At 44.9% G+C, this 118,283-nt stretch overlaps 8 protein-coding genes and 1 long non-coding RNA gene across 22 annotated transcripts; 4 read left to right on the plus strand and 5 right to left on the minus strand.

Moving 5' to 3' along the window:
- Positions 1–7,755: 7,755 nt before the first annotated feature.
- On the plus strand, positions 7,756–11,539 carry MSMP (microseminoprotein, prostate associated). 4 transcript variants are annotated; one of them, XM_051965105.1, is made up of 3 exons: positions 9,951–10,529; positions 10,826–10,934; positions 11,247–11,539. In XM_051965105.1, the coding sequence occupies exons 1-3, from the start codon at positions 10,403–10,405 to the stop codon at positions 11,425–11,427; spliced, it is 417 nt and encodes a 138-aa protein (XP_051821065.1). In that variant the 5' UTR covers positions 9,951–10,402; the 3' UTR covers positions 11,428–11,539. The 4 variants fall into 4 exon arrangements, 1 of the variants encoding a protein (XP_051821065.1); XR_007948137.1 differs by lacking the exon at positions 9,951–10,529 and adding an exon at positions 7,756–7,853 and having other exon boundaries at positions 10,826–11,337; XR_007948134.1 differs by lacking the exon at positions 9,951–10,529 and adding an exon at positions 7,840–7,938 and having other exon boundaries at positions 10,826–11,337.
- On the minus strand, positions 8,283–9,941 carry LOC127540425 (uncharacterized). Its single transcript, XR_007948138.1, has 2 exons — positions 9,759–9,941; positions 8,283–9,656 (listed from the first exon to the last, which is right to left on the minus strand). It is a non-coding gene; the product is annotated as an uncharacterized LOC127540425 (long non-coding RNA).
- RGP1 (RGP1 homolog, RAB6A GEF complex partner 1) lies at positions 11,491–16,236 on the minus strand. Of its 3 annotated transcripts, none has more exons than XM_051965065.1 (10): positions 16,139–16,236; positions 15,638–15,934; positions 15,402–15,536; positions 14,762–14,898; positions 14,195–14,278; positions 13,961–14,110; positions 13,433–13,579; positions 13,038–13,165; positions 12,591–12,780; positions 11,491–11,890 (listed from the first exon to the last, which is right to left on the minus strand). In XM_051965065.1, the coding sequence occupies exons 3-10, from the start codon at positions 15,515–15,517 to the stop codon at positions 11,667–11,669; spliced, it is 1,176 nt and encodes a 391-aa protein (XP_051821025.1). In that variant the 5' UTR covers positions 15,518–15,536; positions 15,638–15,934; positions 16,139–16,236; the 3' UTR covers positions 11,491–11,666. The 3 variants fall into 3 exon arrangements, with proteins under 3 accessions (XP_051821025.1, XP_051821031.1, XP_051821016.1); XM_051965071.1 differs by having other exon boundaries at positions 15,638–15,818; positions 16,139–16,210; XM_051965056.1 differs by lacking the exon at positions 16,139–16,236 and having other exon boundaries at positions 15,638–16,101.
- An 80-nt stretch (positions 16,237–16,316) lies between these two features.
- Positions 16,317–37,874, plus strand: GBA2 (glucosylceramidase beta 2). Of its 3 annotated transcripts, none has more exons than XM_051965027.1 (17): positions 16,317–17,109; positions 24,682–24,773; positions 25,057–25,172; positions 31,120–31,338; positions 31,553–31,792; positions 32,400–32,502; positions 32,810–32,963; positions 33,140–33,265; positions 34,044–34,216; positions 34,376–34,480; positions 34,677–34,799; positions 35,830–35,981; positions 36,156–36,262; positions 36,440–36,582; positions 36,720–36,835; positions 36,952–37,143; positions 37,246–37,874. In XM_051965027.1, the coding sequence occupies exons 1-17, from the start codon at positions 16,724–16,726 to the stop codon at positions 37,576–37,578; spliced, it is 2,880 nt and encodes a 959-aa protein (XP_051820987.1). In that variant the 5' UTR covers positions 16,317–16,723; the 3' UTR covers positions 37,579–37,874. The 3 variants fall into 3 exon arrangements, with proteins under 3 accessions (XP_051820987.1, XP_051820996.1, XP_051821003.1); XM_051965036.1 differs by having other exon boundaries at positions 16,318–17,109; positions 34,692–34,799; XM_051965043.1 differs by lacking the exon at positions 24,682–24,773 and having other exon boundaries at positions 17,024–17,109.
- On the minus strand, positions 37,605–42,551 carry CREB3 (cAMP responsive element binding protein 3). 2 transcript variants are annotated; one of them, XM_051965084.1, is made up of 10 exons: positions 42,451–42,551; positions 41,898–42,061; positions 41,604–41,769; positions 41,446–41,516; positions 41,193–41,285; positions 39,164–39,270; positions 38,957–39,025; positions 38,721–38,805; positions 38,526–38,607; positions 37,605–38,409 (listed from the first exon to the last, which is right to left on the minus strand). In XM_051965084.1, the coding sequence occupies exons 2-10, from the start codon at positions 42,033–42,035 to the stop codon at positions 38,108–38,110; spliced, it is 1,113 nt and encodes a 370-aa protein (XP_051821044.1). In that variant the 5' UTR covers positions 42,036–42,061; positions 42,451–42,551; the 3' UTR covers positions 37,605–38,107. The 2 variants fall into 2 exon arrangements, with proteins under 2 accessions (XP_051821044.1, XP_051821055.1); XM_051965095.1 differs by having other exon boundaries at positions 41,898–42,035; positions 42,451–42,542.
- A 135-nt stretch (positions 42,552–42,686) lies between these two features.
- On the minus strand, positions 42,687–45,232 carry LOC127545464 (uncharacterized). Its single transcript, XM_051972775.1, has 3 exons — positions 45,226–45,232; positions 43,666–44,222; positions 42,687–43,493 (listed from the first exon to the last, which is right to left on the minus strand). Exons 1-3 carry the CDS (start codon positions 45,230–45,232, stop codon positions 43,299–43,301), a joined length of 759 nt encoding a protein of 252 aa, XP_051828735.1. The 3' UTR covers positions 42,687–43,298.
- On the plus strand, positions 43,808–82,128 carry TLN1 (talin 1). Of its 3 annotated transcripts, none has more exons than XM_051964999.1 (58): positions 43,808–43,904; positions 51,893–52,055; positions 52,404–52,501; positions 52,792–52,921; positions 53,023–53,175; positions 53,401–53,543; positions 53,883–54,010; positions 56,750–56,810; positions 57,473–57,577; positions 57,834–57,989; positions 58,397–58,498; positions 58,683–58,759; positions 59,258–59,438; positions 59,573–59,686; positions 59,790–59,898; positions 60,042–60,250; positions 60,475–60,573; positions 60,874–60,924; positions 61,498–61,665; positions 61,930–62,224; positions 62,885–63,051; positions 65,607–65,735; positions 65,995–66,111; positions 66,269–66,382; positions 66,726–66,860; positions 67,088–67,216; positions 67,396–67,498; positions 67,616–67,824; positions 68,330–68,449; positions 68,732–68,929; positions 69,202–69,341; positions 69,635–69,728; positions 69,888–69,977; positions 70,070–70,192; positions 70,870–71,013; positions 71,483–71,644; positions 71,870–72,010; positions 72,137–72,318; positions 72,438–72,570; positions 72,880–72,981; positions 73,062–73,232; positions 73,327–73,476; positions 73,600–73,701; positions 73,783–73,902; positions 75,575–75,721; positions 75,822–75,988; positions 76,163–76,346; positions 76,427–76,552; positions 76,635–76,751; positions 78,970–79,155; positions 79,250–79,357; positions 79,939–80,044; positions 80,273–80,397; positions 80,487–80,612; positions 80,731–80,793; positions 80,913–81,095; positions 81,278–81,406; positions 81,526–82,128. In XM_051964999.1, exons 2-58 carry the CDS (start codon positions 51,926–51,928, stop codon positions 81,655–81,657), a joined length of 7,683 nt encoding a protein of 2,560 aa, XP_051820959.1. In that variant the 5' UTR covers positions 43,808–43,904; positions 51,893–51,925; the 3' UTR covers positions 81,658–82,128. The 3 variants fall into 3 exon arrangements, with proteins under 3 accessions (XP_051820959.1, XP_051820977.1, XP_051820966.1); XM_051965006.1 differs by having other exon boundaries at positions 43,815–43,904; positions 51,896–52,055; XM_051965017.1 differs by lacking the exon at positions 60,874–60,924.
- A 10,899-nt stretch (positions 82,129–93,027) lies between these two features.
- TPM2 (tropomyosin 2) lies at positions 93,028–102,943 on the plus strand. Of its 4 annotated transcripts, none has more exons than XM_051965169.1 (9): positions 93,028–93,318; positions 94,194–94,319; positions 97,553–97,686; positions 97,789–97,906; positions 98,034–98,104; positions 98,336–98,411; positions 99,190–99,252; positions 99,459–99,528; positions 102,731–102,943. In XM_051965169.1, the coding sequence occupies exons 1-9, from the start codon at positions 93,205–93,207 to the stop codon at positions 102,811–102,813; spliced, it is 855 nt and encodes a 284-aa protein (XP_051821129.1). In that variant the 5' UTR covers positions 93,028–93,204; the 3' UTR covers positions 102,814–102,943. The 4 variants fall into 4 exon arrangements, with proteins under 4 accessions (XP_051821129.1, XP_051821120.1, XP_051821113.1 ...); XM_051965160.1 differs by lacking the exon at positions 102,731–102,943 and adding an exon at positions 101,322–101,632 and having other exon boundaries at positions 93,032–93,318; XM_051965153.1 differs by lacking the exon at positions 98,336–98,411 and adding an exon at positions 98,760–98,835 and having other exon boundaries at positions 93,033–93,318.
- Positions 102,944–104,589: 1,646 nt separating this feature from the next.
- CA9 (carbonic anhydrase 9) lies at positions 104,590–112,793 on the minus strand. Its single transcript, XM_051965138.1, has 11 exons — positions 112,300–112,793; positions 110,364–110,393; positions 109,702–109,872; positions 109,372–109,514; positions 109,190–109,282; positions 108,699–108,765; positions 106,873–107,030; positions 106,303–106,471; positions 106,187–106,213; positions 105,212–105,293; positions 104,590–104,782 (listed from the first exon to the last, which is right to left on the minus strand). Exons 1-11 carry the CDS (start codon positions 112,676–112,678, stop codon positions 104,716–104,718), a joined length of 1,386 nt encoding a protein of 461 aa, XP_051821098.1. The 5' UTR covers positions 112,679–112,793; the 3' UTR covers positions 104,590–104,715.
- Positions 112,794–118,283: the final 5,490 nt, after the last annotated feature.

Consider the following 118,283-nt stretch of genomic DNA (forward strand, 5'->3'; position numbering starts at 1 on the left):
TGCAAATTAATTTACATATATTATCTCACATAAACCTGGGAAACTGATATAAGTGTTATCATTCTCATTTTACAGATGATCATCAGACCAGATTGCCCACTGTCATACAACTAGTTAACTATCAGAGGTAGAGCTAAGATGTGAATCCAGGTCTTTTAACTATGAATCTAATATCACCATCCAATGAAACATGCTATCCCTCATAATTATGATATGGTTAAAGATCTTGGATATCAATCAACAAACATTTATTAGGTGACAGATGCCATGCTAAGCACTAGATTTACAAAAAGAGGCAAAAGATAGTCGATCCTTAACTTCAAGGAGCTTACAACCTAATGATAATAGATGTTAAGAGAAGAAATTGAGGAAGGTTGCTAATTTGAAAAAACTTCTTACTCAAAAATGATGCCTCCTATGTCTTAAGTACTGTGCTTGGGATAGGGAAAAGACAAAAATTAATAAATTCTAGTCCCTGACCCTCAAAGTTTATAGTGTATATAAGCTAAAAAGATGGCATTACATACAAATCTCTTTCTACAATATACCCAGATGACATTATTCAGGCTGGAGGAATCTAAGATATATTTATGAAGATGGCTGAACTGGATCTGTAACTGGGAGAGAGTTAAGTTTAACTGAGCTTGGAACCAGATATGGAATTGGCCTCTGAAGGAAGACTATAGACGCTTGACTGTAGAAGAAGGCAGATAGGAAAATAAATTGCCACATGGAGAATAAGTTCTCTGGTCCTGTATAGAAATAAGATGCTACAAGGAAATAAATTCCTAATGCAGGAAACAGAGAAAGGAAAGGAGATTATTCTAAACAGAGGAAAAGGTTAAACAAAAGCAGGAAAAGGATATTTGGGGAATAGCCACTGATCTAGATTGGCAACATCAAAGAGTGAGTAAAAAAAAAAAAAAAAAACAGAAACCAAGACCAAAAGGTAACTTTGAGGACTCAGCATGGAAGACCCTGAATGACCTGTTGAGGATGTTGACTTTATTCTGTAGACAATGAGGAGCAATGAAGGTTTTTAACCGAAGGAATAATATTATGAGTACTGTTGGAAGCAGGATATTTAGGGTAGAATGGAAAAGAGATTAGATGAGAGGAGAACTGCAGAAGTTATTCCAATAGTCCAATCAAAAGATAAAGGCCAGATAGATGGAGATAGGAAAAATAGAAAAGTCTGAATACAATTGATTTGAAAGAGGAGGGAGGGAGAATAAAAAGGACTTGTTGATTGATTGGACATGAGAACTTTGGTACATGGCAAAGTGGACATACCATTACTAGAAATAAGGGATTTAAGATGAAGAGCTGGTTTGTTTAATGTGTGAGGTTGGTAAGTTATCCAAACATTAATGTCCAACAGGAAACTAAAAAGGTGGGGCTAGAACTAAAGGAAAAATATAACATAGAATGTTGGCTTCAAAGTCAGGAAAACCTGGGTTCAAGTACTCCTTCTAATACATTTTGGCTCTGTGATCCTGAACAAGGTTGACTCTTTTATAGGTTCCCAAACAATTGCAGAGCTGTATGAACAAAGGGAATTTCCTAGTTAAAGAATCTCCTATCATAAAACCAAACTAAGAAAAAAAAAGTATGGAACTAGAGATAGAGATTTGATATTCATTTGGAAAGAAATTATAGTTGAAGCCATGGAAGAGGATTAGACTGTCAAGAAAAACTTATAGAACTAAAAAAGAGAACTGAGAACAAAACTTTGGGAAATGCCCACATTTAGTAGATGGAAAGAATAAAAAAGGAATTCAGGAGTAATCAGAAACATATCTTCAAAATTAGATCTGGGTCAAAAGCAAGAGGTTTCTAGTAGGGCATGGTGAACAGAATTAAACTCTACAAAGAGGTTGTAAAGGATAAAAAGTAAGCCAATTAGATGGTCACTTTCAAGGAAGCATTTTTAGATGAGAAATGGAGTGGAAACAAGATTTGCAAGGGGTTAAAAAGTGAATGAGGAAAGAAAGAAAGGAAAGAGAGAGAGAGAGAGAGAAAGGAGAGAAGAAAAAGGAGAGAGAGGAAGAAAGAAAGAAAAAAAGATTTTTACATCCTTAAAGAGAGATATGAATCAGAGGGAAGAAAAATTAATCACATAAGCATTCATAGAATTTTGGAGGTGTTAAGAATCTTAAAATATTTGATTTTAGTTGAATCCATTAATTTTACAGGTAAGAAACCATATATAAGAAGTGACTTCTCCTGAGGTTAGGAAGTTCATTAATGGTAGAACTACAACTACAAGTCAGGTTTTCTAGTTCCCAGTCCAGTGATCTTTATAGCATAAAAATGGTACTTTATGAAGGAAGAAAAGTGGAAAAGGCTTCAAGTTATGGAGAGATAAGAACATTAATTTTTTTTAAACATGATTATAAACTAAGAAGTAGCATGAAGAAGAGTTTAAAAGAGCTAAAAGAAATGAGCTAGAAAGAGTTGTGGGCTAGAGAATCAACAAAAGAGGAGTGATGCTTATCGGCAAGTATAAGAGTAGAACTGAGGAAAGAAAGAATTTACAGTAGAAGAAGTCAGTGTGAAGTTTTCCTCTAAAGGTGCCCAACAGAACAGAAGAGGAATGAAGACAAAGGATAAAGAGAATGAGACATAGCTACTAATATAGGCTTAGTATATTAGTACTAATATACTAATTAGGCTGACTGAAGGAGCAAAACAGAAAAAGAACAGGGCTAGAATAGGAGAGTAATGGAATTAAGTAAAAACTGGTCAGAATATCCTTGCTTTTAACCAAGGCTGAGATTTAGTGGGCAAAAATGCAGTTTTAAAATATATCAATAACATCAAAATTGAACAAAATTTAAGTGGAAAACAAGCATTTTAGAGTTATCCAAGGAATTAAGTCATCATGATACTTTTTGTCTAAAAGATTTTGATTTTTTTGAATCGGAGATTAATAGTCATATATGTGTTAGTGTTAAAAGAGAATAACATCATGCAAGATTTCAACTTTTGCCAAAAAAAATTTTAGAAAAAGGGTTTGGACCCATGGACCTGTCATTTCATATAAATAGCTCTCAACAAAGAAAGACTGGTAATTATCATTCTACAATTTACAGTTCTATACATTGCCAAGGGCAATGTCACATGGAATCAAGGATTTTAACTCAAAGTATTCTAACTCCAAGATTAGTCTTCTATCTGCTATACCACACTCTTACAGAGTGGCAATTATTCATTTTCTTTTCCCCCCATTATTTTCCTTAAAACTCAATATTTTGTTTTCCCCAAACAAATATTTATTGTTATTTTGTCTAGTTCTGAAAAGTAATCAATTCCCTTAGTAATGAAACTTAGTAGTTTCATTAAGATGGCAATAAACCCACAAATTAATTTAGGTAGTAGCGGCATTTTTGTTATAGCTGGCACAGCCCAACCAAGAAAAATGAATCACTCCAACTATTTGTCTTACTTTATGTAAATCTGAAATGTGTATTGATATATTAAGTCCAGATATATTTATGCATTTCATATTTATGCATTTCATATTTTTGAATAAAATTTCCATTTTTACCTAACCTTTGCTAGTAATATTTTTAAAAGTTAATTATTTTTATAAATTTAATCCATATCTAGGTACTTAAGCTAACAAATGACTTTTTCATTAAATTTTGAGGATTTTTTAAACAAAATATTTTTATCTAAAAAAAAAAAAAATAAGGTCTCAAAATTGCCAAGAAGTCATTGTCATTGCACAATACATGGAAGCCCTGGATCTTTTGCAAAAGCTTTAAAAGAAATTTAAAATGGAATTATTTTATAATTAGTGGCAAAATTCTAAATTGCTTATAAGAAACTTAGGCCATATTTCCATATGGAGTAGGAGAAAAAAAACTTCTTCTGGCTCAGGGAAATTTTCAGATACAAGTTGAGTTAAAAGTGATGATGATTATAGTATTATATATATTATATATTATATATAGTATTATATAGAGTATAGTAGAAGAAAATTATAGGCATAAAATATATATGCAAACTGGAGAATAAAATAGTAAACTAGTATCTCAGCCAAGAAAACTCTAAATGGGTCCCAAAGACCCTAACAAACAGCACTACTGAAGGGACACTACTGAACAAGTATACAATATGCAAAGTGAATTAAATAAAAATTACCATATTAACAGATTCTATATAACAGATTCACCAATGCATACCCAAATCACTGAAAAAGGACAATTCAACATCTACTGAACAGCTACTGTATCAAGCACTAGGGATACAAAAACAAAAATGAAAATAGTAATTGAAAACAATGACTGACAAATATGGTTAACTTATCTCTACTATGTATCATCCCAATACTTCTTTGCTTTGCTCAAAGACCTATAATGAGAAAAAGATCATGTCAGAACTTTTCATGCTAATAATGACAGCTTTTCCTTAACTTGATCCTACCTCTGTGAATCCAAACTTGTTTAGTCATTTCAATTGTTTCCAGATCTTCACAATCCCATTTGTGGTTTTCTTGGCAAACCAAGCTTAACACTGACTATTCCTCAATACAAAATCCCTTATAAAAGAATCAGTCACCACAAGAGTCAGTCTCTATATATACATCCTTCCATACACATTCATAGAATGGCTCCTTCCACCTCAAATGCCAAATTCCAATAGTATCTAAATTCAATCTATCTTTTAAGGCCCAATTCAGTTCCCTTCTCTCCTATAATGTCACAATCACTTATTCCAGCTCATCTTTATCTGTAAAAATCTTTGAAATCATAAACATTTTAAATCATATTGTATTTCATATGGATAAAGACAGCCACTAACTGACAAATGAGTTGTACCAAATAAGTATGTTTAAAAATAGCTGTTTACAGGAAGAATTAGAGATTCCATTTAAAATAACTGTAGACAATATAAAAACCTGAAATGACATGAACTGATGGAAAATGAAGTAAGCATTATAATGTTGTATACATTATAGTAACAATAATAATGATGATCAACTATGAATGAATTCTCAACAATGCAATGATAGAAGACAATTCCAAAGGAGTCTTGATGAAAAAACTATCCACTCCAAAGAGAGAATTAATGGAGCCTCAATGCCCATTAAAACACATTATTTTTCACTTTTATCTTTTCATTAGGTATTGTTTGTATATATACTGTGGAAAACTTTTGCAGATTGAACATGCATAGCCTATATCAAATTGCTTATTGACTCAGGAAGGGAAGAGGCAAGGAAGGTAGGAAGAGAATTTGGAATTCAACCTTTTTTAAAGTGTTAAAATTGTTTTTACATGGGAAAAAACAAAACATTATTCAAAAAAATAGCTGTTTAGAAATATTAACTCCATAGTACGATTGTATATTTAAGACTAGCCCACATATTTACCCCATGAAGTACAACATTGTACAATAACAATATGCAAAACTGAATCACCATACATAATAATCTTTCTATGATTAATAATGCTATGAGTTTCACCCTGGGATGCTAGAAACACATTTTCCCTTCCTGTGACACTTGTACTGTCCCTCCTTCCCCAGCCTTATGATTTTAGTGGTACCTCCCACAGTCTGGAACAGGAATTCCAGAAAGAGGGAGAGGCAGGGAGGGCTTCTGAATGACCTAGAACTGGTAGACATCTTCAGGAGTAACCAGGGGCTATTACAACCTTTTTTTTCCCCTAAGAGCCCCAAAAAAGAAAACACCCCTCCTGCTTCCAACCAGAATTTCTCAATTCAGTCAATAAGCATTTATTAATTGCCTGCTAAGTGTCAGGAACTGTGCTAGGGATGTTGTTAGTCAGTCCTATCCAACTCTTCATGACCCCATGACCCAAAGCATACCACAGTCTCCATGGGGGTTTTCTTGACAAGGATACTGGGTAGTTTGCCATTTCCTTCCCCAGTGGATGAAGGTAAAGGCTAAGTGACTTATCCAACATCACGCAACTAGTGAGTGAAGTGAAATTTGAACTTGTGTCTGATTCTAGGTCCGTATCACTGTCACACTAGTTGTCTTAAACTATATATAATGGGAAGCAAAAGACAATCCCTGTTCTCAAGAAGTTCTGAAAGAACTGCAGCCAAAATATGTCCCCCAAAATCCATTTCAGCTTCCCATTATATACTCCCAAGCAAGCATACCACCTTAATGAGCTATTTTAACAGGTTTTTGTTTTAGCGTTTGCAAAGAAAACCGGGGAGGAAAGATCGACTTCAACAACAAAATGTAGAATAATATAACCAGAGCTTGGAAACTACTATACTGAACTCTGGGTGAAACAAAACACAAGATGAAGAGGGGAAAATGCTCAAGTAGAGGCAGTTAAAGAGACTAATAATTATGACCCTTTGACTAGCCATTCCCAAATAGTCAATCACAGGCACGTAAGACTGGGTATATACGAGTCAAGGACAACACATTTATAATCTTGTGGTAGGTGTTTAATAAAAGCTAGATACTGTCACCCAAGTGAGATTGTAAACTTCTTGGAGGTCAGTGATTAATGGAGGTGGGGAGAAGAGGCAGGCTTTTTTAAAGGCTCGAGCTAGAAACTAGAAGAACGGGTTCTGCCCTAGGGCCATTCACTCTAGCTCTAGCGCCAGCCTGGTCTTTCTCATTCACCTGTGTGTAAAGCCGTAATAGTACCTGCCTTCTCCACCCCGCTCCACCAAATTGTAGATCTCAAGAGATGGCAAAGCTCGGAAGACTAATCAGTGTGCAAATAACAAAGCAGGCAGTTAGGCACCACTTTGGGAGAAGCCCTGAGCAAAAAGAATGCATTTTAAAAACGCCTATTTAATTTCTAAACCTTAAGTCAGGGGCACAGAAGTGAATTTTAACTGCACTGGATTAGTCTACACGACTATCTCGTGATGCCCCAAATCTTCTCCCTACCCACACCCCCACACCCCCTCCCTCTAGCTCCCTAGCCCACTCCAGTCTCTACCTGGCCTCCCTTCTTCCCCAGTCCCCCCGCTGAGTCCCCGCCTACCCGGCCTACAGGCAGTGCAGAAGCCAGGAGTCCAGGGGTGACTCACCCGGAGGGCCAGCCGGTCCGCCTGCAGGCCAGGGGGCCGGAATGTGCTCACTTCCTCACAGCAGCCGCGCACCTGCCCTGGATTCCTGGAGCACCGCCCGGCCCGGCCCGGCCTCCGGCGGATGTTTTGCTTGTCCCCGCGGGGCCGGCTCGTGCCAACCGCCCGCTCACCCTCACCACCACCACCGCCCCCAGCACCGAGAACTAGCACCGCGTGAGCCAACCGCCAGCTCACACCCCCACCTCTCCCTCCCTCCCGCACCGCGGATACAGCGCACGCCAACGCCCCCAACCGAGCACAGGTTCTCCGTGCACGCCCACAGTCCTTACCCCCACTAACGGTCTCCAAATACACAGAGCAGTCTTCGGTAGCCATCGTTCTGCTCCCCCAACTATATACACCAAAGACGCCATACCACTCCTCCCCCACTGTGCATCCGCAAAGCCAACCCCAAACACTTCCTATCCCAAGCCACAAGCTGATACACAAACATACACACAGCCAGTGAGAAGACCCCCATCAGCACCTTTCCAATTAGACTCGACATACAAACCTCTCTCAGGATGCAGATGCTCAACCCTCCGGCATAATAGCTACCTACAATCCCCGCTCTTGCCCCTCACTCACCAACCCATATACCCTCACAATACCTCACACGTCCGGTTTTAATAGGCCAACAAGAACTCAGATCTCTAGATTTCCCCTTAGACAAACCTCTGCCCCTCCCCTATTTCTCCTGAGACGGCAAGCCACCAGTTGGGGAGAAAGGAAAAAGAGGATTAACGAAGCCAGTCTCCAAACCCAAGAACCTCGATGAGGTAGTGGTCAATTGTGTCGCTAATGGCTTTAGGCTAGATTCACTCACTCCAATCGAAATAAGCTGCCCCAAGACAACCCTTGCAGGTTGGTACCGGCATCCTCCTGACACAATTCACGGTTTGATTTTTTTTTTTTTTAAGCTTTCTTCGGTACTCATTCTGTGAAGAGGTAAGAATCCAGATGCAGTGCACCTTGGTGATTTCCTGGAAATCACCTGCAATGTAGGGAGAGGGCTGGCTGGGGAAGGGAGAGGGGGAGGGGAGGGAAAGGAAAGGAGAAGACTAAGGACATAAAAAGTTTGGTACAGGTCCAAGGGTTTAAGGATGTGTTTAAGATTCATTCCTAAACCTGTGTGCAGTATCTAAGGAAAGGTGTCTTAAGTCAAGGAGAGCTGAAGGATTTGTTGGAAGGGAGAGAGATGGGGCAAATGCAGATTTATGGAAGTTTTAATCATGTTTTGAGAAATCGGAGATGAATGCAGTATCCTTCAATTTTGACAGTGGCATTTGAAAAGAATTGACATCATATGGGGGTGAGAGAATAGCAATTTAGGAGTCAATGAGATACTTGACCAACCAGGAATGTTGAGAATAAGAAAACCATGAATCAAACAGAGTTCAAATTAAATTTAAGAGACAAGGAATAGAGAACAGTCCATCCCCTTCAGGCTTGAAGCTTCCATTGGGAAGAGAAAAGCTGCTAGTGTTAAGATTCAGCTACAACTATCTTTCAAGAATGAAAAGGGAGGGGCAACTAGGTGGCAGCAGTGGACAGAGTACTGGCCCCAAAGTGAAGAGGACCTGAGTTCAAATACAGCCTCAAATACTCAGCTTTGTGACCCTAAGCAAGCCCCTTAACCCACTTACTCCAAAAACAAAAGAGGCAGAAGGGAACAGGGACCAGAGCCAACCAGCTCCAGAATATGAATTTAATGCCAATAGCACAGGATTTGTGAATTCTGGGACCTTACAAAACCATCTGCCCTCCTCCCACCCTCTTATGGAGGAACTGAGTCCAGAGAAGGCAATGGTCACACAGCAACAAAGATGGGATTTAGTCAGATCTGCCTCCAAATTCAATGTTCTTCCCTTTACACAACAGTACCTCTACCACCCACCTAAAGGAGAATCCTTCTATGATACACAGGTGAAAAATGGGAGATGCTAGGGACATGAGATGGAGGGAAGGGGTAACATGAAGCACAGGAGGGCAGTCTGCCAAAAGACAGCTGGAGCCAGGGAGCAAGGAGTACAGCAGCCCCTTCTGTTCTAAAAGCAGGACTTAGAGATCTCCCATATAGGCACTCAGGGTTTGTTACATTTGGTCCAACATACAAGGCTCTAGCAAGTTTTTGGTAACTACCCATGCCCTTGTAAATGTACAAACAGAAGACTTCTGAGAAGTTTAATATGGCCCAGACAAAACACCAGAACAAAGGACAACTCAGAACTTTGCTTCCCTTCTTCCCAAGGCCCAGACTAGGAGGTATGAAGAAAGGCTCTACATTTGTCCACATACCGGTTTAGTATAATTCCCACCGGGAACTAAGAAAAACTGTCTTAAGACAAGAGCTGCCAATATATTTGTTGAAGGGGAGAGGGACAAATGGGGATTTATGGAAGTTTTAACCATGTTTTGAGAGACTGGAGATGAGCAATGAGAGAAAGCTTGCTGATGTGGATGGGGAGTGACATCTTTGGAACATCTGATAGAGAAACCCATATCTAGGATGTTACAGATATTCCCTACCTCAACTCATCTCAGGACAACTGTAAGCCTTCACCTGTGTGTGAAGAATCCACCTGTGAAGGAAAAGTCAATCCATCTCTAACAGATTGAGGGGAAAGGGAGACTCAAATAAGGGGGAAAAGGAGAGGGACCTGTAAAAAGGATGAAAGCTCCACCTGAGGTAGTAGCCCCATCTCTGGAGCAATCTCAAATGTGGAACGACCTTTCTTCAATCCAGGTAGCAACAGCAACATTAGTTCCCTTTTCTGGAGCCTCTGGCCGTCGCGCCCCATTGCAGATCCTTGGTTTGGCTGGGACACAGAACTAACCGTCCCCAGGAAATGCCTCCCTCCGGTCCAGGCAGGAATCCCAATACCCTACACCCTCCCACTTTGGGAGAAGGAATGAACAGAAAAGAGGAAAAAAATGCTCCCTCCTCCCTAGGTCAGGGAAAAGATCTGGGGACCACCTAGCAGTCCACCACCCCTCCCACTTCTCTTTACTGGGGAAGTGCCCAGTTCAGTACCCCTTCCATGTCCACCAACCCTCACCCCTCCCAAGCTGTGCTGGGACATGAATCAGCTCTCACAGCTTGTTAAAGCTGGATCTCTTGTTTTCATGCCCTCACCCCAGGAAACACCAAGTTACAGCTTTTCCAGCTCTCCTCAGCAGGGGGCCAGGGTCCTCACTTTATAAACATCCCCATGCCTGCAAGAGCAGAGGGCATAGCATGGTGTGAGACAAGAGCCCAGGGGAGACAGACTAAGAGGGAAAACAGAAGTAGAGGAGACAAGACAGAGAATAAGCTAACCCTGCAGGAATGGCACTTCGGCAGTGGATGGGGAGAACTAGGGGGACCCCAAGAAGCTGGGAAACCATCTGTTTGGTGATTTCACTCCTCTTGCAACTGCAAGGAGCTCACAGCAAATGCTACTTTCAAGCTCAAGGTAAAGCAGATGAAAAGGGGGAGAGCAGGAAAATAGGAAATTGGGAAACTTGGGGGAGATGATTTGAGTCTGATCCTTACCACAAGCATACTTCTTATTTAAGGAAGGATGCTCCCCTTTTCCTTCTTTCCCACTTTTCTCCCTGCCCAGAGTACAAATGATTTACAAATCCCCCTGTAATCTTGATAGTAAAACAAACAAACAAACAAACAAAAAATTAGAGTAGTGTAATTTTCCAATGCCAGGCCAAAGCCCTTCTCATCCCACCCCCACTAACTTTTCTCATTTCTCCTCAGCTCCCTGTCACTATGAGGGGAAATATTTTACCCTGGGTGAATCCTGGCTCCGAAATGACTGTTTCCACTGTACCTGCCTACATCCCGTTGGTGTGGGCTGCTGTGATACGTAAGTGACTTGGAGTTACTAAAATGGGACTGGCTAGAAATGAGGAAGAAGAGATTGGGAGGAGGAAAATAAGTAGATGACACAGGATTACTAGATGTGACAAAAAGGGATTAAGGCAGGGGGAAAAGGAAGAATATGTTGTATTGGGATTTGGAGAGGAATACAGAATAGGAGAATGTCCAGGGTAGAAGTCAAATCATCTTCTTGTTTTAAAATAAGGGTATCTGAAATAGAATGATTTAACTGGAAGGCAGAGCTACTGGGGAGACAGTACCTTAGTGTGAAGTTTCCTTACCCATCACGTTCATCTAGGTCCCAGCATCCCATCGACTTCCCAGCTGGGTGTGAGGTACGACGAGAGGAAGGGACCTGCCACATCTCCCTGGTACAAAAATCTGCCCCTCACCTGCCCTGCAGAGGAGGCCCCCCAGATCCTGAATGGGGCTCAGCCAACACCCCTGACTCTGGGGCCCCAGGACCACGTCCCAGTTAGGTTCCACTGACCATCCACTTTGCTGCCTGCCTGCCCACTACAGCTGCTGCCACCTCCAAGGAAACCACTAGCAGCTGTGAATTTATTCTAAATAAATAAATGGACCACCAAATGCCTGCCATGAAGTCCCTTCTCAGACTCATACAGCCCCAGAAGGGAAGGAAAGGGCCACGCAGGAGTCTTGTTTTTCGTGCTGTGTCCAAACACAGCAGTGCCACAGGGGGTAACCGGAGCCCAGATCAGATGGTGACAGTGCTGGCACTGGGACCTGGAGCAGCATAGGAGACCAGTGTGGGGCTTGTGGGCAGCACCTTGATGGGGAGATCCCAGCTGAAGGTGTCCACAGGCACTTGTTCAGGTCCCATCCAGACCACAGGTTCAGGCTGTTCCATGGGAGGGAGCAATGCTAAGCCAGGTTCCCGAGATGTCACAAATTCAAAGTGTAGCCGCCACTTCAAGGACACTAGAAGAAAGAATATAGGGTGAAAGATCAGAAAGGGGAAAAGGCAGCAGCAAGGTAAGGAATACAAAAGGGGTGGCAGTGAGAGGAGATGAGCCACTGTGTTAAGAAACATGGGGAAACAGGAATAGTTATCAAAGCTGAGAACTAGAGGTGGGGATGGAGGAGCATGGATACCTCTGCCAACTTTTACACTTAAAAGAGATCCTGAGATCAAATCAAGCAGTAGGTAGCAAGCAGCTAACAACCCTAAATTCTGTGTGGGACCCTTATCAAGATTGGAGTATGTTGGGAAGCAGGAATCTACATTATCACATGGACAGTAAATCTAAGCGTTTGCTAGAGTTTGGGGGTGGGGTGAGGTAGTTAAAAAATCAAGAGAGCCTAAAGGTGGGAGGGGGGAAGAGGGGAATACTTGGAATGCAGTTCAATTCTGCCCACCCATGCACAAAGTATAATTCCATCCCACAGCAACTGGAGGTAGCACTGAGGTGATTATCAGTGTACAGCAGGGGTGAGGAAGTTTTTTTCTGCCAAGGGTATTTTGGGTATTTATAACATCATTTGCAGATCACACTTATAGAACTCAAGCAGGAGGTTCTTATGCCTAGCTTTCAGCTCACCATCAGCTGTAGTTGCCTTAGCAAATGATTTCATGGGCCCTGTAGGTCAGACATATCCCACCTCTGGTGTAGAACCTCACCAATGGCTGTGCAGAAGCCTGGGGTAGAGCTTAATGGAATGGGAAGAGAGAAGCTAGTTCTGGTTGTGTGAAGACAGGATTCCTGGTGTCGGGCATGAGTGACATGGGACACAGATGGAACCCCACTTGCCCCCCGGCGCCGCTGATACTCAGGCTGGACAGTCTCTTCTGTCTGCAGACTTACTGAGAACTTGATAGTATAGAAAAACATTCACAAGTGGAAATTAGTGCTCACTACATTGACAGGATAGTCATTTTTACCCATACACAGTCTTTTTATCACCCCAATTGTAAGCCATCCCCACCACCACCTTGGATATGCTATTTCACCATCCCCAAAAAGGCTTCCTTCATATATCCCATCCGAGCCTCCCATCCCTACAAATAGTTCAACTCCAAGTTGCAACCCCATCCCTCATTCCCCCCATGGTATTTTCTCCCCCTCACCTGCAAACAGGCCACAGTCCCCTCCCCCAGATTGAGGGTCCCTATTACGTCCTCCCCAAGTCTGTACACGGACTTGAAGATTCCAAAGGTCCCAACCTTCCCGCGACCGTCACTGATATTGTATAGATCTGGGGGTGGGGGAATGGGGATCTGTGAGCCAGGACTCCTATACCAGCAAAAATCCCTTCCTAAGGATGATCCAGTAGGGATTGGATTAGAATTGCAACAAACTAAAAAAAAGAGGATGGCAAGGAATGGGGGTATGGATAGGATGGAGGAGAGGGGGGGAATTCCTGGACCCTAGAATGACTAGAGGGCAGTCTTCCTCACAAATTATGAGTATACAAATGGAGTTATCTCTGAAGGGAGGCTTTTGTGGAGGGAAATATTCTTACACAAACTGCGGCGGGAGGTAGCAGCCATGAGGAACTCTCCTGCCAATTCTGCTAGTCTTGAGTCCTTTCTACCTGCTTCTTCTTCTTCTAGGAATGGGCTGGAGGGAGCCACAGCTTCATCCTGGGGAAACAGGGCATCCTGGAAGCCTGGGGAGAGAATAAGGGATAAAGTACATAAGGGAACAGGGTATATGGAAGTTAAGATTGTTGAGAAGCAACCCAGGAGAGTGGAAACAAATTAGATGTGGATCTCCAAAACAGAAACAGAACAGATGACAGTGCCAGAAGGAGACAATAAACAGTGAAACCATAAAGGAACAGAATAGTGACCAGGCAGAATGAAGCTCCACCATGGTGAAGAGATCACAAGAACATGAACTCAATCTATTCTTCAGAGCCCCAGTCCTTACCATCCTATAACAGCTTCAGTGAAAATGGGAAACTTCCCTGAAGTCTTCCTCATTCCATACCTTAAGTACTATTATCTTCTCTCCCATTCCCCTTCTTCCCAATGCCCCTACCACTCACCAGTCAACACAAGTACCCTCAGTGGCACCCTAAGCAAAGTGATGGGGCAGTTGACCCGCTGGCAGCCAATGGTCAGCTTGTAGACATACTTGACAGATTGGCCCCGAAAAGATGGTGGCCCTTCCGCAGGAAGCACTTCACTGTAGGAATCTAGGTCAGGAAATAAGAAAATATATCCCTAATCCTGTCCAACCACAGAAATGTATTTAGAAGGCATTAAAGAAAACTACTCACAGGATTTGGACTCTCCAGGGTCTAGCCTCAAGTCACAAAACAGAATCTTTGGAGGAGTGGATAGTATACATTGACCTCGCTCACCTGGAGAGAGAACAATAAAACTGGATGAGACTGAAAGATACAAAGTCAGGGACAGAGGAAGCTATGAAAGTAGTGGAGAGGGAATACCAAATAATGGCAGCATCTAAGATGCCATACAATTCCTAGTCTATCCTTTCCTTTGGCTATGACGGGGGCATGCAATCCTGGAATCTTACTCTCATCCTGTATGACAAGGATCATCGGTGACCACTCCCATCTTATAGTCACAGTCATACACACAAATTGTATAACAGGACATGTGATTTCATTTCCATGTGACTTTTGACAGTCACCACCCTAGATGACAAAGGCAGAGTCTGACAGTGACACTTCCTGCTATTCCCCCCAACGTTGTGAAAATAGTACAGCAACATCATCACCTATACAGTCCAACCCTAATATAGCAACAACTTCCTCAGATTACAAGGATGTAGTTAAGGCAGATTCCATGCCCTGAACTAACAAAAGATACATATCCCTAACCTCGATGTGGCAAGAACACAGTCTGGCTCTCAGGCTGGACATCTGGTTGGCTGGAGTCTGGAGGGGGCAGTGCCACACGGCTCTCACTGGCATGGAATTGGCAATGTATTTGGGCACTGGCCCAGGCCAATGCTTCACTGTTGGGAAAGATACAAATAATTCAGAAAGTAAGTCCTGATCCCCACAAACTTTGCAGACAACCATTCCCCTCCCTCACAACCTTCTACTCCAGTTTCAAGAAACCTGATCTCCCAAGTTCTATCCTCAAGTCACATAAACAACTGCTCCTAGTCAATAATCCCACTCCCCAAAGAACTTCCAGAAGGCAAATTTTAACAATGTTAGAAGGCAGAGTCATGGCACAGGGGTGTCTAAATCAAATGCCCACTAAAAAGGTAAACCAATGAACAAAAGTTTATGCATACTTATGCATATGCATACGTATATCCCTACACCTAGGGATATATGCATACACACACACACACATATATGTTCTCACAAAATAAACACTAATGAGGAGGGGAGAATGGGGGAGAGAATAGTTACAGAAACTGACCATTCCAAGAATCACAGAGGGGGATCCTTCCCTGTCACACGACAGAGGCCCGCTCTATTACTTGAGCTTTTCCGTAGTGAGTACCTGGATGCAGAGGTGGCCGTGGGAGATAGGGGGTTTGTGACAGTCACCACACACTCCAGCGCCTCCCCAGCCAGAAACACAGGGCCCCGGCTCAGCTCTGCTACCAATTCAATCATGGTAGCCCCGGGAGCAGCTCTACAGAACGGCAGAGATCAAATGTCAGCACTGAACATGTAGGGCAAAGGGGGGTGTGGAACACAGGGACGTGATGATGGCAGCAGTTAACCAGCATTTACCTAAGGGTCTACTATGTGCCAGGAGCAGCGTCGGGAGCTGGCGCTCCAAAGAAAGGCAACCGACAGCCCCAGCTCTCGAGGGCTCGGACTAATAGAGGAGACCCCACGCCAACAACTCCGCAGACAATTCACGAGCAGGGCAGGCTGGGGCCCATTCCCACGGGGCGGCCTGCTGGCGAGTCTGGAGAGGAGGCGACAAGACTGCTGGCCGAGCGGGGTGGGGAAGTAGGAGCCCAGCCCTGGGGGCATCCGGGGAACGTGAAGCGGCTGCGCTGAGGCCGTAGCGAGGGGAAACACCTGATGGCCCCAAGGAGAGACTCTGGGGAGGCAGAAAACGAACCGGCCGCGGCGGGGCGACCCTTCCCCACCCCGGGCACTCCCGATCCCGGTCCCCGTCTTCCCTTCCCCCCCTCCAAGTCCCCCTCTTTTTACAGCTTCCCGGGATTCAGCGCCGCTGGCCCAAGGACCCGCCCCCAATGATCCGCGGGGACCCCTCCAAACCTCCGGGTTTCCGGGCCAGCCGGTGCTTCCACTTCCTCGTCCCTCCGGCTCGGCGTGGCGTAACGTAACGTGACGCGCGTGGCAACGCCAGCCCGGGAGGCGGGACTTCCTGTCTGATTCCGTGGAAGAGTCTCTTCCGGCCTAAAGAGTCGGTGGGAGGGGGGGTGGGGGGGGGCAATGGATCCGGGACTGGTAGTCCCCCGGGACCGGAAGGAGGCGGCCTAGGGGCTGGGACCTGGCGCCTCTGTCCGGTCCTCCCGCAGGGCGGGGAGGGACCTTAGAGGCCCGATAAAGGGGCTCCCCACTCCTCGCCTGCCATTGTCCTGTTGATTTCATCCCCGGACCAATGACCTGTAGGTCTAGGTCCGATTGTCCCCACCCAGGATTCAAGGAAGTGATTCCGTCCCTCGCCTCTGTGGCCCTGGCTCAGCCCATCTTTGCCCAGAAGCCTGAGGGAGCCCCAGAGCAGCGAAGCAGGAGACAAGGTCCGGGTCACCTCTGAGCCCAGCATCTTGACAAGACGGTGCCGGAGTCAGAACTTGGCTAACGTTGGACTCAGAGCTCGAGACTTCGGGACCAAAGACCATGGAGGAGGACTTGGGGGCCGGAACCCCCGAAGTTAGAGGAATCAGGGACTCAAAGCATGACCCGGGGGCCCCTGGGACGGAAAAGTGTGACTCCCAAAACATGAAGAACCCAAGCTATGGAAGCACAGGTGACATGGGGTCTGGAAACCCTGCAGACTGTGAGAACCCGGAGGACACCAGGGAAGAGAATGATCCAAACAATGGAATCCCAGAAGACCCTGGGCAGCTGATGGCTGCCTACGAGGGCACAGCCGTGGGCCACCAGGTGCCTCCGTTTGGCTGGCGCATCTGCTTGGCTCACGAATTTCCTGAGAAGAGGAAGCCTTTCAATGCCAACAATGTCTCCCTGAGCAACACGCTGAAGCACTTGGGCATGGGTTTCAGGTGAGTGTTTCCTTGGCTTTTAACTCCATAAAATCTTAGCTAACGTTGGGAGTCCCTCTGGTTCCAGACATGATTCTCCTTCCCATTATCCTATCATTTGAGCTAGGCGGAAATAGAAAAAATGGTGTCTGCATTGAGTAGCGTGTCATGTCTTGACCACTTAACCTTTAGGGAACCCAGGGCTCCTGCATTGCTCAAAACCAAGATTACTAAATCCTGACCTCCTCCCGCCTTTTCCCTGAACTCTTGTGCTTTCACTCTAGGTTACTGTTATGTTTCCAGAGATGGCTAGTCACCCAGGGCAAGGGAAGGAAAAATAGGACCAACTCCATGACTGTTGTGAGGCAGCGACCAAGAGTTAGATTCCCACCAAATTGTAAACATCTTGCAAATTTCCTCCTATCCTGGCATCCGAGCCTTCCATAAAAGCTCACCCTGACACCTTCTGGATTTGGGGGGAATAGTCAGGATGGGAGGCAATCTGCATTGAATGCTAAAAGAATCATTGATTTAAAGCTGGAAGGAAACTTAGAAGTGTTAGTCTAGCTGCTTCAGTGGATAATGTGTGATATGATTGCTTTTATCAATAATAATAATTTTGAGACACCCTCAAAAGAAAAAAGACAGATAACACAGATTCCCCAGATACATAACTGTAGCTTTCCATTTATACTAGAGTCTGTCCGAGGTTCATTTCAGGTTCTCTCCTTATGCCTTTCTCCTACCCTCCTCAATCCCCCATCCCCATATTGAAAGCCAAAAGAAATGCTGTTTTACAGTGTAAGGTGAGTAAAGTGAGAGGACATGGGGATGGGCAGAGGAGCATGACCCCAAGTCAGGTTAGGAAACACAAAACTGGAGAATAGGAAAAGAAATACAGAACTGAATATATCTAAGGTTTGTAAAAGAGTGATATGAAGAAACTGCAAGCAAAGGTTACTACTACCCAGAAGGCCCTGAAATCCGTGCAGGGGTTCAAGTCCTCTGCCATTCCCCCCTCAGTTATTGAGTAAGGAATAGTTACATCACCTTGTATAAGTAGAAAAGATGACAGAGTTCCCTCTGGTTAACTGCAGCTGCACGTTAGAGATGGCAACTCCATACTTTCTGTGGGCACCAACCTAATCTGGTTTTTCCCCTGAATGGTTTGAGCCTGAGAGTCCATTTTGGAGGTCTTGGGGAAATGTAGGAGGGATGATAACATGTGCATGGCTTAGTCATCCTGAATCTTTGAATTCAAGGGAGCTTGAGCACAGGCTGAATCATCCTGGATCTAGACCTGGGCCTCAGTTTCCCCATGCCAGGGTGGGGTGCAAGCTGTGACACAGGGAACTGGAATGAGATTAGCAGTTGGGGTACCTCAGGAAGAAAAATGTAGGGTGGGGCAAAGAAGGAAGCCCAAAGGATGACACTACTGTGGCATGATTGAAATCACAAAGAAGGCCAAACAAGCCAGGGAATGACGAGACTGCTCTTAAAATGAAAGGAGAGAAAAGGACCAAGAAAGGAAGTTATCAGAGAGGAGGGGGTGTGAGGAAAGAGGAAGAGTGTTCTTACTGGGTCACTGTCAGTAAGGCAGTCAACTGTACTAAAGACCAGGGATACAAAAAAAGACAGAACTCCTTGTTCTCCAGGAGTTTACAATCTGGTGAGGGAGACAACATGCAAAAAACCCAATGCTTGTCTGTACAAGCTATGTGTAGGGATAAATAGGAAATAACAGACAAAAGGCATTAAAATTAAGAGGGATTGGAAAAGGTTTCCAGTAGAATATGGAATTACATCTGAGACTTGAAAGAAAGCAGGAGACAGATATGAGAACAAAAGCATTCTAGGCAATGGGGAGAGCCAGTGAAAATTCCCGGAAGAATAGCAAGGAGGCCAAAGTCATAGAACCAAAGAATAATTGGAAAAAGAGGAAGTTAAAAAAAGAATAAAAATGTAGGGAGAGCTACGTTATAAAAGGCTTTGAATACTAAACAGAGGATTTAATATTTAATCCCTGCAGTGATAGTCCCTTGATTGCATTGACAGGGGCGGGGAATGACATGGTCAAACCTGCACTTTAGGTAACTCATTTTAATAACTGAGCAGTCAGTGGAGTCGGAAGACATTTGTGGCAGGGCAACCAATCAGAAGACTATTATATTAGTCTACATATGGAGATGAGGGCCTGCACCAGAATAATGAAAATATCAGAGGTGAAGAGAAGACATATTACAGAAATGTTACCAGCATGAAACCAACCAAATGTTACCAGAAATGAAACCAACAGGCCTTGGTCACAGGTTGGGTAAAGGAGAACAGACAGGGAGGCATAAGAATTATCTATAGAACATCCAGTTTAAGATGTCTAAAAAGCAGTTGGAGATTTTAGGCTGGAGATAAACAGAGACGAATCTACATGATGAGAATGCCAAATGAAATTATATAGAGGAGAAAGAAAAGAGAGCATAGAAAAGAGCCAGTGGAGATAGTGATGGGGTTAATCATGACCTGGATGAAGAGCCAGCAAAGGACACTGAGAAAGAACAGTCAGATAGGTAGGAGAAGAAACAAGAAATAATAATGCAGTGAAATAGAGCACAGGGTGATGGACAGTGCCCAATGCTGCAGAGAGATCAAGAGGGATGATTGAGAAAAGGCCACTGGATTGGCAATTAGGAAATCACTGGTAACTTTGGAGAGGACAGTTTCAGTTGGATGATGAGATCAGGAGCCAGATTAGAGAGTTAAGAAGAGGGGAAAAGAAGGGGAGACAATTATTGTAGATGATCTCACGGAATTGAGCTGTAAATGTTAGAAGAAATATAGAATAATAGTTAGCAGCAGGGATGAATGGTTCAAGGAAGAGGTTTTTCACAGTGAGAGGGAGACATGGACATATTTGTAGGCAGTAGGGAAGCAGTCAGTAGATGAGAGATTGAAGATTAAGTGAGAAAGTGGGAACAAAAGAGGGGCTCTCTGCTGGAGGAGACAGAATGGAATGGGGTGAGTTGAGCAAATAGAGGAGTTTGCCTTTCAAAGGAGAGGGGTCATCTCTTCATGTGAAATAGGTAAAGATAGAGATAGTAGCCAAAGGTACCTAAGATGAGAAGGAGAGAACAGGGAATTTCCAACAAATGAACTTAATTTTTTCAGTAAAATATAAGACAACCAAGGTTCTCGGCTGAAAAAATGGGGAGGATGCTGAGCCATGGGAAATTTGAAGAGAGATGAAAAGGTTTAGAAGTACTGCTATGGAGAGTGGGAGAGTGAATTAAAAATGGAAGTATAAAAAATTTACTTGGCATCAGTGAGGTAGCAATTGAGGTTGTATAACATACATTTGCTATCAGCACTGCCACAGCTGGGTTGAAACTTGTTTTTTATCTTACCTTTAAACCACATTCTCTTGCCTCATCTTTCATCACATCTTCTCCCAGCTCCTTGCCAAACTCCATACCCAAATTTCTTGTGTATGTCTTTCTAGTTTAGTTCTATTTTTCTCTTTCTCATCTTTCCTTGGAGTTCCACTTCTTTCATTTCATGTTTGCCCCAGCATCTCTTCCATTTCTCATGCCATCATTCATTTGTTAATTTTTTTCAGCCTCTTCTTATTTAGTACTTGTGTTATGCCCTGTGAAAGACCTTTTAAGGAATACCAACGTAATCTAAGATTACTTTGTCCTCTCAAGAATTTAAATTTAGTTGGTATAAGACAATGAAACATATCATTATTGTTCATATTGTTTCCATACAGTAGCAGGTACTAAAATTAATGGTATTAAAAATTTTGAAAGACACAGAAATAGTGATAGGCTAGATTGGGAAAGACTTAATGAACTAGATGAGATTTGACTTAATCCTTTAATCACAAATATTGTGTACCTAACACTTGCAAGGTTTTTCTTGACTTTGGGGAAACAGAAAGATTTAAAGCATAATTCCTTTCCCAAAGAGCTTACTGTCTTATTTGAAAAACCAGATATCCATTACTCTCTTTCCATTCACTACTAAACTTACTGGCAAAAGTTGTTTTATGTCAAATGCCTCTATTTTTTTTTCTTTCCCCAAGATTTCTCAGTCCTTTGTAACCAGGTTTCCACCTACTATCACTCTTCTGAAAATGTCTGTCTCAAAGATCATTAAGGATCCCCTAATCACCAAATCCAACCAAATTTTTTGGTCTTCATTTTTCTTGACTTCTCTATAATTTTTGACATTGACCATCTTTTCCTACTAGCTTTTCCTTTATCCTCCAACTTTGAAGAGACCACACTCTCTTGGTTCTCTTCTCCACTAATTCCCAATCTTTTGATGCTTCCCAAGAAATTTGACCTTGATTCCCTTTCACTCGGTAAGTATTTTATAAATCTACCATGTGCCAGGCACTATGTTAAATGGCTAAGTACTGGGGATGTGAAGACCAGAAAGCAATTTCAAGGAGCTCCCAGCCTAATTCTACACTTCCATCGTGGCAGTTCCATTCCTTGCCTGAGCTTCACTCACTGCCTTTATGCAGATGACTCCTACATCGGTACCTCCCTTCTTGACCTTCCTTTTGAACTCCAAACCTGCATCTCCATCTCTCCACAAGACATCTTCCCCTGGATGTCTCAGAAACCTCTCAAGAATCAGTTTGCATATTGAAAAGATTCTTGGATTTGGAATCAGAAGCCTTCTCAAACCCTAATACTGCCACTGGCTCACTATGTTACTTTGAACATGTCACTTTACCCACCAACGCCTCATTTTCTTTACTTGTGCAACAAGGAAGTTGTGTTAGATATTCTTTAAGATCTTTACTAACTCTTACAAAACCTACATTCAGAAATCAAATTCATTATCTTCTTTAAAGCTATTCTTCCTTTTTCACTAGTTCAATTTATGGTATCGCCATTCATCTATGATATTCCCTGTTCATAACCTTGAGGGTTTCTTTGATTCTTCCTTGCTCTCGGCCCTCATGTCCTATCAGTCCTCATGATACAACTTCCTCAGCATCTCTTACATTTGCCTTATCCTCTCTGTCCCTATAGCTACCACTCTAGTACAGATCCTCAAAAGAGCCTGGATTATTGAAGTAACCTCCTAATAGATCTACTCCCCTACATTTCCTGCTCTCTCCAATATATTCTTCATAGCATTGTCGTAATAAACTTTCATATGTATAGATTTTGTCATATCATTCCTACTTATCCTTTAAAGATCAACTCAGATGCCAGTCTTTTAAGAAACCTTTTCTGATCTAAAAGATGATGATTTTTCCCTTAGACTTCACAGAAACATTTCATTTTGTAATTCCTTTCTTTGGGAGAAAAGAGTCTATATACATCAGATATAGATACAGATATATACATATCTGTTTCTCAGTATTAGACTTTATTTTATTACTTGGAGAAACTATATAATCTAAAGTTCTCCTAGCATCTTCTCTATACTGTATACATTTACTCAATATTTGTTTCTATTGGATGCTCACATGATAAAAAGTAAACTTAATTTGTCAGCTTTGAAATACAGGATTTGAATTAAGTGGAAAAGAGTGATAAACCATTTCAGAAAGAGCATCATAAGAGAAAATATGGATGTGGATATGAGCATTATATATAGGCAATGAGAACCCCAGGCTGATTGGAGTGAAGTGTTTATATAACACTAATTACTCTATAGGGTAGCTATCATTACTGCATTTTACAGATGAGAAAACTGAAACTCAGTATATTTACTCACAGTTTCACAGATGAGAAGTTCCATAGTCAAGACTGTAACCTAGGGCTTTTGAATCCAAAAGCAACTTTGTTGTTGAATTTGAGGTGTGAGTCACATAGTCATTATTTCCATAATTACCTTGCCTAATAAACCAGGTTTTCTCTTGACTTCCTTATTTCTATAAATGCCACCTTCATATAGCCTCTCAGTTCCTTAGCTGTCTCAAATAACTAAGACACAAGAGAGAACCCTAGAAAGATAGAAAGGGACCAAATTGTAGAAAACCTTGAGTATCAAGCTCAAGAGTTTATATTTTGGCCTGCTATAAGTTCTGGGTAGCCATTGAAGGTGTTTTTGTTCAAGAAGTGAGATGAAGAAACTGATGTGTTAAGATTAATCCTGAAGCAGTATATAGGTTGTCATAAAAGAGACAGATTTGCTATAGTGTAGTAATATGGAAAGAATATTAGATTTGGAATAAGAGGAACTGAATTCAAATTTTGTCTTTGCACTTATTGTGTGATTTTAGGCAAATCACTTACTCTATATGGGCCTCATTTTCTTCATTTATAAAATGAGAAGATTAGACTGGAATAACTTCTGAGATCTTTGTGAGCTCTAAATTTATAAATGATGAAAAACTGGATTGAATTGGTGGCATTGCAAAGAAAGGGATGTTAAAATAACTCTTAAGACACCAGCTCACATCTATCAGATTGGCCTATGACAAAAAAGAAAAGTGATAAATGTTTGGGAGGTTGTGGGAAAATTGAGACACTGATGCACTGTTGGTGTAGTTGTGAACTGATCCTGCCATTCTGGAGAGCAATGGAGAACTATCCCCAAAGGACAACCAAACCATGCATAATCTTTGACCCTTAGATCCTACCTCTAGATAGATCTGTATCCCAAAAATATCTTTAAAAAGGGAAGAGGTCCTACATGTACAAAACCACTTCTAGCAGACCTTTCATGATGACAAAATACTGGAAATTGAAGGAATACCCATCAATTGGGGAATGACTGAGTAAACTGTGATATATGAACGTAAGGCAATACTGTTGTTCAATAAGAAATGATGAACGGCCAGATTCACAAAAACCTGGAAAGACAAACCAATGCAAAGTAAAATGAGCAGAACCAGGAAAACTTTGTACGAAGTATCAGCATCATTGTGTAATGATGAATTGATTGACTCAGCTTTTCTCAGCAATACAGTGATCCAAGACAAGTACAAAAGACTCATAAAGTAAAATGCTATCCATAACCAGATAAAGAACTGATGCACTCTGCATGCAGATTGAAACAGGTTTTTCCCCCTTATTCTTTTTCATGGTTTTTTCTCCCTTGTGATACATTTCTTCTTTCACAACTATAACTATTATGGAAATATGTTTTACATGATAGAACATGCATAAAATAGATCAAACTGCCTTTCTTCTTTGAAAGAGGAAAGGGAGCATAAAATCTTATAAAAACCCTCAAATTTTTCTTGTCATGTATCTGGGGGAAAAATAAAATACAGTGATAAAAAGAAAAGAAAAGAAAGGGATGACATGAAGGACATGTCATGGGGAAAATGTGACGATCACTTACAAAATAAATCTTTTAAAGAGTAGAGAAGAGGTTCCCCTCTTCAGATCCCTTTGATCAAAGATATCCCTAGAGCTAATTTGGTTGACTGAAAGAATCCATTTGTTGTTAAATAGAAATTTAAAAAAGGTTGGGAAATTGACTTAGAAGGGAAGGGGATGAGTTTGGTTTGGACCTTGTTAAGTTTGAGGTGCTACTGGGACATATAAAAGACATTTGGAGATAGGAACTTGAACTGGAGCTTCTTCTACCTCTCTTACCTATCAGTGTCATTTCTGCCCTTAGGTATCTTAAATGGTGGTACCAGAAGACACAGGTGGAGAAGAAGACTCCATTCATAGACATGTTAAACTGCCTTCCCCTGAGACAAATCTATGGTGAGCACTTCTCAAGGGAGAAAAGGCAAAGACCTCATACATTTTACTTTCAAAGAAAAAGTCTCAATCTCCTCAAGAAGGAAATTGGAAAGAAGAAAAGAGGTCACTTCCTCATCTTCTAAAAAACAAACCAAAAAACTCCTTCCCTATAATCCAACAAAAAAGATGTGACTATATTCTCTCATCTATAGCTTGTCACCTTACTATCATTATTTTTCCTGCCCCCTCTCCACCCCCTTCTGTCTTTCTAGCATTGGTCTCTGACCCTTTGCTCTATCTCTAGGTTGTCCACTGGGTGGTATTGGAGGTGGTACCATCACTCGTGGCTGGAGGGGCCAGTTCTGTCGCTGGCAGCTCAACCCTGGGATATACCAGCACCGAACAGTAATGGCTGACCAGGTAAGGCAAGTGGGGAGGATAAAGGATAAGAAAAAAAATAATTTAATTCAGCAAGTGCCTACCCGTGACTCCTTGTGAGCCCCAGACTAGAAAGAGCAAACAAGGAACTATGACTTAGTCCCTGAGGAGAAACAGTCCAAATAGGAAAAGATCAGCATTCTCATCTATCCTTGTTTTTATCCTTGTATTTTGGTTGTGATCCTTGTTAACAGAAGGAGTTTGAAATGAGAAATCTTTGAAGTATTGATTGAAGTATATTTGGAAGTTTAGAAAAGGAGCCTCTAGGGTTTAGACAGTAAGAACCTACTTGAACTCTAAAAAAGACTTTTCTCAAGGTCTGTCAAACTATTGTTGTTCTGAAATTTTGGCCACCTTACTTCTGGTACTATTATAACAATAACAACATTTTCCTAACCTGAACAAATCCTTTTTTCTTTGGTGCTGTACAAAGTTAGGATTTTTAAGAACTATAACTAGGAAACTCAAGGAAAATAAAAATAAAGGATGAAAACAAAGGAAAATAAAAGAAAAAGCAAACAAGCTCATAGAGTTCAGATTTCTGATTCCACATTTAATGTCTAGCTCAAGATTGGCTTGAATGGCACAGATTTTACAGGATAAACTCTGCCCCTTTTTCTTACATCAGCTTTTTAGAGTAGATGCCAGAGAATGGATGCTAGACATAGATACTCGAGCTTTTAGCCTGAGCTAGATTCAGTTACCACTGTCAAGTCTTGGGATTTCAGTTCTTCCTAGAACCTGCTTTCATTATTATTTTCAGGTATGAATCCCTACCTTATTTCGTTTGTCCTGGAATTGGCTTGCTGTCCTGGCCCTTAGATAACCAAAGTACTTCTTTATTTGGCCCCAAGTTTCCCCTTTGAATTTCAGGCCATTCTCCTCTAATCTTGCCTCTTTTGTCCTTTTTGCTAGTCGCTGATTTCTAGCCCTCTAAACCTTTACCCCTAACCTGTTTATCTCTGACCTGAAGCATATTTAACCAGTTCTGTAGTAGGTTGATTCTACCCTGTAGTTAAGCTCAAGTTCTTAATCTATTGTTCTAAGTTTTATACTTTCTAGTACTATATTAGTTGAATAACAGGGACCATCTTGCTTTGGAACCTCTGTATATCACATGAAACTCCCTATCTCTATCCTTTTCAGTATTTAACTTTCCTATTGACTTTTTCATGTTTCTGGTCTGAGGGATACATTAATTTCCCAGCTCATTTGAAGATTAAAGAAGACTATTTACTGTCAGGTTTTCATCTCTATCTTCCACAGGTTCTCTTTAATGACATTACTCAGGTTCTCTCAGGGTGGTGACTTTGCAGATTCCTATCACAATAGTTTTACAACATTAAAATTGCTTAACACATACAATAATAAGAGAAGTAACTTACACCGAAGAAGGTTAATTTCTTTGTAACCTTTGCTATCAAAGAGCTTATGGTCTTTGGGGAGAGACATAACTTAAATACAGATGGAAAACAGTTTTTGAGGCAGTCAGATAGCATAGCAATGGGATTGACATCAGGAAAATCTGAGTTCAAATCTTAACATCAGATACAAATGCTTCATAACTCTGGGCAGGTCACTTAATCTTTGTCCATCTCAGTTTCTTCAATTGTAAAAATGAAGATAATAATAACATCTGCTTCTCAGATTGGTTGTGACAATCAAATGAGATAGTATCTTTAAAGTGTTTAAAACACTGCATGGCACTTAGAAGGTACTTAATAAATGTTAATTCCCTTCCCTTTCTTCATTTTGAAACTATAACTTAACTGCCAGAAATAAGTGGTAGAAAGTAACATGCCTTATAATGAAACAGAAAAACCAACATGAGCTTAAGGAACAACAGGAAGACCTTGTGGAGAGCAAGAGAATAAAAAGTAATTTTTCCAGTTGTACAATGTTCTTTGTATAAATTATCTCATTGATCCTTACAATAACTTTGAGAGGTAAGTAATGTAGTCATAGGTTCCCTGTTTTACAGATATGGAAGCAGGGGTTCCTATTGAGTAACTGGGTCACAAAAACCCAACTGGTAAATGGCAGAGCCCAAACTCAAACCCAGGTTCTCTGAATTGAAATCCTATGTTCTTCTTCCTGTACTACACTTTCTCCCTGGGAATCACTGGTTATATAACATTTCAGCAGAGGGATAGAGGAAGAAGAGTGAAAATAAAGTCAATAGACTATCTGAAGCTAAATGAAAGTTGCAGGGGACCTTTGAAGCAAGCTCTTTCCTACTCAGGAAAGTATACACCCCACCACTGAGAAAACAAGCAAGCCTATATGAATTTGAAGGAGATGGTATGAGAAGAAAAGCATTTCCTCATCCCAGGTTTTCTACCTAGTTTCCAACAACCCTCTAGAAAAGGAGATAATAGTCCATGAAGTCGGTCTCCTGCGTCCTGAAAGTAGAGAAACATCATTCCATTGAGTACCAGGCTCCTCCCTTCCAGGAAAGAGGAAAAGGGTAATTCTATCCATTTTCCAGCTGGATCTCCTAATTTGGGAGGAGGAGAATAACATTCTTCTTGTCCGGTACTTGTCTCCTTCCCTGAAATGCCTATAATCCTATGAACAATGAAAATTTATCTAAGCTCTTTCAATGATTAATATTCTTTCCTAGTGATTCTGACCTTCAAGCTATCATCATTCAGATTTCTTCCCTGGTCATCCACTGCCAATCCCTATATTCCCATTTTTTCCCTCTCAAATCTCTCCCCTCCCTATACTATTCAAAGCTATCCACCTCTTTCACTGTGTCCTCTGGAATGCCTGCTCCATAGGCAACAAACTTGATTTCATCTTAGATCTTTTCTTACTCCTTCCATCTTCTGGTTGAGTCACACTGAAACCTGCTTTCCTCCTGATGATACAGCCTCCTTGGCCTCCCTTTCTAGCACTGATTGTACTTTAATTCATTACCCCAATTCACTGGTCAAGATGGAAGCACCAAAATACTCCTGGCTCCCCAGTGCCACTTCCAGGTTCTCTCTCTCCACTGTTACTTGTAATTTCTCTTTCTTTAAGGTTTACTTAGTCTATATCTGCCACCCATTCAAAATTCTGGAAGCTGTTGCTAATGATACAGGACACCCTCCTCTCCTTTTTTCTTCAGTGGCTTACTGTTTTTATCTCTCCCTCAACTCCTGTCTCTGTACTAGGGGACCTCAACATGCATATTGGTACTTCTTCTCATATGCTATCTTCACAATTCTTCAATTTGCTTATTTTACATTACCTGTTCCTCCCTCCCACTTCAGTTCAGCCACACACAAAAATTATCATGCCCTTGATTTTTCCTTCAGCTGCAAATGCACCCTTGACATATTCATGTACAATGAAATGGCCTCATCTGATTCCAGTCTGTTTTATCACTCCACTCCTCCCTCTGTCTTTCACCTCCAAATCCTTCATCTTCCTTATGACTTCTAATCCTTTGACTCCCTCATTTCTTTCCCAGGCCATCTCCACTGTACCAGGCTGTATATCTCTCTCTTCCCTGTCTTAATGAACCAGTTCAACTTTACAGTTTTCTCTCTTCTTGAGTTCCTTGCCCCTTTATATGACCAGTAAGTAGTGCTCTGCTAAGGCTCAGTCTCTTTGATCACTTACATCATCTACTATTTTCCTTCTTGTGTACATTCAGGTCATCAAAACTGAGAAAATCATGAAGCCATGCAGTAGGGTCCACTCTAAATTTTTATTGTATAATCACAATTGGGTCCTTACTGCTGTAAGGCATTCATTTTATACCTCCCTCAATAACTCACTGTCCCACTCACCCCAGCAGACTTCCATATTTTTCATCCTTCTTCAAGCCTTCTTTGACTCCCTGTCCTCAACCCTCTCACATTTTGTCTCATATTTTAGTGAAAAAATTGAGACCATTTGCCAAAAACTCCCTCTTTTCCCTTTCTTATCTCATATCACTCTTATGCCTTTTACTACTCTGTCTTCTTTTGCCCAATTCACATTAAGAGGTGGGCCCTTCTCTTTCCCAAGGCAAACCCCTCTGTCTGCACATGGGTGATCCCATTTCATTCTGTATCCTCCCCCAGATTGTCCCTTCTGTCATCCTCACTCTCTCATTCATCTTCAATCTATCCCTATCTATTGACTGTTCCCTGCACCATATCCTTCCCTTCATCACCAAAAAACTCTTACTTCAATCATTCATCCCTATTACTAGCATTCTAGCAACTTTGTGGCTCAACTCCTTGAAAAGACCATCTACAATAGATACCTCTGTTTCTTTACCTCTCTGAAGTGTAGTTTCTGAGACTTAATTCAACTGATACTGTTTTCTCCAAAGTTATGAACAGTCTTTTAATTGCCAAGTCTAATGGCTTTTTTTTTTAATCTTGTCCTTCTTGATTCCTATATCCTTTGACACTGTCAGTTACACTCTTTTAGCTAGGTTTTTAGAACATGATTCTCCTATTGCCTATCAGATTGCTCTTTCTCATTCTCCTTTGCTGGGTCTTCATCCAGATCATCCCCACCAACTGTGGTTGTCCCCCAAGCCTCTGTCCTTTTCTCCTTCTATATTATTTCACTTGGTGATCTCATCAGCTGCTTTATATTTGATCATCATCTCTGTGCTGATGATTCTCTTACCTACTTATCCATCCCTACTCTCTGCTAATACACAGTTTTAAACCTCCAGTTGCCTATTGGACATCTTGAACTGAATGTCCTACAGACATCTTAAACTCAACCAGTCCAAATCCAAACTCCCTGTCTTGTTGAGAAGCTTGAGCACTCCTAGGAGAGTTTGATCCAAAAGGGAAGTATCTAGTAACATTATGCCATGTCATACTTGATAACTTGAAGGCTTGTTTTGTGTAACCTCACAGGTCACAGGGTAGAATTATGAAGAGAAAAGAAGTTACAGAAAATGATTTCAGCTCAAATCTAAGGAAAACCTTTCAAACAGTTAAACCTGACCAAAAAGTAAATTGGGCTTCCTCTGGAGATAGTCAGTTTTCTACCTCTGAAGAGAACATTGATTTTGGAATCAAAAGATCTAAGTTTAAAACCTAGCTGTGAACTTAGGCAGGAGACATCACTTCTGAGCTTTACCTTTCTCTAAAATGAGCTGGACCAGATTATTTCTAAGGTCCTTTACATCTCTTTAAATCTATGGCCTTAGGTCTTCCAACAGAAACTACATGACCACTTCTCATAAAATCATAGAATCTCAGATTTGTCTTCTAAGGACATGTAACCCAATCTAAAGCCCAGAAAGAGATTATTCCTCTTATGGATTGGATTAAATCCCTTCCAATTCTTGAGTTATTCTGAAAGAGCAGGCTTCGGATAAGTGGAAGATAGAACATTCCAGTTTAGGGCAAAAGCACATTATTAGGAAAGAGCATCTAGTACACTTGAGGGGCAGGGAGACTATCATGGCTATAGCAGATAGTTTGTGTTAAGAAGGAATTGAATATAATGCTTGAAAAGTAGCTTAATATTTGGTTATGAAAGCCAAGATTAAGGTGTACTGATTTGATACCACATTCACTAGGAAGCCATTGAAGGCTCTTAAGTAAGTCAATGACAAAAACAGGACTTTTAAGAAGATTCATCTGGTGGTTGTTTGAAAAATTCCAAGAAAGCAGTAATGATAGCTTTGTCCTAGTAGCATTGGGAATAAAAAAAAAAAAATTTACATATGTGAAAGAGCCTTCAAGAGACATAGGATATAGAGAATAATAAGACGAAGGCTTGGTCTGGTAGAAAACTCACTTGGGCTGGTTCAAAGTCAAAGAATTTGTGCATAAAATTAAGCATAATATTTAATAGTTATATAATCATAGGCAATCACTTGAGCTCCTTGGGCTTGTATTTCCTTAGCATTAAAGTAAGTTAGATTTAAGCAATTTGAGGTACTAAAGGGCTAACTAAACTCCATCTTCCTTTTATTTAGTTCACTGTATGCCTGCGACGGGAAGGACAGACTGTGTACCAGCAAGTACTGTCCCTAGAGCGTCCCAGTGTCCTACGGAGTTGGAATTGGGGCCTTTGTGGATTCTTCGCATTTTATCATGCTCTCTACCCCAGAGCTTGGACTGTCTACCAGCTACCTGGGCAGCAAGTCACACTGACCTGCCTCCAGATCACACCCATCCTCCCTCATGACTATCAGGTAAGACTTCTCCCTGACCCTGGATCAGTGATAAATACCCACTTCCACAAATGTTCCCTTTTCCTGTCAGTGTAGCTCGAGACATGAATCACTCTTTTATTCCTCTAAGATAGTGACTTTGATGAAAGAAAAAGATTTAGAAGATGGGAGAATAGATGTTGGAATGAACAGCCTGAGTCTACTTTCTCATTGTCTTCTCTATTCTCCCACCCAGGACAGCAGCCTACCTGTGGGGGTATTTGTGTGGGATGTGGAGAACACTGGTGATGAAGATTTGGAAGTATCTATCATGTTCTCCATGAGGAATGGCCTAGGAGGTGGACATGATAATTCAGGAGGGCTATGGAATGAACCTTTTTGCTTAGAGCGTGATGGGGAAACTGTTCAGGGAGTGTTGTTACATCATCCAAACCCTCCAAACCCATACACCATGGCTTTGGCTGCCCGACGCACGGTGAGTATCAAGTAGATGAGATGCAGATTTAGAAGAAATGGATAAGTGACAAGTATTTATTAAGCACTTGTTATATATGTGCGAAGCACTGTGCTAAATGTTAGAGTTAAAAAATAAAACATGACAGTCGTTGCTTTCAAGGGATTTACCTTCTAATAGGGATAGTTAGTACGTAGAAGGGAGTGGTGGCCAGAGAAATTACAGAGATGGTAAGTAGGACCACAGAGAAATCTTTTCGATATGATCCTTCCAGAAGCAATGGTAATATTGATTTGATTCCTCTTCCCAGAGCAAGAGATAGCAAATTGTCAAGGAGATGACTAAGGATGGTTGGATGGAATGTGAAACATCTTCCAAGAATTGGGCCTGGCCAGATGGAGGGGGGCCATGTGCATTTGTGCTGGCTATTCCACCAGCTGCATTAGCACAGCTCAGGACACTATCCTCATCATGGTCCCACAGATCTTCACTATAACCCCTAAATTCTCACTCTTCCAACTTGCAAGACTCAGAGCTGGGAGTGGGTAGCAGGAAGCTGTAGTCTGATCTGCAAGGGGGCAGTTAAACTTGGTGTTAGCCACCTTTACTAAGAGCACCATCCTGATAGGTAAATACCACAGTGACTCATATCACAGCCTTTGACCCTGATGGCACTGGACAGAAGGTGTGGCAGGACTTGCTCCTGGACGGACAATTGGACTCCCCACTTGGTGAGATGGAGGAAAGGGGGGAGTGAGAGGGATGAGGGGTTCTAACTGGATTAGAAAATGGTTAAACTTGTCCCCAGCTTTGATAGTCTGATTGGTAAATATTTTAATAATCATTGCTTTCCATCTTGATGAGAGGAGTATATTAATGGGGACTGGGAGGGTTTAGTAGGAGAGGGCCCAAGAACCTACTTTATTTCCATGTCCTCCTACAGTGTCCTCAGTTTCTCCACTAAAAGGTTCCTTTAGATAGAGCAGTTCCCTGAGGCTAGAGGTTTTCCTATGCTGATCACTTTTATGTCATCCCTAGGCCCCAGCCCCCCAACCCAAAAGAGACAGGGCATAGGAGGAGCTGTATGTGCAGGGGCCCATTTGCCTCGAAGAGGCAGATGCCAGCTGGAATTTGCATTGTCCTGGGATATGCCTAAAGTTCTGTTTGGAGCGAAGGGCCAAGCTCATTACAGGTAAAGGAAGGAAATGGGTGGGTAGGTAGGTGGGTGGATGCAGGAAGTGAAGGAGGGGAGGGCAGTGTGTCAGTGATGATGGGACTGGGAGCTTTGCACAAAATGCAGGGAGACTGTACCAAGTTGCTCCATGTGGCTGAAAAATCTTTATCATCAATTTTTATTGCTTTTTTCAGGAGATACACTCGGTTCTTTGGCCTAGAAGGAAATGCAGCTCCAGCCCTCTGTCATTATGCACTCACCCAGTACAGATCCTGGGAGGAGAGAATTATAGCATGGCAAAGCCCTGTGCTGGAGGACAGGTAGGGGAGATGACCAGTCTTTCTAGCCCTAGATCTATTCCCCACCTAAGTAGACTCAGCTTGCACTTTCCTCTGGATGGTTTGGTTCTGCTCACAGACTAAACAGCTTTTGGTTTTCTTGTCCCTCAGCCTGGGATCCCTCAAACCAATCATTTTGCAGGATATTCATTTCAGGGCATAGACAGTTGCCAAAAAATACTGAAAAGGTTAAGAAGCCCCGTCCTGGATCTTAGCTGCCTATTGTCCTGTCCTGAGCCCTTTGGTTTCTTCTCTTCCAGTTCCAAGGCTATGTTGCTGTAGAGTTACATATCACAGCAAGTAGGAGGTGGGGAGGAGCACAAGCTCTCCCTGATTGCCTAGCTTCTAGAGGATGAAGGTACTTCTAAAATCTGAGATGCAAAGATCTGAGCATCAAGAAATCTCTCCTTTCTATTATCTGGGCTACCAATTAACTACGTTAACTATATATCATGTCTTGATGCTCATCTAGTCTTCTGTCTTCAGTGGTCAGCTGTAGCATGTTATTTAGCTAATTATTAAGTCTAGTCTTCATTGAAACTTGGCTACCGGGATGCTTGTTCTGTGCTAATCTCTAGGATCCTAGCTCTTTATTTAGACAACTCTAACCATTTCTCATAGGTATGACTATAATACCCATTTCTCTAGCCTTTAAGGGTAAACTTTTCACTATTCTAAACATATATATACTTTTAGAAAAAACTTTTGATATATTCAGTGGAAATTAGATAAATAATTGTCCCATACCTCTGCCCCCTAGGACCCTTCCTGCCTGGTATAAGTCCGCACTTTTCAACGAATTATATTTCCTGGCTGATGGGGGTACTGTGTGGCTGGAGGTTACAGAAGAAACAATCACAGAGGAGTTCAGTGGAATGCTGAACCAGCTTCGGCCTACCCTCCAGGAATATGGACGCTTCGCCTACCTTGAGGGTATGGGAGAATACATAAGGTTAGGGGGAGGCCGGGAGCTGGGGAGGAAGATAAATAGAATAAAGAAGCAGTGTTTGGTAGAAGCTAAAGGTTCAGAGCACTATTGGGAGGATTTGGAAGTGTGCTCACCCAGGGACATTCAGAGACTTTTCCTCCCAGGACAGGAGTACCACATGTACAACACATATGATGTCCACTTCTATGCCTCCTTTGCCCTCATCATGTTGTGGCCCAAACTCGAGCTCAGCCTCCAGTATGACATGGGTAAGAGTTCCCCTTTAAACAAGAGGGATTCCCTTTTTTGACTCACCCTTAAAAAAATGACACCCCCCCTTAAAACTATTGTTTGATAAACTCACCCCCTCATTCCCTTCTAACTAATCTTAGGGTCTGGTCCCACACTTCAGATGTCCGTAATGTCCCTTCACATATCTCTTAAGATTTTTCACTATCATTGAAGTCAGTTTCCCCTTAGCTGTAGCAACTCTGAGTGAAGACCTAACACGGCGAAAATATCTGATGAGTGGTGTGATAGCTCCTGTGAAGAAGAAGAACGTGATTCCCCATGATGTGGGGGACCCAGGTATTTGGATCCCCAGCCCTAATATGAAAATCCCCATGCAAAAGAATCCCACATCTATTCGTCTAGCCTTCATCTGTCTCCTGAACTCCAATCCTACATCATCAATTGCCTGTTGGGCACATCAAACTGATTTTCCCATAGGCAGCTCAAAATTAGCATATCTAAAAGAGAATTTAGCATCTTTTAGTTAAAATCCACCTCATTTCCAAATTTCCTTATTTCTATCCAGGACATCATTCTTCCAGTCCTCCAAAATGCTCAACTTTGGTGTTGTCCTCTATTCATTATTCTCCCTCACCCCAACTTTTGCCAGTGCTACCTCCACATCGTTCTTATTCATCCTCTTCTTAATATTTACACAGCTACCATCTTATTTCAGGCCCTTAGTACTTTTCACCTGGACTATTGCAATCATCTTCAAGTAGATCTCCCTGCCTCAAGTCTTTCCCCACTTTGGTCCATTCTCTTTTCAGCTGCCAAAGTGATTTTTCCTCAAACACAGATCTGACCTCATTATTCCCCTCTTCAGCAAACTTCATTGGCTCCCTATTAATTTCAAGATCAAATACAAACTCTTGTTTGATTTTTAAAGCCTTCAACCCCTGGCCCAAACCTATCTTCCTCATTACGTCACTATCTACCTTCTAGCCAAACTAAGCTTGTTATGGTTCCTCCTACACAATGTTCTCTCTCCCATCTCTAAGCATTTGTCATCTCCCTATCAGGAGTAAAAATGCATTCCTCACTCCTCATTCTTACTCCAAGATTCAGCTCAAGTATCATCTTCTGCTGAAGCCTTTTTGTATTCCACCTTCCCCCCTGCCCCCAAACTGCTCATGTTTCCCTTCCCTAAATAACCTTATATTTCTCTAATTTTTTATATATGCACCTGTCTCTTAAAGTAGAATAAAAGTCCTGTAAGAGCATACTTACGTTTTTGTCTTTGAATCTCCAGTGTCCTGTACATAGCAGGCATTTCATAAATGCTGTTTGCTTGATTAATTGTCTGTATCTCAATTCCTAACACCAGATGATGAGCCGTGGCTTCGTATCAATGCTTACCTAATTCATGACACAGCTGATTGGAAGGACCTGAACCTGAAGTTTGTGCTACAGATTTATCGGGACTTTTACCTGACAGGCAATGAGAGCTTCCTGAGGGACATGTGGCCTGTGTGCCAGGTAAGGTCCCATGTGCCATATATCATAGGGTTGAGTATGGCTCATGCACTAAAAGAAGTGCAGGCACATAATGCAGATCTATGGATCTTATCATTGAGGGTTGGAGGAGAAAATGCGGGGCCTTTTGTGAACCCAGATCTTTATATGTTGATGCCCTGGAGTACTGCACTTTAGGCTGTAATGGAATCTGAGATGAAGTTTGACAAGGACCAAGATGGCTTAATTGAGAATGGAGGCTATGCAGACCAGACATACGATGGATGGATCACCACAGGACCCAGGTACACCTAGAAATGCAGATTTGCCCTAATGTGGGTGGGATATCAGTCTGGCCTCCAGCCCTACATTCCCTGTCAGAAGTATTAGAGAGGGGTGTCATTCTGATACATGACCCTATATCCCGAGTACATGATGATGGGGTAGAGATGGTATCCCCGTGACCCCATATTCCTGGCCAGTGCCTACTGTGGTGGTCTATGGCTGGCAGCTGTGGCGGTGATGATCCAAATGGCTGCTGTGTGCGGAGCTCAAGATGTCCAGGAGAAGTTCTTATCCATCCTGAGCCGAGGTCGGGAGGCTTACGAGAGGCTTCTCTGGAATGGTGAGGAAGGCTTCAGGGGAGGAGGTAGCATGTACTGGGGAAGATTGATTCTGAAATGAATGTGGGTGTATTAGGGTAAGGGTGTAGGAAACAGTGAATCAGAAACCTAACCATGCCTTCCTTTCCTACCCAAATAGGCCGTTACTATAACTACGACAGCAGCTCCCAGCCACAATCCCGCATTATCATGTCGGACCAATGTGCTGGTCAGTGGTTCCTGAGAGCATGTGGACTAGGAAAGGGGGATACTGAGGTAAGAGGAAGATATGAAAGTAATCTGAGATATGGGTCAGAGTGCTGGGAGAAAGAAGGAATTCATATGTCCTTCTTTGCTGGTTGGAGAAAGTAACCCCATCTTTCTCTGGGCAGGTATTCCCTTCTGCCCATGTAATTCGAGCTCTCCAGACAATCTTTGAAGTGAATGTCCAGGGCTTTGCAGGCGGAGCCATGGGAGCTGTGAATGGCATGCATCCAGATGGTGTCCCTGACACATCCAGTGTCCAGTCTGATGAGGTCTGGGTAGGTGTGGTCTACGGGCTGGCTGCTACCATGATCCAAGAGGTAATCAATTTCCCTATTTTCTTCTATCCCAGGTTATCTTCAGAAAAGCAGGGGCTTCATTCCTTTTCTTAATTCTTACTTATACTTTATTTCTCCCAATAGGGCCTGGTTCAGGAGGGTTTCCTTACAGCTGAGGGCTGCTACCGCACAGTGTGGGAACGGCTGGGTATGGCATTCCAAACACCTGAGGCATATTGCCAGCGCCGAGTATTCCGTTCCCTTGCATACATGCGACCACTCAGCATCTGGGCAATGCAGCTGGCATTGCAGCAACATGGCAGAGCCCCTGGGCAAGGCATGGGACTGACTGGACACACAAGCAGAGAGAGCATGAGAGTGACAACTGGACAGAAATCTGTACCAGCTGATGGACTTGATACCAAGTCGAAAGCCAGAGCAGACCTGGGACAGAAGGGACTCCTGGAAACAGTTTAGTGAAGGAAGCTGGAGACATTAATGTGCACCTTCCCCCTCCCCATCTGCAACCCTGAGCCATCAGGACAATCACTTACCACCCACTTCCCCCAGCAGAGCCTTGGGGGTGGGAAAGACAAGCACCACAATCACTTATTTATTTCCCCTTCCTCCACTCCCCAATTCTTTGCTGCATGGAATGCTAACAAAAGTTCAGCTACTCCCCTTCCTACCCCTATGCCCTGAGCCAGACTCCTCACCCAAAAGTGGATGGGGAAGTGGGCATAGCTATACAAATAAAAGACCCAAAAAACTCATTAAGAGTATAATATGAATTCTCAGGTCTGGGAGGGCCAGCCTCAGATACATCATTTTTATTGCTATCTACAACGTGGAGCTCACAAAGTATGAGGAAATAATACAAGGTATGAGGAGATAGCATATGTATATACTAAACCATTCAACTTTTGCCTGTTCAGTGTTCCCTGGTATTCTGGGCATTTCCTACGGCAACTCAGTCTGCCCAGCATCTTAATTTCTGCCTCTATAATCACATCTCATTGGAGTGCCGTCCTCGAAGAATGATAGTGGGTGTAGTAGGGGCCCAGCCCTGCTTCTTGGTGGCCTCTGAAGGCAGAAGAGTAGAGTGGTCTAGGTCTGGTGGCATCAAAATCTGTTCATCACTTGTTCCAGCAAAAGAATCAGAGGAAGAATTTCCTGGGGCTAGAGAGGTTGTTGCATCTGCTGATGGATTGAAGGTGACCTCTGATTTCTCGTCTGTCGGCCAGCCAGGATATTCCAGGAAAAGGGAGAGATTATCACTGCGAAGAGATCGGATCTGACGGGACAGCACTGCGGGAAGACAGCCACAAAGAGTAATGAGTGCAAGGGACAGTCAAGAAACCTTTAATTCAAACCACCTGGATTACGTAGCCAGAGCCCCCATAACCTTTCTTGGCCCCACTTACTGACAGTTGCTGGCTGGTGGCCCCGAATCTCAGAGGGATACATGGCAGGGAAGAGGAGGAGGCAGAAGGAGAAGAGCAGGACCTGGGGATTCAGGGAAGATTTGGAGATGAGAAATCCTTAATGTTGTCCCCTATCCCATTCCACCCATTCTTAGGGCTGATATTGAAAGGTGGGGAAGTAAGTTTATTCCTTACCACAATGCAAGTGCTATTGCTAGTGGGTTTAGTTGTCATCTCAGCTACCAAAGACTGGAACTTCTTTAGCTGATCCAAAAGGGACCTGAAGAAAGAACACAGAAAACATTTACACACACACACACACACACCACCCAAGAAAAATGAAATTGGGGTGAAGGATATGAAGATGATATGAAAATAGTGGTACAAGAAGATAAGACAACAGAGGCACCAATTGTTCTGTGGTTACTTACAAATTCTGCTTTTCCAAGAGGTGGACTTTCTTCTGTAATTCCAGATTCTGGGCTGTGCAAGTTATGATCCTAGAACAATAATGGGAATCACATATTCCCAGTCTTCTCCCCTTTCAACATGATATGCCCTCAATTTGTATCCTGCCGCTCTACCCATCCAATGTCTTACAGTAGTCTCTTCCCTCCTTTCCCCAACCCCTGGCATACCTATTTTCCAGCCCTCCCACATACACTTTCTTCTTCCTTCTACTTTCTTGAGCTGATTGTTTGTTCCGAATCTTCCTCCGAACTCGTTTCAAGATTTTCTCCTCTGCCTGAGTCCGAAAATGGACAAAGGAGAAAGGAAGCCATCAGTAATAGAATTTTGGATTTGGAAAGTAATTTAGATATGACCAACCAATGTAGGAATCCCTTATAAATGTTGCTAATAGATTATCTCTAAAGCTTCTGCTCTTAACACTTAGGTGTTTAAAAACCAAACCCTACCTCAAGACTGTCTTTCAATTGTCATTGAGTCAAGAATCTAACAATGTAAAAAAGTGCCTCTCAATTTCTACCCATTGATTTCAGTTCCAATTTTGGGGCAACATAGAGTAAGAATAATTGTTCTATATGAGATCAAATCTTTCTCATTTCTACACTAAACATCCCTTCAATTGTTCTTATGTGACATAATCTGGAAACCATGCTTGTATTTATTTCGTGTTTTTAAAATAATGGTGTCCAGAACTGAACATAATATTCCATAAAACCTAGAATAAGGGCTTATATCCTCTAGTCAAGCACAGACTTTCTCTACCACACTTCTAACAAATGGATCATCCAACCTTTGAAAATTTCCAGGGATGGGACATGATGACTCAAGGCATCCTGTCCCACTTTTGGACAATATACCATTAGAAAGCTCTTACATTGTCAAAATCTGCTTAGTGATAAATGTTATCTGTTAGTTTAAATCTGTTTCCTGGGATCAAGAACAAAGGAATCCTTCCAGTTCATGATTACCCAAATGTGTAAAAAAAAGCTGTTATCCATCTATCTACACATCAGTTTCTCAATGTCCTTCCTAAACTATGGCTCTTACATCTTAAGTTAATATCTTCCAAATGTGCCCTGATAAGGACAAGAAGACATTGGGACTAATAATGCAACTTGGATCACTTTTTTTTCCTGACTTAGTATTTTTGATGCTAAAAACACCCAGTTCCTTTTCACATAAATTACTATTTTATGTTTCTCCCATCCTACATGAGGTTGATTTTTTTTTTAACCCAAGTGTAATTTTTTTCTATTAAATTTCATCTTAAATTAGGCCTACTGTTCTAACATGATTTCAGTTATTGATCTAGAAACAATTACTGATATTAGCTAATAATAATCACTCCTTTAATCAGCTGAAAATTTTATCAATGTCTTCTGCTCCTTCAAAATACTGAACAAAACTGAGGAAATGACAGAGCATCTTAGCACCCCACTAGACATTTCTCTCTGTTGACTAATTGTTCTTTTCCAAATTCATCTACTGTACAATCATGTCCAGTCCTATCTCTCTATCTTGTCTAAAAGATTAAATACTTCAGTAAAATCTAAGTATAATGTGTCCACATCATTACTCTGATCTATCCATCAAAGGAAATGAGTCTACTCTGACATGACATTCTTAATGAACCCATAATGATTCATACTAAGCATGGGATTTTTTCATCTGACTAGCAGCTAAATCCTTCCATATGTGATGTCCTCCTCCATTAAAAAAGGTGAAGTCCTTGAGAGCAGGGGCTGTTTTCTATTTTTATCTTCAGCACTTACTCCTTCATTCATACTGATTATTACTTTCAGATTTGGTTTGAGAGCAATCTAGAATAGGCCTGCTCATCAACAAGCATTTATAAAGTTTATTATATGTCAGGCATTGTATTCCCTTTTGGGCAACATTAATGCTGTTCAGGATTTCTTTTTTTTTGGAAACTACATCACAGTACTGATGTCAAATTTGCAATTGGCTAAAACTACCAAGTCTTTTTCACACCGATTGTTAAGAAACATCACTGTTTTTTTGCACTTGGGCAACATTGTTTCTACTTACTGAGGTATTTTTAAATGTGATTGGTAACATAAAATATTAGCCATTGTTCCAGGTTGGTCACCTATAAATTTGAAAGGCATGCCTCTTATGTCCACTTTCATCAAATGACATCAAGCATACCATGCCTCCTTGGCCATGAAGGAATCTCACCTTAGTAAGGGGGAGAGTTTCAGGAAGGGTCAATCCCTCTTTTGCTAGCAGCCTTTTCTCTTCATCTGTCAATATCAACTGAGGAAATTCGTGCTACAGAAAACAGCAAAAGGACATGTGAGAGAGAAGCAGGAGGAACAAAGAGTATAGTTGTAGCTTGAGAAGAGAGAAATGTGCAGGTGATAACGTATCCTGCAGTTATGAGAATGATCATCTCTCCTTAACCATTAATGTTTGCCCATCCTCCAGATACCTTAAAGGTAATTTCTTCCATCTCAAAAGAGACCCTTGTTTCTTCAGCCACATCCTCAAGACTCCTATTATCTGCAGGAAGAAGATAATCTGAATCAAGAACCCTGGGCTCCTAATCCTCTTACTGCCTTTACCCCTGTGTCTCCTGGCCAAACTTACCTAGATCAATGCATACATCTTGGGAAGAAGCCTGTACATTGCAGCTCAGGGAGTAGGTGTGATCAATGTGAATGAAGCTGTAGCTAGAAGGACTTGGGAGGGATGGTGAGGTGGGGGGGCTTAGCAGGGACATCAGGAAATCTTCTGCCTCCCATTCATTCAGCACCTATACCAGTCACTTAATTCAGAACCAAGTCTTGCTCCTCTTACCCCATTTATCAGTCCCAATTCTCCCTCAATTTACATCATACCACTACCCCAACCAAGACTAGGCCTGGCTCAGCCTCTACTTACTTCAGGAGATAGCATCTCATCATCCTGCTGGACCTCTTGCCCCTCCCCAGATATGCCCCACAGATCTCCCCCTTCCTCCTTCAGGAAATCCAGTAGGTCTTTGTCATCTGGGTCCAGGAAGGCCTCCATGGTGGACATCTAGAAGGGGAAAAAAATCCCCCTTCCTAAAGGTGAATAAGTTAAAGGGAGAAGAGAGGTAGCAGATGTGCCAGTCAGTAAATATTTATATTACGTACTTAAAATGTGCCGGGGACTGTGCCAAGCAGGGAGAAATAAAAAAAAAGCAAAAAACAGTCCCTGCGCTGGAAGATCTCAATCTATTATTTCTCCGTCCCCCCTACCCATGTTACAGACCCAGAGGAGGAACTTTGGGAGCAGAAATCCAGAGCCAGCCTTACCTCAGCCTCCGCCCCCAAAACAGAGCTGACAGCTATGTACCCACTACAAGCACGCCCTCCGACCTACCCTCTCTGGCTGTTATTGCCACTTCTCCATCCCCTCGGCCACCACACCAACCTTTGCCAGGTTTCCAACCTCACCCCGCATCTCCTACCTTCCGCTTCTATACGGACTGGCCAAATTTGGGGTTCCACTATCACCCGGGTCGGATCCCTCCAGCTTGAGTAGCCTTTTCCAAATCTCCACCCAGATCCAGTCTTCCAACACTACAAGGATGACGTCACCCAGAGACACACAGCATGCTGGGAAGTGTAGTTTCTCACTCCCTACCGGATATAGTGGGGCACTCAGAGCACTGTCATGTATCGCCAAGTCTTGTAACCCTTGCCAGGTTTGCTGTTCCTTAAGTAGGTTAGTATTCCCTCTGCGCCCATGCAGTCTGTTCCCTTTTGTTCCTTTAGTTTTATGGAAGTCTTTCATTTCCTGTTAGCTTCCCTTCCCAATTGAACACCAAAAAAAACAAACAAACAAACAACAACAACAACAACAAAAAAAAAAAAAAACCTGAGACCAGATCTTGTATGCCACGTTCCACACCCGTACTGTTCTCTGCTCCCAAGACTCCCAAGACTGGTCATTACGCTTAATCGGAGTTCAGCTACTTTTCTGTGTTTTCATTTACGTTTTTACGTATAACTAATGATAAATTATTAGTTTACTTATTACCACCTATGCATGCTTTATGCACAAAGCTAAGATCCTATCATTCACACACACACACACACACACACAGTGATTTCCTCTTACTATCCCTCTGTCCTTATGTGTCTCCCAACTTTCAGGAGACCACTTGTATGGAATTAGCGACCACCCTAGACCAAGCATGACAGAAAGTTCTCCTGTTACAGGCAGGGGCCTTGCTCTCGGAAGTTGGGCGGAAGGGGGAACTCAAGTCTGGTGGGAAGACTCACACATGACACATGCAATACAAATAGAACTGGGCTATATAAATGTAGCTGCGCTGAGAGGGCAGGCGGGAGAAGCGCTGGGAGCACGCTTTGATGAGGCTGGAAAGTCGCAGTTCGGAAGCAGGTGGGTTTTTGCGTCCTGGCCTCTCCGCGAGTCCAGAAGGGTGTGGAAGGAGCGAGAGGTAAAGCACCTTCCCAAGGCTGGAAAGTCCGTCCAAAATACTGGAGGCTACAAGAAAAAGCAGAGTAGCGGGCTGGGCGAATTTCCTTTTTCCTTAGGGCGGGGTTCCCGGTCCCCGCCCCCACCGCTAGACTAGCCAGAGATTACGCGGTATGCGGCTCGGGTCCGCTAGGCTGCCCGCAGTAACTAAACCTTGGTACCACACCCTGCGCATGCGTACCCTGCGCTTCCCTCCCGCTGCAAGGGAGTCGCCGGGTCTCTCGACCCGCTCCAGGCATAGAGAGCTGGGGCCAGAGCAGCTTCCTGCAGCTAGCAGAGCCGTAGAGGGGCGGGCCCAGGGCGCCGCCCACGGGTCGGGAGTGGGGGGAACGCGCTCCGGGGACGGAAGTGGCGGAGAGTTCGTCAGTCGGCGGGAGGGCGAGGCCGGACCCCGGACCCGGGAACCCGGAGAACTAACGAGTGAGTGACCTGAAGGGCGGGCCGGCAAGCGGGAGATCCCGGAATAGCTCAGGTGGGGCTGAGGCAGCGCAGAGCGCGGGGCGGAACCAGGAAGAATGGGACGGCGGCGGGAAGGGGCAGGGCCGGATTGGGGGGGGAAGGGGGGTGAGGAGGAGAGGGGACTGGATCCGGGGGAGGGGAATCTGGCCCCCAGGGTGAAGTTGGGATGAGGGGGGGAAAGCTGGGGGCAGGCAGAGGGGGCAGCTTTGGGTCGGGGGCTGGAGCTGGCTGCAGCGAGAGCAGTCCTGGTGGGTGCATGGGCGCTGCCGCTAACCCTCCCTGGCCTGAGAGGTCAGTGTCCGGGTGTGTCCATCCTGCTTGCCTAGCTGCTTGGTGGGTGGAGTTGTGGTACCCAGGATGCTGGAGGGCGACGGGGGCTGGGAAGGGGTTAGGAACGCCAGGATAAGTGAGACTAGGCTATAAAGTTAGGGAACAGGAATGGGTGGGACTAAACTCCGGGGTTAGGAGGACAGGGATAGGTGGGAGGGACTAAACTTTGGGGTTGGGGACGGGGTGGGTGGGACTAAACTCTGGGATTAGGGTGACAGGTGTGAGTAGGTGGGACTAAACTCGGGTTAGAGGGGCAAGGATGGATGGGATTAAGTTCTGGGGTTAGAATGACAGGAGTGGGTGCGTGGGGACTAACTAAACTCTAGGATTAGGGGGACGGGTTAATGGGACTAGTTAGAGTGACAGGTGGGTGGGACTAAACTCGAGTTGGGGGACAGAGATGGATGGGACTAAACGCGGGTTAGAGGGACAGGGATGGGTGAAATTAAATTCTGGTGTTAAGAGTAACAGAGTTGGGTGGGTGGGATTAAACTTTGAAGTTAGGAAGACAGGGATAGTAGCCATAGAGCTAGGGGACTGGAATGGATGGAACTCAACTGGAGTTAAAGGGACAGCGATGGGTGGAACTAAATTATTGGATTTAGGGGACAGGGATGGGTGGGCCTAAACTGGATTTGGGAGGTCAAGAATGGTATGGGACTAGAATATAGTTAGGTAAGCAAAAATGATGGATGAGATTGTTAGGATAAATTAAAATTAGATAGGGTTAAGTGATCAGGGATGGGATCAAATCAAGAGGAATGTGAGATCAGAATGGTATGACATTTTGGTTGTGGAGTTGGGGTGATGTATGTGGGTATAGCATTTACTGATTGACTAAGGGATTTTAGGATTAGGTATGCCAAAGGTTTGGGAGAAAATTAGAGTTAAATTAGGGTTGGAATTTGAACCAGGTTATCTTGATGAGAACTAAATTGATGTTAGGACCTACTTCCCATAGTTGGCATGAGGATAAAATTAGAAATTTGTAGATTTATACACATACACATGCAATCTATTATTTATTATTGTGATTATTAGTCACCAGGTATTTAAGCAGTTATTCCAGGCATTATGATAAGCACGAGGGACCCAGAGAAAGGCAAAAATATGTTTCATGCCCAAAAAGAGCTCACAGTATAATGAGAGACAACGCGCAAACATGTCTATCACATTCAAAATTATGCAGAGTAGATGAAAGATAATCTCAAAGGAAAGGCATCTAGCATTAAGAGAAAAAGACTTCTTGAAGGTGGGAATTTGGTAAAGGAAATCAGGGAAGTCTGGATAAGATTTAGGATTGTGACAAATAGGCAAGTTTTACAAAAGTTTAGGATTATTGTTTTTTAGACTAGTGTTGAATCTTAAAGTTTTGGATTAATGTTAATAGATTCACAGGTTGAATAAAGAATCAGCATTAGTCTGTGGGTCAGTGTTATGTATTGTAGAGTCATAGATTTAGAATTGGAGATGACCAATCAGGAATTAAATTAAAAGTCAAATTTGAGTTTGGTGTCAGCATTAAAGATGGGCTTATTTTCCAAGAATCAGATTAGGCATGGGATTAAGAATAATGTTGGGTTTATTAAAAGTCGAGCATTTATTAAGTCCTTGTTGTGTCAGGCATTGTGCTAAACAATGAGAATACAAAGAAAAGCATAAAGATAATTCAACTCCTGCTGTCAAAGAGCTTACATCCTGAGGAGGAGACTACATGCAACTAAGCATATAAAGATGTAGAAAGTCAGTGGGAGGATATCTGAGAGGAGAGAACACTAGCAGCCAGGGGAATCTGGAAAAGCCTCCCCCCAAAAGAGGGATTTGAGCCGAATTTTGAAGAAAACAAGGGAAATTTAAGATTTGGAGGTAAGCAGACTGAGCATTTCAGGCATGGAGAACAGCTAGTAAAAAAGCAGGGAAACAGGAAACAAATAATATATTAAAGAAACAGCAAGAAAAGCTGGCTAAGTGGTAGAATTCACAGAGGAAAGTAAAGTCTGAAGACTGAAAAGGTAAAAACTTTAAATGCCAAATAGAGGAATTTTTATTTGATCAGGACCCAAAGACCATGATGCAGTGACAGGATATAGGAATGGGTTAAGGGTTAAGCTTCAATGTCAGTAATCAGTGATTGGTCCAGGAATCATTGATTGGAATGATAACTACTAAATAACAATTTTCCATTTAGGGTCAATGTTAGAAGCTACTCATGTTCAAGAGGTGAGGGTTAAAGGTCAGTGATTTTTTTCAGAGTCAGCATTAGGATTCAGGAATTGGATTGACTGGTTTGTTTGGTCATAGAGTAGCATTAGATTTAAATGGTTAGGAATCAGAAAGAATTTTAGACTTTAGGATTGTCAGGTTAGTGTAGGAGTCAGTGATTAGATCAGGATCAGTATTGAAGTTATGGTTAAATTTGGAACTCACAGGCTTAGAACTCATAAAAGGTTGCAATTGAGGTCAATATGAGGGATCATGGATTAATTGGTCTCAAGATTTATGGTCTATCATAAATCCTCATCATGTAGTACCTCAATCATGAGCTGAGCTTAGTCCCCCCAATTTAGACCGTTCCACCATTTCCTTTGTAGTTATCAGAACATCTCAAGCACCTCTGAGTAGAGAACCAAAATCCTGGGTTTGGGGCCCCAGGTTCCATTGGCACGGTTTCAGGCTCTACTACAGGCCATTTGATAGCCAAAGTCTCTCCACTGATTTCAATGCTTCTCAGGTAAAATGGAAAGTAGATAGTGGCATGGAAAGGGCAAGGACTTACTGTTTTCTTATTTGGAAAAGTATTGCCAGTTTGTCTGTGGGTGGGCAGTATGCCCTAAGGTAATCAAAAATGAAGTAGATTTGAGGAGAATGGCTTTGTGCCCAGAAAGTTCAACCCCATTTTTCCCTTGTTCCATAGTCACTTAGTTCCTATCCCCCTCCCTTGGACCTGACTAGAGCAGAGGGTAGGAGATTATGACTTCCTGCTTTTCACATCCTCCTTGACCTCCCCTCACAACCCCCCTTCTGTGTATGTATTTTTTGTTGTTTTTTTTTTTTTTAACAAAAATTCCCACCAACTTAACTTCCCCCTGGGTCCCTTACCATCTGCTGAGTCCCTCAACCCTAGACATGCTCTGAGTTCCCTTACTTTTTCAGTTTGGCATCTCCCCAATTCTGAGCTTCTTCCAGTTCCCTGGTCCAGTCACAGATCTTCCTTCTCCTTCCCCAACAAGAAAAGGGGAAATGAGGCCTGAGAAGGAAGCTGGTCTCTGCTGATCACATCCCCAGCCTGGCCACTGACCACACCCAGGTCTTAACCCTCAGCTTGGCCCACTCACTGATCCCACCCTGATCTCACCCCTACCTTAGCCAAAGAGTTGACTATATATATCCTGATATCATTCTCCTTGGCAAGCCATCTCCTGACTTTACTCTGACCTAACTCCAAGGCCAATTCAGCCACTTACTGTACTCTCCAGTATCAATCACTTCAATTTCTGGCCACTGACTAGCTTGCCTCTTTTCTAACCCTTAAGAGAATGAGCTGAGTATTCCAAGGTCTCTTGGGACTTCAAGTCTGTGAGGAGAAGGGGGGGAGGGGAAGGCAAAGTATTTCCATGTAGGAGGAGGTTAGTGTGTTTACAAGCGAGAAGCTTTAACCTCTCACTTAAAATGCAGTTCTTTTTGTCCAATTTTCTGTTGGGTGTAGCTACCCAGATGCCCCATGGGTACCTCAAATTCCATAAATTCAAAACTGAACTCATCTTTCCTATCATATCAGCTTCTCTCCCTCTACTTTTTTGAATTTTTTAATGGGTAACACTATTTTTGTAGTCACTTGTACTCAAAAACAGAATTATTTCGACCTCCAGGTGACACAGCAGATAGAACACGAGCACGGGAGTCAGGAGGACGTGAGTTCAGATCCAGCCTCACACTTGACATTTAGTAGCTGTATGATCCTGAACAAGTCACATAATCACGATTGCCTTGCAAAAAAAACAAAAAAAAACCCAAAACTTAAAAGTTAGCATTGACTCTTATATTGCCCCTCTCCCATCAAATCTTCTTCATCCTACTTCTTTATAGCACTTCTCATTAGTCCTTTCCTTCCCATTCCAACTACCATTACCCTAAGTCAAAGAAGTCTCCCAATTGGTCTTACCTTCAGCATCTCTTGTCTTTTTATCTATCCTGTATACCATCCTCAGAACAGTCTTCCCAATCACAGCACTAATTATGTCATTCCACTATTGGTTCCCTCTTACCAATAATAAAGTCCAAATTCGGTCTTCTATTCAAGTCCGTCAGTAATCTAGCCCAAGTTTTTCCTTACACTTGCCTATGTACATCCTTATAAATAGTCACTTTTCTCTACACATTTCCCTATTATCATTAATATCTCATTATTTTTTAATATGTAAATTCTGTCCTTTGCGCCTGTCAGTCTATATCTTTTATGTACACCTACTGAAAGAAATAAGCAGGTTGTAATAGGTTTGCAGTTTCACATTCAGTCATCTTTTTTTATATATACTATACTAAGGAAATGCTTTATTCCATAAATTAAAAAAAAAAGAAAGAAAGAAATCCTACCCACTTTAAATGTTATAGTCTCAAAAACACTTTCTCTGGCTGCCCTCAATCAGACATGATCTCTCCCTTCTCTGAACCTTCCCAGCACTTACTTAGAGCCTACCTTGTATTAGATTTATTTGTGGACTTATCTCACCACCCCTACTAGAGTTTTGAGGACAAGAGACCTACCTTATTCACCTTTGTATATCCAGTAATACTTTATACCTAGTAGGCATTCATTAGGTATTTGCCTGACGGAAGGTAGGAGCAGTGTGTAGACAATTTAGGGAATTGGGGAAGAGATATGGAGAGTTATATGGGTAAAGGGGTTCTATATAGGAGAGAAAGGTATTATACATATGGAGAAAGGTCAGGGCGTATATAACGGGAGTAGAAGAAGTGTGGAAGGGAATTAGTTTGATTTGGCCTAATCCTTCTCTGGTTGCCCAGTCCAGTCCAGTCCTACATGAGCCTCCCACAGCCTGAGGCCGGATGTGTCAGCATCTAACCCACAGGGTTCCCCCTCCTCCCTGTGGTTAAGACTCAGACGCCAAATTTGGTAACAGACACTAAGTATAAACTCCCCTAGTCCTGTCTATACTTTCTGACTTATTCTTCATCTATCACTGCCTTTTTCTGTCTCTCATATCTCTATCTTTCATATGTATGCATGATCTCCCTTCTCTTTTCATCAGCTTCTCTTAATATCTTTGTTTTTATCTCCTCTCTGACCCTCTTTTTCTCCATTTCCTCATCTTTCACTGCTTTGCCTGTACATTGTGTACCCCACTTCCCCCCACCTTCCCTCAAGCACACACACACATTCCATTCCTTGCTGGGTTGTGACACCTCCCCTTCCCTCCTCCTCCCCCCCTCATTGCCCAACTCCTCTGGAATGTGACTCTGGAATGTCTTGAGGGAGGGGGATTCCCTCGAGGAGGAGGGGAGAGAGAAAGGGACTTTGCTAAATGGGAAAAGATGATGGAAAATAGCTCCCTGGACATAATCTTTAAGGGACCCTCTTCTCAAGAGTGTATTACTCTTCTTCCCATCATAGGACTATATATGTAGAGCTGAAAGGCACCTCAGAGGCTGTCCAGTCCAAATTCATTTTGCACATGAGGAAACGGATGCCTCCCAAAGAGTTTAAGTGACTTGTTCAAGAGCACATGGATAATAATTGTCAAATGTTGTGGGATTGGAACTCAAGCCTTTGACTCTAGTCAGTGCTCTTTCCCCTGCCTCTTTTTATCATATTCAGTAGGAAGAAAGGGGGCATGACTCAGTTCTCTTATCGGGGTCTCACCAGAGGTTTCAGTGGTTTCCTGCCCAAATGATGGGGATTCTGTGTGTCCGGAGGAAACTGGGGTATGAGGGTTCACATTTTCAGGCCAGGATGAGGAATTCTTGCTAGTTCTGTTCTGAATTTTGCCAGCTGCCTGCTTCTCTGAATTGCTCCGGTGTGATCAGTACTCCCACCACCAGGTTGGTTTAAATACAGGGAATGGCTCAGTGATGAAGAGAGTGGGAGATGGGAACTGTAAACAGGGATGAAGGGATTTTGGTGGGAAGGTAGGGAAGGCACAGATCAAGGCTAAGGCTCTCTCCTCAGGAATCTTTGGCCCATTTATACTCCAGAAACCACTGGTTCAGCTCTTCCCCCATCATTTGTTATCTCTCCCCTTTACCCCATGATTATATGTCCCCAAATTGCCCTGCTGCCTGTCCTCTCGAACCATCTCCTCCTTGATTCTCTCTCCCAAATTGTTACCAGCACTCTTTCACTTCTCAGGTCCCTAAATCCTCCAAATCCTCTTATCATCATCCTTCAATTTCTTGCTCAGCCACCTGTCTACAGCTAATTTGCCTTTTAAAAGTTGTGACAGTAGGAAATTAATATTTTCAGCCTGCAGGCATACTCCTCCTTTAGCCGGGAGATAGCCAATCATTATACAGCATTTGGTAATGTCAATGGCTGCCAGGAAAATTCTGCTGTAATGAAAAAGAGCCCTGTGCTACTTGCCTCTTGATACCAATGACCTGCTGAACCAAACTATTAGAAAAGGGGAAGATATCAAGGAAAAGGGGATATAGAGGAAAGGAATGGGGAAAAAAAATTGGTTCTCAAGGAAAGTTTGGAGGAATCAAGTTAGATAGAAGTTAAAGGTACAGATTATAACAGTGGGCCATTTTAAAGTGAACTACAGACAAGATTTAAACATGGGTAAGACCGTATATCACATTTGATTCCCCAGGAGTCTGTAGAACTGCTCACTACCTGAGAGCTTTAAGAAAAGAAAATAATGAGAGGAGTGGATTAGAAATTTGGGAGAGAATAGAAGTGCTGACAGTGAACTGAGGGGGAAACACAAGGATACCTCAGAAGCAGGTGGCAAGTTATCTGTCAGGTGGCTTAAACAATAATCTCTGAAGCCAATGGACTGAATTGTTCAGTTTCTTGACTTTTACACTCCTCCACAGCTTTATGGAAGTAGCCTCAAGAGAAAGATAATGGCTTCATCCATGGAAGGGAGAAAAGAAGGAAAAATACTAACGGAGAATAGAGAAACAAAAGGCAGGGGATGGAAAACAAAAACTAAAGCAAGAAAGACATGAGGGGACAAATAGAAAGATAAGCTGAAAAATCCTCAAGAGCTCAAAAAAGTGAGCAACAGGGTCCAGGCTGACTTTTCTTTGTGGGGTTATCTTAAAGCTAGGAACAGCTCTTTTTTTTGGCTTATTTATTTGGAGTTGGGTTGGTTTTTGGTTTTGTTGTTATTGTTGTTTTTGCTGAGGCAATTGGGGTTAAATGACTTGCCCATGGTCACACAGCTAGGAAGTATTTGTGTCTGAGACCAGATTTGAACCCAGGTCCTCCTGACTTCAGGGCCAGTGCTCTATCCACTGTGCCACTTAGCTGCCCTTTTTTTGTTGTTTTAAAACGGACTCCCTACTTTGCCTGATCACCTTTCTTAGTATTACTTTTCTACCACTCAAGTCCCCCAGTGTCTCTCCCGTGAAGCTAACATCCCATTGCCACCCAGCAGGTGTAGCCAGAAAGAAGAGAAGCCGCCAACATGGTTGCCCTGTCGCTGAAAATCAGCATTGGGAATGTCGTGAAGACTATGCAGTTTGAGCCATCTACCATGGTGTATGATGCTTGCCGAATCATCAGAGAGCGCATCCCAGAAGCCTTAGCTGGTCCTCGTAAGTCTCTAGGCTCTGGATGGAGGAAAGCAGGGACATTGGGCTAAATCCTGGGAGAAATTTACACAGCTCTCCTCCTACTAATACCCATGTAGTCCCTTTCCAGTTGGTTTCCTTATTAAGTCCCTTAAGCAGGAAGGGATTGAGCCCTCCTTCCCCTGACTAAACTATTGCTCTACTTCTAGTTTTGGATTGTGATATATCTCCTGGGGCAAATAGTGAACCACACCATAGACAGGGGTCTGTAGTATGTTATGGAACTTTCTGTGTTGTAGGAGCAGCTTGCATGTAAGGGTGAAGGGTGGGAAATTCTAAGTCTGGCTTGGATTAACAACTGTTCTTTTTCAGCCAATGACTTTGGGCTGTTTCTATCGGATGATGACCCCAAAAAGGGTATCTGGCTAGAGGCTGGAAAAGCCCTGGATTACTACATGCTTCGAAATGGAGTGAGTATTTCTAAACTCCAGACCTTTCTCTTTGCAACTCTGTAACCCCATCTCTAGTTCCTCTGACCACTGTAGACCTAACCAGAGTCAGACTTTGACTACCTCCATACGTGAGGAGCACAACTCTCTTTGAACCCTACTCTGTTTCAATCTGTGATCACTCAGTTCCCTTTGTACAAACTGATTCTCACATTTTGGATACTGAAACAACCAATAAGTTGTCTCCTCAATGCTCCTCAACACCCCATCCACCAGTCTAAGATGCTGCCTTTCTTTCTGGCTCCATCTAGGACACCATGGAGTATAGAAAGAAGCAGCGGCCCCTAAAGATCAGAATGCTGGATGGAGCTGTAAAAACCATCATGGTGGATGATTCTAAGACAGTCACTGACATGCTCATGACCATCTGTGCCCGCATTGGTATGAGAGTGGTGGTGATGGGGGGAAGCTGATTAACAGTAGCCAGCCACTTGCTACCTCCACAGCCCCTGCCTTACCCCTGTGAACACACCACTGCCCAGGTATCACCAATCATGAGGAATATTCCCTGGTTCGAGAACTCCTGGAGGAGAAAAAAGAGGAGGTGACAGGGACACTTCGGAAGGATAAGACACTGTTGCGGGATGAGAAGAAAATGGAGAAGCTGAAGCAAAAGCTACACACAGATGATGAGTGTGAGCAGTAGGGGAGAGGCTTCTGGAGCATTGGAGGAGGAGGGTACTGGGGCAATAGGGTAGGGAAGGGATGTCTGGAACAGTAAAGAGAGAGGCAGCTTTTAGATAGGAGAAGACAGCTGGATCAATAGGGAAAGGGCCAAACTTAGGAGCCACCCTTTCAGTGAGGGTTCTAATGGTTATCATAGGTCTCACTACTAAAAAGGAGGTATCTTTTTACTCCAGTGAACTGGCTGGACCATGGACGGACACTGAGGGAACAAGGTGTTGAAGAGCAGGAAACATTACTCCTTCGGAGAAAATTTTTCTACTCAGATCAAAATGTGGACTCCCGGGACCCTGTACAGCTGAATCTCCTCTATGTGCAGGTATAAAAATGGGACACACCAATTCTTCTTGTGCAGCAAAATAACTATGAATATATATACATATATTGTATTTAACATATACTTTAACATATTTAACATGTATTGGTCTATCTGCCATCTGGGAGAGGGAGTGGGGGGAAGGAAAGGAAAAATTGGAACAAAAGATTTTGCAATTGTCAATGCTGAAAAATTACCCATGCATATATCTTGTAAATAAAAAGCTATAATAAAATAAATAGCAGTGGTATTATATAGAAAAGCACATTAATGTCCTCTAGCCTAGTGGCCTGAACAGACTCTCCTTGAGGACCAATCTGAATGCCCTGTTGTATTCTACAGGCACGAGATGACATCTTGAATGGTTCCCATCCTGTATCCTTTGACAAAGCCTGTGAGTTTGCTGGCTTTCAATGTCAAATTCAGTTTGGACCTCACAATGAGCAGAAGCATAAACCTGGCTTCCTTGAGTAAGTAATCTGTACTCTTTACTCTGATGTTAGGTACTCCCCTCTGCACCAACAATGATTCTTAATCATAGTTTGTCTTCCCTTTCAGACCTTTTCTTCTCCCTTTGGGCCCAGAGATTGGCTTTCTTGTTTTCTTCTTAGCAGCTATCATCAGAGGCTTCCAAATACAATTTCTTTGGGAAATGTCTAAAGAAAGGAAATATGACCTCCCAGCCTTTTCCTTACCTATAATCCTTTTGAGATAATATAACTATAGTAACTATAAGGAATCAGTCAACTTAATCAGAAACTGATTAAGTGCCTCTTCTATGCTCAGGTACTGGGATAAATACTAGGGATAAAAAGACAAAGAATCTCTGCCCTTAGTAAACCCACATTCAAACATGACAGACAGTATGCACATGTATTGTATATATAGTAAATACAAAACATTTACAAGATAACAGAGTGGAAGAGAAGCACTAGCATCCAGAGACAGAAGGAAAGGTCTCATGCAGAAGGAGCTACTGAACCAAGTCTTAAAGAAAATCTGCCTTCCAAGAGGCAGAGGAAGGAAGGAATGAGTTCTAAACATGATGCTCAGCAAATTGCATTGTTAGAGAGGGGTAGATGTAGTCTATGAGGCTCAATGTGAAGGCTGTTTAGGTAAACCACAGAAGATGAGGAGAGGACTAATAAATTGTAAGTCTGAAAGGTAGACTAAAACTATGTTGTGAAGATCTTTAAATCCAAAACAGAGAAATTGTTATTTGATTTTAGAAGTATCAAGGAACCTGAGTAGGAGGGTTATATGGTCAGACTTGTGCTTTACGAAAATCACTTTGACTATAAGGAATCTGGATTTTAATGCTGAAAGATTCGACAGAGCACAAATAAATAGGATGCTATTGCAATTGTCCAGGCAATAGGTGATGAGATGAGAGAGAAGGGAGTGATGGGGAAGATGTTAATAGAGACTGAAACGACAGTGTTTGGGAGCTAATTGAATATGTGAGGTGATGGGAGAGTGACACATCAAGGTTGTAACCTTGGTGTTTGGAAGCATGATAGTACCTTCAGTAGAAAAGGAAAGTTCAGAAGGGAAGTGAGTTTGTGGGAAAATATAATAAATTCTTTTTTGAAAATATTGTGTTTAAGATATCTAGAGGATATATAGTTTGACATGTCTGATAAGCATTTGGTTCTGTGGTACTGGTGCTCAAGCCTAGAGATATAGAACTGAGAGTCATCTTTCTAGAGATAAGTCACCATATGGGAGCTGATGTGAGGACCAAAGAAGCTAGGACAGAGCCTGGGGAAATCTCCACAGCCAGGGATCCAATATAGTTGGTGATTTAGCAAAAGAAACTGAGGCGCAATCAGACATGTAAGAGGAGAGCCAAGAGAGAACAGTGTCATGGAAACCTAAAGGTTAAATAGGATTAGGAAGAAGGAGGATTCTGCAGTGATAGGCCCTGCAGAGAAATTAAAGGGTATGAGAATTGAGAAAATGTCATTTGACAATGAAAGTATTCATTAGTACTGGAGAGAAGAATTTCAGGTGATAAGTTCAGTCAGAAGCCAGATTGCAGAAAATTTGCAAGGAAAGAATTAGAGACAGCAAATGTGGACAGGTTTTTCTAAGAGTGGGACTAAGAAAAGGAGAAGGATATATCGAACAATAGTTTTGGGTAGCATAGGGCCTATGATGGATTTTTAAGAAGGGTGAAGACCTTAAGTATGCTTATAGACAATTTGGGGGGAACGAGTAGTTGGGAACAAACTGAAGATTAGAAAAAAGTGGTGCCTGTGGGTGCCACCTACTAGAAAAAAAATAGAATCAAGAATCAAAGAAGAAAAATCTTCTTCAGAGACTGAAATATAGGAAGAAATAGATTATATTAAGGATTTGCAAGCTGAGAAAAATGCTGGTGGTTAATGACCTTAGATTTTTTGGTAAAGTAGGAAGCAAGGGAGTCACCTGAGAGCAGGGGTGAGGGGCTTGAAAAGAGAAGAGAAGTTTTGGAACAGCCACTGTGGTGAAAGGAAACAGAATCAATTAAGAAAAATAAAAGGATTATCATGTTACTGTTAGGGCCTAGTTGGAAACAGATGAGAAAAAAATAACAAGCCCAGAAAAAGTTATGAAATGTCTTAGTTTCATAATACAAGTTATTTCTAATGCAAGTTCTCTAATGCTACAATAATTGAGGGATTTCTGGTTTAATCATTGTGGGTGTTCATTCTACCTATGTAGATTATAACCATTTTTACACCCAAGTAGATGCTGTTAATGAATTGCTATGGCTAAAAAAAAAAAAAAAATCACTCCTTGGTGGCCTACACTTTGACAATGAGACTAGCTTAGCTTGTCTTTAAAGCACAAACATACACACGGTTCTCTGCAGGGCTTCTACTTGAAGTATTTCCAGCTTTCCAGGACTCCCCAAAGTTTTCATTCTGCTGATAAGGAATTCCATAAATTTCAATCATCTCTACTTTATTATGAGACCTCAGAGTGGAATTGTAGTGAAGGGTTTACTTGAATATAAATGGAACTAGACATATTTTCTCACAGCCCTACTATACTCTCCAATCCAATCTCATGAGTCCTGTTCAACCATTCTTTGCTTTTATTTTTGGTTCCCTTTCCCTTGCTAAGAAAGTCTCCATCTTGAGTTCTCTTTCCTCTTCCCACACACTGAATCCTGAAATTGGAGAGGTGGTAATCAGGTGCTACCGCCATCTTTTCTATTGTAGCCTGAAAGATTTCTTGCCCAAAGAATATGTGAAGCAGAAAGGAGAACGCAAGATATTCCAGGTAAGAGGGAAGGACTATGAGGAAGGGCCTAATTGCCCCTCACACACACCTCCACTGAACTCCCCTCTGGGCCTCATTGCTTTAGGAGGTAGCAGACCTAGACTTCCACTTCCAGATCCACCCTGGGATCTTAGGTACTTAACTTGTCTGTGTCTCAATTTCCCATCTATAAAATGAAGTTAATAACACTTGCCCTATGTGAAATGGTTGGAAGATCAAAAGAGATAATGTAAGGGAAAGCATTTTGAAGAGTATAAAACACTGTACTGAAGGAAGGTAGTAGTATAATTAATACCTCATGAGACTACCCATTCAGGCCTTCTTTCTGTCCCTCAGGTTTACTGTTTCCCTCTTACCTGTTGTCCCTGCATAACCCTTTCCCCCACTCCCTAAATGTGCCCCCACATACATATTCTGTCCATCACTACATAACATACCTAGGCTCTCTGACCATTCCCTCCTCGACATCCCTTATGTCTCTATTACATTTCTGTCATTCCTTGCCTTCATCCCATTGTCTTCATTCCCTCTAATCCTTCCCTCCCTGGTCCATCAATCCCTTCCCAATTCCCTAAATCATCCTTCCCTCTTATTTCATTCCTCTCTGTGAACTTTCCAACTTTTCCCCTATGCCATCACCCCTCATTTCCCCATGCCCCTAGGCCCACAAGAATTGCGGGCAGATGAGTGAGATTGAAGCGAAGGTGCGTTATGTGAAGCTTGCCCGCTCCCTCAAGACGTATGGTGTTTCCTTCTTCCTGGTCAAGGTCAGTACTGAACATCCTTTTCCATTGCCTGACTGACTTCTCACTCTTTCCTATCTACCTCAACCTCTGGAAACTCCCTGTTCTTTACTTGCCTCCCTCTCAACAGTAATCTAACAGATTGCTCTCCACAGATCCTCTTCCTTTTACTGTGCCCCACCTTGGCTTTCTACCCTCTCCCTTGCCTCTCTGCCTCCACCTTACAATTTCTTCCCAGCTCTGCATCTGACTTTTTGCTTGTCCTTCTGACCTTTGACAGGAGAAAATGAAGGGTAAAAACAAGCTGGTTCCTCGGCTACTGGGTATCACCAAAGAATGTGTAATGAGAGTGGATGAGAAGACCAAGGAGGTGATCCAGGAGTGGAATCTTACTAATATCAAGCGCTGGGCTGCCTCTCCAAAGAGCTTCACTCTGGTGAGAGGCCATTTAAGGATAGAGGAAATCTGTGGTGACTCACAGAAGAAAACCCCAGGGAGATTGGGAATGGGAGGGAACCAAGAAGAAGACAGCCATATTGGATGTGTCCTTGTCTGGGTAGATGACAGCTCTAAAGTGCAGCCCCAGTGAAGAGACTTAGGGGTCATGGGTTGTCAAGTTCAACCTTTGTCACCCTAACAAGAGGCAGGACATTTAGACTGAAAGGCAGCACTCTGCATAGTGAATGTGTATGAGCTCAAGGGAATGAAGAAGTGAGTGCTCCCAGCGCACAAGAGATGTGGACTTCCCAGCTAAGTTTGAGGATTGGAGGACCCCCCACCCTGTCTTCTCCTACTTTGTATATACCCAGGGCCTCTCCTGAACCACCCACATTCTGCCCCCAGGATTTTGGAGATTACCAGGATGGCTACTACTCTGTGCAGACAACAGAAGGAGAGCAGATTGCTCAGCTCATCGCCGGTTATATTGATATCATCCTTAAAAAGGTGAAGACCTCATACTCTTTATTTCCACAAACCTGAATCTTCCACTTCCATCTAGAAGGCAAGAAAAGCCCAGGATCTTAAGGAATCAGACTGGTTGGGGCTAGAAAAGAAGCTCCTTGTTTCCTTGCCATTTCCCCTTCCTCATCTGACTTCTTTCTTCCCTGGGGCTGCTTTCTCTTTGCAGAAGAAGAGCAAGGATCATTTTGGCCTGGAAGGAGATGAAGAATCTACCATGTTGGAGGACTCGGTGTCTCCCAAGAAGTATGCAGTGAGGGGGGCATTTGGGAAAGAAACCCCATTTGTCAAAGAGGGAGGGGCCTATATTTATAATACTCCTGGAAAATTGGTCTCTGGGATCATAATAGTAGAGAGTTGGATTTAGAGGTTCTCTAAGCCAATGTCCTCCTGACATATGAGCTCCTTCTGTAATGCCAGTGCAGACTAGAGGGAGAAGACCTGTCTGTTGAAAGTAGGGATGGGAGGAGCCTATGTATCTTATCTGTCATTTTCTCCAACTTGTCTCCCTAAGTTTCCCCCCAAGTGGGAGTGTGACCAAGAGGGAAACACAATAGGTGATACAGAGTATGAGAACCTGTAGCACTTAAGTCCCAGCTCCAGTGACAAGTTATATAAAGCAGTAAAACTTGGAAGAAGGTGAAATATTTTCTGAGTCTCTTAGTTCATGTCTCCTACTTAGTTATATTGGTATGTGAGATGTCAATCAAAAGTTTATGATGTCTTCCTTCACCAACTTTTCAGGTCCACGGTCCTGCAACAGCAATATAACCGAGTAGGAAGGGTGGAACATGGTTCTGTGGCCCTGCCTGCTATTATGCGCTCTGGAGCTTCTGGCCCTGAGAACTTCCAGGTGGGCAGCATGCCACCTGCTCAGCAGCAGATCACTAGTGGCCAAATGCACCGTGGGCACATGCCCCCCTTGGTAAGAGCCTCATGTCTCCAGATCTTTTCCCTATCTCCCTGTTGTACTTCTTGTGTTCTTTCTCCCCATCCCTTCCTTATCTCCCTTGCTTTTCTTCCATATCTTTTTTGTTCATCCTTTTTCTTGCCTCTTAGACTTCAGCCCAACAGGCGCTCACTGGTACCATCAACTCCAGCATGCAGGCTGTGCAGGCTGCCCAGGCCACCTTGGACGACTTTGAGACTCTTCCTCCACTTGGCCAGGATGCTGTGAGTGTGGGGAAGGACCTGGGCACAGAAGGGTGGGCACACTCAAATTCCAGCAATGGATCTTGAGGCCAAAAGTGTTTCTTTCTCTCATACTCTTGCTCAGGCATCCAAGGCCTGGCGGAAAAACAAGATGGATGAATCAAAACATGAGATCCACTCTCAAGTGGATGCTATCACAGCCGGAACTGCCTCTGTAGTGAACCTGACCGCAGGTGCGATGGTCAAGAATTTTTAGTCCTGCTTGAATATATGATAAAATGTAGCTAGGGATGAAGAAGGGCAGATTTTACTGTGTTTGTTTTACTGTCAGTTTGCTGAGTATTCTGTTCCTGACACAAGTTCTTTTTTGCCCTAGGAGATCCCGCAGAGACTGACTACACAGCTGTAGGCTGTGCAGTGACTACAATCTCTTCCAACTTGACTGAGATGTCCCGTGGTGTAAAGATGCTAGCTGCTCTGCTGGAAGATGAAGGGGGAAGTGGGCGGCCCCTGCTACAGGCAGCTAAAGGCCTGGCAGGGGCTGTGTCAGAACTGCTGCGAAGTGCCCAGCCAGCCAGTGCTGAGGTCAGGGACTGGAAAGGTTGGGTGGCATTAGACAGGCCACAGGTTTGTGGTCATATCTGAATTGGTATTTGGTACCTAGTTAGCCACTTCCATAGTTAATGAAGGGTTCGAGATTATGACGAAGGGAGGAACAGGCTATTTGGATATGGGACATAGGACTGGGTTTGGTGACCATGTTTTAGACAGAATGTGGGTGGCAGCTGACCAGTGCCTGGTTTCCTCAGCCTCGTCAGAACCTGCTACAGGCTGCTGGAAATGTGGGACAGGCCAGTGGAGAACTTCTGCAGCAAATTGGAGAGAGTGACACTGACCCACACTTCCAGGTAGGTTACACCAAACTCTCTGAATACCACCCTTAGTCCCTACCAAGGAGATTTTCCCTTATGCCCCTTAATCCCAATCCTGCTTCTGATGAATGAGCCCCTGGTACCTGCTTTCTGGCCCCAGAATCCAGCCCTTAAAATGCAAATTAACTTAGTCCCTGTCCTTCCCACCTGCAATCCTGTTGTTTTGTCCCCATCATTGGGGGCAGTTTTAACCTTCCACCCCACCCACCCTTTAGACTTAACCCACCTCCACATCTATTTCTCCAGCTGACCTTTTTTCCCCAATTTCCCATGCAGATGTTTGCGCCCAGAGGGTCTGGGGTTCGATTGCCCCCTGACCCCCCTACGGTAATGGCCCCCTAACCTGGGCCTTCTCATCTCTGTCCTCACTGAGCCGTATACACTCGACTGATACTCCTTGCCCCCTCCCCCCATTACAAAGTGGGAAGAAGAGGAAAGGACAGAATAATGGGAGATGAGAGGAACTGAGCACAAAAGTTAGGGAGGAAAAGAAATGGAATAATAGAGGAGAACAAATGGGGCTTTGCCCCCTCAAAGAAGTGACAGAAGTGTTAAAAGTAGGAACAACTACCTCCCTTCACCCCATGCACATATGGAATACTTGTCCCTGTCCCCATCACTGTCCGAGTGTATCCGCCTCATACATCTTTCCCTTTGGTTTGGGGTCTTCTAATGATAGAAGCTTTTATCTCCTTGCTGGGGTTTCTCCTCTTTGTATGGGTTCTGTCCTGCTTGAGGCTCCAGATTTGCTTTAGAGGATGATCTGGTGGCTGGTGGTTTCTGCATACTATCTTATGATCAGGGTCAACAGGGACATTGATCAACTTCTACCTTGGGTGCCTTGGAGTCATGGGGTAAAGGGGATTAGGTAGGACCATGCTAATTACTGTTTCCCCATAGGACATGCTGATGCAGCTGGCCAAAGCAGTGGCCAGTGCTGCGGCTGCACTGGTCCTTAAGGCCAAGAGTGTTGCCCAACGGACAGAGGACTCAGGATTGCAGACCCAGGTTATTGCTGCAGCTACACAGTGTGCCCTGTCCACATCCCAGCTTGTGGCCTGTACCAAGGTGAGTCCAAAAGGGCACTATCAGCTGCAAGATAGGGCAGGTTGTAATGCTCTCTTTCATACTAAGAACTCGACCCTATTAAATGACTTCCCCTTTTCCCATCCTCTTTGTGGTCCTTTCAGGTGGTCCCACTATCTCTCTGTGCCCTCCTAATTCCCTGCTGCCATTGTCCCCTCACTCCACACCCACCTCCTTCACCTTAGAGTTTCCACAGTTCATGTTCCTTCCTTCAGCCAATGATCCTGATGCCCATTCTGTCTGTAGGTGGTGGCACCCACAATCAGTTCACCTGTGTGCCAGGAGCAGCTGGTGGAGGCTGGGCGGTTGGTGGCTAAGGCTGTGGAGGGCTGTGTGGCAGCATCCCAGGCAGCCACAGAAGATGGGTCGCTGCTTCGGGGTGTAGGAGCAGCAGCTACAGCTGTAACCCAGGCCTTGAATGAGCTGCTACAGCACGTAAGAGCCCATGCCACAGGAGGGCGCCCTGCTGGACGCTATGATCAAGCCACGGATACCATCCTCACTGTCACAGAGAACATCTTTAGCTCCATGGGTGATGCTGGTGAGAACATCCATGGCACTACCTCGATCCTTATGTCTTTACCCAGTAAAGATAACCTTTCCTTAAGACTCCCTTCTCCTGAGAGATACCTCTATAGGACACCAGAAAACTTGTTTCCCCAAGATCCCTGCTAAGGACCCTCTCCAAACATTCCCAGTAAGACCCCTTCTGGTTTAAAGCACACAGAGAGATCCTTAAGAAAACTATTCCTAGTTATCCTTAACAGGTTCCCTCTGAAGATCTTTAATAACCTTGCTCTCATATTCTCTCACAATATTCCCATATGGCCTCTCAGAATCTTCCTCTCCCCACTGTGAGAGAGACTACTTAAAAATGAAGGAATTGGAATAGTTGACCCCTTCAGTCTTTCTCAGCTCTAAATCTACAATCTTATGACTTTTTCTTTGGTATTTACCCTGGAGACTTCCAGATACCTTCCTTTTCCTACTCCCTGAGCCCACTGAGATTCCCTCTTCCTCATGAAATGGATTTCAGGACTCCTCAACCTGTTTCAGCCTAAACTAGAGGGGAAAATGGTCCCAGAAAGGTCACTTATGTGACCTTAAATTCCTCTCCCCTGTACTTTCCCAGAAAGTCCTTTCTCCCTTTGTCCCCTAGCTCCAGCCTCCCCATGCTGAACCACATCATTGACTCTTTCAGGAGAGATGGTTCGACAAGCCCGAATTCTGGCCCAAGCAACCTCTGACCTGGTCAATGCCATCAAAGCTGATGCTGAGGGAGAGAGTGACCTGGAAAATTCACGAAAGCTGCTCAGTGCTGCCAAAATCCTGGCTGATGCCACAGCGAAGATGGTGGAAGCTGCCAAGGTATTGCTTCAAGATTCTAATGGGCAGCTCCACTGGGTGGTTTATTTCCTGTAGGCAGAATTTTATCCAGACCCAGGAAGAAAATAGAGGACAGATAGCTGTGTGACTCTGGATAAGTCACTTAACCCCAATTGCCTCAAAAAAAAAAAAAAAAATTGAAGACAGAAGAGAGGCAGCCATTGGTCTAAGGTAGGCTTGCTAAGAAAAGGCATCCTCAGGATAGGGCCATGGCTTTCAGGTCTAAAGGCCAGACTTCCTAGTAACAGTCTCTCCCCGTTCAGAGCACTGCAGTGTGCAGAAAGTGCTCCCTCACTGCAGCCCAGAAAGGGAATGCAGAGATTATTGTCCTTGTTGTGCAGGTGAGAAAATGGATGCTCAGAGAAATTAAATGGGCCTGCCCCATAGTATGAGGAGCCTAGGGCTCATTCTGTCACTCCCCATATAGAAAGCAATATGAATGAAGTCAAAGTGCCCATTTTAAATGTGGGAGAAGAGGGAGACTTAAGCTCCCAGGCAGCTCTTTAAAACTATTAAAATCATAGAGGTGGTGCTGCCTGCATTGCAGAAGGAGTTTCTTCATTGGGGAGACCTCTAGTCCAATGAAATCACAAATCTTATCCCTGTCTCTGTTCCTAACAAGAGAATACTCATTTGAGTACTGAAAGAATCTAAGGGCATACTTTCTATCAGTACAGATCTTAGCCCTTCTATGTTGTTGGGTCATTCAGTCATGATCTGACTCTTCATGACTCAATTTCTTTCTTGACAAAGACACTAGAGTTTTGCCATTTCTTCTAAGGAAACTGAGGCAAACAGAGTTAAATGATTTGCTATGGGTTACATAGATAGGAAGGTTTCAGAAATCTGAAACCAAATTTAAACTCAGGGGTCTTCCAGGCCCAGCCATCTGTCCACTGAGCTACCTAACTGCCTCCTCCATGCATGAATAGACAATGAGTTGTGGCCAAAAAAAGAAAAATCATCATGTGATGGCCTCCCTTCTGTTAAGGAGCCTCTCCAAGTTTGGGTGACCTGGTTATGAAGCCTGCCCAGCACTGTCATTCTGATCACAATTTATTCTCTGCTGGCATAGCCTCCAGGAAACAGGTCACCTCCAGGCTAGAGACTTAGGGGTGGAAGCCTTAGTAGGGGATGACTTTCCTGGAGGACTGTGGGAATAAGTAAAGAAAACCAACAAAAAAGGAAGAGGAAAGTTTATAAAGGTTTCACAAATGCTCACAGGGAAACTGTTTTACACCCCTAGGCAGCATAAACTCCCCAGGGACACTTTTAGCACTAGGCTAACTCCCAGTCACACTTTTCTTCTCCTCCCAGGCTTAGCCCATCTTCACTCTTCTTAATCACTATCCTCTGATGTTGAGTTTCTCTATCATGCCCATTGTAGAATAAGAACATGTTTCTCAGCTTTTCCACCCCCTATGTTTAAGACAGGTACACAAGGCTTTCAAGATTTGCTAAGGGTTTTTACTCCCCATAACTCACGATAGAAAAATGGAGGGGAAAATTAGAGAAAGGAAACTCTAAAGGGGTTAATGGAAATAAGTATGAGGTAAAAAAATAACAGGTAAGGGAAAAGTTACTATAAAATTACAAGAAGTTTCACTGTTGGGGTGATTCATTTAGATTGTAAATGAAGCTAGGACTAACCTCTTGTACTTCCTCTCTTGGCTGCCTCACTTGATTGATCTTGTTCATCTCTGAAAGCTGCTAACTCAGTACCAATAATGAGACTGGACACACACACACACACATCATTTTTCAACATTCAGGATAAGTACAAGATGGTAGTATTATGGTGTCATACAAACTGTACAGAACCCAAGGGTCAAGATACAGGTTCTAATACAGACTCATCCACTAATTCTGCAACCTTGAGTTTCTTCATTTATAAAATAAAACATCTGAATTAGGTCTAAAGTTTTAAAATATGAATCTCTCAAGGCTTTTCCAGCTTTGCCATTCTAAGATTTTATAAATGAGATTCATTTACATTTCAGGAAATGACTCTTTCTTGATACTTTCCCATTTTACTTAGAAGGTCATTTTAGGACATGTCCTGATAACACCATACCCAGTTCTACCTGTTTGGTTTGAGGAGAGAGAGGAGGCAGTATAAAGCAGGTTGAGCTAATACTCTTTCTTACCTTTTTGGGAGAAGTGGGGATTGCATTCTGTATATTCTTTCTGTCTTTTTGTTGATGTTCTAGAAGTTTTTTAATGGAAGTTAGTGGGACCTAAAGGTGACAGAGTTGGGTTGTTAATAGTTGCTAGGGACTGATAAAGGATTTATTCAGATTACACAAAGAAGCTTAATCTCCTTGGATTTCCTGATTTTTTCCTCTCTGGCCAAAGCAGACAGAGTCCCCAAGACTTTTCTTCAAAGATACCAAGGGAAAGATAGATTGAGGTGAGGTCAGTCAGAGAAGACTTCATGGAGGAGACAAGTTTTGAAATGGTAGAGATATGCATGATCAGAGAGCCATTACTAGCATAGGGTAATGGAAAGAATCTGTTCATTTATCCCTAAATCTCAGGGGGCAGCTGCCCACCCTGACAGTGAGGAGCAGCAGCAGCGGCTTCGGGAGGCAGCAGAAGGCTTGCGCATGGCAACTAATGCAGCTGCCCAGAATGCCATCAAGAAGAAGCTTGTGCAGCGGCTGGAGGTCAGGGGGAGAGAAGAATGGGGGAGGACATAGGGATGTAAAAGAGGAACTGTGGGAATGAAGGGGAAGGCTTGGGCACAAGAGATAAGGAAAGACACAGTGATAAAGAACTTAGAGAAGGAGTCAGAAGAGAGGAAGCCATGGGATGTTTGGAGAAGACTGAGCAGGGGTTCGAGAGAGGAAGAGTACACTGTGAGATAGGTGGATCAGAATCACTCCTGATGGGAGGGGACTGGTCCTGACTGCTTTCTCCCTGCAGCATGCAGCCAAACAGGCTGCAGCCTCAGCTACCCAGACCATTGCAGCTGCCCAGCATGCAGCTTCGGCTCCCAAGGCCCCCGCAGGCCCCCAGCCCCTGCTCGTGCAGAGCTGCAAGGTGAGAGCTCAGCAAGCCTTGAGGGGTGGGGAGTAGGAAAAAGGGTGGGAGGTGGTCACCCCATTCCCCCATCTGTAATAAAGGGGTTAGGAGAGTCTCCTGACACCGTCTCATTCAGTGGGGGATAGGACTGATAACACTCTCCTGTGCCTCTCAGGCTGTGGCAGAACAGATCCCACTGCTGGTGCAGGGTGTCCGAGGAAGCCAAGCCCAGCCCGACAGCCCCAGTGCCCAACTTGCCCTCATTGCTGCCAGCCAGAGCTTCCTACAGGTATGGAGCCCTCTCTCCTCACTATCATGCTATGTCAAGTACTAGCCCTTTTCTCTTGCCCCTTCAGAATCCTTTTAAAACTGGTTTCCCTGCAACCAAAGCTTCCTTAGGACTGCCTTTCATATACTTCCTTCAAAAACCGGGGACTCTCCTTTAAGACATTTCAAAGCTTGCTCTATACATGTATTGTCCATCATGGAGTACTGTCCCTCTGTAACAGCGAAGGATGGTACCCTCACACTAGGCCTTCTCCTTTGTGAGGATAGTGTCCTTGCTGCCTCCCCCATCCCTCAGAAGAATGGTATCTGCGGTCTCATGGTGTCACCCCTATTTCTCCCTCCAGCCTGGAGGAAAGATGGTCTCGGCGGCAAAGGCTTCAGTCCCCACAATTCAGGATCAGGCATCAGCCATGCAGCTGAGTCAGTGTGCCAAGACACTTGGCACTGCCCTGGCAGAGCTCCGCACTGCTGCTCAGAAGGTATGATGGTTTGGACATCATGCATGCTGAGGGAGGGAACAGAAGAGACTCGGGTAGGGATGCAGGAAATAGGAATAGCTGGGAGCTCAGAAGCTACAGTGAGGGGATATGCTAGATGGATTGGGGGCAGGGGCAGCATTCTGAAGCTTTAGTGGAGCTCTTCCCCAATGTCTGACAACCTCATCCCCACCATGGTCCCTGTCTTCACTCAGTTCTTCCTTTTATAGGCTCAGGAGGCATGTGGTCCCCTGGAAATGGACTCTGCATTGAGCCTGGTACAGAGCCTGGAGCGTGACCTGCAGGAAATAAAGGCAGCAGCTAGAGATGGCAAACTCAAGCCCCTCCCTGGGGAGACGGTGAGGACCACCATATCATAAACCAAATTGTATTTCCAGCCCCGGATTCTCAGACTGTCCCTCCAACTTCTTAAATATCTTACATCTTATTTTCAACTTCCTTGATCTTTCCCCAGCTCAGGGTGACTCCAGTTCCCCTCATAGAGGCCTCCTGAGTTTTCTCAGTTTCTCTCTTCCAGATGGAGAAATGTGCACAGGATCTGGGGAATAGCACCAAGGCTGTGAGCTCCTCCATTGCCCAGCTCCTGGGGGAGGTGGCCCAGGGCAATGAGAACTATGCAGGTATGTGCACAGGAGCGGCTAAGGAAGTGGTGATGGGAGAGCAGAGAGCCACATGGGTGTGAGAGCAGAGGGACAAGCAGGGGTTCTGGCACAGATCCAGGGGTCTTCTTCCTCCAGGCATCGCAGCACGAGATGTGGCCGGAGGACTACGTGCATTGGCCCAAGCGGCAAGAGGAGTTGCAGCCTTGACATCAGAACCCGCAGTCCAGGCAGCAGTGCTTGACACAGCCAGTGATGTCCTGGATAAGGCCAGCAGCCTTATTGATGAGGCCAAGAAAGCGGCTGGCCGGCCTGGGGACCCTGAGAGCCAGCAGCGACTAGCCCAGGTCAGGTGCAGAGAGAAGGTAGCCTTCCCTGTGGGTCACTGGCCAACTCCTCTCTTAGGTGCACAGATACAAGCTTGTCCTTTGGAGAATAGAAGCCTCTTCAGCCCCTGCATCCTCCTCCCCCCCTTTTCCCTTCTCTTCCCTCCCCCGTGCCTCAGCTCAAACAGGACAATTCCTTAAGGCTGTTTAATAAGGAGCTGGTCCCCTCATGAGCTGCTTCTCTGACTCCTGTTTGTCCACATTGTTGGTCTTTGTCAAATTATGACCAGTGCTTGGCTAAACACTATAGAGTAGCACTTTCAAGGTCACCCAGTCTCGTTCTCTACAAAGCTTAGAGCAGTTTCTTCAGTACCATTTGATTGGTCTAACTTCAGTTTCTCTTGCTATAGATCCCCTTGCCTGCTCTACCATCAGTCAAAATGAAACTATTGATTACTCCTCTCCTGTGCAGAGTGGAGGAACCCCTGGGGTATTTCCACAGTAATATCTGTCTCTCCTCTTCTAGGTGGCAAAAGCAGTGACCCAGGCTCTGAACCGCTGTGTCAGCTGCCTGCCGGGCCAGCGTGATGTGGACAATGCCTTGAGAGCCGTTGGAGATGCCAGCAAGCGCCTGCTGAGTGACTCAGTGAGGAAGGGGAATGGGTGGGAGAGGAAAGAGGCTGACACCCCAAGCCTCTGGCACATCGAAGCTCCTTTATTTGCCCAGGGAATCACCCCTTCCTTCTGCCCCCATTTCATCTCTCTCCAGCTTTCCCTGACTTCAGTAAGACACAGTCATCCTCTTGTCTGTCATTTCTATCCTCATTTTCCCCAAGTTCTCTTCCTTTAGACTTCCACAGTTCACCTTTTCTCTATCCACCCTTTGTCCCTCAACTACCCCTTTTACATTCTTTGTGTCCCCCTCCAGCTTCCCCCAAGCACTGGGACTTTTCAAGAAGCTCAAAGCCGATTGAATGAAGCAGCTGCCGGACTGAACCAAGCAGCCACAGAGTTGGTACAGGCCTCAAGGGGCACCCCCCAGGATTTGGCAAGAGCTTCTGGCCGCTTTGGACAAGACTTCAACACCTTCTTGGAAGCAGGCGTGGAGATGGCTGGACAGGCTCCGGTATGAAAAACAGGATACCAGGATTGGCACCACAGTTTCCTCTGGGATACAGAGGACACCTGGCTGATCATAGGTTAGGGGAGAAATGTCTGAATAGAAGAAGCATTTTGTGGGACACAGACTGCTGCTCCCCTAGCTTTATACCTGGCCCTCACTTTCACAAGAAGCCCAAACCCCCTATACACATCTTATACACTCATACACTTTCTCTCAAGGAAAGGGATAAGACCAGAAAACATGACACTTCCTCTTCTCTTTCAATCATTGGACAGAGCCAAGAGGACCAGGCCCAAGTGGTATCCAACCTGAAGGGCATTTCCATGTCATCAAGCAAACTACTACTGGCAGCTAAGGCCTTATCCACAGACCCTGCTGCTCCTAACCTTAAGAGTCAGCTGGCTGCAGCTGCCCGGTATGGAGGAATGAACTGTGGGCTGGGCTCAATACTGGACTGTACCTGGGTGGTGAAGTCAGAGAAGTCTAGATTTAGCTAAAGGCTGGTGGAAGGACAGAATGAAAATTGAGTGGAGATCAAATCTAGCCTTGTCCCTTGGGATGGAGGAAGGAATAAGATAGATTCATAAGAGACGTCTTGGTTCATCCAATGTAAAAGGCAAAAAGAATGAATTAGATGGAAGTGAGATAGGAATTCCTGGGTTGGGGAGATACAGGAATGACATCTGTGTTTGTCTGTCTCCATCCAAGGGCTGTGACTGATAGCATCAACCAGCTCATCACCATGTGTACCCAGCAAGCACCAGGGCAAAAAGAGTGTGACAATGCTCTTCGGGAGCTGGAGGTAAGGACTCAGATCAAGAAGTTGGTGTGAGAAAGAGAAAGCTGTCTTGGGGTGCAGGAAGTTGATGATACTCATAGATAAAAATGGAGATGAGGTGGGGGACAAGTCGAAGAAATTAAGACTTTCATGCCCTTGTTCTTTCTCCCTACCTCACCCTAGACTGTACGAGAACTCCTGGAAAACCCAGCCCAGCCCATTAATGACATGTCCTACTTTGGCTGCCTAGATAGCGTCATGGAGAACTCTAAGGTATGTGGAAAGGACCCAACGGAATGATTGGGCCAAAAGCCCAATCTACCTAGTCTGCTCTCTGAAGGTTGGATCTGATATGTGTTTTCTAGGTTCTGGGTGAAGCCATGACTGGAATTTCCCAAAATGCCAAGAACAGCAATCTACCTGAGTTTGGAGAAGCCATCCGCACAGCCTCCAAAGCCCTGTGTGGCTTCACAGAGGCAGCTGCTCAGGTAAGCTCCCCTGTCTGGCCAAGCTCCCTCCTGCCCAGCCTGCTGCCCTGAATCCCTCCACTCCCATCCCTAGCCCAGGAGCTCTGGGGCCTGACAAAAAACTCTCACACCCTGGCATGTTCCCCAGCCATCACAAGAAGAGTGGAGTTGGCAACATCACCAAGCTCTCCGCAGAGTATTACTGCTCCCTTGGGTCAGAACTATATGGATCAAATGACTCCTTGCCACAAAGATAACCTAGAGTTTCTAAGCTCACAAACCATCTACTCCATCAAAATGAAACAAAATCAAAATCAAGTTACAGCAGTAACAATTTACAGCATAAACTATCTCTAGTTATCGCTTGCACAGCAAATTTAAATGGATACAAGTTAGACTGATTTGAAAAGAAATACAAGCACATCAGTGCAGTAGCTTCTTAATTACATTTCCATTCTTATCAGTTACTTCTTGGTCTTGATGTCCCCAACAAGGGATTCATGTGAAAGACAGCAACATGCTTCCCTTTGGACCTTTTACTCTCTGCATTTAGGCTATTTCACTTAGGGGAGAAGATTGGCTTCTGTAGCCAAGTCGCTTATCCTTCCTGTATGAAAAGGATACCAGAGACAGTTTGTTAGTTAATTACACCTGAGCCCTTATCTTTCACTCCAACCTTCTTTGTCTTTCTCCCCCAGGCTGCATACCTCGTGGGCATCTCAGACCCCAACAGCCAAGCAGGACAGCAGGGGCTAGTGGAACCCACCCAGTTCGCCAGAGCTAACCAGGCAATTCAGATGGCTTGTCAAAGTCTAGGGGAGCCTGGCTGCACTCAGGCCCAGGTAACTTGGGAAAGAGGCCCAAGGCTGGTGGGCGGCAGGGTCATGTCCTAAGGACAATAGCCCATACAACAAATAGGGCAGCAGAGGGCAAGCATAAAAAGTCTGTAGCACCAAGGAGGAAAAGGAGCTGATAAAGAGACAACAGCCTCGGCCCCTCTCTAGTCACAATACCTTCTGATTGGTGTCCATTTGTGTTGTCTGGTCTGCCTTCCACCATAACAGAAGGGGTGTGTAGGTTCCTATTACCAGTGGCTTATCCATCATCCACTAAATAAGAAAGAGGACCCAGGTTCTGATTTATGCCTGCCTAAATATCTGAAATTTTGGGCAAGAAACCTTAGTTCTGAAAGCTCAGTTTCCTCCTTTGTAAACTGAAGGGGAGGGATTCAGTTATTTCCAAAATCTCAACCAGATTTGAATTGTTATCTGTGATTCATTGTGCCTTTTTCTTGGGTGTCTGCATCCCCAGGTGCTCTCTGCAGCCACTATTGTGGCTAAACACACCTCTGCCCTGTGTAACAGCTGCCGTCTGGCCTCTGCCCGCACAGCCAACCCTACAGCCAAGCGGCAGTTTGTCCAATCAGCCAAGGAGGTGGCCAACAGCACTGCCAACCTTGTCAAGACCATCAAGGTTTTCATGGCCATAGTCCCCCTAGTTCTCCTCTCTTGGTCCCCACCCAGTCTCCTTTCTCTGCTTCTGCTTTCTATGTACCTGTATATACTGATGTATGCTAATTTTTCTACTCTCTCTTCTCACAGACATCCCTCCTCCCCCCCACCTCAGAATCTAAGATGGGGGAGATTTCTTTGCACACTCTGTTTTTAATACCCCAAACTCTGCCTCCCCAATCCTCAGGCACTGGATGGGGCTTTCACTGAAGAGAATCGGGCCCAGTGCCGAGCAGCCACAGCCCCCCTGCTGGAGGCTGTGGACAACCTGAGTGCCTTTGCAGCCAACCCTGAGTTCTCTAGCATCCCTGCCCAGATCAGCCCTGAGGTAAGGGGGAGGAAGAAGAGGGCCTGGGCAGATGGCCCTCCGGCATTCATTCCCCTCTTTGTCTGAGCATGGTACTCTTCTCCTTTCCATGGGACACCTCTCCGATCATTTGCTCTTTCTTCCCAGGGTCGAGCTGCTATGGAGCCCATTGTGATCTCAGCTAAAACCATGTTAGAGAGTGCAGGAGGACTGATCCAAACAGCCCGGGCACTAGCAGTCAATCCCCGAGACCCCCCTCGCTGGTCAGTACTGGCTGGACACTCTCGTACAGTCTCGGACTCCATAAAGAAGCTCATCACCAGTATGAGGTAGGATCACAGAGGGGAGAAAAGGAGGTTCCTCATTGGTGCCCTGAAGAACACAGTGACATGTTGGGTGGATGTGGAGATGAGGAGGGAACTGACTTAAGAGGATGTGGCCTTCCCAGGGACAAGGCTCCAGGTCAGCGGGAATGTGAGGCAGCCATTGCAGCCCTGAATAGCTGTCTTCGAGATCTAGACCAGGCGTCCCTTGCTGCTGTCAGCCAGCAGCTTGCTCCTCGAGAAGGCATCTCACAAGAGGTAAGAGGGAGGGTCACATTCCATTAAAGTTACAAAGGGCAGGCCATGATATGGTATGTCAAAAAGCAGCATAGCTCCCAGAGAAGAGAAAGTTGGGAGGCTGAGGGAAGTGGCAAGATAAGGGGGTGAATCCAGTTTAGGAAAAGAATAGGAGAGGTCAATATAGACCTAAGGGTTGAAGGATCAGATGCTCTAAGAGTCCCATGTCTCCTTCCCTGACTCAGCCCTAGGTTCTCTCCAGCATCGCCCCTCTGTCACTCTGTCCTGGGTCAGTAGTAAGTGCTGACGCTGCAGAGTCCTTCTTTCCAGGCCTTGCACACTCAGATGCTGACTGCAGTACAAGAGATCTCCCACCTCATTGAGCCACTGGCCAGTGCTGCCCGAGCTGAGGCCTCCCAGCTGGGTCACAAGGTACCTGGGAAGGGGGAATTAAGGGAAGGCTCCTGGGATCTTCTCTGCCCAGGCTGACCTCTCACCTTGCTCTGCCTCAGGTGTCCCAGATGGCTCAGTACTTTGAACCTCTCACCCTGGCTGCCGTGGGCGCCGCCTCCAAGACGCTGAGTCACCCCCAGCAGATGGCACTGTTAGACCAGACCAAGACACTGGCAGAGTCTGCCCTCCAGCTGCTCTACACAGCCAAAGAGGCAGGGGGCAACCCCAAGGTATGGAAATGGAAAGCGAGGGGTCCAGGAAGTAGAAGAAGGACTCTTCTCACTTCTGCTCTCTCTGTTTTTCTTTTTTCTGATCCCTAAACAGCAAGCAGCCCACACTCAGGAGGCTCTAGAAGAGGCTGTACAAATGGTAACAGAAGCTGTGGAAGACCTGACGGCCACACTCAATGAGGCAGCCAGTGCAGCCGGCGTGGTGGGGGGCATGGTGGATTCCATCACGCAAGCAATTAACCAGGTGCACACATTAGTGGGGTATGAGGCTCCATACCCAAAGTAGGGACTTTGGACTGGGATAATTTACTGGCTCAGCCAAAAGCAGGCTCTGAACTCCCATTTCCCCTTCCCTCCCTTGTCCTAGCTTGATGAGGGGCCAATGGGAGAGCCAGATGGTTCCTTTGTGGACTACCAGACAACCATGGTACGGACGGCCAAAGCCATTGCAGTCAACGTACAGGAGATGGTGAGTGTGGGAGACACTGGGGTGAGCCTGGGGAGGGAGCAGGGAAGAATGTCTTACTGAGACCTCTGCTCCTCTTCCCAGGTGACCAAGTCAAGTACCAGCCCAGAGGAGCTCGGCCCTCTGGCCAACCAGCTGACCAGTGATTATGGCCGCCTTGCCCTACAAGCCAAGCCTGCAGCCATGGCTGCTGAAAATGAGGAGGTAATGGGGGTAACAACTGAACCCTGAGTGATGGGATCTCCCCTTTATAACCCCAGCCTATGAAACGCTGTCACATTATCCACTTTATGTCAACTTGTCATAAGTCTCCTCTGTGATACCCCCTCCACGTACCTTATTTACCACCCCCCAGCCCCAGCCTAAAGTAACAGACTGGGACATCCTCCATGCCTTGGCTACCACCCAAGGACTTGTGCTTCCTTCTAAAGCATTGTCTCATCCTTTTTCTGGAGACTAAATACTCGCAGGTCAGTCATTATCAAAGTAATAAGAAGTTCTTTTTGCTATAAGTAACAAATGATCTGGACACACGCAGACTCCTCAGGCCATCAGACAAATGAGATCATACAGCCTGTTCTAGCTTAGGCCCCATCTCACTTAAATCTATTGATTCTGAGTTCCTGTTGCAACATTACATTTTCCCACACCCTTCTGAGCCCTGGGGTTTTCTCTCCCTGGGAGAGAACTTCTTCCCCATCCACTATCCACATTTATTACTGAACTCTGCAGTTGTGTGTCCATGAGCCTAGTAAGTTTTCTCGTGTAAGAATTTTCTGTCTATAAGGTCTAGGAAAATAGAGGTCATGGGTTGTTTGGGATGGTTGGTTTTTTTCAAACCCTCAAACATAGCTTGTGCCCTGCATTAACTACTGTGACTCTCCCTTCTTCCCCAAGAAATCTAGCTCACATTTTTACTTTGTCCTGCTTGCTTCTATTCCCAGTCCTACAAAGCTCTCTAGAAGCCTCTGAGCACCTGTGAAAGGGTTTTTTCCCCCTTAATTTTATCTAGTCCCTGTCGCACCAGCCAGCTCCGGGTACCTGTGCATTCCCCTGTCACCTGCTACTGCTTTCCCAGCCACCATCTCTTTTCTCTGTGTGATGCAATTGGAAAAGTGTATTGGAATCTCAGTCCTGGTACTTAGTGGCCTGTGACTGGCAGCTAGGTGGCGCTGTGGATAGAGTGCCAGGCCTAGAGTCAGAAGACCTGAGTCCAAATGTGGCTCCTGACATTCACCAGCTGTGTGAGCCTGGGCAAGTCAGTTCACCCTATTTGCCTCAGTTTCCCCTCTGTAAAATAAGCTGGAGAAAGAAATGGCAAACTACTCCAGTGTCTTTGCCAAGAAAACCTCAAATGGGGTTACAAAGAATCAGACAAGAGTGAACAGTAAGACACTGCAAATCACATAACCTCTCTGAAAGGAGAGGAATGACCCGTTTGCTTTTTTCCTCAAAGGATTATTGTGAGAAAGGCTCTTGGTAAACTTTAAAAAATTCTGCATACATGTGCATGACTATTGTTACCTAATGTTCAGTCAGCTTGGACTCATGGTCCTTCTATCTCATCATTCTCAACTTCTTCCCCATCCACTGTCCACATTTATTACTGAACTCTGCAGTTGTGTGCCCATGAGCCTAGTAAGTTTTCTCGTGTAAGAATTTTCTGTCTATAAGGTAACAAGTCTAGGAAAATAGAGGTCATGGGTTGTTTGGGATGGTTGGTTTTTTTCAAAACCTCAAACATAGCTTGTGCCCTGCATTAACTACTGTGACTGTTCTGTGACCTGCCAAGTATCTCTGTATGTTCTTGTGCCCTTTTCCTTCTATATGAATTTCTCAGTGTTCCCTGTACATTTCCCCTTGCGTGTGCTCACAGATTGGTGCCCACATCAAACACCGAGTGCAGGAGCTGGGCCATGGCTGTGCAGCCCTGGTCACAAAGGCAGGTGCCCTGCAGTGTAGCCCTAGCGATGCCTACACCAGAAAAGAACTCATGGAGTGTGCCCGGCGTGTATCTGAGAAGGTAATCTCCCCAGGCGCTGTGTTCCTTAACACCACAGCTATGGGAGGTCCTGTTGCTGCATCAGAAACCAGATGGCTCTGTCCTCTCCCAACACATTCAGGTCTCCCACGTTCTGGCCGCCCTCCAAGCTGGAAACCGTGGCACCCAAGCTTGCATCACAGCAGCCAGTGCAGTGTCTGGCATTATTGCTGACCTTGACACCACCATCATGTTTGCCACAGCAGGAACGCTCAACCGTGAGGGCGCCGAGACTTTTGCAGATCACCGGTGAGGAGAACCTGGGGAAAAGAGGGGGCCAGGGTAGTTTGGATGATAGACCGACAAGGGAGCCAACGTAATAAGAGAACCAAGAGAAGGGGAGGGACGAGAACTGGAATGAGTGGGGGGACAGGGACAGGACAGGAAGCACTGAGTCAGGCCTTACCTTGATTTTCCACTCAGGGAGGGCATCCTGAAGACTGCAAAAGCATTGGTAGAGGACACAAAAGTCCTGGTACAGAATGCAGCCGCAAGCCAGGAGAAGCTGGCCCAGGCTGCCCAGTCCTCCGTGGGCACCATTACACGTTTGGCTGATGTAGTCAAGCTTGGTGCAGCCAGCCTGGGTGCTGAGGACCCTGAGACCCAGGTATCTGTCCAATCCCATTCCTTGCCTTGGCCAAACTCCCCCACTATCGCTCTGAACTACAGCTTCTCATTCCACAATAGGTGGTCCTGATCAATGCAGTTAAGGATGTGGCCAAGGCTCTGGGTGACCTCATCAGTGCCACCAAGGCCGCAGCAGGCAAAGTGGGAGATGACCCTGCTGTGTGGCAGCTGAAGAACTCTGCTAAGGTGGGTAAGGAAGGAGCAGTGGGAGAAGAAAGGGGACAGGAAGGGCAGGTCCTCACACTCCTCCCATGCCCAACTCCCCCAGGTGATGGTGACCAATGTGACATCTCTGCTCAAGACCGTGAAAGCCGTGGAGGACGAGGCCACCAAAGGCACCCGGGCTCTGGAAGCTACAACAGAACACATTCGGCAGGAGCTGGCGGTGAGCAGATCTGGGGCTTGTTAAATTAACCCAGAGCCTCCACGCAGTCCCCCAGAAGGCCACCTCCAGATCTAGGCACACACTAATAGTGCTTTCTTTACATCAGATTGAATCTGCCACATTCACTTCTTAAGTTTCTGTCCCCTGTCATTTCACTCTCCCAAATGACTTTTGACTGCCATGCCCAGTCTTCACATTCTTTGTCATCCAGAATCCACGACACTGTTGACCAAGACTCTCCTGCTTAAAGCCTTTTTCCTTTGGCTTCCATAATATCACAGGATCCTGTTTAGCTGCTTCTTATCTGATCATTTTTTCTTTGTCTCCATTTGCCAAGGTTATGTGCTGGGTTATCTATGGTTTTATATACGATTATATGTATGTTTGTACATATTATATGTGTGTGTCTGAATATATGCATGTATGTATACATGTGTTTGTACATATTCATGTGCATACACAGACATGAACATACTCTCCCTTGATGATTTCATCCTACTCCCATGGTTTCAGCTTTCGTCTCCATTCAATGATCTTCCCAGAACATGTACTCTACCAACTTCTCTCCAAGTTCTAGAGCTACATAGCCATCAACATCTGGTTGTAACCTCAACACATTCAGAAGTCATCATCTTCTCTCCTCCTCTGACTCCCCTATTTTTGCTAATTGTACCACCATCTTCTCAATGTCCAAACTCAAAAGCATCAGTAAACTTGACACTCTCTCTCTCTCTCTCTCTCTCTCTCTCTCACTCACTCTCACTCACTCTCTTTCTCCCAGCCCCAACCCATCCCATTTCTTTTTCTCCCTCTCTTCCTTACCCCTCTCCACATGTATAATTATCTGCCAGGTTTTATTGATACTTTTCAAAATCTCTCAATCCATTCCCATCTTCTCATTCATTCTTGCTGCTGGCATCCTGGCCCATTCAAACCATCATTGCCCTCTGGTCTGAGCCTTTTCTGTTAGTCCCCTAATCAGCCTTCTTAACTACCCCCTCTCCCCAATCCTCCTACCCACAGCTGCTAAATTAATCTTCCCGATTACTCACCTTACTTCCCTGCTTAGAGATTTTCACTGACTCTCCATTGCTTATCCGATCAAGTTCAGCCACTTTATCCTTCTTTTCAAGACCCTGAACATGATCCAAATCCCCCTCTAACTCCTTACACAGACCCTAGCCTCCAGCCAAACCAAACAGCATCCTCAGCATTTTCTGAGCATAACCAAGGCTCTCCAAGGGCTGTGCCCTTGTACATGTCATTTCCTCTACCTGAAATGCCCTCTTCTCCCTGAAAAGCTCACCTGTTGCTCCTGGCCTGTACAAAGTACTCAGACTGTACTAATTGCTGGGGATACAAAGGAAGGTGTAAAAATAATAACTGCCCTCAAGGAGCTTACAGTCTATAGAGAATAATGGAAGGAAATCTCAAAGGGGTAAGGCACTAACAACTGGGGAGACTAGGAAAGACCACCTGAAGCATTTAATCAAATACCTTTTAGTCAATAGAGCAAGTGGAAACTAAACTATGAAAGTTTTCTTCCTAATACTATCCTATAATCAGTCTCCACACACCAACCTCTAATCCCCCTGCTTTTCTAAACCCTATCTGTCCTCTTTGGATATTCTCTTGTGGCACTTCACAGTAAATTGACTTTGAGTACCTCAGAATATTTTTTTAAAGGCAAGAAAGGGTTTATTTTTAGGAATGTTATATGTCTTTTCTTCTTTAATTGACTTTAATACTTTTCTTATGAATGGGGACCATTCATCATTATATCGGTTTAAGTTTCAACAAAATATGTGTCATTCAAATACAAATCCTTTCATTCTTTGTATTTGCATTTAGGTGCCTAGCATAGGGTCTGTCAACTGAGTAAGTGCTTACTGAGTATTAGCTAATTGCTAATGCCCAGTAAATGTTATTGAATAAATTGATGAATCCACATGCCCAGCACCAGTAATTACTCTAGAGGCCCTGAGAACTGATTCATTGGTTCTTCATTAGAATCCAGGGACAAGAAGAGTGGATTTGGAGGGCTTGGCTTCGATCTTGGCACTATTCCTTGACTCTCTGACCTTGGACACAAATCACTTTCTCATTCTCATTTTACTTCTTTGGGTTTCATTAGCTTTAGGCTCTCCTTGATCTCTAGAACAGGGATTTGAATATCCGGACACTGCTGCATCACTTTTCATGACTGTCCTCTGTACAGGTTTTCTGTTCCCCAGAGCCCCCTGCCAAGACCTCCACCCCAGAGGATTTTATACGAATGACCAAAGGTATCACCATGGCTACCGCTAAAGCTGTCGCCGCGGGCAACTCTTGTCGGCAGGAAGACGTCATTGCCACAGCCAACCTGAGCCGCCGAGCCATAGCTGACATGCTGCGGGCCTGCAAGGTGTGCTGGTGGGAGAACGGTGTCCCAGTTGGGGAGCAGATAGCTTGGCGGTGGAATGTTCCTGACATTGACTGTTTTTTCTCCCAACAAACAGGAGGCTGCCTATCACCCTGAAGTGGCCCCTGAAGTACGCCTCCGGGCCTTACACTATGGCCGGGAGTGTGCCAATGGCTACCTCGAGCTACTGGACCATGTGCTACTGGTGAGGGAGGAACTTCTGGGCTTCTGACCACCTTCTGCACCTCCCCTCCACTGGACCCCCTGAGCCACTCTCCCTCCCAACTTCCCCCTGCCCCCACGTGTCATGGCCAGCTGTCACTCATGTGACTTTTCCCAAGTCCCTATTCTACAGAGTTCCTGATAGCTTCTGAATGTCATAGCCCTCACAGACCAAGAGTCTGTACCACTGTCACCTTCTCTTCTTTCACTTCTGTCTCCATCCGTGCCCCATCTGTCCTCCCCCTCTGCATATACACATTCTTTTTCCTCTTTCACTGTGCTCACTCATTTCTTTTCTCTTCATTCTTCTTGATCTTTGTCAGCCGGTGAGTGCCTCTTTGAGGTTCTGCCTGGAGGACCTGTGAGGGCATAATAGTTGGAGGGTTTGCTGTGATGTGTCTTGAAGGGGGCATGGTGTGTGTATATATGTGGGGGGGGGTCAGGGGGCAGAGGAATAAAGATTGGGGGGGCGATGAATAATGGGGGAGGGGTATGAGGAAGTGGAGGGTGGAGAATTGGTTGGGCAGGACTTGGGGTTTAATTCCTATGTAACCACCACCACAGACCCTACAGAAACCGAGCCCAGAACTGAAACAGCAGTTAACAGGACATTCCAAGCGTGTGGCCGGCTCCGTCACTGAGCTCATCCAAGCTGCCGAGGCCATGAAGGGTAAGGAAGGATGTAGGGTCAGAGTGGGAAGCAGTCCTGCAGCTTGGCATGTGCTACCCCCTCATTGGGGCTCATTGAGCCACTCAGATCCAGAAAGAAATAGGGTTTTCTTCCAATCCCCAGCTCACCAACTCACTAAGTTTCCCACAAAAAGCCCAGATCTGTGGCTCAGTGGCCTGGGTTCACTCCCCTCTCTGTTGCTTTGCCCTCATCCTCTTCCTCTTCTAGGAACAGAATGGGTAGATCCTGAGGACCCCACGGTCATTGCTGAAAATGAACTCCTGGGAGCTGCAGCGGCCATTGAGGCAGCAGCCAAGAAGCTAGAACAGCTCAAGCCCCGGGCCAAGCCCAAGGTCAGTCCTTCCCTCTGGCCTCTGCCAGCAGCCCCTGTCCCATCACATTCGTCTTCTGTCAGATACACTTCAATCATTTTCCACTGCAGGAAGCAGATGAATCGCTGAATTTTGAAGAGCAGATCCTAGAAGCAGCCAAGTCCATCGCAGCTGCAACCAGTGCCCTGGTGAAGGCAGCCTCTGCTGCCCAGAGGGAATTGGTGGCTCAGGGGAAGGTAAGGTCTCATGGAAGGACACAGTGTGGCTAGATATATTAGTTTCATCGTCCATTCCCCTCATCTGACTTGGACAGAGTGGGGCATTAAACACCCTTTCGTATCTCTCTCCCCACAGGTGGGTGCCATCCCAGCCAATGCATTGGATGATGGGCAGTGGTCTCAGGGCCTCATTTCTGCTGTGAGTACCCAGGATGCATGGGGCTTTAGGGCATGGAGGGCAGCAGTTATTCTCTAGGATGGGGTCCTGGAGATGAGTGGGCAGAGTTGGATCTGACTGAGTTCCTCCGCCCACTCCAGGCCCGGATGGTGGCTGCTGCCACCAACAATCTGTGTGAGGCAGCCAATGCAGCTGTGCAGGGTCACGCCAGCCAGGAGAAGCTCATCTCATCTGCCAAGCAGGTGGCTGCCTCCACAGCCCAGCTGCTCGTGGCCTGCAAAGTCAAGGCTGATCAGGATTCGGAGGCCATGAAGCGCCTGCAGGTGAGAGCCCTGTGGGAAAGAAAGGAGAAGTCTTCCCTCCTTACCCGCTGGAGCACAAGGCAGCTGCTTGGCTTGCATTGCTCTGGACTATCACCCAAAGACCCCACCCATCTGCGTCTAGGATACCCTTAGACCACCCCATCTCTCTGATACATCCTCATCTTGATCCATCCCCCTCCCAGGCGGCTGGCAATGCGGTGAAGCGAGCCTCAGACAACCTGGTGAAGGCAGCACAGAAGGCTGCAGCCTTTGAAGACCAAGAGAACGAGACTGTTGTGGTGAAGGAAAGGATGGTTGGAGGCATTGCCCAGGTGAGAGCTCCCTCGGGGCTTTTTTTCCTCTGGGAGAGGAATGAGTGGAGAGAACAGTTAGTTCCCAAAGGCAGCCCCTCCCCCTGCACTGAGCCAGCTCTTCCTCTTCCTCCCCACAGATAATTGCCGCCCAAGAGGAGATGCTTCGGAAAGAGCGGGAGCTGGAAGAAGCTCGGAAGAAGCTAGCCCAGATCCGACAGCAGCAGTACAAGTTCCTGCCTTCAGAGCTGCGGGATGAAGGACAACATTGAGGGCTAGAACTTCTATTTAACGCAGACCTAGGCCAGAGACTGTACCCAACTGCCTACAGCCCAAAGCCTCTTGCTCCAAAAGGAGTCTATCCCCAGCGCTCCCAAAGTGCCTGCCTCCCCCGGGGCTGGGCCTTGCCTGGCCCCACTGCACGTCCCCTTGCCCCTTCCCTTTCCAAGTGCCTTCGTGCCCTGGGGATAAACCTGGGGGTCCCCTAAGTGCCTATTCCTTCTCAGAGTATTAACGCTCGCTCCAAGAGTATTAACGTTGCTGCACCTCGCACTGCAGGGGCTGCACCAGCCCCAGCCTCGCCCTCAGTGGCTCGCAGCCAGTCCCCACCAGCCTTGGCTCCGCTCACCTTTTTTGATACTGTTCCCTCTATCCTAGCCATGTGTGGGGGCTGTAGGGGTCACCACCTTCCCACGTACCCCAAAACAGGTCACCCCCCCCAAATAAAGGTGGTTCCACTGCCAGCTCCTACCTGGTTCTCTGAATCACTATCCTCTGCCCAAGGAAGCTGGAGCCTCACCAGGGCAGCCAGATAGCGTGGATTAGTTGTAGAGGGGAGGGACTAGGCCTCCAGATATGTTGACTGGACCAGAAAGCTGCCCCCATACCTGGGCACATCTAGCCTGGATGATTCAAACCAAAGGCTTGTCACCTTTTTTATCTTGTGATTTTTCCTGCCTCCCCCATCATCATAGCCATACCCTGTATCATCCATCCCCTCCTGTGCCCTGTTTCATGCTCCCAGGGATAAGCATCTACCCAGTGCTCTGTATCTTTGCTTTTCCATACCATTATCACCCCCACTTCAACCATGTCTGCAACCTCTAACAAGTCATCAGTTTATTAGACCTGAGAAAGTGGGTGGTAGAGAATACCAAGATGGCCCTGAAGGAACTAAGTTTGACTCCCAGCTCTTCTATTTAATGACCATGCAGCCATGACATAGGGGAAGTCCTGAACTTCGGTCAGGAAGACTTGGGCTAGAATCCCAACTCTGACACTCAACTAGCTGGATGACCCCTGGGCAAGTCCTCAATGAACTTTATCCAGGGGATGAGCAGCTGGGCTTTGGACTTCTTGGTTTTCTCCTTGCTCACCATTCTGCTGCCCATCACCACCCAAACTGGCTTCATCTGCCACTGGTCTCTCAAACCTCTGGCACACCGATGTCCCCGGTTATTCAGAAAGCACTCGGTCAGCTTTTACTGCGCAAACTTGTGCACTGTATAAAAAATGATGCCTGAACCCTGGGTAGTGTGGCAGGAGAAAGGCAAGCATGAAAAACACTGAGGCAGAGAATGGGAAGTACACATTGCAAAGTTTTGGGAACTCTTGTTAGAGGGAATAGGAAATTTAGATAAGATGCCATCTCAGCCTTCAAAAAGCTTACCCTCTTAATAAGAGAATTGAGGTGCACGCAGCTAGCTATAACACAAACCATATGGCAAAATAGGGGAGAGTTGCCAAATTGTGGAATGGACATCACTGACTCAGGGCATCATGGGAAGTTTTATGAAGGAAAATTGCATTTTAAAGGGATAGTAGGAATTAAATAGGTAAAAAGGGAGGGCATACCAGACACAATAGTGAGCAAAGACAGAGGCAGAAGTGTGTCAGAGTAGACCTATTTGGTGGAAGCAAGCACAGAGACTTAGTAGTTTGACATCAGATTATGGAAGACCTTCAGGCAGAGGAGTTAGAATACATTCAGTTGTTGTTCAGTTCTTTTTCAGTGGTGACTTTTTGTGACCCTTTTGGGGATTTTCCCAATGATACTAGAGTGGTTTACCATTTCTTCCTCCAGCTCATTTTACAAATGAAGAAACTGAGGCAAACAGTAAAGTTGCTAGATTTGAACTAGGCCCACCATGTCACCATCTAGCCACTCCTAATAGAGTGCCCCAGGAGTCTCTTTGGTCCTACGCTATTATACCTCTTCAAAAATTAGTGAATATAGATGAGTATATTTGCTCATCATGCTGGGAAAGATAGCAAACAAAGCAGAAGAGTCAAAACCCAACAAGATTCTGACATGCTAGAATAATGAGCCAGATCAAATAGGAGAAAGGCAGAAGTAGATAGTAGCTCCTCCAAAAAAGATTGGGGGTGGGGAGAAGGGATGGGGGAGACACACACTTAAGCGCAAACAAATGTGAGGTAGCTGTCAAAAGCGAATACATACTGCATTCAGATGCAGTGTTCAGACCCAAGGACATACAGACGGGTACTTTCTCCTAGTCTATATTCCTATATCTGTATTATCCAATTGAGTTTTGGGTGCGACATATCAGGAAGTCAGTTGGAACATGTTCAAAAGTGAGTGATGTCCATGACAATGGAACTGGAGACAATGCTCTAACGGGTCAACAGAAGGGGCTCAAACAGAAAAAGCCTAATGTCTGTCAAATAGTATATAGAAAATTCTGGATCAAGTACAACATTGGAGTTGATGGCCTCTGAGGCTCCTGCCAATTCTTAAATTTTTGATTGTGAAGTACTGAAGACAAACAGAATTCAGTGTCATGATTAGGTTTTGCATATCAGAAAAATTCTGGTTTCAGAATAAAAAATGAGAGGACGAGACCTATTAGGAAACTACATAAAAGTTTAGGCGAATGGTAGTAGTGCCTACACTGAGGTGATGATAAAAATCAAGAAGAGTGAAAATTAAGAATTAAAATTAAAGCTCAAAAAAAAAAAAAAAGGAGATGGAATAATTGGTAGTGCCACAAACAGAAATAATAAAGTCAGAAGTTTAGGAGAGAAGGGAAGGGAACAAGCTTATTGTCTACTGTGTGCTAGGTATTGTGCTAAGTGCTTTACAAATATTATTTCGTCTGATTTTCACAAAAACCCTGAGAGGTACCATTATTATCCCCATTTTATAGTTTGGGAAACTGAGGCTGAGGTTTTGTTTTCAAGTAACCTGCACAAAGTCATACAGCTACAAATTTTTTCAACCCATATTTAAAGTCAGGTATTCCTGAATGTGACCCAGGACTGCATCCACTACACCATCCAGGCATCTAGAAAATAAGCTCAGTTTCAGACACGTTGAGTTTAAGTTGGTATTGAGACACTTAGTATAATTGTAAACCTGGAGATTTAAAACTGAAGTTCAGAAGTAGGAACCAAAACTGATAGATTTTTGTGTCATTTGCAAAAAAAAAACAAACTCAGTAGTCAAAATCATGGGACTAGGTGAGATTTCCAAGGGATAGAACACAGAATAAACATAAGGAAAAGAACAATATAGCCACCAAATATTTTGGTAAATGTAAGAATCTAGAGAAAAAGCAATTAGGGGAATAGGGGAGAAATAAAAGAATATGATATATCAAAAGTCAAGAAGGCAAAATTACCCAGTAACAGCAGGTAATATTACAAGCTCTGCAGAGATCGAGGATAAGTATTGAAAAATCATCTTTGAATTTAGAAATGAAGAGATCATTTTTATTGTGAGATACAGTTTTCTAGGAATTCAGAGGTGGGGTAAGCACATCTAGTTGGATCTAAAAGGTTTCATAGATGAGATGGCATTTGAGAAGGACCTTGCAAGATTGGAGAGTTTCAGAGAGAAAACAACCATTTCAGATGGGAGGGAGAATGGCAGAAGTGGAAAAAAGGTAAAAATGAACATGTCAGCCTGACTAGAGTAGAGGGTGCATTTAAAGAACTAATGAGATAAAACAGGCAAGGTTGATTGATACCAGATAGGAGGTTCTTGAACATCAGACTTAGAGGGTTTTATTTAATTAGGTTAAATAATAGAACACTTTTGATTTTTTTCTTTCCTTTTTTTTTAAGCAAAAGAATGACATGATCTGAGTAATTCTTTAGAATAAAAGTATCTGAAATGGTCAAAGGATATGAACAGACAATTCTCAGACGAAGAAATTGAAACTATTTATAGACATATGAAAATGTGCTCCAAATCATTATTAATCAGAGAAATGCAAATTAAGACAACTCTGAGATACCACTACACACCTGTCAGATTGACTAGAATGACAGGGAAAGATAATGGGGAATGTTGGAGGGGATGTGGGAAAACAGGGACATTGATACATTGTTGGTGGAATTGTGAACACATCCAGCCATTCTGGAGAGCAATTTGGAACTATGCTTTGATCCAGCAGTGTTTCTACTGGGCTTATACCCCAAAGAGATACTAAAGAAGGGAAAGGGACCTGTATATGCCAAAATGTTTGTGGCAGCCCTGTTTGTAGTGGCTAGAAGCTGGAAAATGAATGGATGCCCATCCATTGGAGAATGGCTGGGTAAATTGTGGTATATGAACATTATGGAATATTATTGTTCTGTAAGGAATGACCAGCAGGATGAATACAGAGAGCACTGGCGAGACTTACATGAACTGATGCTAAGTGAAATGAGCAGGACCAAGAGATCATTATATACCTCAAAACGATACTGTTTGAGGATGTATTCTGATGGAAATGGATTTCTTCGACAAAGAGATCTAACTCAGTTTCAATTGATCAAAGATGGACAGAAGCAGCTACACCCAAAGAAAGAACACTGGGAGATGAATATAAATTGCTTGCATTTTTGTTTTTCTTCCCGGGTTATTTATACCTTTTAAATCCAATTCTCCCTGTGCAACAAGAGAACTGTTTGGTTCTGCACACATATATTGTATCTAGGATATACTATAACCTATTCAATATGTAAAGGACTGCTTGCCATCTGGGGGAGGGGGTGGAGGGAGGGAGGGGAAAAATCGGAACAGAAGTGAATGCAAGGGATAATGCTGTAAAAAATTACCTTGGCATGGGTTCTGTCAATAAAAAGTTATTAAAAAAAAAAGAAGAAAAGTATCTGGTTACCAGGTATAGAATTGGATTGAAGTTATGAAACAACTACAATAGTTGTGGCAAAGATGATAAGAACTAGAATTAAGATGGTAACAATGAAACTAAAAATGGAAGCAATGTACTACATACTAGGAAGAAAAAGAAAAACTGAAAAAAATCTTACTTACTGAATAAATGGTAAGAGATTAGAAGGAAGAAAAAGTTGGAAATAGGACCTAAGTTTTTATCCTGAATGAGGAGAAAACTGATGATGCTATTAGCATAAATGGGAAAGTCTGGAGAAAGAGGAGCTATCAGGATAACTTTTTGGAGGAAGGGGAAATTATAAGTTCCTTTTGGCAATATACTAAATTTACACCACTAAAGGAAATACTTGGATGTCTAACCGACAAGTGGAAATCCTGGTCTAGAACATAGAGGCATCATGGAGGTGAATAAGACCATTAGGTAAGATCCTATAGAGAGAAAAGATAAGATAGCCTAAGGAAAAAAGTAAGGACTCTATGCTCAGGAAACAGGAAAAGAAAAGAGGAACCAGTGAAGATCATTTAAGAAACTCATAGAAGTTAGAGAATTTCAAAAAAGAGGGGGCCAAAAGGGAGAGATGTTGCAGTAAGGTCAAGAATGATGAAAACTAAGAAAGTTCCTTGATTGCTTGGGAAGTCCCTGTAAATCTTGAGGCAAAAAATGAATGAAGTTGACACTAAAGATGAGAAAATAATTAGTCAATCCATAATTATTTATTAAACACCTACTGCACTGCTCACTGCAGAAAAAGAGGAACTAATGGAAATAGTCCAGAAGATTAAAGGAAAAGGGATCAAAAGCACAGGTTTAGGAAAGGAGAAGGAACAAGATAAAAGGGGAGCAATTGATAAATATTTGGTCAAAGGATATAAACAATTTTCAGATGATGAAATAAAGCCATCTATAGTCATATGAAAAAATGTTCTAAATCACTATTGATTAGAGAAATGTAAATTAAAACAACTCTGAGTTGCCACCTCATATCTCTTAGATTGGCTAAGATGACAGGAAAAGATAATGATAAATGTTGAAGGGTTGGAGGGAATGTGGGAAAACTGGAACACTGATGCAGTTGTTGGTGAAGTTATGAAATGATGCAACCATTCTGGAGAGTAATTTGGAACTTTGCCCAGAGGATTATAGAATTATACATATCCTTTGGCCCAGCAGTATCTATATGGGTCTGTACCCAAAGAAAACAAAGAAGGGAAAAGGACCCACATGTGCAAAAATGTTTGTAGCAGCTCTTTTTATAGTGACAAGAAACTGGAAACTGAGTAGATGCCCATCAGTTGGAGAATGGCTGAATAAGTTGCGGTATCTTAGAGCAATAGAATATTACTGTTCTATAAAAATGATGAACAAGCTGATTTTAGAAAGGCCTGCAAAGATTTACACAAACCGATACTGGCTGAAACAAACAGAAGCAGGAATACGTTGTATACAATAACAGCAAGATTGTGCGATGACCAACTATGACAGACTTGATTCTTCTCAGTGGTTCAGTGATCCAAAGCATTCCCAATAGATTTTGGACAGAAAACATCATCTGCAGCCAGAGAGAGAACTATGGACACATACTATGCTCACATTTTATTTTATTTTATTTTTTTCTATTGTGGTTTTTCCCTTTTTATTCTGATTTTTCTTTCCCAACATGATTCCTAAAGGAATGTGTATATTTTAAAAAAAAATGGATGTACATGTATAACCAGAAAAAAAATTTTTTAAGACAGTCTGGACAAAAAAGTAAATAAATAAAAGGGGAGAAGGGGGTTTCAGTAAGGATAGTTCAGTTTATTTGCTCAGAGTGAGTTGGGTAGAATTGGGGTAAAAAGGAAGATTTCAGAATCATGGGAGCTATACAACAAGAAGGGACCTAAGAAGTCACTCAGTCCGACCTCTTCTTTTTATAGTTGAGAAAACTAAAACCCAAAGAGATTAATTTGACTTGCCCCAAACTACACTGAGCTAAGCATCAGTGGATAAGAACTCTAGATTCTGAGTTAGAAAGCATAGGGTTCAAATTTTGCCTCAGATACCTACCAGCTGTGTCACTCTGGCCAAGTCATTAACCTCTGTGAATCTCAGTTTCTTCAGAAAAGGATGGTGTCACACTAAGTGGTAAGACCCTTCCAGAATCTAAATCTATGAATATAGGAATCCAGGTCTTCTGGATTCATACAGTCAATATTCTGGGGTTGGAAAGGAAAATCACAAGAGGAGAAGAGTTGCAAGTGCTTGAGTGCATTGGTTCATTCTTGCCCAGGCTTTTCTTCACAGTAGAATATGAATTTATATTGGATTCAATCATCATGATTTAACAATGCTCAGCAACTTAGGAATGAAGAAAGTGGACAGTTAAATGCACATCTCTTCCTTTACACCTATTTTCAGTGGAAGCTTTTATTCCTCATCACCCTAACTCTTGAAGCAAGAAGTTAGAACACTCCTTTTTCTCCATAGCCATTCCTAGGAATTGACTTTACCACGCTCAAAAACATCTCATTTTTCAAAGGCTGAACTATTTACCCCCAGCTTCTACAATGACTTTTTCACCATATTGTATAATCTTCCTATCCACCCCATTAACTTGCAGGGAATTGAATTTTTTAGTACCCTTTTTTAAAAAACTATATTATTTAGCAAATACCTTTACTAAGAAGATCATTGAGAACACTGGCTGATAACAATGAAAAGCATGCTGGTGGGGGGCTATGAACAACAATACTAGAAATTTCACAGCTTCACAGCTTCTTAGAACTTAGAGGGAAAAAAGTCAGGCATTTTCTGGGGACCCCTGCCTATGAATTAAAAAAAACCTAGAGGGAGTACAGTTGTTCAAGAGCAGTTTTTACACTACTAAAAATCATGGGCAAGAACAGACTCCAGACAAAGTCATATGGGATCAGATTGAAAATCACTGACATTATCTTTGGAATTTGACTTCTCCAAGTTTCTAAACATTAGTACTTTGGGGTTTCCTCCCTCATGTCTTTAGCAGAACTTTTTAAACTCATCTATACTTGTGGAATCCTGCTCATTCTGCAAGGCTGAAATAAAATGTTACCTCCTCCATGAAGCTATTTTTGACCTCCACACCCAACCAGATCCTTTTCCCCTCCTAATCCCCACTGCCTTCTGGTATAGTTCCTTTCTGTAATGCCTACTAGAAGTACTGTAGAAGTTTCTTAGAAGTAGCTCAAGTCTTGTTCATCTATGGAAAGGGGAAGGAAATAAGCATTTACACAGCACCTACTATGTGTCAGGTACTGAACAGTACTTTTTTTTTTTTTAATATATTATCTCATTTGATCCTCACAACAATCCTGGAAGGTAGCTGTGTTCATTTTACAAGTGAGAAAATGGAGGCAGACAAGTTTCATGACACAGCTAGTTAGGGTCTGAGACTGGGTTTGAACTCAGGTCATCCTTAGACAGGCCCAGCACCTCTGTACCACCACCTACCACAAAGAGAGGCATCTAAGTAGCCCCTGGCACATAACACATAGTAGGTGTGGAATAAGTATCTACTGAATGATTTAAAGGGGTGAATTAGAGATAGAGGGAAAACCAGTATGATCTCGGCAGACTGAGGACTTGCGTCATCTTGGAGGGAATGACCCAAGCCCACAGGAGAAGGGAAGGCAACAACAAAGAGTTTGAGGAAGGGAGATATTGGTCAAATATCCCACCTAGCCTCGGGCCCCCAATCAGAAATAATGCTCTAGACTCTCTCCTCAATTTCCTTCAACAATTTTAAGCACTTTTTAAAGTACAAGGCACTAAATTAGGCAATTTCAGTTGAAAGATAAGGTTCAGCCAATTAATTCCCTGATTTAGCAGTGGGAAGACCTGGTTTAAATCCTATCTCAGATATATATACTAGTTGTGTGATGAAAATCTCACTTTATTATTCTGGACTTAAATTTTCTAGTTTATATAATGAAGAAGTTAAACTAGATGTTGTTTAAGGTGCCTTCCAGTTCTAAATTTCTTTTATTCCTGTCATCAAGGTGTATAATGGGGAAGGCAAGGGAACATGATTAGTACACAAGTAGTGACATAAGGTTTAAACGTTATTAACTTTTTATAGTTATAGATATAAGAGAAATTTAAAGGAGATATCTCAGGGGAAGGATTGCTTTAAACTGGATGGGAGAAGAAAGGAAAAGGGAGAATGTGACACGATGACTTTGGGAAGGATTGGAAAGTGGAGTCTATTCTAAGCAGGGAGGCTTTCAAAGTAAAGGCGGACAGGAGAAGGCTGGATATAAGAGAAGGTGTTAATTTGTTCTGATTAACAGTTCTTTCCTATGCAGATCAGTCCCAATAATTGTAATTAAGAAATCAAGGGCAAGTATTTACCTCCCAGAGAATGAGCCATCTCAGCATTTTCTCCTATTCCCCTCAACCGATCTAGACTCCATACAGAAACTATTTGCTCCCACTATGGACTTACACCCAAGATTCTCAGCATCTCATCCCCCACGGAATCTTTGGCTTGCCACATCCTCCCCCTTCATCCCCAGGACGGGATGTAAGCTAGCTGATGTCTCTTCCCTTCTTGGTCCTTTCGGTTCCCTTCTACAGAGGTAGTAGAATCTTGGCTTCAATGTCTCTCTCCTCCTCAGGTGGCCTGCCCCAAACCCTGAATGTCTTCTTTCTCCCACAGGGCCCTGGGACGGGACTGGAACGGACTTTCTCCAGCCACCTTCTCCCGACTTTGCTCCTGATCCCCGCCATCCTCTCTTGCTTCATCATTCATCAAGATTAAAAATGCATAAAAGCAGCTTTTCTCTAGTTCCCGCCCCGACTTCTGAAACTCAAGATCGATACTGGTCCCCCGGTGGGCTCCCACTGAAGCCCATGTCCCTGATCTCCTAGCCTAATTCATGGGAAGATCAACTGACCAAGCCTCCCCCCACCCCGATAGCTCCGGGAATGCTTCCTCTCTTTCCGAGGGGTTGCTCCCAAATCTCCCCTTTTCTTTAGAGTAAGAGCTGGGGGGAGAAGGGATAGAGAAGAGTCCCTGGGACTAGCACCTCCTCCGTTCCGCCCTAACCTGGCCCCGCCTCTCCGCGGAAAACGAACCCAAAAAAGGGCCGAAAAGAAATTTCAGAGCAAAGTTGGCCAGCGAAGCCGAAGAGGCGGAGAAAATGGGAGGGAGGGAAGAGAGGGAGTGAGCTGGAGAGAGGAGGATGGGGAAGAGGAGGAAGGGTGGGGGTGGAGGGGCCTGGAACCAGAAGAGTGAGCCCATCCTATGATAGTCCCCAGGGACCGAGACCCGAGGTGGGGCCCTGGTAGTCGCGGAGTCGGAACCGGAGTGGAGGGCTGCGGCAGTCCGAGGCCTCGTGGAAAAAATGTGGGGCACGTGGGGGGAGGGGCGTGTCCTGGTGCCCAGGGAGGAGGGGAGGAAAAGAGAGAGACGGGGGAAGGGAAGGGAGCACAGGGAGGGGAGGACTACTGTGGTCCCGCGGGAGTGGCCTTTAATTGGGAGGTCCGGGAAAGCCGCACTGTCACGAAGAAGGACCCGTCGCGAGCGTGGGCCAGCCGCCCGGGGTCCGGGCGCGAAGGGTACTGCTTGTCAGGCCAAGATCACATGCCCCCGCTGGGCACCTCGTGTGTTGCCCGGCCGGACTTCTGGAGCTCTTCGCAGCCCCACTACGCGCCAGCCTCGTGGACCCCCAGTGTCCGCCTCGCAGCCCTCTTGCCCTCAGTTTCGCCCTAAGGGCCTTGGTAGAGGCATTCCCTCCCCGTCCCAAAAAAAGAGAGGTGGGCCAAAGAAAGTAACCGAGGTTTGAGGTTTCAGTTCCACGCCGCTGCCCTTCTCTCGCTCTGCTCTCGCTCTCACCAGAAAACCAAACCTAAGGGGAAACTGAGGCACATAGCGATGGAGGCTAGGAATAAGAGCCGCTCGTTCCTGACAGCTTCCCAGGAGACATTCTATCCGGGGTGGATTTAGCGATAATATCTAAATTAAGGGTAGCGACTGCTGCAAGCTGAGGGCGGGGGTAAGGGAGTGGGGGGCGGGGAGTGACTGCCCCCCGCCAGCTGCCGTGAGCTCACGCCCCGAAATAGCCCCAGGGGCCTCCGGCCGCAGCTGCCCCGTGTCACTCAGCCCGGACCCCTGGTGCTTTTTTCTTCAAGACCCCTGTACCCCCTGCCCACATTCAGAGCATAGTGTCCTCTTCCGGGGGCTTCTCCCCGACGCCACTCCTCCCCATGTCTGGCCTCCTCGAGGGTCAGGGTCACAGCTTCAGACGGCAGGGCTCCAGCCCAGGTCACCCACAGTGGGCGGGGCCAGGGAAGGACTAAGGGTGGGGGCGGTTGTGTCAGAGAAGTTTGGGGTGATCCCGAGGGGCAGCTGGGAAGGTAGGGGCCTAAGCAGTAAAGCCCCTACTGCCTGCGTCCCCCTCCCCCTCCCATACACACCTCATTTCTGTCCCTCCCCCTTCTGCCCAGATCTTGCTTCTGCCCCTACAAGGTTCGGGCGGCTGGTGGGGGAGGGTCCCGGGTCCCCGGCTCCGCCCGGTCCCTCCCCGCCTTTTAGGCGGTGGCTCTGGGCTGGGACGTCTCAGTGCCTCCTGGTCCAAAGAGCCAGCCGTCTGCCCGACCCCGGCCCGTACAGCCCATTTCTCTCAGCTCGGCGTCTCCAGCCCACTCCCAGCCGCAGCCATGGACGCCATCAAGAAGAAGATGCAGATGCTCAAACTTGATAAAGAGAATGCCATCGACCGAGCGGAGCAAGCAGAAGCCGACAAGAAACAAGCCGAAGACCGCTGCAAGCAGGTGGGGCCCCGAAACTCCGAACTGTGCACCCCCAAACCTATGGCACTTCATCCCGTCCCGAGTCCCCAACCCCCTCTCAAAATACTCCATCCTAGCTACTCTCAACCCCCTCCTTCAGAGCTAACCCTCACTAAATCACCCCTGGAATTCATCCCTCCACATCCAGGATCCTTGATGTGGGGCCCCAATTTTTCCGCTCAAACTGTCCAAATTGCCTTCTAGTTTTCTCAGGATCCAATCTGAGGATCCCGGATACCTACAGACTCCCCTAATTCCCCCCCACATACATCCTCTTCATTTTTCAGTTCTGATCCCCATCTCTATCTCTTAAGCCCCAAATGACTCCCCAAATCATTTCACCCCCTTCACTGTGGCTTTATCTTCGAAGAAGGATAAGTACCTCAGGCTTGCTCATTTCCCTGAAACAATTCACTCATTCTCTGCCCTATCTGCAAGACCTCCATTCCCTGCTCCCAAACTTGTACTCCCCCCATCATATCTTACCCACACAACCCAAGACTTCCTACTGAACCGTAAACCCCCCCAAAAAACCTGAATCCTCTTCTTTGTCCATACCTCTAATCTCTATGCCCACCATCATGCTACCGTGAGGCTACCCTTCCTCTCCAACGTCTCTCACCACTCTGCCAAGTCTAGAGACCCTCTGGACCTCAGTTTCCTCATTTGCAAATTGGGGGGTTTGGATTAGGTATTATCCAAGATCCAGATTTGCCAGGACTCTATGGTACCCCCTATTTCCATAAGCCACTCTCCACCAAATAAACTGGCAGCCTTCACCCTTCTCAAACTCACTCTTTCCTGTGCCCTGATCTTGCTGCCCCAACCCAACCTGATGGAAATTTGTCTATTCCCAGCTGGAAGAAGAGCAACAGGGACTCCAGAAGAAGCTCAAAGGAACAGAGGATGAGGTGGAAAAGTATTCTGAGGCTGTGAAAGATGCCCAGGAGAAACTGGAGCAGGCTGAGAAAAAAGCCACGGATGTGAGTATGTCTGGGAAGCAGGCAAAGAGAAGGAACTATAGTCAGTCAGTCTTAGGGAGGAAGAAAATCCAGGGCTCCCCAAACTTTCCCCCAAGAGCCGTAATCTATATTGGATTGCAAGGGAGCAATTGGACAGATTATCTGAAATAATCTGAAATAAACTGTCCCAAATAATCTTCAGTTTATAATGGAGAATGTGATTGAATATGGAAGGAAGACAGGGGTATGGGGTGGAACAAGGTAGAGGGCAGGAAAAAGGGAGTTTAAGGAGAGAGGAACAAACCCAATGATAGAGACTGGAAGGAAGGGGGTGGGTGAACCAGGGATCAAAGGATCAAATTCGAGGTCAAGTTACATGAGTGAGTGACAGCCCCTGAGGGGCCACTAGAAATTCTCTGGCCTTGACCCCGGCTCGAGCTGCCTATGCCAGGGGCAGTGACATTGATCTAGGGTTCTGTCCCTGTCCTACAGTGGGATCGTGCTCCCCTCCTCATTTACCCTCATTAAGTTGTCAGCTCCATGGCCATGCCAGGGCCCAGGGCAAGGGGACACAGGACCCATGGGTGTCAGCGTAGCCAACTTGGCCAGCCCTGTCCCAGGCTCATTCCGCCAGATTCCCTTTTCCCCCTCCTCATCACAGTATAATGGATAGACACGGGGCTATGAGTTAAGAGACTGAAACAAATTTTCAATGTGACCTTAGGTAAGGCAATTCACTTCCCCAAGCCTTAGTTTTCCTAATGGGTGAAAAACAGTAACTTCTTCCCAGCCTTTCTTCTGAAGGCAGCCGTGGGGGAATCAGATGAGACAGACAGAGTACATTAAAATACTTTTATTCATTGGTGAATGTGTTGGAGAGACTTGGATTCAAATTTTTCCTTTGACATTTAATTCGCATTGAGACCATAGGGAAGTCATTCATCCTCTCTGAGCCTCGGTTTCCTGATCTGTAAAATGGGGAATATAGTAGCTAACTCATTAGAGAATCAAATGAGATATTGTATACTGTTATTCTTAAAGCTCTGAATTAATGTCACTATTATTAAGAGTCAAATTGCAAATCCTATTATTGTTGCTGTTATCAAAGTTTTTTTAAAAATTTATTGCTAATAATTATTCATACCCTGAAGTCCCTCAATATTCCATTCCCTGTACCCTTGCACCACTTTTCAAAACCCTCCCCCAGCCTACGCCCTTGGTTCCATATCAAGCTTGGACCACTAGGGAAGGGACTGACCTGCAGCTGCTGGGTGGGGAGGACGACCCCTCAGCCATCTGACACCCTATAAATAACCCTGGACCCTGTACTGGAGGCTGGCCTGGAAACCTAAGGAGCTGGGGCGAGGGGGATGGGGCCTTGGGAGGACATGTTGGGGGGCTGGAAGGAACGGAGTGGAACAGACTAATAGAGTCAAGATTACCCTTTGCGTTTTAGGGGTAGATAGTGATCGGAGGACCCCCCTGGTTTCCCAAAGAGAGTCTCCTTCCAAGAAAGTATCTGCTTCCGGAGAGTACCTTCTCTGGGAATCATTTCCCTGCCCCAAGTTTACTCCCCTCCCCCAAATTAAATGTGGAGTATGGAAAGCAGGGGTCTTGAGAGACTTGGAGAAGAGACAGAAGAAAGAAAAATGTTCAGATTTCACAGGATAGAGGATATGAGAGTTGCTTCTGGGTCTCCACTTTTCACATGAGTTCTGGGGTCATAGGAAGGGGCAAATTGGGGGATTATAAAGCTACAAAGAAAATCAATCCCAATTTTATACACTTTGAAAGTAAAAAATCAGTCAGGGCCCTGGCAGTTAACTGGAGGGAGAAGGGCCAGGTCCTGGCCATTCTCAGCAGTTACAGGAGAAGATGAAACCTAAATATTATTCGGACTTGGATGGCTGATACTGCCCGAGAGCCAGCCTGTCCTTCCTGCCAAGTGGTCACCTTTTGGTGCCTGTTCCTCCTTTTGACCCTGAATTTCCTGCCCTAGCCTAACCCAGACTATTCTCTCAGTGTGTCCGTCTGTCTCCCCTATCCTTTCTGTTTTAGCCCCCATGTATGTTTGCTTCTATTTTTACTCAACATGTCACTGCCCATTCGTGTCTCTCGGCATCTCTCTCGATATTTGAGCACCTCATTATCTCTGCCTCAGTATCTCTGTTTCAGATCTCTCATTTTGGTGCTGTCTCAATAACGTGGGCTTCTGTCTCTGCCCCAACGTGACTGTCTCAGTATCTTGGTGGCTCCCGCAGGGCCCTTTGACCAAGGCCTGTGTTCCAGTCCCCCCTCTGACTTTTTACAAGCTGAGATGATGGCAGTTCTGGGTCCGTTTCTTTGCTGTAAAACAAAGATAACAGCCACGACCCATAGGGTTGTGAAGAAAACAATGTGTAGACCTTAAAGCTCTGTACAGACGTGGGCCCTTATTCTTCTCTCTCACAGTATCACAAGAACTCAACGGTTCTCTCTGCTTTAGCATCCGACCTCTCTCTACCTCCTTGTCTTAGCGCGGGTTCAGATTGTCTGGGCTTTTACAATGGGTTGAAATGTTGGTGGCTACAGATTGCTTACAGGGAGAAAGTATCTTGCCACAGTGACCTCCGTGCAGACTGCTACAGTGATGGATGGAAGTCCTGCTCTCCGGAGCTTGGGAGATTCCTGGCAAGGAGGGCTCATTCAGCTTCTCACGGACTGGGGAGGGGTCAGATGTATGCTTCGGACTCTGGCTAGCCGAGGGTCTTGGAATTCAGAGTCAAAGCTTGCCAGTGACTTAGCTTGGAGTTGTGTCAGGTTTCAACGTCAAGACCCCCATTCCTGCCCCAAAGCAGCAATCTTCTGTCCGTAAAGAATGTCCAAGCCGGGGCAGCCGGGGGGTGCAGTGGATAGAGCACCAGCCCTGAAGGACCCGAGTTCAAATCTAGCCTCACTTAACACATCCTAGCTGTGGGACCCTGGACAAGTCACTTAACTCCCATTACCTCAAGGTGGGGAGGGGTGAGACTATCCAAGCCCTAGTAGGGAGGGAGAGGAAACAGTAAATGTACGAGGAGTAACTAAGTATCCTGAGATCGGACCCCACTGTTGCCTATCCCCCATAGCTTCTGGGAGGCCGGTGTCCTGGTTTGAGGAATGGAGATCTTGGGTTCTTTCTGGCCAGACCCACAAGATCTTGGGGGAGGGAATGATGCTGTGACCCTGAGCACAGGGGGACGTAGCCGTGACCTGTAACCTCTGACCTCCCCCAGGCTGAAGCAGATGTGGCCTCCCTGAACCGGCGCATCCAGCTGGTAGAGGAAGAGCTGGACAGGGCCCAGGAGCGTCTGGCCACAGCTCTTCAGAAGCTGGAGGAAGCAGAGAAAGCAGCGGATGAGAGCGAGAGGTCGGGCCCGGGGCAGTGTTAGGGGAGGGGTCCCTGACCTGAGGAAAAGCAAAGAGCCCTCTCCCAACTCCATCCCTTCTTTTTCTCCCCTCCTCTCTCCAGAGGGATGAAGGTCATTGAGAACAGGGCCATGAAGGATGAGGAGAAAATGGAGCTTCAGGAGATGCAACTAAAGGAAGCCAAGCACATTGCTGAGGACTCCGACAGAAAATACGAGGAGGTAAAGGCCCCCCGGGCTCCCTCAGGCCTAGCGGTTCTTCCCCAGGACCCCACCTCCGTCCCAGGCCTTCTACACCTTCCCCATGGCACCTCCAAATACAGCCCGGTCCCCCCACCCTGTCCCTCAGGTGGCCCGGAAGCTGGTGATCCTGGAGGGGGAGTTGGAGCGCTCAGAGGAGAGAGCAGAGGTGGCTGAAAGGTGAGGAGGGGGCCGGGAGAGAGAGGAGGAGGAGACGGATGTCAGGAGGGATGATGGGGGCAGAGGGAGGGCTCACCTCTGAGGGGCTCCAGGAGTGATGGACCACGAATGCAGGATGGGGGGGGGGACTGGGATTCCTGATTACAGGCTTGGGAGCCCTCAATGATAGGTTCTGTCCTGTCCCCCTCCCCATACACTCTCCTGCTTCCCTGCCCCCACCACGGCCCCCAGCCGGGCCCGGCAGCTGGAAGAAGAGCTCCGAACCATGGACCAGGCCCTCAAGTCCCTGATAGCCTCGGAGGAGGAGGTAGCGGCCTGTGGCATTGGCTGGGCAGCCCCCCGGTCTTTCCGTGCACCCTGCCACTCCCTCACTGCTCACTCCTGGACCTGCCACCTGCTTGGGGGGATCAGGACGGAGGGGGTGCTTGAGTTAGGACCAAGCTGTCTGCTCTCTCGCTCTCACAGTCTCGTTCTTCTCTCCTTCTCTCCTTTCCTCCCACGACCTCCCCTCCACCACCGTCATCCCGGATCTCCTTCCTCACGATCTCGTCTTCCTTCCCTGTTTTTCTTCTCTCCGCCCTGGCCCCCGTCACTCTCCTTTGTGTCACCCCCCCATTGGTCTCCCCTGCCCCTTCACACCCCCACTCCCGAACAGTAAATGTGGGGACCTAGAGGAGGAACTGAAAATTGTTACCAACAACCTGAAATCCCTGGAGGCCCAAGCAGACAAGGTAGAGGGGGCGGGAGAGGGCATCAGGGACGGGCAGCGAGGACGGGCTGGTGAGGAGAGAAGGGAAGTGGGGGTGGAGGGGACAGGGGGAGGACCAGAGAGACTGAGGAATGGAGGAACTAAGAAAATAAAGAGGAGAGCTAAAGATGGGGGGACAGGGGCAACAGAGCCACAGCCTGACTCTGGAGGCCTGGGCCCAGGGAGAAGGGATGACTCAAGTCAGACAGGAGTCATTTAAGAAAGTATATGGGTGTCCTGGAACCATGGGAGGGGGACAACAGAAATAGGCTGTGGAGGGTCAGTGGGCTTTTTAGGGGGCGGGACAGATGCTGAGCTTTTTTGTATTGCCCTAAAGTATTCCACCAAAGAAGACAAATATGAAGAGGAAATCAAACTGCTGGGGGATAAACTGAAGGAGGTGAGAGCTCCCTCTCTCCCCCTTCCTCCACTCCCCCCAATCCTCCCCTATTTACCTCCAACGAATGACACCATCCTTAACCCCCCCCCCATCCCCTGCATGTGGTGATAGACCTCCCAGGGCACAGCTGGGAGTGGAGCAGAGGAAAAGAGAAGGGCTCCCCCAGAGTGTTGACCCCTCTCCCCCATCTCTTTCCCCCCCCCAAGGCTGAGACTCGGGCAGAGTTTGCTGAGAGATCTGTGGCCAAGCTGGAGAAAACCATTGATGATCTGGAAGGTAAAAGATTGGAATCACCCCCCAAAACCCCTTTTTAAGCTTGGGTAAAATGGCACTGACTTATCCTGCAAGAATCCAGGGTCACCTTCACCATGATGAGGCATTGGGGTAGAGATAGCCAAGACAAAGCCCCTTTATAAAAAATAAACCACTTGGAGGAAACACTATTTCCCAATCCCTGTACTTCAACTATAAGGGAAAACTACTACTTAGAACAAAACTTCACTAAACCCAGGTGTCCAGGTACTCCCTAGTACTAGCCTTAGCTTAGAAACCCCATGTTATCAGCCATCATTTAGATAAACCTTCACCTTCCTTTTTATTCTGAGTCCTTCAACTTTCAAAAAACTTACCTCCTGGCCTCAGGACAAGTTTTGGCCTTTGGTTTTCTTTTTTTATAGCTGCTGGCTCAGGCTTTACAAGTTAAGGAGTGATTAGTGATTAATTAAGCTAAGTAGAGAGTACTGGAGTTCAGAGGCTTGAGTTGGAAACCTTACACGCAGTGTGACCTTGAAAAATGAAAAATTACTTTACCTCACTGAACCTCAGTTTCCCTATGTATAAAAAATAAGGAGTTTGAACCCATCCCCAGAAGATCCCTGAGAGCTATAATGGCTTATAAATTTTAAAATCCTATTTCTGATTCAAAAGTTTTTTTCCTCTGGTATATAACCTTCCAGGTCTCCCAAACCTTGGAAGCAGGTTTAAAAAAAAAAAAAAAAGAGAAACTACTCCCTAATTAACTCAGGACTGAAACTAAAATTTAATGAATGTTAATAGCAGCCACTCCACCGATGCATCAGGGTACAGTGGCAAAGGCATTGGATCTGGAGTCAAAGGCTTCTCTTCTCTAAAATAGACTCGGTGACCTCTGAGGTACCTTGGACTCCAGAACTGGCCCTGGCTATTGTCCCTTTGTTGGAAGGTGGAATGAAGGGCCTAAGCTTTTCTGTGTCATGTCCCCCTTTGGCAGTCTGATGAAAACTATGGGATACCTTCTTTAAATAATGCTTTTAAAGGGATAACATAAAATCCATAGGATTACTATTCAATTGAAAGAGTTATCAAAAAGATTTTTAAAAATTCCCGGACCCCAAGAAAGAATCTCTGCTCAGGATAGTACAAATAGGACTATTAGTATATTTGGGCTCCAGCCCTACCTCCTTCAGAGTCATCAGCAACCCCCACATTGTAATGCCCCTGGATTTCTGCTCAACAATGTGGGCACTTGGTTGGAGCCAATGATTTCTTAAGGAGTTTTGCTAAGAAACTTTTAAATATAAATTAAATAATGCAGAACATCCAAGTAAAAAAATTTAGAATCTAAGTTTCTTTCTCCCTGCTCTCAATACGTATTTCCTATTGTAACCCTAGTCCTAAAGCCCAGTGGTATGGGACTCTCCACTAGGCCTTGATCACCAATAAGAAGGGTGAGTGTACCATACCAATGGACTTTGGGATTGGGTTACACCATAAAACACCTCCCTACACACACATATGCACACTATCTGAGTTGAGTAGAAGACCCTTAAGGGAAGAAAAAGGGAGGACCAAAGGGGGAGAACTTGAGGATGGGGGTGGGGAGGGAGGGCTTCTAGACCAGAACCCTGATTTTCCAGACAATTTTCTGGCTTGTCCATCTCTCTCTGGCTCTGACTTTGATTTTTTTTCTCTTTCCTTTACCCATTTTCTTCCTCTCCTCCTTTCCTGCATATCTTCCCTATCTCACCTTCTCTATCCCTCCATCAACACCCTACCCCCCACTCCCACCCCGACCCTCCCAAACACCCCAGATGAGGTCTATGCCCAGAAGATGAAGTACAAGGCCATCAGTGAAGAGCTGGACAACGCCCTCAACGACATCACCTCCCTCTAAGACCTGAGTCCCAAATCCCTGGCGCCCTCTCTCCTCTATTCCCCTTTTCTCATCTTCTTTCCATTCTCATGGGGAGGTGGAGCAGGAGGAGCCAAAGCTGCTGACCTTGCACAAAAAAGCCAGGCTGGGGTGGGGGGCTCTGGCCAGAACCACCATCGCTCCCACCCCTCCTGCTACTCACTGTCCATCCTTCTATCTGTCTGCTGTTTAATAAACTTTCAACCTGGACTGCACCCCATTTCTCTCCCCTTCACCCCCGGAATGGTTTTCAATGGATGCATCCCTGAGCACTCCCTGGAACTCCTACTGGCCCTTATCATTCTCCATAAAGGACGCCTCTGCTCTTCCCGCGCGTCCCTATGCCGGGGTCTCACAGAGCAGCCCTGGGAATCCTGTGGCGCACTCCTGGGTTCCCCACTGAGTCCTGTCCCTACCCCAGTCACCTTCCGTTGGCGCGCTCACTGCGTACACGACCTGCACGAGTACCACTAACACCTGTATGATCTCCATCCCACATGATCTCACCGAGCACCCACTCCAGCATCACCCCAACTCCCCACAGAGCACTCACACCCAGTGGACACCCAAGACAGTGAACTATCCAGGGAGGGATGGGTGAGGCAGTCTTCCAAGCTCAAGGGACAAGCTTTTCCTCATTCTTGCCTTTGACCCTGTCCCTGTCTCTGTTTTTTTTTTTTTTTTTTAATTATTATTTTATTTATTTATTTATTTAGCTGAGGCAGTTGGGGTTAAGTAGCTTGCCCAGGGTCCCACAGCTAGGAAGTGTTAAATGTCTGAGGCTGGATTTGAACTCAGGTGCTCCTGAATTCAGGACTGGCACTCTCCCCTGCACCACCTAGCTGCCCCTCTGTCCCTGTTTTTTAAACGGATTCATTTTCCTGTTTCAGAATCTTAAGCTCATCAGTCACTTTGCAGCTCTCTCCAACCCCCGTGTACTGGGTGGGATGGCACTGGCGTCAGAGGTGGCTAACTAAATTGTCTGTTTTTGTTTCCGTTTCGCTTTCCTGTCTCTGTCATCCTGTTTCCTGTGACCCCGTCCCTTCTTCTGTGTCCATCTGTGTGTCTCCCCCTTCTTCACCATATCCCTTTTGTGTGTCCATTTCCTGCCTCGGTGTTTTATGCATGTTCCCTTCTCCTTACCGCCCCTGCATCTCTTGCTATATGTCCTACCTCTATATTTGTCTTCCATGTCCTCCTGCATTCACATGCAACTCATGTATCCCACACCCCACTGCCGCGTCCCTCTCATGCTTCCTCGTGTCTCCCTCTGCGTGTCTGCCATTCTCCCCTCTACCTCCTTCACAGAGACCTTGGCCAGCGCCAAGGAGGAGAACGTAGAGATTCACCAGACACTGGACCAGACGCTGCTGGAACTCAACAACCTGTGAGACCCAGCTCAGCCCAGCCCAGCCCGGCGGACCTGGCTGCCCCTGCCCTTCTCCCCCTTTCTTCCCTCACTCCCTCCCTACTCAGGGCACCTTTCCCTGCATTTCAGGCCCATTAAAACCACCAACTCAACCAGCACGAGCTATTTCTTGATGGGAAAGGAGGGAGGGTTATCAGAAAGAATTCTGGACCTTGGAACAGATACTGGAATAGTTTTCTAGCAACACCCGAGTCAGGTCCTTCTACAGTAATTTTTCCCTTCCCCTTTCCTGATACAATGAAGGGGCCACCGTTTAGGAGGAAGGGGAGATTCCAAAGGAACCTAGGCTTCCCAGGAAGTTTATAGGCCCATGAAGGCAGAACATCATTCTATGACTGGCTACCTCACAAACCCAGATGATCTTAGTCTAGCTATGCTTTTCACTGGAAAGAGGACCTGAAACCTTTGGAAGAAAACTCCCAGTCTCTGGCAGGAGCACCCAGACCAAATAGAATGCTGAGGTTGCACACTCAATTATCAGCCCCCCTGGGCATAGTGACTGTGGGGATCCTGGTCTACAGCCACATTCAGTCTCTTATTTTCCTGGGAATTCTCTCTGGCCCTATGCATAGAATATCAGGGAGAAAATGAACCATCTCTCACTGAGGGATTTGGGATCGGTCATAGGCAGGAACCCGAGCTGAAAAGCAAGATTTGAAATGGCAAGAAACTAAATAGATTCATAAATCTCTTGATGAGAAAAATCAGGTGGAAGGAGATGGAATCAGATGAAAAGGAGAAAAAAATTACCGCACCCACAGTTTTTTCATGAAGTGATATTAACCATCTTCTTCCCCCACCAAGTATACCTAGTTCAATTCCTGATGTCTTCCTGAATGAATTACTATCATTCCCGGGTTTTTTATTGGTGTGGTCAACTTAGTCTCCTCCAAAAATTAAGATCATGTTTCTCATTCTTCCCCCCCAACAAGCCCCAGAAACCCTAGAAGATTGGAGTTATAGCTCCTCTTCGGAATAGTAGCTCCCTATGGCAAGATTAGGTCAATGGAATTATAGAAGCAAAGAACCTCAGAGTTGAAAGGGAACTTTAGGATCACCTAGCAGGGGATGTTGTAGAAAGGTAGGCATCTAAAAAGGCAATCACATGGATAAGGCTCTTTTCAACAAGGAAGTGATTCGGGCCAGTTCTAATAGACTTGTGATGGAGAAAGCCATCTGCATCCAGGGAGAGGAGATGGGAACTGAATGTGGATCACAACATGGTATTGTCACTTTTTTTGATTGTTGTTTATTTGCTTTTTTTTTTCTTTCTCATTTTTTTCCCTTTTCGATCTGATTTTTTTCTTATACAGCATGATAAAGGTGGAAATATGCTTAGGAGAATTGCACCTATTTAACCTAAAAAAAAGTGGATCACAGAATTTAACACTTGGAAGAGTTGAGTTTGAATCCCACTTCAGTATTATCTAGGTAGTAGACGATAGTAGTTGAGTCTTTGCAGCTCTGGTTCTCTTTTCCATAATGCAAGAATAACAGCATTTACAGGGTTATTGTGAGGATCAAGAGAATAGCAGACACAGACCACTTTGTAAGCTATAAGTCAATATGTAAGTATTAGCTATTACTCTTAGTAGTCTAACTCACTTGTTAGAAAGAGTTCTTTCAGTAGAATCTCCCTTCCTGTATCTTCTCAGAGACATGGGAGCAGCTACTTAATGATTGTGAATCCAACCCAATTCTCCCCCAAACTCCCCAAGATTGAATGATAACATGGGACTTTGGGACATTTTATTAGAAACATTTATTTAAAAAAATATAGAGGGATGCAGGGGAAGTGGTTGGGAAAGAGCTCATCCCCAGTTCTTTGGGACTCTGAGATGAGTTTCTCAATCTGCCTCCCTGGCTAGGTGGCTATCTCCGTCAGCTCTGTAGGGTAGTAGATGCGATTGTCCTTGGCGACACTCCTCGGCCTAGGGAACAGAGTTCCCTGAATTAAAGTTAATCACAAAGCAACACAATCTGCTCATTTTCAGGGAATTTGTATGCTCTCTTGAAATGACCCAAGGGAGTCTGGGATCTGCTGAGTTAAGATGGCAAAGGCCCTGGGGTCAGGGGATGACAAATAAGGAGAGGAAGCTTTGTATACACAGGATGTACACACAGGATGGGAAATTGTATGTACAGTAAAGGGATGAGTAATAGGCAAAAGGTTAGTGGTCCTAAATGAAGTAGGGAGAGAGGAACTGGGTTTCAGGGAAGAAAAGGTAGTATTTACAGCAGCTATGGAATGATGGGCACTTTTCCTCTTTTGGGAATTCAGTTTTCTCATTTGTAAACAGAGGGGGTTGACCTACATAACCTTAAAATTCCTTCTGATTCAAAAATTAGGTAATCTTTGCCTTTTCTGATGCTTCATATATAGGAGGAAGGCCACACTTGTGACAGCAAACAGAAGTCCAAAGATCAGGGCCAAGATGTCGCCTGTAGGAAAGAAATGATAGGGATGGGAGTGATGGATACAAGAGTGAAAGAGGCTAAGTGAAAAAAGTAGTCATTGGCAGATTAGGTCTTTTCCATGTAAAGCAAATTAATCCTTTTTTAAGCCTTTGATGTAACTAACAAAATAATCTATGTCCCAAGGTCTCCTATGAAGTTACCTATATTGTCAACCCCCCAAAAATTTATTAGCACAGGATTGGTAGCTGTGTGTAGATAATGAAGCAGCTATGTGCATGGGGACAGGAAATAGTGATGGAAGGGTGGGATCAAGGGTCAGGAACTGCAAAGTTAACATATAACAGGGCAATACAATGGAAAGAACCCTGCTCAGGAAGTCAGAGGACTCAGGTTCAAATTCTATCCTTGAGGTTTACAACCTATGAGATCGTGGGCAAGTTATAGACCTCAGTTTCTTCATCTGTAAAATGAAGGGTTATACTGCTCATTGAGGTCCTTTAGAGCTCAAAACTAGTACCAGATAATCCATGGACACCTTAACCTTTCTCATGCAATTTAGGAAATTTCAACTTTTCCTCTTATTTAAACTCCCTTTTGTCATTCCTTCTTATCTCCAATCCCCTACCTCAGCAGGAAAAACAAAGAAACAATAATAAGATAAATATTTAGGAAGTATTAGAATATGTGTGCTCAGAGGTCACTGGATTTGGACATAGTAACAGGGATAAAATAAGGACCAGGTAATAGGATTCCTAATTAGGTCAAAGATGGGGATAGCAGAGCAGAGCAAAAAGTACAAAATGGATCATTTTCTTGGCCAATGTTGCTGCCACAGCCATCTAAAGAGGCCCCAGAAGAAACCCACCAAGGATCCTTGGGAATTGGGGGAAGAAAGATTTTTCCTGTCAAAAACTTACCAATACTCAGGCAGGAGCTCCCATGCACTGAAAAGGAGAGAGAAAGGGAAATGACGAAGTTAGAACCTAAGATTCAGGGACACAGGAATCCACGGAGGCAGGGAATGGGGCTGTACCTGGCTCAGCAGTTGGGTCCCTAGGATGTGATGGTATATTGCTGGTAATGGTAGTAGTAGTAGGGAAGGAAGCCTCAATCATTCGCCCGTTCAGAGGCTGTGTTGCCCTGAAGTTCCACTGGAGCCGGGAGCCCATAGGGCCCCATAGGGATCCAGACAGAATCTGGAGCTGGGTGGGGACAGAATAAGGTAGGGGGGAAAGGGAGGAATGATTTGGTCACAAGGTGGATCATGGGAGAAGGCTGAAGCACAGGGAAGTCAGGGGAGATGAGAAGTCTCATGGTCCATCCCCCCCAATCCCCATGTCCCAAAATCCTCAATGGTATTTATTATGTCATGACCCTAACCCCACCACTTCCTATGCCCAGATACCTGTCTTATTTCCCTATCACCCTGCCCATCCCTCTTCTTCATCTCTCCCACTGTTGCCCCCACCCTACCTCACTGCCATGTATTTCCATTTTTCCTTTTGGGCCAGATGCACCCTTTCTCCTAATTTTGAGTTCCTGATTAATGGGCTCTGCCTCTCTCTGCTCCCACCCACAAGTCCTGGCTCCTTCACAGACCCACCTGCTCAGCACTCAGAAGCACCGTTTGGTTGAACACTGTCCAGATGACCCCCTGTGAGCAGGGGGGTGTAGTCAGAGACCCTTTATAGCGGAAGTAGTGATGGAGATTGTGAGGTAGGAGTGCAGACACATCTAAGCCTGGGATCCAGGTCTCTGAATCTGACCATAAGGAAGGAGCAGTGACCCACAGGAGATCATTATAGGAAACCTCCATTTTCTCAAGTCTTATTTGACCTGAGACACTCTTTTTCACACACACTCTTTCTCAGTACCCGGTACCCTTAGAATCTCATCCAGTACCAGGCATTCCTTTTCCAAATATAACAATACAATTTTTTTCCATATATGATCTCATTTAATCATCACAAAATGAGCTACTATAAATAACAATATTTCCATCCTACAGCACGGAAAACTGAGGCTCAGAGAATCTAACTAACTTGTCCATGGTCATACTAAGTGGAAGAGAGGGGATTTGAACTAGGATCTCTCTAGAATTCATATCCAGCCATGCCTCCTACTAGAAATGTTTCTTGCTTAACACCCCCCCCCCCAGTTCTGGTCACTTCTTTATCCTAGATCTCTTTAGCATTTAAAGACATAATAAACCTTCATTAATCCTTCATTAATCTGGAATTTCAAGATTCTTGAAATAAATTGCATACATAGGAGGTCCACCTCCTCCTCATTTACTTTTATTTTACACCCAATCCCAACAAACTTGGTTATCTGATTACTGCTAAGTAGCAACAAATTAGAAGTAGGACTAGGAGGTTCTATAAGCAGCCAAGCAGACCGAAGTGAAAACTAGTACCTTTGCAGCATGGAGTTCTCAGAGGCAGACAGAATAATTTTAAAAAGCACATCTAACCAGACTTGATCCTCTTAGGTCCAGAGGCTCTGCTGCTCTGCATCTCTCAGATCCCCAATTAAACATGAGCAGTCAACCCTATCTCTATCTCATCAGGCCCTCAAGGCATCCAAGCACAGTACAATTAGTCTCCCTAAAGATGATCAAGAGAGGGATAATGACAGGGTAGACAGAAAGCTGACTTTATACCAAGAAAGATGCCGAGCTTGGGTCCTCTGCCTCTGACATCTACTGGCTGTCTGCAGGGGCAAATCATTTAATCAGTCTGCTTCCAAGCAACTGTGTGAGACTAAAAAGCAGCTTGGTCTGTCCTGGAAAAGGATGTTCCTATGCCAATAAAAATCACAGATCTAGTCTAAAATAAATGTTGACCAAGTCATCGAGATAAGGACATATTTTGTTCGTACCCTCTGCTTAAGAGGACAAAAAAATACGATACGTTTTAGAAGGCTATCCATCCAAGATGGGTATTGTGGTACTTAAGGAGGTTAAGCCCCTAGCTAACCCAAAAACATAAAAACCTAACTTTGGGATTTTACTATTTATTTGTGTATCACAGATTTAAAGCTGGGAATAAAGGCCAACTCAGTGGAATTCCTTAATTTCATGGATGGGGAAACTGAGGCAGAGAATGCCCATGGTCACAGAGCTAGTAAAGATCAGAGAGAGGATTTGGACCCAGGTCTTTCTGATTGCATAATACTCCACATTCTACGTCATGCTGCTTATTTGTGCTTATTGGTCCGTTCCTTTCCTCTTCCTTAATGTTCAGTAAAATTATTGTTCTTTTATATTAAATTATATTAAAATTCTTCAGTAAAGAAGCCACTGATCGGGTAGTTTCTAAACTTTGACCTGAGCCTCTTTAGGGAAGGGACACATCTCTCCCCTGAGACAAGGGGTTCCCTAAGGATTGTCCTGTGGAGGTAGGGAAAGGGACAAAGGCAAAAACTAACCTTCCTCGTCAATTGCCCCAAGATGTGACAGGAGCTGTTCATAGGCGTCATTCTGCTCTGGGCCCTCCTTAGGGGGAGACACACATTGGGACACAAGACTAGGATGCAGGAGAGACTGGGAATGGGGAGGACAGGAGGAGGCCTGGGGAGGGGGTCCACGAGAACTCCATTCAATCAGTGCCCTTGCCTCCGCCTCCCCGGGATTTCCCCCCGAAGATTACTGAGGCTGGAGGGAAGAGGGAACGGTGCTTACAGACCCGGACCCGGGATCCCAAGAGAGTGGGAAGAGACTGGCGGGTTGGAGAGGGTGCGGAGATCCCAGGGAAGGCTGGTGGGTGTGGGAAGAGGGAAGACTGAGGGTGAGAGTTCTGGGCATGAACAAAGTGGGGTGAGCCTAGGAGTCGGGCGCCCCGTATCCACAAAGTCCAGATCCGGGGTTACTGGTGATGGGGCGCAGGCGGCAGCGCCAGGCCCGGCCTTCCGGGCAGTACCTGAAGGAAGGCAGCCAGCACGGCGAGGCCCCCAGGCTGCCCCAAGGCTTCTTCAACCGTGTCAAATCGCGTGTTGAGGTGAACCACGTGGATCTAAATAAGAACCGATATTGGTCCCAAACCAAGCCTTCCGGGGCGCCGCCAAGCCCAACCTCCGGCCCTGCCCTCGGCCCCCTGCTCACCTCGGCGGGAAACCGGTGGCCGCTGACCGTGTGCTCCGAGCCAGGCGCCCCGGGGGCCCCCCAGTGGAAATGTAACTGCAGGGCCCGGTACTCCGTCCCCAGGCCCAGGGTCATCCACAACCCGGGGGGCAGTGTTAGCTGCACTGCGGAGGAGAGGGGCGAGGCGAGATGCTCTGTCCCGACTCCAGCGCGCGGCCGCGGCCGGGGACCCGGGGCCAGGTAGCCGCGCCTGGCCCGGGGCCTCCCTGCTCCGGAACCCCACCCCCTTAGCCGCGCCCCTCCCCTTCAGCTCCGCCCCCCGCCCCCCGGGGAGCTGCCTTTGGGCTTCACCTGTATGGCCGTTGTTCTGAAGCTTTAGAGAGCGCTCTGGGGAGAGCGAGAAGCCGTGGAGCTGGGGAGGCACCAGGTCAGGCCTGAAATAGGTGGAGTCCGGCCGGATGTCCACTGGCGACTGCAGGTGTCCCCCGCAGGCTCGAGAGACCCGGGGCCAGACGGGGCCGCCTGGGAACGGGGGCCGAGAGGCGCCCGGGGGAGGGGAGGAGGCGATCAGGGAGGGGCAGGGACAGTGAAGGTCCGTAAAACGGGGAGCGTGAGGGCGGGGTCAGAGGGGAGAAGGGTCCAGAGGTTTAGGGATGAGTGGTTCAAGTTGGGAGGAGCAGGAGCAGGCTATTTGGCTCAGGTAGTGGATGCTGGAGGGGCTGAGGAGAGAGAAGAGAGGGAAAGAATTAGAAGAAAAAAAAGAGGAGGGGAAGAGGGACAGGGGAGAGGAAGAGCTGAGAAGTGGGGAAAAGAAAGGAAGGGGAGGAAAGTCAAGGAAGATGGGAAGTGTCGGGGGTTCAGCGGCGCTCCGGAATGGGGGCAGCTGCCCCACGGGAGCAGGGGCAAGGTGGGGAGCAGTTTAAGGGCTGAGGATCCGTGGCGTTGGGTGAATGCCTGGAGAGGGGGAGGATGGGAGGGGAACGGGGCGGGCTAGAAGAATAAGCGCCTCTCACCTCCGTAGCGCCAGTGTTGGTCATCTCCATCTACAAAGACAGGGGGAATGAGGGCATGGGTCTCCCGTGGCCAACGTGCAATGTGCGGCTTGCCCCGTCCTCCTTGCCCAGCTCTCCGCTTTCCACACCCCCTCTTTCCCAGTTCCCTTCCTGTTACTCCTTGTGAAGCAGCATGACAGCCCCGGGCTCAGAGTTAGAAAACCCCAGATTCAAATCCTGCCTCTGGACAGTTACCAGCTCTGGGCCCCAGGGTCCTAAGACCCTCGGCTTTCCTCAGCCCTACCTTTCCCGCCACTAAATCGAGGCAACAATACTTGTAGCATCAGGATTGTGGGGAGACTCAGTTAGACACCTAGGTCTGTGAATTTCTCTGTAAGGAACTCCAGCATGAGGACACTAGTGTTTTGCAAGCCTTAAAAGCATTACATAAATACCCTTTTCCTATGATTTCTACAAAGGGGATTTGGGCATTTAAATTCTGATCTCCATTTCTCCCCTATGTGACCTTAATCCATTTCAATGCTTATTCCTTTTTTCTCTCTTCATTCTCCCCCTTTCTTTCTTTTTCCTTCCTTTTAAAATCAATCAACAGTCATTTTTTTTTAATCAACAGTCACTAGGTGATGGACTACAAAAGAAAAAGGGAAAGGATAACCTTGTCTTCTTTCTCATTTTCTTATCTTTGTCCCTTCTCCCCTTTTTCTTTGTTATCACCTTTCTCCTTTTTCTTCTTTCTTTCCTTCTTCTTGCCTCTTCACTGCTCCCTTCTTTCCCTTTCTTCTCTTCCCTCTCACCCCTACTTCTCTGTTCCTCTTCTCTTCCCTCCCTTCTTCTCCCCCTTTTTTCTTTCTTTCCCTTTTCCCTATCTCCTTTCTGTGACCCTAGGTTCCCTGGCTATCTAGCAAAGTAGATCTCTGAAGATATCCCCAACATACACATCTCCTTACTGCACTACCCCACTTTGCAATTCCCCTTTATGCTGTTCTCTTCTTGCCCTGTAAAATGTAAACTCCTCAATGGTAGGAATTCTCTTTCTGGCTTGTATTTGTATCCTCAGCTCTTAGCATAGTGCCAGGCATAGTAAGCATTTAAAAGAATATAGCCTATCTATCTATCTGTCTCTTTTTTCTTCTGGTCTTTCCCTGTCTCCTTTTTTCTCTTTATCTCTTCTTTCTCTTTTCTTACTTTCTTTCTTTCTTCTTCTTCCCTCCTTCCTCTTTTTTGAGACAATTAGGGTTAAAGACTGGCTTTGAGTCACATAGTTAGTGTTTGAGGCTATATTTGAACTCAGATCCTCTTGACTCCAGAGTGGGTGCCCCATCAGCTGTGCCACCTTACTATTGGTCCCTCTTTTCTCATCTCCTCACTAACCTCTTCTCTCCCCTCCCCCATATTCCTCACTTTACTTTTTCCCTAATTTTTTCCCCCTTTCCTCCTCTTCCCCTTCCTTTCTCATTTCTTCTATCTCACTATCGGCTCCCCTCCAACTCTTCTGAGTTCAAGCGCGAATTTCTTCCATCTTCTTCTCTCCTTTTCTTTCCCCTTCCTTTTTTTCTTTCTCACCCTTCTTTCTTTTCTTCCTTCCTTTTTCTTTTCCCCCTCTATTTTTTCTCTCTCCCTGATGAATTATAAAAGAAAAATTTCTTGAGGGAAACAAGAGGTGTACTATTTCTTGCAAAAGATATTAAAGTTCTAGACACAACTGCAAAGCCCCAAACCCCTTTCCTCATCCTCTCTTTCCCTCCCCACTTCTTCCCTTTGTGCCATTCCCTTGCATACAGCAGTCTCTGTTCTTTTCACTCCCATTCTTTCCTTTTTCTCACCCAGTGCAGTGCAAAAGGAAGGATTAAATACTTGGACCTTGGGTTTAGCTTCTGGGAGAGAAGGGGAGGTTACTGGGTAGCTGTGGGGCAGAAAGCAACAATGGAAAGCTAACCTTTCTTTTCTGGGATGTTCCTGTGGGGACCAAGATTATCCTCTGGGACTGGAGAATCTTCAGCCATGGGTGGATCCTCCTGTCTGGGCGGATCCTCTTCTTTGGGTGGGACCTCCTCCCTGGGTGGATCCTCTTCCTTGGATGGCTCACCCTGTCCAGGTATATCTCCCTCACTGGAAAGCTCCTCTTCTCCAGGTGCCTTCTCCTCTTGGGGTATATCCTCTGCCCCAGAATCTCCCTCCTCTTCAGATAAATCCCTCTCTCTCCTCAGCACGCGGTAGGGGTGGGAGGGGACCAGAAGCAGGAGGAGCAACAGCAGAGAGATGGGGGCCCTGGCTGGGGACGAGGCGGAAAGCCAGCTTGGGCAAGGGGGAGCCATGCTGCTTGCAGACTGGGAGGTGAATACCCTGGTGCTGGTGCCTACGGTCTGTACGTGCTAGCAGAGCCAGAGCCGTGTGGGGAGGGGCAGGGGAGCAGGGTGACTCAGAGAGAGCCCTTTTATAGTGATGGAACCAAAGTCTTCCTGGCCTGGCCCACTGCCCCATATGCAACGAGGGTTGGCAGGGCAGGTGTGTGCTTGGGCAGAGTTTATCAATGTTCTAGGCTGGGCTCCTGGCGCTAGGCACTGGTGTGCACAGGACATTCTCCTTCCTGGTACCAAAACCTGCTTTCCTGCTCTATCTCTTCAACCAGCACAGGGCACAAAGGTTGCAGGAGAAAGGGGTTTCCAGTAGGAAAGATCCCAGAGATCTTTTTATTTCCCAAGCCACAGGGTCTGCAGGGGGTAGGAGGGAAATGAAAGGAAGGCGTCTGCCCGCAGATAGGACTGCATTGATCCAACTGTGAAAGGGGCAGAGGCAGGTCTTTGAATGTGAGGAATCTGTATTTGTCTCAATATGTGTACATGTCTCAGGATGGGTGATGGCCATGTTCCTGAACATCTATATACGTATGTGTGACTGCATCTGAGTCTGTCTCACAGGATGCAGCCACCTCTTTTTGTTTGTCAGTGTGACTTTGTCTCTGTTCCTCTCTCTGTCCTTGTGCCTGTCTCATTTTCTGTGTCTGTATCTGTGACAGCACCATGTATCTATGGGTCTCAATAAACAGATCAGCCAGCCCTTCCTCCTCACTTTACAGGGAAGGAAACTGAGCCCCAGAGAAGCCAGTCTGACACCTAGCTGGTCTTTGGACCTTTGTGCTCCTGGGTCTTTCCTTCCTTTGGGTCATTTTGTCTCTTTACCTTTGTCCCTTGGTCTTAATCTAGACCTGGGAAGGACCTTAAAGATCATTTAATTCAAACCCCTAATTTTACAAATGAGGAAATTAAGACCCTAGAATTTACCCGAGTTTTGTGATTTACCCGAGATGATGTAAGTAGGAAGTGACAGAGCCTGATTCATACCCAAATTCTGTAACTCCCTATCTGTTCAACTTTATTGCCTAATATCTAAGATGATTATACAATATAGCAGGAAGAACCTTTGAATTCTGAAGGTTTAAGCCCTAACTGGCATTTACTCGCTTTGTGATCTTAGCAAGGAAGGAACCTTAGTTTTCTCTTCTGTCTTCTATTATCTGTCTCATTAATTCTGAATATGACTTATGGTTGCCTTTTCATTCATATTCTCTCCTTCCTTTGCTTCTCTCTTCCCTTCTCTTTCTCTCTGTCACCCTTCCCTCACTATAGGGAAGAATATTCTTCCTTTCAGTCTCTCAGTATTTCTAACCCTACCTCTTCATTCTCTAAACAATAATGTACAACCATCACCACCACTAACTACCACAACACCCAGCACTTCATGTCAGTTATTTAACTTGAGCATCACAACAACCCTGTGCTATTATTATCCATTTTTCATAAATAAAAAAAAATAAGATGGGAGAAAAGTTAAGCGGCTTACCCAGTCACACAGTATGTTTTTTGAATGGAAAATCAGATAGACTGAATGTGTTCAGTCCATGAGCGGAATGTGTGAACGCTCAATTCTCTTCTATCTAGCCTACTGTGGCAAGGGAAAGATGAGATGACCAAGAAAATAAAGGTTCAATCTTCCGAAGGTATAAATTGTCAAGATTTGGACTAGATCCAAAATTGAATAAAAAGAGAACTGAATTAGCTCCAGAATTGAGTCACAAGATGGAGTCAGTATGGTTCATCCAATTCTTACAACCACTTGCTGTCCTTATCCTCTCAATTAGCTCAATTTCATCATATTTCACCCTCAAACGGACCAAAGTATCAGAATGGTGATTGAGGCAAAATGGGGTGAGCTTCTTGTCCTAGAATAATATCTCCAATCACTTAGAATCATGTTCTCATTTATTTTGGACATTTTTAATGCTTCCACTTTTGTTATGAACTTTACAATAATCAATATTCAGCCAACATTCAGAGGCAGTTAGTGTGGGGAGTATTGTCTCTCTTGCCCATTGTGACTGAACCACAACAGTTCTGTGTCTCTAAATTATTGTAGTTAGAAGAGAAAAAGCCCCTGGTTCAGCTTCTTCATTTTACAGATGAGGAAATTCATCTATAAGATGTCAAGACTTAAGTTGTGTCTACCGATATGTTTAAACAACTCAGAGGCATATCTCTAACACTTAAGATTTGTGTCTTAAATCACTTTGAAGCAATGTTTGCAGTGACTTGAGAGCCTTACTTCTAGTCATGGAAACCATGCTCCAGGCCTTGGGCCTTGGTTTCTGGTCACTATGGGATGTGAATTCTGGGCCTACAATTTTGTTTTGCTTCTGGAAATTGGTTAATACTTTCAGAGACTACAGATAGACTAGATGTTTCTATCGTGAAGGACTATGGAAAATCTTGTGTCCTTCTGGGAAAATGATGGAAATAAATGCTAGTTTTGCTGACATCAGTTATTCATTAATTTTTAACCCCTCACCCTCCAGAATATTCCAAACCATGGCTTGGCTGCTGAGCCTGTTTGATGCAGATTTATACACCAACTTTGAATACCTTCATTTATTTTAGACATTTTACACTTCTACTTTTGTTATGAACTTGACAATAATCAATAGTTAGCCAACATTCAGAGGCAGCTGGTGTTTCAGTAGTTAGAATGCTGAACCTAGAGTCAGGAAATTTTAGTTGAAGTCCAGCCTCAAACACTTACTCTCTGGGTGACCCATGACAAATTCTGTTTGCCTTGGTTTCCTCAACTGTAAAATGGGGATAAAAATAGCATCTACTTTCCAGAATTGTAGTGGGGATCAGATGAGATAATATGTATAAAAAGTGCTTAGCACAGACCCTAGCACACAGTAGGTGCTTAATAAATGTTAATTTGGGGGCAGCTAGATGGCATAGTGGATAAAGCATGGTCCCTGGAGTTGAGGATCCAGTTCAAATTTGACCTCAGACACTTAACTAGCTGTGTGACCCCGGGCAAGTCAATAATAAATAAAGGAAGGTTAATTTCTCCTTCAACCAAAAAACAAAAAAGATTATGTGTGAAATTGTAAACTATGTGCCACGTGGTTTGTTTTAAAAGAAATTAATATTCAACATACTAATAATAAAATTGTTCATTTTCTTTATCCTATTCCAAACTTATTTTCTCTTTGAATTTTTGTGTTACATTGATATTCTTTTCTTTTTTTGTATTTTTGTGTGTGTGCCCATGTGTATGTAACAAACAAGTTATAAACAAATCAACACATTTGCCATATCTGGAAATCAATGTCTCATTCTGTTCTTTTGATCCGTCACTTTTTTGCAAAGAAGCCAAAGGCAAGTTTCATTATCCCTTGTCTGAAGTTATATTGGGTCATTGCATCAATCAGGGCTCTGAAGTCCTTCCAAGTTGCTTTATTTTACTTTACTGTGATCATGGGTGCCTTTGTTTATCTCCCAACCTCATACAGCCTCATTTCTCTCCTCTGCTCTGTACTACCCTGAATCATTGTATCTCAGACTGGGTCTACATTCCTCTTTTAAGCTATGCCTTGATTCAGCAAGAAATCGCACAACATAGAGTTCAGTCTTCCGTGTCACTCAGGGGAGTCTGTGTTATTCAGTGCCTTCGCTATCTTGGTTCCAGTAACTTCAAAGCTCACCATCTCTAATTACTTAGCTTTTACCTCTCCATTCATTTGGATCCCAGTCTTTGTTCCCTCCTACCCAAGTGTCCCTCAAGTAAGGAGATTGCTTCCGGTGGGGGAGATAAGCCCCTTGTATGGTCGTCTGCCCCCAGAGAAGTACAAAGGACTTGTTCAAAGGAAGGAGAGACACAGAAGAATGAGCCTGGCTACCTGTTGTCAGGTTTGGAGACGCCCATCATCAAAGGGCTGGCCACCAGGTGAGGATCGTATCATCTCATTAATCTGCTTAGGGAGGCTTGGAGAGTTTATGAGAGGGCTCTATAAGCTGGGGGACCCTGGCCCCAGGTGAGCCCTAATTCCACGCTCTATTCTACTACTGCAGTGCTCTGGCCACATATTACTTTCCCTCATTACCCACCTGCCCCATTTCCTATGGAAATACTACCTATATTTCAACAACCATCTAAAATGATGTCTTTGCCAGCAAATCTTCTTTAATTCTTTTCCACTAGTCCCTAAAATTTATTCAACAATGCCTACTTAATATATGAAATGCATTATGCTAAGCACTAAGAGAGAGAGGCTAATAAAAATAAGATATAATCTCTTTCCTCAAGGAGCTCATATTCTTTTGGGAGGAAACAACATACACACAGATAATTACATATAAAAGACATATGAAATAATAGAGGGAGGGAGAACATTAATAATAGGAGAAGCCTAATATAGAAGGTGATATTTGAAGGAACCCAGGAATTATAACAAGTAGAAGAAGAAAGGAAAAGATGAAACAAACATTTATTATAAGCATTTTACAAATGTTATCTCATTTAATCTCACAAGAACCCTGAAAGGTAGGTGCTGTCATTATCTCCTTTTTACATATGGGGAAATTAAGGTAAACAAAAATTAAGTGACTTGATCAGGGTCCCACAACTAGTAAATGTCTAAATAAGGATTTTGACTCAGGTTTCTCACCTTGACCTAATGTTCTTTCCATTGGGCCACCTAGATGAGGAAAGGATATATTTTAGGCTTGGGAAAACAACAATCTGAGTAACTGGGGAAAGCTTAACAAAGGAAATGACGTTTGAGATAAACCTAGACTGATGCGTAGGATTCTGAGAATCCTTCCAGGCCTAGGCAACAGAAGGCTGGAGCTAGGACGGCATTTGTTTGGAATATAAAGATCATGAAGGTCATTAGTGGGAGATAAGGTTGGAGAAGTTGCAGACAGATAATAGAGGCCTGAATACCAAGCTAAGGAATTTGAATTTTATTTAGTAGGTAATAGGAGTTTCCAAATATGGTAGTGATATAATTAGAGCCATGAATGAGGAAATTAATTTGGCAGTGGTGTGTAGAACAGATGCAAGGGGGAAGAAATTGTAAAACAGGAGATCTATGAGAAGGCAGTCGTCCAGCCAGGAGTTAATGAGCTCCATTGGAAGAAGAAATGGTCAAGAGGGGAGGAATTCAAGAGAGATGCCATAGAGAAAAAATCTATAAGGACTTGGTGATAGATTTCATGGATGTGACCAAGGAGAAGGGATGACAAAGGTGATGCTGAAGCTTCAAACCTGAATGACTGAAAAAAGAAATCACAAACTTGAATGACTGAGAGAAGGATCATGTCATTGACAGAAGAAGGGGAACTGGGAAGAGCAGTAGATTTTGAGAGAAAATATTATGCTCTTTTCCTCTCAGGCTTTAAGCTGCCTTTCTCCCAAACTTATGGCGGTCCATTTTGTACTCTACAGTAGTTATTTGTGTGTGTGTGTGTTGGGTCATATCCTCCTATTAGCTCATGAAGGCAGAGCCTATCTCCCCCAGTGCCTGGCACACTGTTTTGCAAATAAGAGACATTATGAAAGCAAGTAGTTGTCTTTTGTTGAACCTTGAGGGTGAATATCAGGTCG

This window comes from Antechinus flavipes, chromosome 1 (genome assembly GCF_016432865.1).
Source record: "Antechinus flavipes isolate AdamAnt ecotype Samford, QLD, Australia chromosome 1, AdamAnt_v2, whole genome shotgun sequence".
NCBI lineage: Eukaryota > Metazoa > Chordata > Mammalia > Dasyuromorphia > Dasyuridae > Antechinus > Antechinus flavipes.

What these genes read in the sequence shown, in the direction of transcription:
- MSMP (XM_051965105.1), top strand. Translation starts at nt 10,403, where the DNA reads ATGGCACTTCGGCAGTGGATGGGGAGAACTAGGGGGACCCCAAGAAGC. An exon ending in ATGCTACTTTCAAGCTCAAG is followed by an intron (nt 10,530 to 10,825) that starts GTAAAGCAGATG and finishes ATTTCTCCTCAG; the next exon opens with CTCCCTGTCACTATGAGGGG. An exon ending in GGTGTGGGCTGCTGTGATAC is followed by an intron (nt 10,935 to 11,246) that starts GTAAGTGACTTG and finishes ACGTTCATCTAG; the next exon opens with GTCCCAGCATCCCATCGACT.
- RGP1 (XM_051965065.1), bottom strand. Translation starts at nt 15,517, where the DNA reads ATGATTGAATTGGTAGCAGAGCTGAGCCGGGGCCCTGTGTTTCTGGCT. An exon ending in TACCTCCCGCCGCAGTTTGT is followed by an intron (nt 13,166 to 13,432) that starts GTAAGAATATTT and finishes CCCCACCCCCAG; the next exon opens with ATCTATACAATATCAGTGAC. An exon ending in GGACTGTGGCCTGTTTGCAG is followed by an intron (nt 12,781 to 13,037) that starts GTGAGGGGGAGA and finishes TATACTATCAAG; the next exon opens with TTCTCAGTAAGTCTGCAGAC.
- GBA2 (XM_051965027.1), top strand. Translation starts at nt 16,724, where the DNA reads ATGGAGGAGGACTTGGGGGCCGGAACCCCCGAAGTTAGAGGAATCAGG. An exon ending in CGAGAGGCTTCTCTGGAATG is followed by an intron (nt 36,583 to 36,719) that starts GTGAGGAAGGCT and finishes CTACCCAAATAG; the next exon opens with GCCGTTACTATAACTACGAC. An exon ending in TAGGAAAGGGGGATACTGAG is followed by an intron (nt 36,836 to 36,951) that starts GTAAGAGGAAGA and finishes TTCTCTGGGCAG; the next exon opens with GTATTCCCTTCTGCCCATGT.
- CREB3 (XM_051965084.1), bottom strand. Translation starts at nt 42,035, where the DNA reads ATGTCCACCATGGAGGCCTTCCTGGACCCAGATGACAAAGACCTACTG. An exon ending in GTGGGAGGGCTGGAAAATAG is followed by an intron (nt 39,026 to 39,163) that starts GTATGCCAGGGG and finishes TTATTGTTCTAG; the next exon opens with GATCATAACTTGCACAGCCC. An exon ending in CTCTTGGAAAAGCAGAATTT is followed by an intron (nt 38,806 to 38,956) that starts GTAAGTAACCAC and finishes TTCTTTCTTCAG; the next exon opens with GTCCCTTTTGGATCAGCTAA.
- LOC127545464 (XM_051972775.1), bottom strand. An exon ending in CAGCGGGAGGGAAGCGCAGG is followed by an intron (nt 43,494 to 43,665) that starts GTACGCATGCGC and finishes TTTTTCTTGTAG; the next exon opens with CCTCCAGTATTTTGGACGGA.
- TLN1 (XM_051964999.1), top strand. Translation starts at nt 51,926, where the DNA reads ATGGTTGCCCTGTCGCTGAAAATCAGCATTGGGAATGTCGTGAAGACT. An exon ending in GACTCGGTGTCTCCCAAGAA is followed by an intron (nt 58,760 to 59,257) that starts GTATGCAGTGAG and finishes CCAACTTTTCAG; the next exon opens with GTCCACGGTCCTGCAACAGC. An exon ending in AGCTGCCGAGGCCATGAAGG is followed by an intron (nt 80,045 to 80,272) that starts GTAAGGAAGGAT and finishes TTCCTCTTCTAG; the next exon opens with GAACAGAATGGGTAGATCCT.
- TPM2 (XM_051965169.1), top strand. Translation starts at nt 93,205, where the DNA reads ATGGACGCCATCAAGAAGAAGATGCAGATGCTCAAACTTGATAAAGAG. An exon ending in GCAGCGGATGAGAGCGAGAG is followed by an intron (nt 97,687 to 97,788) that starts GTCGGGCCCGGG and finishes TCCTCTCTCCAG; the next exon opens with AGGGATGAAGGTCATTGAGA. An exon ending in TGGGGGATAAACTGAAGGAG is followed by an intron (nt 99,253 to 99,458) that starts GTGAGAGCTCCC and finishes CCCCCCCCCAAG; the next exon opens with GCTGAGACTCGGGCAGAGTT.
- CA9 (XM_051965138.1), bottom strand. Translation starts at nt 112,678, where the DNA reads ATGGCTCCCCCTTGCCCAAGCTGGCTTTCCGCCTCGTCCCCAGCCAGG. An exon ending in TCAGAACAACGGCCATACAG is followed by an intron (nt 109,515 to 109,701) that starts GTGAAGCCCAAA and finishes TCTCCTCCGCAG; the next exon opens with TGCAGCTAACACTGCCCCCC. An exon ending in GCCACCGGTTTCCCGCCGAG is followed by an intron (nt 109,283 to 109,371) that starts GTGAGCAGGGGG and finishes GTTCTTATTTAG; the next exon opens with ATCCACGTGGTTCACCTCAA.